The sequence below is a fragment of the Felis catus genome, chromosome B1 (assembly GCF_018350175.1).
Source record: "Felis catus isolate Fca126 chromosome B1, F.catus_Fca126_mat1.0, whole genome shotgun sequence".
NCBI classification, from domain to species: Eukaryota; Metazoa; Chordata; class Mammalia; order Carnivora; family Felidae; genus Felis; species Felis catus.
The window spans coordinates 177212443-177356621 of NC_058371.1; the positions used below are offsets into that span (position 1 = coordinate 177212443).

The 144179-nt window shown below is 36.2% G+C and overlaps 1 long non-coding RNA gene across 1 annotated transcript; it reads left to right on the forward strand.

Annotated features, from left to right (window-relative positions):
- Positions 1-23800: 23800 nt before the first annotated feature.
- Positions 23801-68058, forward strand: LOC102902307. Its single transcript, XR_440189.4, has 3 exons — positions 23801-23867; positions 57173-57260; positions 67920-68058. It is a non-coding gene; the product is annotated as an uncharacterized LOC102902307 (long non-coding RNA).
- Positions 68059-144179: the final 76121 nt, after the last annotated feature.

A 144179-nucleotide genomic window follows, 5' to 3' on the forward strand; every position in this document is an offset into this window, starting at 1 on the left:
GTTATGAACACATGGTTGGTTGCCTCTAGTTTTTGTCTTTGCCATTTAAACAAAATGGTTAGTATAAAATAAATAATAATCTGTCTTATATTTTTGATTGTGAGTTTTAATACCAGCATCTCCTACTTTATTAAATGTTGTTTTAAAAATATATTGATGGTTTCATGCTAGTGTATTCCATGGATAAAATATCATATATTTACTACAGTTTCTTACTATTGGACATTTCAGTTGTTCTCAAACAACTGTACCCTTAAAATTTTGTTTATTTTTATTTTCTAATATTTTACAGTCCACTTCTGAAGCTAAAATCTATGCACTTTTCAGCCTCCTGATTCATAGTAGAAAATAGCTCTCCCGAAAGGTGGCATTTATTTACAAATAACATTAATCTTTTAAGTAATACTATCTATATTACATAAAACCTTTTAACTCCTGGCAATCTTCTGAGAGATATAACCTTCTTCCTTTCAGCCAATCCAACACCAACCTACAAAATCTATGACCTCCATTAACGTTAGTATTGCTTATCCAGATCTGGATTTTACCGTGTTCTCACTTGCACAGCCATGAACATATACTCCTCACAACCAGATGGAAGATGATTAGCCTGATTGTTGTCATTAGAGAAACTGAGGTTCCGAGCTTAACTTTTCCTAAGGTTGCATGGTAGTATATAGAGCTAAAACTGTATCGATGACTTTGCCCAGCCCCCCTCTCCCCATGATATTTGGGCTGTCTCAAACTGCATCTTCCAACAACTAGGGTTCACACACAAAGACTACTGAAAATGTATTCCTGTGTGGCTCTGTATCATTCTTGTTAAGAATACCATTTGTCACAACTCTGTTGGTAATCTCATCCAGTCCGCTGTAATGAGACACAAAAGCATCTAAACAGTCTCTACTCCCTAGCCTTTCTTATAAACCTCATACTGTTATATCTTAATTAGCCTACCTACTTGGATATATCTTATAGTCATTTTAAACTTCATGTGTCCAAAACCAAATACCTGATCTTCTGTTAAGAAACCTCTTTTTCTTCTCTTCTTTATTTTAGTTAATAACTATTTTATCCTTTTGGCTGTTCGGGCCAAAAGCTAGAGTCAAGAGCTTTTGACTCTTTTTTATTCCCCTCCACACTGAATAGCCAATTTATCACTCAATTATGTCGGCATTATCTTCAAAATATATCCATAATCCAGCCCCTCCTTACCGCCTTCCATCCTATCATCCTGGTCCAAAACTCCATTGGTTCTTACACAGATTTCTACCCCTGAGCAGTATTTCTTTATTGAGCTATCGTTAGTGTATTCTCAGTAGTCTGAGTGATTTTTATAAAAAAGAAGAAAACATTCTGTGGCACAAAACCTTATATGACTTCTGGGAAGTCTATGTGTGACTGTAAACGCTGACTCTCCTTACCCGTCCTCTCTCCTGTGACTCATCCTCATCATCTTGTGTTAAAGCCATATGGGCCTCTTTTCTCTTTTCATATAAAGAGCATGAGACTTTCAAGGGATCTGAGTAAATATCTAAAGTGTTCTCTTCTCTTTATTCTCCAATTACCCTTTTTTATTTCCTTCAAAGAACATGTAAGTCTCTGTAATTACCATGTTTATTCATTCATCTGTTCACTTTTCTATCCACCTTGGACAGCCAAGATTAAGTCCAAGTGTGTGGCATTTTTCCTTATTAGTATAAGGTAAAGGGAGGGCAGTGCAGTCAGCAGGCTTCCATAACAGAATTCTGATCCACCTCTCTAACCCAAATGATGATCTCCTATCCTCAAATTTAGGCACGTGCAAAAGCCAATGGGAAAAGTTGAGGTAATATGAGTCTTTTGATTTATATTCATTTTCAGTGGCCATAAGTGCCGGAAAAATTATATATAGGTGTACTTAGGTTCAGTTTTACTTATTTATACAAACTATGAAATTAGATTTCTACCGGGCACTTCCATTGAACATTTTACAATGCTACCTTCTCAAGGGGCTGTTTTAGGTCATCCTTATCATGCCATTTTATTATTAGGAAATTATATATCTATACATACACATACACATACATTCATACACATATACTTTTCCCATAATGACTTGCTGATGTTTGGCAAGTTGAATCAGACCTACCAGTTATTAAACTGCTTCTAGTTTTTGTTTTGTTTTGGAGCAGAGACTTGTTTTTCTTAGGTTTCTTTCACTGATATCTACCCGTTTATATAGTACTGCAAGAATATTAGTTTCCCTGACCTATATTCCTAACTAAAATGTAAGTTGAAATGACATATATTTGTCTGTGTGGTTCACTGATTTATTGCCAATGTATAATACATTATCTGGCACATTGTAGGTACTCGTTAATTTCATTTATTCAACAAATATTTAGTGAATGTCGACTCTGTGACAGGAACTGCCTCAGGTTTTGGGGACACAACAGTCAGTAAACCAGAAAAAGCAGTTTCACATAATGGACCTTAAGTTCTGGTAGGGGAGATGGAAAACAAGCAAAAATAAAAATAAAATAAAAATAAAGATATGACACATTAGATTATGAGACATGCTAAGGGGAAAAACATAGGAGGAATAAGCATAAAGAATGTTGGAGGAGGGGTTCAATTTCAAATAAGGTCTTATTTTCCCTGAGAATGTGAAGCGTAAGTAAAGACCTGAAAAGTAAAGACCTTGAACAAGCCAAAACAAACTTGGGGTGGGCTGGGGTGAGAAGGAAATGTGGCAAGAGAAGATGAAAACAAGGGGTCCAGCCAGATATGCAAGAGCGGATACCCCTCTTGCATGCTTCTGTCTCTGGTAATCTTGCTGGCCTCCTGCATCTGTCAACTGCCCATGTAGCACAATTGATAAATGCCTCCCCTTTTTTCTTCCTTAAGCCCCTACAATCCCACCCGTAAAACAAGGTCAGAGCTAGGGTTCAGGACTCAGCCTCTGGAGATGAATCCGCTGGGTTGGGACTGGTACAGAATTAACAGTCTTTTCTGATTCCCCGAGTGAGTGTCGCTTGTCTCTTCCTGGGCACCTAGCATTTGCTGTAACAGGGGAGAGTACAGCAAATGTAGAGTATGGCAAATGTGCACAATCCATACCCAAGAAGTGGATATGACCGGGTTATTCTAAGATTAGCAATGAGGCACTAAGGCTGGGGCATAGTCATCAAGGAACGGAGCAGGAAGTGTCATTTACAAAATTTGGCTTTTATTCTAGAAGTGATGGGAAACCGTTGGAGAGTTTGAGCAGGGATAACAGGACTGGAGTACATATACATTTGCATTGACTGGATAAATAGATCAAATCACATAATTTCAACTGCATAATAAAGGACTAGTTAAGGATAATTAAATAATAACAAACCAGCACTAGAACCTAAGTCTGATTCCCATTGTGATCCTTATGCCACTTTGACTAGTATTTTCCTTTATCTTCTTTTAATACACACCACATCCCCAAATCTCCAGGGACAAAACAAATTAATTTATATTTTATTGTTGTATAAATGTCACATGCTTTCAAAGCATGAGCACTTACAGACAGAGATTTTATCTTTTAAAAAAATCTCAATGTCTGCTTCAAGTAAATAATCTTCCTAAATATTGCTATTTGCCCTTTAAAAATAGATTTACTTTTATGTAAGAAAGATTTCAGAAATATGTACAGTATGAATAAGAAGACAGTGTAATAGAATTCAAAGCAATGAAAATTCTCTTTCTTAAGGCTGCCAGAAAACCCCAGTCCATGTTAGGCTACAAAACTAGCCTTTGGAGACTAAGAATTATTGACCCCTATTTCTGAGAAGTAGCATTTAATTGGACTCTCCTTACTAACTCCATTTCCTGGAATGAACAGAGGCCCTTGTCCTCAGCTCTAAACCATTGAACATTATCAAAATGAAATGTTATTACTTAGGCACCTCTTGCAAGCATTCTGTTCGCCTTTATTGGTGCTGTAGTTCATATTTAAATCTTTTTATCTGTCATTTTCATTTCTCGGACAGGGCAATCTAATGTGTTTGCTCTTAACTCTACAAGCAGCATAAAGCAAGTTTAGTAAGCAGTAAAACTATATTTGCCAAGGAAGATAGTGGATGAGGATGTTGAGTCGTATTCGCATGCACTATGCATGCCAGGACATATGGTTGAGAAGATAAAAGTAAATTCTATTGTACCTTAATCATTAAATCCCACATTTGTCACTGAGCACACAGGGCAAAATGCACTGAAAACCCTTGGGTCATTGCAAATGGAAGGATTCCTAAAACCATAATTCTACCTTTTTGAACAATATAATCATGAGTTTTAGCATCTCTTTAAGTGGATTTATAAACCAAGGTCTTTTCAGTCTGGTCTACTTGCTTTCCTGATTACCAACTGATGTGGCCTGAATATTTGTTTTCCTCTCAATTCCTATGTTGAAAACCTAATCTCTAAGGTGATAGTATCAGGAAATGGATCTTTCGGAAGTAATTATATGATGAGGGTAGATAACTTAATGATGGAATTGGTGTTCCTGTGAAAGAGACTCCAGAGTGCTCCTTGCCCTTTCTGAACCGTGAGGACATAAGATGGTGGTCTATGAGCCAGGAAGTTGGCTCTTACCAGACAATAAATCTGCCAGGACCTTGATCTTGAACTTCCTAGCTTTCACAACCATGAGAACTAAATGTCTGTTGTCTTGTATCAACTGTTTGTTCATTTATTCAATCATTCTTTCATTGAAAAATGTTTATAGAACACGATCATATAATCATTAGGATATTGACTTGATTATACTACATATATTCCTCATTTTGTTAATGCGTAAATTGTTTGGGTGTTCAAATTTTAAACCAAACTTATACATTATCTTTTTGCTTTTTTGATCATCTCTGTTTGCCTGTATGCATTCTGTTTTATTAACTACCCTCCTAATTCTACACTACCTTTATTATTTTAACATAATTCTAAACTTGATTTGTGAATTTTTAAGATTTTTGCACCTATCTTCTTTAAGGATAGTGACAGTTAATTACTTTTTTTCTTTTTTGTATTTTCCCCAGAAAGATTATGGCAGCTTCCCAAAAAGAGATACAGCATATACATTCTTTTTATTTTTTCTGGAATTGTTTATGTAATATTAGAATTTTTTTTTCTCTTTTTATGTTTGTTAGAATTTTGAATTGGAGTTTTTTTCATAGAATATTTATATTTCTTTATTTATTTACTTGTTTATTTATTTAAAGTATTTTTTTAAGTTTATTTATTTATTTATTTATTTAGAGAGAGAAAGCACACAAGCAGGGGAGGGGAAGAGAGAAGGAAAGACAGAATCCCAAGCAGGCTCAGCACCATCAGTGGAGAGCCCGATGTGGGGCTCGAACTCACCAAACTTGATTTCATGACCTGAGCAGAAATAGGGTCAGATGCCTAACCAACAGCGCCACCCACATCCCTAGAATGCTTTTAACTTAAGGTTAAACTACTCTATAAGATCTACGTATGTTGAATTTGAATGCCACTGTTTATGTCAGACTTGGTAAATGTAATTTGTCTATTTCATTTAAAGATTTCAAAATTATTGTCATAAGCGTTTAAAAATATATTTCATTTTCTTTTTAATGTCTAAAACATCTTAGATGATGCTTTCTATTGTATTCCTGGTATTGAGTTTTAAAAGTTTTCTTTATTTTCTTTAATCAGTTTTGTGAGAACTCTTTTAGCCTCTTGGTTCTCTCATCTGGAAAGTGAGGTAAAATAGTAATCATTTCATGGGAATGGTACCATGATTAAATATTATTTCACATGGAAACACCAAAGTTCTGGAACTTACCAAGTTTTCAGTATAGGTTAGCTGATGACTACTATTCTGTTATTATTAATTCTTCATATTTTTATAATCTTACTAGGACCTGCTACAGGGTAAGACAAAAACCACACATTAAAAGAATGCAGACAAGTGACTGGGTGGCTCAGTTGGTTGAGAGTCTGACTCTTGATTTTGGCTCAGGTCACAATCCCGGGGATATGGGATTGAACCCTGTGTAGTGCTCTGTGCTGAGTGTGGAGCCTGCTTAAGATTCTCTCCCCCGCCCTCTCTGTCTGTGTCTTTCCCCTTCCCCATCCTCTGTCCCTCTCTCACATTCACACCCTTTCTCCCTAGGGTGGGGAAAAAAACACAAAAAACACAAAAAAAACAAAACACAAAATGTTGGTTGCAAATCAGAAAGAAGGTGTAGACAATTCACAGGAGCTCCAGTGCCTTAGACAGTTGTTTGTTAGAAAGCTCTTCAGCTACTGGACAACTATTCCATATTGAGCCCAAAGTAACTGAGATGAGGCAGCAGAGTTTTGATGAGCCGAAGGGGTACAAAACCCCACTGTAGGCAGTTAGTGATGAAGAGTATCTGCCTTCCCTCTACTTCTTTCCTACTATAGAGAGGTAAGGAGCAGAAAATGCCTCAGTGGCCTAGTCGGTTGTGTCTGACTCTTGATTTAAGCTCAGGTCATGATCTCACGGGCCCGAGATTGAGCCTCACATCAGGCTCCACAAGTATGCATGCTCTCTCTCCCTCAAATAAATAAATAAATAATAAAATAATATAAAGTAAAATAAATATAATTTAGTCTCATAACCCACCCAAATACAGAGAACAGGACTCTTACCCTTAATAAAAAGTAAGTAAAGAGTTATAGAATCTGATTAAGACTTACTGTATGCGAAATGTATATTTCTAATATAATACGTATGTTAGCTGTGCAATTAATTAGATAGCTAAATAGATGATAAATAGATACAGATAAGTACACACAAATAATACACATTTACACATACATATTTGGGTAGGTTAGGGCAATTGCATGAGCAGAAGGGATAAATGTATTAATGTTGGTTATTGTACCTAAACCTTAAAATAATAATGAAGGATTATCATCATTCAATTTCAAAATGGGTGTTTCTGTCTTCTAAGTAGTGATTGAAATTCCAAGTATCTTCCATATAATAGCTCCCCCAGATCCTAGAAAACAATTTTTTCTTCTGGTTACTAAATACTGATTTTATTCATCTATATTAAAAACACATTAGTGTCAATCCAAAGTCTAATGAAATCATGGCCTTCAGCTCAAAGTCCTAAATTACCATGTGGCAGAGGGACCTTTCCTCTTCTAAATGTTTATATCCTAAAATTACTGAATTCTATTTATTTTTTTTTTCTGTTTGCAAATTTTCTTTTTTTTTTTTTTTTTTTTTAATTTTTTTTTTCAACGTTTATTTATTTTTGGGACAGAGAGAGACAGAGCTTGAACGGGGGAGGGCCAGAGAGAGGGAGACACAGAATCGGAAACAGGCTCCAGGCTCTGAGCCATCAGCCCAGAGCCTGACGCGGGGCTCGAACTCACGGACCGCGAGATCGTGACCTGGCTGAAGTCGGACGCTTAACCGACTGCGCCACCCAGGCGCCCCTGTTTGCAAATTTTCTAATTCTGGTCTGTGTACATAGATTTCTTGTAATACCTGTCGAAAAGTAAAAGTAAAAGCCAATGGCCGCTATCTAACTACATCTCTTAGAGCTATATGTTCTGTGTAGCATCTTCCAAGTCATGGCAGGTAACAGTTTTAATAAATATTGTTATCACTGCATATAACGGTTTTCCATCTCTTGAGTCTCCAATATATTTCCTTGCTGTCTTCTACTCTATTACAAAGCTAAGGTCACCTATGTTAGAAGTAATTTTTATAGCCTCACATTGCCTATTTCTGTATTAAAGTGACATCAGAGCAGTAAAACATAAGCCCTGTAATCTCTGTGGCTTAAGTCAATAGAAGTGTATTTTCTACTCACCTAAAGAGCCAAAGAGTGTTTCTGGTCAGTAGGTTACTTTCTTCTGAGCAGTGATTCAGGATCTTTGGTTACTCTCCTATCAAGGCTCTGTACTTTCATAGGTATAGTGATTTTCTGTGAAAGAGCAGGTGAGAGGAAACTATACATGGGAAGTAACTGGCCATACTAGATGTAGTACACATTACTTCCACTCACATTCCATTGGCTAGAACTCAGTGGTGGGACCATTCAGCTCCAGGACCATATTTAAAAATAAAGGAGGGTGCTGAGAAGAGCAGATTCGTTATTTGTGCAAGGCAAAGACAAGACATGTTTAGTGAACCACTGGCTGGTCCCTTCCACAATAAGCTAATAAGTCCTAGACATTTATTTTGACAAGTATAAGTTTACCCTGATATCACCTAGAATGTAATACCTATAAAGGAAGGAATCATACCTGACTTTTACATAATTGTAATCCTCGTATTTGGCTTAGGCTATAAATGTGATAAAAACCATTTAATTGATGATAATCCAGTAGGTAGTTGGAAATAGATTTTTTAAAATAGCCCTTAGTGAAGAAACTTAAGAAAAGTGGTTATTATTTGAAGTAATTGCCTGAGAGGAAGAGGGTGAGTACTAAGGCTTTGTGAAAATATACAAGTTCATGAGACTAAAGCCATCATTAAGAGTATGGTGATAGATCACTGATATGGAATTAAGAATTTATCTATATTAGGAGAGATGTTCATAAGAAGAGGGGAGGAGGGGAATGAACAGTAATCAATGTTAAAGGAAACCACAATCAATGTATTTACTTCCACATAGAGTTCTGTGTGCATACTAAAAACTAATCACACTTATGATTCATTCATTTTACTTATTTTCATTGTTTTACATACTTTCTTCCAATACATTATTAACATCTTCAGAAGTTATGACAGTCCTTTACTCTCTCTCTCTCTTTCTCTCAAAATAAATAAATTAAAAAAAGGGGGTGCTTGGATGGTTCACTCGGTTGAGCATCTGACTCTTGATTTCAGCTCAGGTCATAATCTCACTTTTTGTGATTTTGAGCCCTGCATCAGTCTCCTTGCATTGATGGTGCGGAGCCTGCTTAGGATTCTCTCTCTCTCCCTCTCTCTCTCTACCTTTCTCCTGCTCATGCTCTCTCTTTCTCTCTTCCTCTCTCTCTGGCTCTCTCCTGCTCGTGCTCTCTCTCTCTCTCCCTCTTTCCTTCTCTCTCTCTCCCTTTCAAAATAAGTAAATAAACTTAAAAAAATATGACAATCCTTTAAAAACATCACCGCCTCATAATGGCTATTTCAGATCTTCGTATATAGTGTATATCTAGGGAACAATTTAAATTGAATGAGGGTTTTTAAAATATCTCTTTCAAATGGAAAAGAAAATTAATGCAAATGTAGAATTCACATTTTGTGAGAACCAATACTTAAAGGATGAGCAAGTATTAGTTTAATTGCTGTTAATGCTATAATTTTATCACATTTTGGAGAAAGCAATTTTTAAATACTAAAAGATGAAAAATAACTGACATGATACAACACGAACTTGACATTTTTCCACATTCCAAGGTTCAGAAAATAAGTCTCACTGAGAAGCACAAAAGACAACACATGGCATACTGTAAAGCATCGCAATGAACAAGGATATTGTAATGCACTGATTAAGCATCAGTCCCCTTATTAACGTGAGAGGGAGCAGTAATTTCAGAGCCTTAGGAATGTTTATCACAGGGAGAGTTTGGTGTGACATTTTTGTCATATATATTTTAGTGCTTCTTGGCAGAAAACACATTGTTTTATATAGCAAATTCTTTAGAAGATGACTTCAACTTGAGGTGAAATGAAAAATGTACCTGGAGTTCATAATGTCGGCCATGTAATTAGTTCCCTGCTTCTGGCATTGTAGGATGTGAAATTATGGCTCCTATATCTGCTGAATCAGCCTTTCTAGCCCAATCTTAGTATTATTATTACTAATCTTTTTCTCTTTCCTTGGCGGGTCACAGTCCCATGAGGCTTCTCAATCAAGAGTCTCAATAAAAGGCTGAACAGCTCCATATGGCTGTGCGGTGGTGAATATAGAATGGGCTATTGGTAAGAACATTCAGGGAGAGGAACACTAATAGATTCTATGCCTTCAAAGGTATAATTTCAAGTGATAATTAGAAGGAACTACAAGAGAGAGTATGGAAACACATTCTATTTGCAATCTCTCCTAAAATAGAAAAAAATATCATCCAGGTTTTTGGGGAAAGGAAATAAAACACCAAGAATCATCTTGACTTTATTTGCATCTTAATATCAAAATCTTGCCAGCAACTAAAATCAGGTTCTTAATATAGATGTTTCAAAAGTCAAAACCAAAAAATGTTCTAATAGTGTTAAGTTTTATTGCACCCTGTCCCAGTGAAAAGTTTATAGCTATGAAATCAAACAGACGTAGGTTTGAATTTTGTTACCTACTTGGCACATGAACATGAACAAAATCCTTGGTATTTATATCTTTACTTTTCTTACCTGTAAAATAGAAGTGTAATAAATAATTTGCAGTATTTTAAATTAATATAATATTTATACTACTCAGGATGTTTAGCGGCTAAACATTTTGGAACTAGAGTTTTTTTTTGGAGATTTCAAAACTCAAATGGGACTGGAAATTATTCAGTAAATCTCAGATGCCATAAGATATGTTTTTATCATTTGTGAATGAGACGGTTTCTTGTCAGCTCCTTTGCTCCTAAGAACACCTAATAGGAATCTCTTTTTGCGGGCAGTGATCCCTGCATTGAGTGTTTGCATTTTGATCCACACATTTGAATTGACTATCTATTTGATACAGACCCAATTTCTTGAATCTTAGTAGGAAAAAAAAAAAGTTCAAGTTTGAAATCCTCCAGTTCTCTTAATTGTAATTAGGAAAAGGAGGTGTTTGAAGAGACAATCTTTTAAAATTTGCCTAAAACAAGCTAAATGAAAGAAGAGATAAATTATGAAACCACCATGACAAAAAGAACCAAAAAAAAGGGGAAAAAAAACCTACCGACCCCACAGTAAATATGTACATGTAGCATATCTCAATGCATATTAATAAGCTAGAACAGTATCTTTAAAAAATCTAACCAATATTTTTGAGTTATATCCATCCCTGCAAATTTCTGGGTTTGTTTGTTTGTTTTTGATTTTGTTTTTTTTTTTTTATTGTTTATGTTGTTCTTCTTCTTCTAACCCAAGTCTTTCTTGTAAACACACATCTGCTTTTTTTCTTTTCCCTAATTTTAGTGTATCTGTGCAATTTTGTCTTCTTAATTTATTAAGGGGAACCACCTTTTTCTCATTTGTACTAAGTCACTAATGGTGTGATACGGGTCGAAAAGATCACTTGAATGATTTTCTAGAATCTCATGCTTTAGATAAGCCAGTATATTTTTCTGCATTAAAAAAGTATGTATGTATTACCATGATTTTTCCTATGGCCCTAAGTTCGATGGTGAGATTAGAAATACAAATCTAGAAGAAGAAAAAAAGTTGGGGCCCCTGGGTGGCTCAGTTGGTTAAGCCTCTGACTTCGGCTCAAGTCATGATCTCACAGCTCGTGAGTTCACGACCCATGTCAGGCTTTGTGCTGACAGCTCAGAACCTGGAACCTGCTTTGGATATTGTGTCTCCCTCTTTCTCTGCCCCTCTCCCACTCACACTCTGTCTCTCTCTCTCAAAAATAAATAAACGTTAACAAAAGTAAATGAAGGAAGGAAAAAAAGTTGTCTTAACATAAATATATGCCAAATACGTGGCAATGTTCATATAAAATTGTACTATTGGCAGGTAGGAAGAAAGTAGATGGTTAAACAGGAGTTTTGCATTTTTAGTCTTGCAAAGAGAACCTCTCCCTGGCCAAAAAATATCGGACCCTGACTGTATTTATAATTTTAAGTGACATTCAGAAATATTTGGATAGGGTCTCTCAATGTTTCACCAAAATATCAAAAGAAAAACAATGATGGAAATTAAAAAACATCTTTATTATAAACATTAGTGTGTAACCCATCACCAGAATACTTTTGAGGTTTAATTTTGAAGAAATTGAGAAAAATGTATAAGGAGATAAAATGAGCTACACCTGTAGTACTCTTCCCTCACCAAACAAAATAGTTCCTCCTGCATTGTAGACTGTATAATAATATTCAGACCTTATTCCATTGTCTAGCTCATCTTTTGAAATACAGTTTTTCTTTTGCTTATATGAAAATGCTTTTAAAATGAACAGAATTCTGATTCTTCTTCCTATTTTAATTCAAGTCTTTTCCCCCGATACTATTCTATACTTATTGGAGACTACTGGCAAACACGAACCATCTCAAAAAATAATAAAAAATCCTGATGAGGGAGCATAAGGCAAGCTGAGGGCAATAGCAGGCTAATAGCACCCACCCCACCCCACCCTCACCCCAGGTGGGATATGTGTGATACTCCTCAGACACTCCTGGCTGCCCAAAGACAGGGGAGAGGAAAGAAAGAAAATGGTTGACTGATAGAGATCACAGTCATGGAGGACAGGAGTCTCCTTCAGTTAACAGATAGTTTAGTAAACTGCAAGGAAAAGGCAATCTTATCTATAGCCTAATCTCCAGAAAGCTATAGACTCCATTTCCTGGAGCCCTAATATCACCCTTGTCAAGATGTAAGGGGGTTTAAGTGCTTGGCATGGTGGTGTGAAAAACTAAGGCAAATGAAAACTTAAATCCCCTTACTGCCCACAGCCCATTGACAAAAGTCCTTGAAACAGCCAGAGTGACCTCCCTCTAGGAGCTCACCTGCTTTGATGATGACACTTTTCTAGGGAGTCTTGGCTTAACATTATCCTGACCCCCAGGAACCTATAAGTCTACTTTAACATACAAAAATTCCTTTGGAAACTTCCAGTTCACCCAAGATATATGCTGGCCATCATACTCCAAGCTTATGGCCCCTTGATATACATCTGAAGGGTCTCGTGACTGAAGTTTTACTAAACGGTAATAAATGAAATTCTACAACAGCTAGCTCCTCAAGTCCTGGAAACCTTGCTTCCAAAATTCCTTAGAGACTTATACTGTCCCTAGCCCTCTCCCAACCTGAGGTTATATAATCAGTTATCTGTCACAACCCCACAGTGCAGCTGTGCAGTTTCTACCCATGTTTCCTGTCCCCATACTTGAATAAAATCATCTTTTTGCACCAAAGATGTCTTCAAGAATTCTTTCTTGGCTGTTGGCTCTGAATCCCCATCACTCCCAAACCCCATCAAACTTGTCAAAAAGGCAAAGCTGAGTTTATAAGACTTAGTGAAGGAAGGGAGAACTATCTGGACATTTTTAGTCATGTTTCATAACAGAGAAAGTAGGGAAGGATGTTTGTTGCATTTTTGAGCCAGGGTAGTCTTACAAATTGGGGAATTAGTTGAGCAACAAGACAGTTTATGACATAATAGTTTTGGATTAGTCATTTCAGTGAGGCAAGGGTCTTGAACTGAACCATCATGACCTAGCTATTAGTACTGAGAAGAAGGCTATTTTAGTTATTTCACTATTTTAACTTCTACAAGCAGTATTATCTGGGGATTTTGCTCAGTTGTTTTTTTCTCGGTCCTGTATTGTTTAGCATGTAAACAGGAAAACTCATTTGGTCCTTGTTTTAGTCTGTTTGGATTGCTAAAATAGAATACCATAAACTGGGTATCTTCTAAACAAGAAACATTTATTTTGCATAGTTCAGCAGGCTGGGAAGTTCAAGACAATGGCTTCCACAGATTTTGGGTCTGGTGAGAACCCACTTCCTAGATGGCTTTTCAAATATGTCTTTGGTTGAATAACTGAGAACCAAAGAATTGGAATAATTTCTGTAAGCAAAATGTTTTATAGAGTGAGAATTGGGGGAAACATTTATTCAGGGTTGTTTTGTTTTGAAAGGTGAGTGAACGTCTACCCAGTTAGCTCATTATGATGGTTAATTTTAAGTGTCAGCTTGACTGGGCTATGGAGTGGGAGGCCAAGATACTTTGTTTAAACTCAGGGTGTGTCTGTGAGGGTGTTTCTGGATGAGATTAACATGTGAATCAATACACTGTACTCCCCTACCTGGGTAGACCTCATCCCATCCCCAGAAGGACAGAATAAAACAAAAAGGCTAAATAAGGGAGAATTCAACCTCTGCCTGATTGTATTTGTGTTCTGACATCAGTCTTTTCCTGCCTTCAAACTCAAATTCAGACTAAAACTTAACACCATTGGTTCTTCTGTTTCTCAGATATTTGGACTCAGACTGGAAATATATCATTAATTCATTTGGGTCTCCAGTTTTTCAACTGCTGATCTTGGGACTTCCTAACCTCCATAATTGCATGAACCAATTCCTAATAGTAGATCTCTCTCTCTCTCTCTCTCTCTCTCTCTCTCTCTCTCTCTCTGTTTAGACAGACAAATATAGACAGGTGTAGAAGTTAATAAGATGTCCGTATATCTATATCTATATCTATATTTATATCTATATCTATAATCTATCTATATGATACCTTATATCTATAGTTTGCTCTATATAACCTATTGGTTCTATTTTTCTGGAGAACCTAGACTAATATAAATTTGGTTCCAAAAATGGGGTGAAATCTGTTTTAGTCAGCTTAGGCTTCCATAAACACACACACACACACACACACACACACACACACACACACAAGCAAACAAATAAAACTCCCATAGAGTGAGTAGCTTAAATGACAGAAATTTGTTTCTCTCAATTCTGGAAGCTGGGAAGTCCAAGATCAAGGTATTGACAGATTCAATTCCAGGTGATGAGTCTCTTCAGTGACTTACAGAAAGCCATCTTTCTGAGTACTTTGTGCTCACATAAAAGAGGGAAGGAGGAAGAGACAGAGAGACCTTCTTCTTCTTTTCTTCTTGTTCTTCTTGTTCTTCTTCTTCTTCTTCTTCTTCTTCTTCTTCTTCTTCTTCTTCTTCTTAATGCTTCTTCTTGAGAGAGAGACAGAGCATGAGCAGAGGAGGAGCAGAGAGAGAGAGAGAGGGAGACACAGAATCTGAAGCAGGTTCTGAGCTCTCAGCACAGAGTCCGAGGGGCTCAAACCTATGAGATCATGAGATCATGACCTAAGCCAAAGTCAGATGCCTAATCAACTGAGCCACCCAGGGGCTCCTGTGTTTCTTCCCATCATGAGGGCTCCACCTTCATGATCTCATCTAAAGTTAATTACCTCTGAGAGACCTCATCTCCAAATACCATCACACTGAGAAATAGGGCTTCAACATAGAATTTGGGAAGGACACAATTACATCTATAGCACTCATATAAGGAACTTTATAGTATGTATACTAAATATATATAGAACTTATATAGAAAGTAAAGGCACAAAATATTTTCATAGTGTCTGAAGAAAGTCAATTAAGCAGACATGCTTCATTTAAATCTGAAAGCTACATTACCTGGTTGACTCAGTTGATTAAGTGTCCAACTCTTGATTTCAGCTCAGGTCGTGATCTCCTGGTCATGAGATAGAGCCCCATGTTGGGCTCTGCACTGACAGTGCAGAACCTGCTTGGGATCCTCTCTCTCCCTCTCTCTCTGCCCTCCCCCACTCACACTCTGTCTCTCTCAAAATAAATAAATAAACATTAAAAAATTAAAAAAAAAAAATATATATATATATACCTGAAAGCTATGAGAAAGAAAGATCTCCTCTTATCTCATAGGCACTCTGGTCTCTTCACCTCCTCTCCTTTTACGTTTTCCATCACCCTCTTCCTCAACATCATTTTCTTTTCTTTTCTGTGACAGCTTGCATATGACTCCCAAGAGATTTAATCCATGAAAAATATTTTTGACTTGTTTAATTACCAGAGGAATGAAATTGATTTCTCAAATTAATCTTTGACATCCAAGCTACAAGTTTTAAGTAGCTAGGCATCCCTCAGACAGAATGCATTTAGACCTAGTGGCATCCTTAGTCAAATCACCAGTGGTTGTGGATATGAAGTCAGATATGCCACTTAGACAAAAGAATATAAGATCTAAGAAATTAATAATATATATGCCTCATATAAGGTGCACATTAACTTTCCTTCTAGTTGTAGATGTGAGAATAAATTCTAATAGCAGAAGATTATAGATTTCAAAGTTCTTGGCAGTGCTCAGGGCCAGGGCCACACAAGGCATGAGCAAACTACAAAAACTGAGTCAAAACCTTCAAAAGAATTTAATTCCTATCTAGTAAGTTCTTACATTTCTTAGATGCAATCCTGGCCAATTCACTCATTTCACAACTGAAGTAGCAGACCAGAGATATAAAGTGACTTAAAGTGTAACAACAAAGTAGTGAATAAAATGAGATTAAAATCGAGGTCAAAAAGATCAGAGATAATAAATCTCATTCTAGTACACCATATGTGATGCTTAACATGTCTTTAACCAAAGCACATATAAGTGTGTAGTCAATTGCATGTTAATGATATATATGTGTGTGTGTGTGTGTGTGTGTGTGTGTGTGTGTGTGTGTGTGTATATATATATATAAAAGATTCAGATGGATTAGGGATTTAAATGTTAAAAAAAATTCAAACTAAACAAAATTTAGAAACTTATCCTGTAATTGGGAGAGTGTTCTACTCATAGAAATATTGGAACCATTTATGATTTGATGAATTAAACCATATTTTAAAGCTTTTAGGTAATAAAATAAATATAAATAAGAATTCAGAAATAAATAAATATAACAAAAGTAATTGGGAAAAAAATAGTTTGTAAATAGTTGCAGAAGGGAAGGTTAATAATTACACAAGAATTGCAGGGGCACCTGGGTGGCTCAGTTGGTTAAGTGTCCGACCTGGCTCAGGTCACGATTTCATAATTTATGAGATTTAGCCCTGGGTCGGGCTCTGTGCTGATAGCTAGGAGCCTAGAACCTGCTTCAGATTCTGTGTCTCCCTCTTTCTCTGCAGCTCCCTGGCTTCCACTCTGTCTATTTCTCTCTTTCTCTCAAAAGTAAATAAACATTTAAAAATTAAAAAAAAAATGATTCTACAAAAATTCTGATAATTACAACAACAACAGAAGCATACAAGCACCATTTTTAAAACTGGGCAAATGGGGTTTCCTGGTTGGTTCTGTCGGTTAAACATCTGACTTCGGCTCAGGTCTTTATCTCATGGTTAGGGAGTTCAAGCCCTACACTGGGATCTCTGTTGTTAATGCACATATTGCTTCAGATCCCTGTGTCCCCCTCTTTCTCTTCCCCTCCCTCAATGGTTTTTTCTCTCTCTCTCTCTCTCAAAAATAAACTTAAAAAAATAAAAGTAAATAAAAACTGGGCAAATGATATTACTATTCAATTGTCATTAGAATGTCAAATGGTCAGTAACCATATGATAATATTTTTGGAAAAGCCAAAAAATGATATCAAAAAATGACTCATCAGATTGGCACAAAATGTATTCAAAATATTCGGTATTGAAAGCATCACAACTTCATCATTTCTTTCCAATAACAAGCACTATTCTGATTTTTAACAAGAAGTGTTTGGTCTTTTGCCTGTAATTAATCTTCATATAAATGAAGCCTTCTTTTTTGTATACTTATTTTGCTAAATATTGTTAACTAAATGTATTCATGTTGGTGCATGTGCTATATATTCTTTTGAATTTTTTAATTCTATTTTAATTATTGACCTATTTTAATAATGCTAGTTATTTGGGTTACTTCCAATTTTTTGTTCTAAGTATAACTGCTATAAACTTTCTTATACTTGTCTTTTTGTGCAAAAATGCATAGATTTCTCCTGGACGTATTCATGTGAATGAATCCATGAGTCATAGATCATGCATATATTGAGTTTTAATGTTTTCTAAAGTAATTATAACAATTTTCACTCTCAAGAACTGCATATGAAATACCTTAATGTGTCATCATGTCCTTTCCAACACTTGAAATTTAAAAAAATAATTAGCAATTCTGTTATGTATGTGAGGGTACTTAATTTTCATTTTAATTAACATTTTACTGATTACTAGAGAAACTGATCATGGTTTCATAATTTATTGTTCATTTGGTTAGATTCTCTTATAAAAATGCTTGATCAAGTCTCTTAGTGAACTTTCTATTGAATTGCCTTCTTATCTGTTCTATGTATTTATATCCCTATCTACCTACTTACCTACCAATCTATATATCTCTATGTTTATATATATATATATATATATATAGTGTTTAATATTCTTGCATTTTATTTTTCTTGTATGTGTATTTGCATTGTATCTTTAAATACTTGTATTTACTTATATTTGACTCTCTACAATAAGTTGTTTAATGAGTAGAAGTTTGTATTTGTAAAGTGCCACAACCCCAATGGATCCTTCGGTCCACTTTCCCTTACTTGGAAGCAAAGTATGCCTGCAGCCTAACTCTAGCCAAGACAAGGAATCATGTTACAGGAAAGTTGCAGCAGGAAGAGGTAACAGTCATAATCCGTTTTCATGAAAATGGCTTAATTTGCAAACTTTACAAAGCGATATGACCATATGAAATATTGCTTGTGCCTTTCTCATGACTTGGAGTGGGTCCATATGAAGGGTCTTGATGTTTGTGCTCATTAGTTCCTGATTAATCTGTCTCTTCTACACAATGAATGTATTTTGTTATTGTCTGTCGCCTCTAACAAAGTATACTCCAGAGGAGGATAAATATTCACTTTCTTTTTTCTACCATTGCATCCTCAAAGTCTAGAACAGTATCAGGCACAGAAGAAGCCTTCTTAAATGTTGGTTGAAAGAATAAGGAAATGTAATAAACAAGAAAAATATGTATCAAAAACAGAACCCGATGGAGGCAGAAATTAACAACATGAAGGATTTTATATCTAAGACTGATTAAGGAGAAACTGGTTACACTTTAAGGTTTTTGATAATTTTATTTTTATTTATTAAAGATATTTATTTCATTATTTTTCTCCTCAGTAAAAATGAGTGAATATCTCTGAAAGCTAAGCTCTTTTTTAATGCCATATTTCATTTTTCAATTCTTTGTCCCACAACCTAGAAGCTATGATATCCTGATTCTCCATCTCTTCCACTGGTAAAATATTTTAAGAATACCTGAAATCTTTTACAGGGCATTGCAATGGAAATTAAAAGACTTGCTTATAAACAAGTATATCTTAAAAAGTTGCAATAAGTGCCTGGTACATGTTGAGTCTTCAATACATGGTATTTAATTGGATATGTTAACTGGACAAATGGGCCAAATACATTCAAGTGGAGATAGATGCTCATCTCAAAATAAAGTTTAAAGTCAATGGTAGAGTTTAAAGCTCTTCCATCTGAAATACCATTGCAGGAAGATTTTCCTTAAGGATATTAAGAAAAGAAGAGGAAAAAAAGTAAGTTAACTTCAGGTTTGATAATTTATTTCCTGAAGCAGCCAGAAATAAAATACCACAAGTTAATTTAATACACTCTCTGATCTATTTTCAGGCAGCTAGAGTCAGGTCACAAGAGAGTGAGGCAGAAAGAGAAAAAATCATTCAGACCAACTTGTCTTTCTGTCTGAGGGATGGATTTGAGGAAATCAGCTGAGCGTAGTTTTCTTCTTGTAATCCTTTGGAGAAGAAATGGGAATGAAAAAAGGCAGGGATTGTGTAATGGGGGTTTTATTGCAACATGGTACTTGCCCTAACTGCAAATTAAGTACCGTTTGGAGCTGACATATTGCCCTATTGATCCAGAAGTGGGGGAAAAATCTTATGCTTCATGGGAAAATAAATTATGGATTTAAACTATCAGAAATGAATATTGTTCAGGCATTCAGTTTCAAATAATGCTAACTCTTTAGGAGTTGTCTTTATGGGGAGGAATAAACATTTCTATAATGAATTCAATAGTTTTTATTGAATTCATTTAAATAACAATGTGATTTACTTTAAAAGCTCTCCTGAATAAAGTTGAGATATGCTTTCTTATTGAGATAATATTTCTTATACCTAGCGCATGGCGTTGTCAATATCTTCTTTTTAGATTCCAGAAAGATGCTGTTAATAGGCAAGATATTGGCATAAAAATAGAGACTACATGAAAGACTGTAATGACCAGATAAACTGCTTTACAGCAAAACTACATGCAGAGCCTTTTATGAACCTATCTCTGACCCTCAGTTAACTTCCTATAGTACCCATGATTATTCTGAAACATTGAGTATGATAATATTTTGTTTTGTTTTGTTTTAAAATATGTTTTTTAATAATCAAAGAACTATACACGTCTTTGAATCACTCATTAATAAAATAATATTTAACAAATATTTGTTGGATGGCAATCTACTGCATATCTTTTCCACTTCATTCATTCATTCAACATATAATTTTTAAATGTCTACCACTTTCGGGGCGCCTGGGTGGCGCAGTTGGTTAAGCGCCCGACTTCAGCCAGGTCACGATCTTGCGGTCCGTGAGTTTGAGCCCCGCGTCGGGCTCTGGGCTGATGGCTCAGAGCCTGGAGCCTGTTTCCGATGCTGTGTCTCCCTCTCTCTCTGCCCCTCCCCCGTTCATGCTCTGTCTCTCTCTGTCCCAAAAATAAATAAAAAACGTTGAAAAAAAATATTTAAAAAAAAATGTCTACCACTTTCAAGCTTTGGTCTAGGACCCCAGCTCTACGCATGTTATACTGTTTTATTCTATCTTCTGCGTCTCTTAACCTTACTTCCCACCCTCATTCTGTTGTCTCTCCTTTCTTCATTTTACCTACCTTTTCCACAACTCAAACTCATGCTTTAGTTAAGTTTGAGTTGCAGAAAAATCTAACCACGGAGACCTTAAATGTGCACACTGATTGAGTCTAGCTTTTCTATTTTGTATCTTTGGGTACTTTGAGTTTCCACAGATATTCTCAGATCTTATTATTTTCCTCAATAAACTGAGGTTTTAAAAAATTACAGCCTAGCATTGGTATGTTGAGCTACAGGAGAACAGAAGCTGAGTAAATGTTATAAAATTTGTCTCTTTTTGTTTTCCAGGCTTCTACAGCCATGCAGACCACAGCATGATTTAATATGTCAACAGATTACTGTGTCATGCTCTTTTATTGATGGACAATGGGGCATGGGAAAAAAAATGACCTCCATTCCAATGTCTGTATCGCTATGTTCTCTCCTAACCATGGAGTAGGCCTGTGCCTAATTATCCAGGTCTTTATTTTGAGCCAGATTTTCTCCAAGACAATTAATTTTCACATGAAAGCTGACAGAGCTGTGGGAATGACAGTCTCAGAAGGATATCTAAGGGCAGTATACATAAAAAATAATTTCACTTCCTTTTTATAAGAGAGTTTCACTTGGAAAGTTTCCTTATTCAGAAATACTTTCTTAAAACCCAGAATGTTTAGCCTAGGAGGAAACAATTTTTAACTCCGGAGAAGTGTTTAGTTGGCATTAAACAATTTGAAGAACAAAGATCTTTGGCTTAATGTCAACTAAATAAATACACATTCTTGCTAGATCAGCCTCTGTCCCAAAATTTCATATACGTTTTTCTCATCCTTGAGGTCACCCAACTAATCATGACCTCAGGAACGAGGAACTCAGATAGCAGAAGGCAGTCACCATTTCTGTTGTCATTGCCTGTCTTTTTTCTTCCCTTCTAGGATCCTGATTGTTGCAGGAAAAGAAGGAAATAGAATCTGAGCCCCGTTTCTTTTGGGACCAGCGTTGGCTTCATTTCTTTTGCTTGCTTTGATTTTCCAAGGCTCACTCTCAGTTATTTTAGGGTCTCTGTAAGGTTATGCTATTATAAAATCCAGATATTTTTAAAAGGCAAAACAGGTCTTTATCTCACACTAGTCATCGCTGTGATGCTTTATGTGCAAATTTCATTGCAGACGGCAGTTCTATTGGACACATGTCCAGTTTGGATATAAGTATTTTTGTCTTGAATGGGAGACACTACACCAAGTTCTCAGCCTCCAGAGTGGCATCATGGATTTCCACTATTTCAGGGGCCTACAGAAATCTAATCTTTCTTCCTGGCCTTCAGGAACAACTGAAATTTATCCTCCAAAATTTCTGCCAGTAAGCACCTTGTACCCATCCCTCTTTACAAAGAAGCATCTGTAGATCTAGCACTTCTTCTTCCCAGCATAATTCCCTTCAAAGAGCCTAGAATTCACTATCTAGGAACAACAATGTCCTGACGCAAAAGAAATAAGGTGTATGAGGACAAAAAAAGCTGCCCTTCATTTTGTCTTTCTCTAGTGTATCCAGGATGGAAATACAACTTTTTTAGCAGATTTTACCATTTTCTCAATATATTGGATTCATACAAAGTTGTTTGCAGTTCAGCTTAGTGCTATCCCTACTTACTGACAAGGGAACATAAGGCAAGCTGAGAGCAGCGCAAACTAACAATCCCTCAACCCATCTGCCCCCCTACCACCCCACAAGTGGGATATGTGTGATATCTTGGCTGCCCAAGAACAAAGGAAAGGACAGAAAACAAATGGGTAAACTGATAGAGTCTCCATCAGTTTACAAACATTTTAGGAATCTTACAAGAAAAAGGCAATCTTATCAATAGCCTCATCTCCAAGAACTCCCTAGTATCTTAATGATAATGCTTTGTTAGAGGGAAAAACAACCTTAGGTTGACAATAAGTAGGCTTCCAGTAATCTGTGAGTCTTTAGCATATGGAAAGCCCTTTAAGAAACTTCTTGACTTTGTCTCTCCCAACTCCATAGTATATAACCAGTCACTCTTTACAACCCCAGGATAACCCTTTCTGCCCAAGGATCCTGTCCCAGTGCTTTAATAAAATCACCTTTTTTTTTTTTTTTTTTTTTTGCACCAAAAATGTCTCAACAATTCTTTCTTGGCCTTCAGCTCTGGACCCCCATGACTCCAAAACCCCATCACTTACCACTTTCAGCATTACTTATCATTTAAATGCTTATCATTACCATTAATAGAATGCCTGCTCTGTACCCACCTGACTAAGCACTTTTTATTATGTATTTTAATCTTCATAACAACTCTATGAAATAAATATAATTATTATTTTCATTTCAAAGATAAACTAAAAAGAAGGGATTTTTAATAGTTTATCTAAGATTACATAACTAATAATTGATGGAGATGGGAACCTGTGCCCTTGTCCATTGAACTAGACTGAATTACTTTACCTTAATTTTTATCAACTTGTTGAGTTTTGAACTAAATTCTGAATCAAAGAACAAGACAAATCACACTCATTATTGAACTTTCGAATGAATATGCATATTCATTTTGTTACTGAATCATGACTGAAACACCCAGTGCAACAGTCCAAGCCAGACACAGACTACATACTTCCTAAATTAATAGAGCTAGAACAAGCAACATCCTATTAAACCAACCTTATTTGGACTGTTCCTTTGCAAACAAGTCTTAAGAGAAAGATGCTTCTTAGCTGTATTCACAGCAACATGATACTCTAGGAACTTGCTGATTTTAAAGCCAATGGGGGGGGTGGGGGTAGGGGGGCAAGAGAATCACAAAAGAAGGTTGTTCATCCCTCCTTACCTGGGAGCGTACCTTGTTGTCCCCTGTTATAACCAGAAACGCAAGTTCATTAAACCCCTTCTTATTTTTGTTTCCTTCAATATAAGGATTTATGAAAAGTTTTAAAACCTTTGGACACCAACTCAGAAGGCTTTCATGTAAACGTTCTATTATCAAGCTTCTCAGCTGCATATTAAAACCTTTGGGTCCACAGAGGTGTATTTGTACTCCAGCTGCACTAAGTAACATCACTGGCAAATTTTGAGGTTTAATTAAAGAATACTTATCATAGCTGCATGGCATGGGAATGTTGGATGACAAAACCCTGGTGTTGTGAAATTAATTACATCACCGTAGTGGACTCTGTGCATGTGGAAAACTTGAACCCAAAGAAACAACTCATTAATCTTCACAAGCTCTTCTAAGTGAGGAGAATTATTTTGTGTGGGTGCGTTCACAACAAGCCTTCAAGAGGTAAGCCCTGAAGGATTTTTTTCTTCCTTATAACAATTGTTTATGTTGCAGAAATGAAACCTAAGAAATACTAAATGTTAACAAATGCAAATAATTTTGGTAAGCGCCATTTTTTAAATCCTTGCAAAAAGGTCTTTTAAAACAGTCTTAGGGATAACTTTTAGCTACTATTTGACACTTACTATGCACCTTCACACACTGAGTCTTACTTATCATTTTTAATAGCAAAACATTTCTAATGTTTGCTGCCAGTATCCTTATTTTGTAGATGGAGAAACTTAAAGCATATATTGGTCAAGCAACTACTTAAAGTTACTAAATTGGTCATGGTGAGTCAGATTATGAATCCAACCTCCATTCATTAAAACCCACTGCCTACATTATGAAGCAAAGTCAACAAGCAAACAAACCAGCAAAGTTTTCAAAAAAGACATGATGCAAGAGAAACTTGATGAAGTATGAATGAGTAGACATTTAAAATGCTTGTGTTTCAGGGCACCTGGGTGGCTCAGTCAGTTAAGCATCTGACTTTGGTTCTGGTCATGATCTCATGGTTCATGGGTTCAAGCCCACGTTGGGCTCTGTGCTGACAGCTCAGAACCTAAAACCTGCTTCGGATTCTGTGTCTCCCTCTCTCTCTGCACGCCCTCCCCTTGCTTGCTCTCTCTCAAAAATAAATAAACCTAAAATAAAATAAAAATAAAATGCTTGTGTTTCAGGTGATTGGCTTACGTTTGAAATTATTTCATATTTATTCCCTTGAAAATCCTCAGTAATATTTACTTTAGACTATAGACATAACAAAATCACATTTATTGAAAAAGTTATGCACTGGGAATATATAATTCAAGTTTGAGGATTCTTTTAAGTAATAATATTATGTCATGAAAGCGGTGAGCCAGTATATTTTGGCAATGAGTTATGCTTTTTCACTAGCATATTGAATTACAGGAGTTTAAACACAATGGGATACTCACGTCAGCACAATTTTGAAGACACTGCTACTTGCTGGAGTCAGTATCGTCAATTTATACCTAGTATTCACAGCTGATGGATATTTGCCACTCATCTTCTTTGTGCTCAGCATTTCCTTTAGTTACACTATATAGAATAGTTACCGTGTTCACCACTATTGATCTCAAAACCTTACTCTTTCGGACAAAAAGTTATTATGGTAGCCCATGACTTTCAGTCGGTGTTGACATGCATCAGGCTCGCCCCAGGGTGTCCTCAGGAATTGTCTGATTTGTCAGTGTCTATACCTTACCTGTTATCAAATATCCATACTACTACTTCTGCTTTTATTTGTAATAAATTAGAAAATACTATGCATGCAATCAAGACTCTCCATGACAGCATCCTCTCTAGACCTCTATCATAACATATAACATACTGTTAGAAACTTTGGGTGTACTTTTTACCCTCCCATAATGCTTTGAGCTCTTTGAGAACAGCCAAAGTGTCTCATCAATGTTGTGTTCTTAGAGACTTACACAGGGCTTGTCATACCACAGGTATTCCTTCAATTGGAAATTAAACTCCACAAAATTTAAGTCTCCTATAACCTCGGCTATAGAGATAATGATAATTCCAATTCCATATTTTTCTGAAAGCCAGCATTTTTCAAAGAAGATTACAATATTTCTTAGTGGTAGTCTGCCATTATTTTTATTTATTTATTTATTTATTTATTTATTTATTTTTAAATTTTTTTTTCAACGTTTATTTATTTTTGGGACAGAGAGAGACAGAGCATGAACGGGGGGAGGGGCAGAGAGAGAGGGAGACACAGAATCGGAAACAGGCTCCAGGCTCTGAGCCATCAGCCCAGAGCCTGACGCGGGGCTCGAACTCACGGACCGCGAGATCGTGACCTGGCTGAAGTCGGACACTTAACCGACTGCGCCACCCAGGCGCCCCTATTATTTATATTTATTTTTTATGCAAATGTGTTTTGAGAATATACAAGCTTAAGAGAAAGTTCATCTTAAGAAATATCAGCCTGATGATCAGTTTCCAACCAGCGATGGCCCCTTAGTATGCTCTAATAAATGTTTACAAGGAGACTGCCATTGATCCCAAATTCTAATCTGTCCTTTACCATTCATTTCTATTGTTTTTTTTTTTTCCTTTTCTTTGGTCAGTTATAGTTCCAATAAACATTTCATTTATAACTTGTCAGAATCCCATTCTACTTATGGAATTTATACATGAGAATATAGAATCCTAAAGGATAGGGCCTTTGTCTTCTTCTTTGCTGCATGACTGAGCGTTTAAGGAACACACAGCACGTGTAAAATACTCAATTTAGTGCAGACTGTTTGGTCTTCTACTAGGCTTTTGCATTAAGATATTTCTGATATTCCCAACAAAACAGTAACTTATTTCAAAAATTCAAATTTCATCATTCTGGTCAGGAAGGTTGTTCTATACTTCCTACAGCTACTGTTCACTTCCTTTGTGACCTTATGCTATTTTGAGACTGACATCCTTCAACGTCATACTACTGGACCTCTTTTTTTTCCCAAACATGGGCATAGATACTTTTTTCAAACCTGTTTCCTAGATACAAACAACCTCAAGTTGCTACAAGCCTTTGAAATTGCCTTTTTAGTCTTTGCACCTTAAATACAATTTATTGAATTGTTTCTGTGTGTTTACTCAGGACAGGGCATACAACCTTTATAATAAGAACTCAACACTTTTAAAATTGCTGATTAATTAAATATACTGCTCTTGTATCATGGAACTAACGTGTACCACAAAAATACCAAGCCATAGTGAAGCCAAAAGTAATTAAATTTCATGTGTGTATGTTGTGTGACCATATAGTATGATGATGCCTCTTGAGTTGGAGGACTAATCTCCCTAGAATTCTTTCTCTTGACCCTTAAGGTACTTCAAAATGTCCTGACGAAAAAGAAACAGAATTTGCATAGCTGATGTAGCACTGCTTGCTTGGACCTATCACGGATGATTTGAAGCTAGAAGCTTGGTAGACATGCACAGCATTTAGTAGTTCAAAGTACAGGTTGAGAGCCAGGCAAAGAACACAGAAACGGGGGCACATATTTGTTCATTTCTCATGTCTAAAAGGCTGTACTTGAAGACACAAGGTTTTCAATGTAGCAGAATCATTGCCACAAACCGGGGAAGATAAGCCTACAAAGTGCAAATTCAAACTGCAGCACCCTGCCCCATCATCATCAGGATGGTACCTTTCCTGAATCCCTTCAGAAATGTGTGTCTGTCTCCAAGGTGGACTCTACCAGCCTGGCCAGCATCTTCCTTGCTGGGGTCAAATTGCAACAGCAGGCATCCAGAGTCCCACTTTTGCTAAGCCCCTACGTTTTATTGAAATGTGTCTATTTTTTGTGGCCCATGCATTTGCTTCAGGTCCATGGTCAAACAGACAGCAGCCCATAAGTAATGGTTTTGTAATTAGTAGCAAGTTGGCAAGATCAGACTCCATGCAATTTTAGTTGTAGTGCCACATGCCGGAGCCTCGGAACTTAAAAATAATAATCATATTGTATGACACAGAAACCTGCAGAATACACAGATCAAAGATGCTTAAAGACTATACTCACTATGGGACCAATAATTCCTAAGTTACCTGTCCTGGCAACAACAGAAAGAAGCTTCAATCCTTCCATCTATATATTATCCCTTCAATTATTTGTAACAATTCACAACTAATGTAACAGATGTTAGGACAAAACTTGATTCAATTAACAGCATGCCCTTCCTTGTTTTGAATAATAACAATTCACTATAGCCACACTTTCAGTTTGTGGAGGAAAACTTTATTCATTATAAGGGAAAGGGAATATAAGGAATTAAACAATTTTAGTAAACATACAGAGGGAGAGAGATAGAGAAGAGCCAAGAAGCCTTAATACATCAAATCGGGCAGTTACATCCAACCTTCTGGCTGGGGAAACCCAGCAGTGAATAGCCCGGCTGGAGTCCCCATTGAGGCTCCTAGGCAGACTGTCCTCCCCTCGGGTGACACTTTCAACTAGCTATTCTCACCAGGAAAATATATATACTACCCTTGTGTTAGTCATGAAGTTTGCCTAAGTGCAGTCCCAAGCCAGTTGGTTTTTCTGTTTCTCTTATGGAATCACACAATCTTGGGAACCTGGGCCTCTGCATATTCCTCTTTGCTTCCCCATCCATTGTAGAGGTCCAGCCAGATCTGGCTCAAGGAGGTGAGGCAAGTTAATTCCTGTTGGCATCAGGAACAGAGAGGCCAGTTCTGATCCCAGGGCTAGATATGCAGTACAAGCCAACTAAGCTCCCTATGATTTTGTATGTGCAACTCTGGGCAGAAATGCATGACAAGTCACATAAATGACTTCTATACAAAACATTCCTTCTAAATTCTTAACCAAATGAGAGATAAGCAGAAGCCAAGCTGACAAATCTCCAAATATCATCTTTGTTTATCTACAGACTTTTATATATCTAAAGAAGTTAGATTCTTTTTTTAAATGTTTATTTATTTATTCTGACAAAGAGAGAGTGTGTGTTTAAACTGTGTGTTTTATCCCAGTTTATCAAAGATTCAACAAATTTGGTGACTAAGCGTGAGAAAGAGTTACTTACTTTGAAAAGGTGAGAGAATGAAAATTCCAGGAACAAGTTTCACAAGTAATTAGAGCAGGAGACCAGAAGAATCACAGAAGGAACCTACAAAAAAAAGAAACCAAGGCCCAGAAAAATCGAAGCACTTTCCATGTTATTGCTTTAAGAAACCTAGTGATTGCTTATTTGTATCATTTCATATAGAACTATTTTGCTTTTTTAAATTTTGTTTTCCACAAGGACACAGAAAATCATTTCATTTTAATTATTTAAGGAAGGCTTAGCATCGTCCACTAGATACTAATGAAATTTAGTCATATGTCACAGGCATTTAGATATTTTAAGGATTTCAGAAGAACCTGTTTTTAGGGGAGGGTGGGTTGATGGGTTTATCTTTTTCTTCTTGAATAATAGCTAAGTCCTATTTCAACATGTCAAGGATAGTTTTCCATGTCACTGAATGATCTACTCATTCTTTCTTATAGTTTCATATAATTTTATTTTATAGACATACCATATATTTTATCTAAATTGTCCGGTGTATATTTTTGGATATATACAGAAACAAAGGCAGGGGGAGAAAAAAGATGAGCAGGTAATTTACCATAGAAAAAATACAAATGTTAGTACATGTGAGATAATATACAACCTACCTAGAATTGAACAAAATATAAATTAAAACAATGAGTATTATTTTCACTTATTTGAACAACTATTTCTTAAAGCCATAAAATCCATTGTTAAGAAGAAGAGGAAAATATGTGTTCTCATAAGCTGATGCTAGCAATATCAAATTTTATGACCTTTCTGGAGGGTAGGGTTGTGAATTTTGTGATGCGTATCAAAAACATTGAGATATACACAGCATTCATCAGCCTACTACATAATCCCTCAACAAATATGTGTTACTACACAATGACTATATAATAAATGTAAAAAACGATATTATTACTGCCCTAATGGATTTCAAAGTCCTATATAAAAAGAGCATGCACATACATAACTATGAAAGTCTTAGAAAGTATTTTCACAAGAGGAGACACTTACGGCAAAGTCTCCAGTCTAGAAAAGAGCTTCCATTTCTTATGAAAATTTTAAAACAAAACAAAACAGAGTGATTGTCAACAGCTTAGCTAGGTGGAAAGTGAAACACGAGCTCAGAAAAAGAGGTGAAAGTGAAAGCAAGTACAGTTTAAGGTGAAAAGTTTGGATTTTATTCTAAATGCTGTGCGTAACTGAGGTCTTTCTTCTACTGGCCTCTTCTTGACTCTGAGTTATGACTGCCTCCTTCTAGGAATGAAAATAGTCTCTGACTTTGCTAAGGATCACTGACAGACACTGGCCTTTCCATATTAGATCCCATGACAGGAAGATCATGCAGGAATTTTCTGCTTTATTCCTGCCCATATAGCAAATTCTCTGTTGAAGTCATGGTCAGACCGCAATGTACCAACAGCCATTTCCATCTAGTACCTGTTTGCATTGCATCTTGGGAGATTTATTTTCTCTTTCGAATTCATGTAGAGAGAAAAACCGAAGTGTACACAAATAGATGATTCTGAACAGATCGAAACAAGTCTGCAACATATCCGATTTATGATGTTCTGGTCTGGCACTCATGGAGGTACATCACTGAGGATGCCCTTTGTGAGAATCTTCTACTCCCTTCAAAAGGTCTCCAGCTCGTGCACCGTTAGATCTGCCATAGCCCACATGTCAAAATCATGCCCAGTCTGCTTCCGGCAGATGACTGAGAGCCATGGGTGTACTGGGGTGTGAGCAATCTTGCCAAAAGTGGGACCCATCTCATGAGTTATCTTGGCTCTGCAGTCCCATCAGCCTGGATGAGACTTCCTCAGAGCTGCCCTGCAGACCAAGGCTTCTCCTCCACAATCTCCCTTATTTCCCATGATCCTTTCACAGGGAGCAGACCTGACTTGGAAAACTCCCTGTCTAAACCTGCTCCTTTCCCCCTTTTGCCTTCACCGGCATTTTCCCCCAAGAAGTAGTTTGCCAAGTACTTTCTTCTTGGCATCTGCTTCTCAGAGGACCCAAACAGAAAACCTAGCTAACTTCTAATGTAGACAATAATATCCAAGGTAAATGCTAAAAACAAGAGCGAGTCAGTCTTTCCTGGTTCTTTTTTGACTACTCATGTTACCACGGATGTTCACATGTGCATATAACATGTTTTCCAATTAAATCTCATCACATTTACTTAAGGTAAATAGAATTTAAATATTCTTAATCCTAACTCTCCTAACTCTCATTCTTTCCTCTTCTCAAATGTACATATGGAAACTATGAGTGAAAGTTGGGAGAGTTTATGTTAGCCAGACAGCTATCATTTTTATAATTAAGGAAATACACTCATTTCTGCTAATTGATACACCTTTCTGACCATGCATGTACTTTACAAATCTATGCTACCCTTTTTATGTTGAGCCAATCGTTTCCTTTTTATTTGCCGACATGCATGCAGCCAGGTATTTCTTTGATCCTTTGTATATTAACTAAAATACTCTTCAGTAAAAGCTGAACTATATAGTCCCAGAATATCACAGAGTTGGTGATCTCTAATATAATGGCCATTTTACATTTGCTCCAAACAATCAGAATGTTAGCAAATTGGAATGAAACAGATTTGTTGTGTAAAGAACCTATTTATTATATAAACAAAAGAGCATTTTTGTTATTATTAGGGCTCTGCATGCATCACTCAAGCTCAATTGTCCAAAGAGTAAGACCCACAGAGTCCAAAAGCGATGCCACTTGAACAAATAATTATTAATCCATTTTCATGTGCCAGCACCTTTTGTGGGAAGTGTGGGAGTGAGAAAGTAATCAAAGCTGTAGTCAAAGCTACTTACAATATGATAGTGAACATGTAAAGAAAAGAATAGGGTGTAATAAAAGCAATTATTGAATTTAAAAATCACCTTTGAAGCCCAGATTAAAGATCATTTGAGGATACTAGGGAAAGTTTCCCGGAATGCTATGAAAAATATAGTTGCAGTCAAGTGGACTAATTCACACTGCAAGGTATGAGGGAGAAATGAAAAAAAAAAAAAAAAAAAAAAAAAAAAAAACAGAAAATGCCCTGATAAAGGTTAGACAATTCTCTAGTAAGGGGTGGGAAAGAATAACTATAAAATGGCGTGTCAACTTGTGAGGAGTAAAAGTTGGTAATTGTTTTGAGCATTAGATCCCAGAATTTGTCCAATCCTTCACTGACTTCGTTTTATGATATAGTTATAGCCTATAAAGATTAAGTGACTTTCCCAGGTCATATAGTCTGTGTAAGGTTACGTTGATAATGGGACGTGTTTCTCCCATTTTATCCTGGGGCTTTTTCTATCATTACCACGTGTAAGGGCCTAAAATGGCACTGTGTTTCCAAGTTATCATTTCCATAAGGATAATTTGTATGGCCTTGGAATAACATAGAGTGTATTCTTGGTTTATCAGATGAGCATCTAGAATTCAACGATAGATATTCCAAAACGAAACAATTCAGCTCCTTCTCATTAGGTAATATACAAGATTTGCTCCTCCTTTAGCATTGCCTTTTCTCATTTCCCTGTTTGACTTGTCACTTGAGTTGATCCTCAATATTCCCCGGAGAAGCTAGGCATGAGAGAGGAGTCCATGTGCCACGATGTCTGTAAATCCAGATGCTAAAATATATAAAATTCCAATGTAAAAAAAAAGAGGGAGAGGCACCAAAATTAAGGACAAAAAAAAAAAAAGATAAAAAGGTGATTTTTCATGTCCTTCCAAATGATGTTCCCTTCATCTTCAGTTTACTCAGTGCAGTCACAATGGAAAGGGGATATAACTGAGAGAGTCAATTTGGCTTCTAAAATCTTTGTGAAATTTTCTAACTTTGAGTGGAATTTTGCATGATTCATACCACATTGGGAAGGTCGTGTAGCGATGAAATTTCCCAACTTTCTGCCTTCAATAGTTATTGTCGTTATTTAAGCTATCCCTGGGGTCACAGAAGCTTCTGTGCCTGTTTCCCAGAATATATAATGCATTGGATTGAAAAAAACGGAGTCACTTTTCTCTCTCTCCATCTATAAATTGATAGGAAAAAAGCAGAGAGGAGCAATCTGGGAATAGGGATAAGAATATAAAGTAAGTTTTGCTAACTTTTAGCCAAGTACTCCAGCACTGGTCAAAATGAGTCATCTGAGCATTTGAAACAAATTGGTAACCTAGCTAATAGGTCATCTGTTTAAGATATAATTTATCTGACTTCAAGGTAGGACTTTTTAGCTTATTTCTTTAATGCTCTTTAAGGTTTGAACACACATTTTTGAAAGACTGGGTTATGTAAAAAATATTTAATGTGCATTATTAAAAAGAATTGGATAGTTTTTGTAGAGAAATTCATTGTGGAATTTTATAACTGAGAATTCTACTTCATCCTACTGGCCTGTGTTCTTTTAAATTACAGATGCATTCTACATACAAGGAGAGTCATCATCATTTGTCTCTTTGATCAAGGAGTAAGCACTGAAAGAATATAGCTATCACTGGCCAACAGCACAGTCTTCAATGATGCAAATAAATATCTTTTTTTAAAGTTTTTATTTAAATTCCAGTTAGCTAACATATAGTGTAATATATTTTCAGGTGTACAATATAGTGATTTAACACTTCTATACAATACCCAGTGCTCATCACAAATGCCCTCCTTAATCCCCATCACCTATTTCACCCTTCCCCCACCCCCACCTTCTCCCCTCTTATAACCATCAGTTTGTTCTATAGTTAAGAGTCTATTTCTGGGGGCGCCTGGGTGGCTCCATCGATTAAGCTTCAGCTTAAGACTTAAGACTTTGGCCCAGGTCGTGATCTCACTGTTCATGAGTTGAAACCCCACATCGGGCTCTGTGCTGACAGCTTGGAGCCTGGAGGCTGCTTCGGATTCTGTGTCTGCCTCTCTCTCTGCCCCTCCCCTGCTCTCACTCTCTCTCTCAAAATAAATAAATAAACATTAAAAAGAAATTTAAAAAGAGTCTATTTCTTAGTTTGCCTCTCTCTCTCTCTCTCTCTCTCTCTTTTTCCCCTTCCACATTGCTTCCCCTCCACATTCCCCAGCCACATTGCTTTGCTTTTATGCTAACAGCTCAGAGCCTGGAGCCTGTTTCAGATTCTGTGTGTGTGTGTGTGTGTGTGTGTGTGTGTGTGTGTGTGTGTCTGACCCTCCCCTGCTCACACTATGTGTCTCTGTCTCTCTCAAAAATAAACATTAAAAATTTTTAAAAATATATATATAGATTCACCAAACCTAATTTAAATCATGAAAAAAAATTATGACCACAGAACAAAAAGGAAGTGCCAGTTAAAAGAAAAGATATATAAAATCTTATTTTGAGGTCCAGAAGAGAATGCCTACTTCAATCCATAAAGTTTATAAAATAATCACTAGAAGTTCACATTGAGTAGATTAAAAATTTTACTGATTCCACATCAAGATTCATATCTCATTGCCAGCACAGAAGAAAACACGAATATAGGCATTTATAAGTGCAGCATTAAAAGAAAGAAAAATAATTCAACAATTATTGAATATCTACCATGTCCTATGAACTAGAAATTTACATACAAATATTCATTTCATCTATAGCTTCTGAAAAGCAATTTTTAAAAGAGTTACCCTATCTGGTCATCCATTATCATTCCCAACTTTGTGTTGAATAATATCGTGAGGATTATTTTCATAAAGGTACTATGCGTGCTTGGAATGAATATATACTCTGCAGTCCTTGGGTGTAATGCTCCCTTAACATATAATCAGTACTTTAGCATTGTCACTTGTGTTGTTTATATTGTTTTTACTTTACTGCTTTACCTTTCATCAAACACTCAGAGAATTGTTGTGGATTCTTTTATTCCTCCTTGTAGTTTTCTCAATATTTGCTTTAAATGTAATCTAATTTTATCAGTATAGTTATATCTTTCTCATGAACAGAATGTTATAATTTTGTAGTATATATCACTCTAATAATGCTTTCTGCCTTAAGATTTAACATATCCTAGATTTTTTTTATTACTTTTTGACTTATTTTTCCATTCTTTTCCTTTCACTTATATTTTTTCCTTAGCTATTTTAAGGGTGTGTCTTGTATAAACATGTTTTACTACTTAATATGTAACAAGCTTGGTTCTAACTGATGAATTTAGTACAGTTACATTTAATGGAATTACTACTATATTATATTTACATCTCCCCATAATTTTTCTTTGAATTTTCCATTTGTCCCACTTGGTCTATGTTTATTTTTCTTTATTATATTTATTGTTGATGAACTTAGAACTTTTAAAAGTTTTATTGAATTAATATATACATACAGAGAACTTCATATAATAATTGCAGAGCTTGATGTATTAACACAAAACAAATCTAGGTAATAAAAATCTCTGTCAAAAATAGATAACTACTAGCAGCTTGAAGAACCTAGTAATGTCTCTTTATAATCTCTTACCTCTCTTTCCTCCTTCTACAAAGATAACCACCCTACTGACTTATGAGACTTTTATAAATTAAACTTGTCTGTGTTTGAATCATGGAGCAGGTACTCTTTTTTCTGCTAAATATTGCTTTTACAACTTATTTTTATACTTGTGTAAAATTGTAATTAGCTTAGTGTCCGTGTTTGATGGAATCCAGTTATAATGTACTAGAATTTTTATCCCTATGAATGTTTATGGGTTTTTTTAATTTATGTTTCTTGGTAAATATAAACACAGAATATATTTATAACATTCTTGTACATGGTTTCTGCTGCATAAATACATGAATTTTCTAGGGTAGTGGTTCTTAACCAAGGGTGAAGCCACCTCCCAGGGGACACTTGGCAATGTCTGGTAACACTTATGTATGTGACAACTCGAGAGGGTGGTTACTACCAGATTGTAGTGGGTAGAAGATAAGGATGTGGAAAAACATCCTCCAGTCACAAGATAGCCTCCCCAAACAAAAACTACTCTGCTCAAACTGTCAATCATTACATGGTTGAGAAATCTGCTTAAGAGGGAATACTTACGAAGTATTGTGATCTAGATTAAGTCATCATACTTTACTCCTTTAGTTTGCCCTGATATTATTATATTTTGCATTTTTAGAAAAAAGTTGCATCAGTGTTGATTTCCATTTAAAATAAATGGCTGGAAATTTTATTAGGATTGCACTGCACCCATAAATTGGTTTGTAAAAACTAGCTTTCTTTATATATTTTTAAGATGTTTATTTATGTATGTTGAGAGAGAGAGAGAGACCATGAGTGGGGGAGACAGAAAGAGAGGGAGAGAGAACACCACACAGGTTCTGCCAGTGCCCCATAAAAAATAGACATCTTTAGAGGTGCCTGAATGGCTCAGTCAGTTAAGCATTGGACTGTTGGTTTTGGCTCAGGCCATGATCTCAGGGTTCATGGGATAGAGCATTGAGCTCACACACCCAGAGCCTGCCTGGGGTATCCTTTCTCCCTCTCTCTCTGCTCCTCTGATTCTCTCTCTGTCTCTCTCTCTCAAATAAATAAATACACTTAAAAAAATAAAAGTTTTGTACATTATTTTTTACTGTAGAATTTTCATTTGCTCCCTGTTCTTTTTATTGATCTTAGTTCTGTGTCAAAGTTTTCATTCTTGCCTTTTAATATTTTGAAGTCATTTGAAGGGATACTTTTTTGTTACCCATGTTTTTTCTTTGTGGTTATGCCTGTTGTCTCCTCTTATGCTTGGTTAGTTTTTCTACTGGGTTATGGTCACTGTGAATATAAAATTGTTGAGATAATTTGAGGTTCTGTATGATGTTATCTCCCTTAGAAGTTTAATTAAATTTGCTTTTGCCAGACTGGTAGCCTAAGGGCAATAATCACGTTAATCAAGTAAAGGATTAAGTATTTGAATTGGAGGGTTAGTCCCTGTGAGGACTGATCTGTTTCTAGCTTTACCTCACTCTCCATGTCTAGGCCTTCTGAGACCAATTTAAATTTTGAGCTGTTACAGGGGATTTTCTCCATAACTGGATTAGTACTTCAATTTTTGTTCTCCCAATCCTGTAAGGAAAATATTCTGTGAATTTCCATATATTGTAAACACTTATTAAGTGGTTAGCTCTTATTAGAGCTTGTGTTAATATTAGTACCAGCCACTTCACAAGTACTTGTGGCTTACTCCTCCCTAATTAGATAAATTCTATGACTCTGGCTGCGAGACTCTCTCCAGGCCCAGTTGAAGTTAAGACTGTGCTCGCAGATACATTATGTTCTCTGGAAAAGACTATCTCAATAACTGATAGGACTGACTCTGCGTTTGACAGACATCACAGATTTCAACTTTGAAAGGCTTGGGGGAGCAGGATCTGACAAGTGGGATGGGATGGAAGTCAGCTCTTCAACATTTTAAATGTACATAGTTATGTAAATGCACATAGTTATGTGTTAAAAAGCAACATTTTCTCTATTGAGTTCTCAGTGTTCAGAATAGAAACCAGAGCAAATTAAAATTATGTAATGAAGCAAAGATGTTTTTCTCAGCCAGGAAATCATTTGCCTTGTTTTCTTCCCCCATGATGATTCACATCAGAAGAAAAGATGTAAAACTGCTAATATGAAATTAGCCAATTAGAAACAGAATGTTGGAATCCATCAGTTTATGTGTTTCTTCCAGTTGCCTTCCTATTTGTTTTTTTTTTTAAATATTTTGGCATAGAAAAAGCTGTCATTTTCCCCCACTTGATTCAGTGTTATATTATCTCTCAAAAAATGGATAAAGCCAAATGTTGTTTCCTATCTACATCCTAAAAAAAAAAAAAAAGCCAGTGGTAAAACCTTCTTTGTTCTAGTGATGATATATTTCCTTTGCATCTTTCCTATCTGCCATTTGAAGCAAATTTATTTTTCTTTATGATTTTTATAATGGTGGGTAGTCCAATTCTGCTAGTTATCCATGATTGCAGACTTTAAGAGAAGAAATTTTATATCTTAAAGTTTCCAATTTAAATGTTTTCAGACCTTCGAGGTCTACATGCTTATATTGATATCATCTTGGTCACATGGGCCCATTTGGTATCATATGCTCATGTTGGTGTTGAGTTGCTTCATTTTCTGTATACAAAGATGTCACTTTGACCCGAAGTATTTATTACTTCCTACCAGTAGTTACTCCTTCATATCAGGGTTGAATCAGTTCTCCTAATTCAAGTTCTTCAAACTAATGAAATGGTAATGTGGTGCTTATACAAAGGAGATATATACGGCATCTTGACACAAATATTCCATGTCTGTCATAGTCTACCATTTGGACTACTGGTGTTATAGTCATCTCTTTCTATGATATATCCTACGGTACACTGAAACTCACACTCCTCTTTAGAGTATTCTCAATTCTATGTAACTGTTGTCCCATATATATCCTAAATTCAGTTTCACATTGCTAACTGGTTTCTACATTGTCCATTTGGATGAGTGATTGCTACCTCAAGATCACATAATAATTCAAAGTCATCATATTTCCCCCAACCCATCTCCAACCAATTCAACTTTTTAAATTTTTCTGTTTCTGGCAATTCTACCAATTTAACTGAATAATTAAAGTCAATAAACCTTATTGGACATAGATATGTTTGAGGCACAAACCAATCTCGAAAAGAATGTATTATCTGTGTCTCATGATGCAGGATGCAATTTTAAGTTACAGACTCAGCTTTTTCTCTAATTGATGGGCCTGGAAAATAAAAACATGCAATTCTTATTCTCCAGAGGATCTCTGGAATGTAGAACCTCCGATTTATCTTGTCACTGGATACATGGTCTTTGAAAAATACATTATTTTCAAAGAGTGTTTATGATGCCCATGAAAATGCTCGGGGTTCTTAAGATACAGTCATAATTAACCAGGCACACTGGCAATATTCATAAGTGAACAGAGTCCCGGCTACCAGACAAAAGTTGACCATGCTCTTTACTCACCAGTGATCGTAATGGTATACAAGAGTTGCAATGTGCTCTTAGATACATAACGAAATTTCCTTTTCTTAGTCAGGTACAGTGCTGTATTTAATACAGCCAGTACTACATTCACTGACCAAACAACATTTAATAGAATTGTCAGTATCAGACAATTCATAATTTTTCCTCTTCATCATGGCGTCACTTTCTGAATCCACTTGGAAATTACTTAAGAGTTTGTACTCCTACGATGAACTTTATTTGTTTCACATATATTAAACACCGAGTGAATTCTTACTACCTACAAAGCTTCTGCTGCCAAGTGAAGTTTCTTTCAATTAGCACATCTGAATGTAAATGTGAAACATACTGAAAATTTAACAAATGATTCAGGGATGATATCGAAATCATGAATTATTTCACCTCTAGCACATTCTGAAGAGATGCTATAAACTGGATTTGAAATCTAGGTCTCTTTTGAGATGTAAATCCAATCACAAAAATATGAAATAAGAACCACTTTTCCTCTTCGAGGGTTTAATACAGTGTGTTGTCCTGTCAAAAGAACACACTTGGAAGAAGAAATGACTAAATTTATATGCTAAAGGGAATTTCACAGTTTGTTTCTCTAAGTTTCAAATACTTCAACTTCCTTTTTTTTTTCTTTTTTTTCTTTTTTTTTCTTTTTTTTTCCTATTGGTGGTCACAATCAGTGCAAAGCGCCAATAATAGTAAAGGCATTTGCACTGCTGCAAATTTTTAAGTGGAAACTCTTGCCAACAAACACCAGCTGTACTGTGATCTTTTACTGCTGTCTCATTTCGCTATTCAACAGCTTCTTTCTCCCTTTCTATCATAGCTTGGAAATATGTGGTGAGAATTGCAGATCTCAACACATACCAGAGAGTGTTTTAAAAATCATACAGTTGCCATGATAAAGAAATTTTCGATAAGCAACAACAGAGAAGAAAAACAAGTGCTGGCGGCATCAGTTTAATTACTTCCATATTCAAAGCACAAGCAGGGATTCTATTTGGATCTAATCTGTTCGAACAATGATCACTTCTGCCAGACGTTATTAAATGGTTGTGCAAGCTAACCAGCTCCATAAGATGTCGCTGCAGAGCTAAGTCCTCAAAGCACTCATAAATAGACCAAATAAATCTTAAAAGAATTTTGATAAGTTAAAAAAAAATCAAGCTTTCTGAGAATTTTAATAAGCGATTGACTTTAAGACCCTTATTATAGAAACAACACAACTAATTTCCTTCTACTGATGCCTTATTTGGTTTTTTCACTTAATGTTTAGACATTTATTTTCCAATGGACAAGGCAAAACTTGCGTTTGCTTACTATGAAACAAGAGTATTTGTTCATTTATTATTTGGAATTATTTCATGTTAAATGAACCATATAATTTACAGTGAGACTTGAATTCTGTTATCACTTCAATCATCCAAGATTTCATTTCATTTCAAAAATTCCAAAGGGAAGAGAGGGCAAATAAACCATTAAAACTGTGGAAATCCAATGTGTCTGACTTACTTGACTGTCCTCAAGCAATATGATCGTGCATACTGACTAAAAGAAATGTAAAAACCACAGGCAGAGCACATACAATCTTCACTTCCAAGTTCAAAAGGTTTATGCTCTGGCATTCTCGAAAACCTAGTCTAGATCTTCTGACTGTGAGTCTCCTCAGCCTATGAGTTCTCGTTATACTTTAAGATATTTTGGGCTCTATCATTTCACATTTTCTCGCTAGTATCTTAGCTGTCTATGTGGTTGGCTTCGGTTACTCAAGCTTCTTGAGATTGGACATCCTGGCTTCTTCCTTCTTGTCTAATAAAATGAACACTGCTTAAGCAGCAAAACAAAAACAAGTCTTAACGCGTGCAGTAGCCTTACAGTTCAGATTTTTGTATCCTTACTAATCCCTGCAAAAGTGAGAGTCTGTTTTAGAACCATCTCCACTGTATCACTTAGAATTTGTTCCTAAAGTTACACAGAGACATGACTCAAATCTGATGACTCAAATTATAGGCATCGTTCTATCCATGGAGAACTCTCATTGCACACAGGAGGCACTGAATAAAGTTTTCTCTTTTTCGGGATTCATAGCCATCACAAACAGCCCTTTCCTAAGCATGTATGAATCTTATTTTTTGACACTTTGCTTACTCTCTGCTGAACTATAGAATACTTCTTCTCATCGTCCTGTTTTGGGCTGCAACCAGCCTGCTTTTGGGAATTTCATAAATAAGCTTTCATAGGTTCTCCTCTATTGACTCTTCAAGATTGTTTGACATCACCTCTAGTCATCAGGATTCCTGGTTGGAAATCAAAGAAATATTCTCTATCTTAAGCAAAAATGGAATTCACCGAAGGAACGTCAGGAAGATCACAGGAAGATGAAGCTGTTCTGGGTGAAAAGAGACACAGAAGAGCCAGGTAGAGCAAGAGTCTTGTCAGGATACTGGAACATCTACACTGCCTTTCACTGCCATCCCTGGAGTCTGCCATTCCTCAGGACTGCCAGGCTCAGCAGTCATCCCAAATAATCTCTCAAGGACCCTCGGCTTTTCAGTAGTCTCTAAAAATGTCATGACTTGACTGGCAACATAGGCTTGGTTATGCTTAGGTAACTTGAGAGACTGAATGGAAAAGCCAACTCAATTTTCCATAAATGATGATGAGATAAGCCTGAGCTTCTGTTGCTGTGACACATACTTCCCAAAGTCCCCTACTGATTAGATACAAGGAAAAAGCAAAATAAGGGATCACTTGCTCTAAGAGGGTGAACAAATGAAATAGAATTTTTGGTGACTGTGTGGCTCTCAGGCTAAATTTCCTGCTAATGGAGCAACTAGATATGGTGAATAAACACTAAATCAGACTTAAGAATATCTGTTACATAGACTGTCTTCTATAGCAAGTGTCCATTGCGGCATAGACATAAAAGTCCATACTGGAATCCATAAAGGTTAGAAGTGACCTGGCCCTCCCCTCTTAGATTTTGGGAGCCATTACAAGTTTTCACACCCCAGATCTCTTGTCAAAGCTACTATTCGTGTGACTGTGCTCAAACTAGTTTCTACAAGGCAAGGGTGAAAACGATATTATTCCCTTTAGAGGGTGTCTGCCTACACCTCAAACATCTGTATATTGAATGAGGCACGGGGCCGTAAAGTGAAAGTGGGATAAGAACAGGAATCCAAAATTAATTTTACCTCTTCAAATTCTTCTTGTACTTTATGCAGTTTGATCATTTGACTTCGATTTCTGCAGACATTATCTTTCACAGTACTTGACCTTTATTTGTAGGTAAACTGCTTGTAAATATTTTCAAGTTATTGGGAGACTAGTGCTGGGAAAATGTATTATATTCCTACATAAATTATAGTGAGTATATAAATATTTAATGAGTTCTGAAGATTGAGATCTTCCAGAAGCACACGTTGGGGACTATGTAGGGCTTTGTTACCACTTGCTAAAGCTTCCGATTAAGAAATCCTTCCTTTGCCAGTGGGATTCAAAATAGTTGGTCTTTGGGGCGCCTGGGTGGCTCGGTCGTTGAGCATCTGACTTCGGCTCAGGGCAGGATCTTGTGGTTCGTGGGTTCGAGCCCCGCCTCCGGCTCTGTGCTCACAGCTTGGAACCTGGACCCTGTTTCAGATTCTGTGTCTCCCTCTCTCTCTGCCTCTCCCCCACTGGCCCTCTCTCTCTCTCTCTCTCTCTCTCTCTCTCTCAGTAAACAAATAAATAAACTTTAAAAAAATTAGTTGGTCTTCTTACTCCAGTTTTAACTAACTTCATCTGTCCCTCCATAGATTGGACAAAGATCGCTCAAAGAATAGAAATCATTTTAAGTGATTTATTTGGTCTTCAATTTTCTCACTGGAAAACCTGCATGCAGAAAAACACTTCCAGGTCGCAGTGTTTCTAAGATGTTGCTATATATATTACTACGGAGGAAGAGAAAAATAATCATCTCACCAGTAAATAACACACAAATTCATTAGGTATTACATTTTTGCCTTTTATTTAAAGGCCTTAAAATTACTCGTTGATCCTCGATTATACAGCTCTTCTTCCTCTAAGAGAAAGGGGAGTATATGTTCCCTTCTTAAAAAGACTGGAGGGAATAATAATGTGACATCGTGTTCTCCTAAAGCAAAGGTTGAGTCATCTTAAAAACGTTTTTTTTTTCAAGATAAGAAATGATAGCTTAATGTTTCTTTATTCAGGATATTCACATTTCTACATTCCTTTTCCCACTACATGCATCATCCTTGTCACAAAATATAAGCTTGGCAAACTGGCTTTTTTCATATTATATTTCCTTTCAAATGAAAGAAAAAAATGTCATAGACAGTTGATATAAAATATTAAGAAAAAATGGCCTTCTAATTGCAGGGGAGAATAGCAAAACTAGCAAATATATGAGTTGAAATTATTAGTGCATGAAGCAGAGAGGTGATGCTGATCGGTTGACCGACCTCCAATTTCACACCGCCACAGTACATTCTTTGGTAAATTTAATGGAAGAAAGAACCAACCAACCAGAAGCAATCTAACATAATGAAACACACGTCCGTTTAATAGATGTTGGTTCCTTAGAAAATGCTAATAACAATGCCACGTGTTGAGTTTTTGCAGAGTCAGGAGTTAACATGATTATTTTCCTGTTGGTCACCACATGCCGCCCTTGCCATCGTCCTTGGTTCCTGCAGAAATAAAATGCCGAAGGGTTACCACAGGCTGACAGACAGAGCATGCCAAATTATACACTGCATCACACCATATGCCAAAACACCGGTTAGGACACCGCAGCCCTGCCAAAAAAAAAAAAAAAAAAAAAAAAAAGTCTTCTGATTTTGAGGACTTTAGAGAAGACAGGTATTTTCTGATCTATCATCTGGAATTATTTTTGTGAAACTGATGATAAAATACAAATGACACGGTGTGAGTGCCAGTGGAATCCTAATTAGAAGAAACATCCAAAAGCCCAGCCCTGAAAAGCTCGCTAAGTTTGACGGGAGAGAGTCTGGATTCAGCTAGTGGCATTTGTTCTACTCTCATTTTTAATTAGCATCAAGGAGTTTAATTAGAAGTATAGCATATGAGAATCACAGGGAATGCAACAGCTAGAAGGGACCAAAGACTTCTCTGGTGCAGCTGCTTCATTTTTCCCAATAAGTCAGGGGACATGTGGGGAAAAGAGGAGACGTAGGGCATAGCAAATGCAGAGTCCAGACGGAAACATGCATGCTTGTTGGCCTGCTCGAAAAATGCACACACACGTATAACACATCCATGAAACATGTATCCCACCCCCCCCACACACACACACACACCCGCCCAGGATTGTATTCTTACGGATTGTGGTGAGATCACTACTGAGAAAGGAAATCTCACAAATGACAAAGATTTTTATTAGTGTGTTTTGCTTTCTGTGTTTTCTCAGAACCCCTCCATAAATATGATGCACCAAAGCCAACTGATTCTCATTTATTTATTCAACAAATATTTCTGGCCAACATTTATGCACCAGACTCTTACTGGGTAGGAAATAAAAAATTCAGGAGGGAAGAGAATGAGAATCTTCTGCACCATAGAAATAACTTTGAAACTTATAACACGTCTAGGTATCTTATTACATGTTTTACTTTAAGTCTTATATCAGTTAAATTCAGTTCTACATCATGATATCAAGCTCCCCCCCAAAACTCCTGATGTGATAGTGTCAATGGGCTAATATGCTCTTAAGCAAAGAGCACTAACCCAGGAATCAAGAGTTCTGTATTCTAGTCCTTGCTCTGCCTGAACATTAGCTAAGGAAAAAAGAAAAAAAACAAAAAAGTCAAATCTCTTAATATCAGTTTATTTGTCTAGAAAGTGAAATTGAATTGCACAATTTTAAGTCTCTTAAATCTCCAATATTTACTGTTTTTATGAATCTTTTCATACCTAAATGAAGCAGGGCAGCCAAAGTGATATGGAAATGTAAGAGGTTTAAGGCAAGACTCCTTGATATGACTTATTAGGATTTTCAGGTTCAAATTTTTTGCCTAACAACTTCCTCTGCCCACATTTCTGGTCCTTTGAGAGTATCTGCTGAATAGTGTGCTCAGGAATATTTTTGGCTCAATTTCAGGTTTTGAATTCCATCTATTAAATTAAGTGATGTCTTGGATGAGAAGGTACCTAATAGAATTGCTTTCATATGAATTTTTCAAATGGTAAACTCAATGAATTTGCCAGGTGGTCTTTAAACGAGGTAGAAAGAAGTAAAACTGGAAAGCAATTCCTCATGTATTTCTCATATTTCTAACTGATAAAGTAAAACCAAAGATGAAACTGTCTTCTGTACTAAAAAGAAAGGAGTCAATTCAACAGAATTTATTGATATCCTGCCATGTCACTCTACTCCAACCTTGTGGTACTCAACATGGCACTCTACTCAACGTTATGGTAGAGACAACCATTGTTAAGACCTATGTGGTAGAGACAATGATTGTTGCTATCCATATACAGTTACTATATTTCAGACACTGTGCTTATTATATGTATTAACTTATTTAATTCATGCAATCTTATGAGTCCATGATGCTTTCAGCAGATGGACGTGAAGCAGCAAGGAGTCATGAAAGAAATAGCTTTTCATTTTTTTTTAAGTTTATTTATTTATCTTGAGGCAGAGAGCCTGGGCACAGGTGCCCACGAGCTGGAGAGGGGCAAAGTGAGAGACAGAGAGAAAGACAGAATCCCAAGTAGGCTCCATGCTGTCAGCACAGAGCCCAACACGGGCTCGATATCACAAATGGAACCATGAGAGCGTGAGCTAAATCAGAACCAAGAGTCAGATGCTTAACCAACTGAGACATCCAGGTGCCCCAGAAATGGCCTTTCAAACATCAGATATTTTGAGACATTCTACTCAGTTCATTTGATTCTGGTGTAAGCAATTCACTGGAAATAGAGTGGATTTTTTTTTTTGTAGTATTTAGAGACAAATACTGTATTAATAAGTCAATCAATATGTTCTGTGTACAAACGAAGCCATAGCCTGAATATGCTGAATAGGTTACCTCAAATGTTCAATCTCTAATAGTTTTTGAAGCTATTATGCTAATTTTGTGTTATGGTTTTGGTTTGGGAGTAAATAATGATATCAAGAGAAAATGTATTTATATTAATGATGAAAATAAATAAAAGTTGGAAGCATTCTTGTTTTTGTTGAAAGGACTGTACAGAGTTTGTTGGATTTATGACAACAAAGAAAGGAAATATACGAAAAACGCCTGATGTTTGTTACTATTAGGACATTTCGAGTTTAAAGAGTAAGAAAACAGGGGTGCCTGGGTGGCTCAGTCGGTTAAGTGACCTACTCTTGACTTCAGCTCGGGTCATGATCTCACGGTTCATGAGTTTGAGCCCCTTGTAAGGCTCTCTGCTGACATTGCAGACCCTGCTCGGGATTCTGTCTCTCTCTCTCTCTTTGCCCCTCCCCCACTTGCGCTCTGTCTCTCTGTCTCAAAATAAATAACAGTAAGCTTAAAAAAAAAAAAAGAGTAGGAAAGCTGTTTAGAAACATGAAAATAATTCAGGAAAAATACTACTGAGTAAAAGACTATAATAGAGACATTGAGAAAAACATGCTCAGGGATAATGCTTAAGTGACCCATATATTTTTTTTTTTTTAAGAAGTACAACCTTAAGAGTTCCATAACTTAAGCTGCCTGCATTTAATTTAAAAGCCTTATGGAAAAATCAATTAGCATTCATTAAAAGCTGAGTTAACATTACAAAATTTGTGGGATAGCTGATTGAAGAATCTGCCACATGAAGAGCACAAAGAAGGAAGCAGAGGATTTTCTCCATCAAAAACCAATGTAACATGGGGGCATAAATATGACAAGAAGAGGGTAAAAACATAAAGAACTGTAAGGATGCAAAGGTAAAGAAAATATATTATGGAGCCAGCAATTTTGAAAGCTAGAAATAAGGGAGATATATGAAATTCTAAATTATTATGTAATAGAAAATTTCAAAAAATTTTTTAATGTTTTTTTTTTTAATTTTTGAGAGAGAGAGAGAGAGAGAGACTGTAAGCAGGGGAGGGGCAGAGAGTGGGAGACACAGAATCCGAAGCAGGCTCCAGGCTCCGAACTGTCAGCACAGAGCCGGATGCAGGGCACGAACCCACAAACTGTGAGATCGTGACCTGAGCTGACGTCGGACATTTAACCAACTGAGCCACCCAGGTGCCCCTCAAAATGTTTTTTAATACTAAAACTCAATCTCATCTCTAAAATTATTCTGAACACCGTACAGGTGTAAATAAATTTTATTAAACAATAAGAAAGTAGGTAAATTAAGTTGTCATCAGAGCTTTTGGTTGTCAATTTTTTTCTGAGCCTACAAAGAAATAGCTATGATGATTATTTTGTTTCTCATGAAAATGGGAAATTGGGGGGTACCTGAGTGGCTCAGTTGGTTGAGCGTTCTACTTCAGCTCATGTCATGATCTTGCAGTTTATGGGTTGGAGCCTTACATCTGGCTTGCTGCTGTCAGCACAGAGCCAACTTTGGATCCTATATTCTCCTCCCTTCCCCTCCCCCCGCTGGGCTTGCTCTTTCTCTCTCAAAAATAAATAAACATTAAAAAAATTAAAAATGGAAAGTTGGTTAAAACTATTAATTATTGAGAATGCATATGTATCAACCAGCTTAGGCTGCCATAACAAAATACCATAGACTGAGTGGCTTAAACTCAAGCATTTATTTCTCACAGTTCTGCAGGCTGGAAAATCAAGATCAAGGTGCTGGTAAATTTGGTTTCTGATGAGAGTGCTCTTCCTAGTGTATAGACAGCAGCTTTCTTGCTACATCTCCACGTGGCAAAGAGAGTGAGCTCTGGCGTCTCTTCTTTTTACAAGGGCATCAGCCCTATTGGATTAGGGTCCCACCTTATGACCTCATTTAAACCCTTCCTCATAGATATTTTATGATTCCAAATATAGACAAATTGAGGGGGTATTTCTTTAACATATGAATTTTGAAGGGACACAATTCATTCCACCGCAACATAGAAATGTGCAATTGGTTCAGGTGCCTGGATGTCATGTGCCTCATGCTTTCTTCTTCCATTTTTGCCATTAAGTCTTTTGGTCCATGAGAAACACCGGAAGCATTTCATTTCACTTGAAAAACGAGCTATCAAAAGCAAGAATATGCAGGAGAAAACCAAGCTTGCCAGTTCAATTGTTTTCAACCTGATTTTAAAATCTGTCAATGTTTATTTTTCAATATAAAAAAGAAAATAAGACAGCCAAAAAACATTATTTTCTATTTTATCCTAAAGGGAATGGTGAAAGTAGATCACCATTCTTCATGGTGAGATAAGAGCATGGTCTAATATGGCCCAGATAATAAAACAGTCTGGTAGCAGCAGAACCTATGGAAATGCTGCTTCAGTATCATAATATAAAATAAAATGACTTTGCCCGTAAATGGGATATCTAACCTTGTTTAACGTAGACAAAATTTGACCCAAACTAGTCAGACAATTTTAAATAAAGCAAGCCATACCACTTGTAAAAAGGTTCTCTGGGATCACCTTAGCTCAGAGAAAAAAAAAAATTAATGCACGCAGAAATCTAGAGGACATACCTATTTGAATATGCAGGGGAGAAATTTAAATTATTCACCAATTCCAACCAACTCACCACATCTTCTCTGGATTAATTTAAGTTTCAAATATGTCCATCCCAGTTTCTACTCTAGCTCTCTTAAAACCAGTTGTCAAAATAGCTGTCAGAGTAATCTATTAAAAATGGAAATCAGGTCACATGCCTCTTCTGCTCTAACCTTTCCAGTGACTTCTCATAAAATGCAAACTGTTGAACCTGATTTGTAAAACCCTACATGAACTGGTGTCTGCCTATTTCCATGTGCTCATGTCTTGTCATTCTTCCTTACCCACTATGCTCAGAAGGCCACACTGGACTTAGTGTCCTTGAATTCATCAAACTCATTTGGATTACACTCTTGGCTCAAGGATATTTGCAATGGATTTCCCATTAAAAAGAAAAAAAAAGTCTCGTTTCTTCTTTCTGTCTTTAACTGATGACTTATCAGGCACATCTCAGCATAAATGTCATCTTTCATAGAGGCATTTCCTGACCACCAAATCTGAAGTATCAATTACACATCTTTATGCGATTGTACTATCTTAATTATCTGCGCAGAGGTTAGCACTTTCAGAAGGGTTATTTGTGTATTTATTATCTGTACTTGTCCACTTTGCTGTGGTAACAAACAATCTCAAATAATAATTGCTTGTAATAAAGGTTATTTTTCCACATCGTATTACATGTATGCTGCTGGAGGCTACAGTTACGTTCCACATTTAGTCTCTGTGCCAGTCTACGTTTAGGGTATACGTTTGTTTCACAAGTTATTACATTCCAGGCCTTAAATTAAAATCATTCTTCTTGTGCAAATATATGTATTCCTGTAACAGAAGGAGAGACTTGTGACATTTAAAATTTCTGCTTGGACATGCTGCATACCATGTCTCCTCACATTCCATTGTCCAGAACAAGTCAAAAGCAAGACCAAAATCAATGAGATTAGAGTATACGTGTATTATATATATTTTTTATTCCTCTCATGAGGGTCAGGGACAAGTCTCATGACAACAACTGGGAATGTATGTATAATCCTCTTAAAAGGAAGAGAAGAATGAAAAAGTACAAACAATAATACAATCTACAATATAATGTTTTAGCTACTTGAACAGGGCCTTTTTTCTCTTGGTCATTGCTCTAATTCCTAAACCCAGCAGTATCTGACATCCATATTTGTTTAATAAATACACATCTGGGGAATAAATTATGAGTGAATACATGAATAGTCATGTGTTTCCATCATCCTGTGGTCCATCAACACTTCATTCCATTGTCAATTGGCTAGGAATCTATTAGTGGTTTCACATTCTGCCTCATTGATAGAGAATCTTTTCCCCCATCTAGAGGGTGAAAATGAGTATCAGGAGCAGATTCTAGGATAAAGACATCAGCTAACCTTGTTGTCATTTTATTGTACTTTAAATGACAACTACAATGTGTTAAGCCATTATATATAGATGGGCATTAAAAATCTACTCTCTATTTTTCCCCCATTAACTGGACAATCAGGATGACATTGACAGTCATGAATTACTAAGTTCTTACCATACATCAGTCACTGTGCTAAGCAATTTTCATATGTTGTCTTTCATGTTGCCTTTATAACAATTGTTTGAGATGTATTATTCCCATTTGAAAGAAAAGTAAACCAAGTAAGCTAATTGTACACAACTGATAATATGAAACAGGGCTGGGATTTAAACACAGATCTGATTAACTGAAAAAAACCCATCTTCGCTAATATTAACTACTTACCCCTAGGAAAAACTTAGTTTACGAAGCAAAAAGTAAAGGATATATTTTGCAAAGATGCTGATTATTTTTAAACAAAGAAAATAATGACTATCTAACATTGACAAGAATTAAGAATTCATTTCTAACATTTCCCTGTCATAGACAGCTGGACTTATTCATGAATATAGCCCCTGCTTATATAATTATGCTTAAAAACTACCCTGGGCCAACCAAGTTATAATCTATCATTTGTCAGGTCTTATGGCTTCAAGAAAACCTAACTGCCTCTGAATTATACATATTTAATTAGCTGTAAATTTAAGAACCAAACACACACACACACACACACACACACACTAAAGCAAGAAGAAACTAAAGAAGAAAAAGATGAATACAAAGTATCCCAAAGAAATTTTCAAATATCACTTCCATATAGCAAAAACAAGGAAAAAATATGAATGTTTTTATTTGCTGCCTGGAAATAGGATGTAGTCTGGCTCAAAAATGATTTACTATTTAGCTTGGATAAAAATGAAAATCAATTTCTTTAGATAAGTTGTAAAAGAGTTTATATCGTAAACCAGAATGTCCTCAAATTTTTATTTTACACGTTTGAACAGAGACAGGCGCACAACTTTTCTTGTGATTTCTAGGTGGCTTAGCTGTATTAAATTAAATTCCTGATTTCTCATTTCAGCAAGTTCTTTGTAATGTGAATTAATAGGAAAAGCAAAGAGTTCCTCCTAAATCTTCTCTCTTGTGTTGAAATTCATATTGAAAGCAAAAGTTTTGCTGTCTAGATTAATGCGGGTCTCCTGAGAAGAAATCATGGATATACGAGTTACTGGGCTTGTGATTAGTAATGGGAGTGGACCACTTTTGTTTGAACTATTAGATATCCAAGTAAAAAATATTCTGATTCTGTCCAAGGGAAAGAATTCCATAGTGCAGGTGTGTGTGTGTGTGTGTGTGTGTGTGTGTGTGCTTCCTGTTGTATATTGCTTTGTAATGATTTCAAATCTAATGGTTTATGACATTAGGCAAGTTGTTTTGGTCTAAGGGTGAATTTTAGAGGCCGTGTCAGGATGATATCAGCAGAACTGTTATGGCACCGGGTGCTTATCAGTAGGAACATGTAGTTACTATGATGTAGTGGGCATTTAAAGGTTAAACATTAAGAATTTCTGAGGACTTGCTGACAGTATTCAGTCGGAGTGAGGCTACATTTTGCTGATTTAAATAGCTCTCGGAAGCGCTTGAGACACTTGCACTTGCTGTGGCCAGTTTACTTTTGGTGGACAGTGGTGTTAAACCGTGCAGCAGTCTCAGGAAGAGAAGGGATATCTGTTCCTGCCTCGGTGAGGCTACACGTTGTACAGAGGGGTGCAATCTGTATCATGGCCTCCGGAACAAGAACCTGTAGAGCGAGCCACCTTGCCTGCCATCACCCGTGCCATTGTTCACTAGCGACACACCCCAGCAGCTAGGGACCTAAGGACCAGCAGCTGATATTCAGCTTTTCTTTTTTTTAATATCTATTTATTTATTTTGAGGAAAGAGAGAGAGAGAGAGAGAGAGAGAGAGAGAGAGAGAGAGAGCACATGACTGTGAGATCATGACCTGAGCAGAAATCAAGAGTCTGATGCTTAATTGACTGAGCTACCCAGGTGCCCCTATTTATTGGCTTATTAAGAGACTTTATCCTGTATGCTATTGGCTTGTAAAACATTATAAATTATAATTCCCACAGTGAACCTGGCAAAGACACATCTCAGTCTTGAGTATAATTTACCCTGAACAAAATACCCCCTTTATACTTCAGAAGTAACAATCACATGGTAATTTTCTGCTGATCTGGATGTTTAAGAATTTAATCTCAATTTTTCAACTATTTTTTATTTGCCTATGTTTGTAAGCAAATTGGCACAAAATTCTTCCAAAAAATGTTAGTATGGGTCTTTTAAAAGCAATTTTTTTCTCTAAATTGGGCTTTAGTCATGTATACATGGACAACTATTAAGAACGAGAGAAGAGAAAAACATTTTTAAGTCCCTGTTATAGACTGGGTGCTTTTGCATATTCTACATCATTTAATCTTCAAAAAAATCCTCATGGGTAGGTATTTTTAGCTTCATTTTTTGCAGATGAAGAAAACGAGGCTCAAAGAAGTGGTGCTATGGGAATACAATAACACTAGTCTAATCAAGTCTCTGCATTTCCTCTTGATGAGTATTTTGATGGCCTTAGGAGAAATGAGTTGGTAACTTGCTTTTAGCCCTTGCTCCAAATCATCCGTGCCATAGCAACACAGCTTACTACAAGGTGATCATAGATAGCAAAATTGTGTCTGTTTGATGTTGCAGAGCAAATAAATTTCCTAACCCCCCGAGATGATAGTGAAAATATTTTAGCTTCCTTTTAACAAAAAAAATATGGTTTATAAGTATGACAAGAAACAAATGAGTAAGTAATAGTTATCTCAGAGTATTTAAATCAATTGGAAATACGTTAGACAGATTTTTGGAGAATATGTAACAGCAGTAACAGAAATGTGCATCAGCTCTTAAGAGCATTTACCTGTTTATAGCAGTCTTAGTAGAAGGTAATGCTTGGATCAAAATAAGATATTGAGCAAGACTTTGAAGTCCTATGAAGCCAGGCATGCCAAGGCCCTGGCATGTAAATGTGCTGTGGACAGAAGCAAGGAAGAGACTGCTTATCAGAAGGATCTTTTCACTTATGAAAACAAAGTAAGACATTCTATTCTTCTATCTCCAGAAATGGAGTATGTGGGAAAGCTACAAATGTTTTTGTTTTTGTTTTTCAGTTTTCCCAGGCCTTCCAAATAATAGCAGCCTTAGTGATATCCCTTTAAAATTGGGCTTTTGGGTTTTTAAGCACGGGCTATTCCTATACAACGAGCAACTGTTCTAACACAAAAGAGGGGCATGTTGAGATCTTAGGATTGTCGTATAGGCAAATATCATGCAAAATATATTAATCTGGTAAGACTAGCTAGACTCATATTCCAAAGTTCAATGTCAGTATGAGAGGAATAGCCTCATGCTATAGTGTTCTGGACTCAAAGACCTTTGATGACAATCATTTGAAAAATACTCAACTTATTTTCCATAACTTAGTTCATTTGCCTCTTTTTTGAAGTACATGCGGTTTTGTTTCTACTGAAGTTCACTTTCAATACCACTTTCATTCATTCATTCACTGGGGACTTGTGAACTGTGACAGGGAAAAGTCCTTAATTTATTAATAAGTATATTAATTAAAATATAAATGTATGTGCTATAAGCACAGATGAGAGACAGAAATCATATGCTCTCTGAGTGTAGAAAGAGAAAGCATTGCCAAAGTGGGTGATTAAGAATGGCAACAGCAAGAACGTGGTATTTAGACTGAAATAAAAAGAGGTAAGATTTATACATGTAAAGCTGGCAGCTGAGGATCATGGAATAGTGATATCCAATTAACAAACGAGAGAGAGAGAGGAAGAGAGAGAAAAGCAAGGAGAGGCTCAAGATCATACGTGTTAAGAGGGTAGGAATAAGAAAAAAGAATTTGCAAAAGAGAAATAAAGGAATAGTAAAATGGCCATATTTATTGTCAGTTGAACTGACGTTTTAAAGAGAAAGTTTGAAGGGAAAGGTGATACGAATTGTAATTACTAGAGTGAAATGAAGAGAAATCTGGCAAGTTAAGGATGAAGAAAGCCTTTGACGTTCATTGATCAATGGAAATTGAGAAAACAGCTTTAGTGAAGTGGAAGAAGAAAGAAACCTTACCGCAAGACGTTCAGAATAAGTCCACGGTGAGCCTGTAGAGTCAATAAATAAAGGTTTCACCTTTGAAAAATGTGGCCATGAAGTAAAGGATTGGTATAAGGCAGAAGCTTTAGACTAATAACTTGAGTGGTAGTAAAAGTATGGATTGAAGAGACTATGTTTTTTTGAGTCGAGAAGACGCATGAAAAAATTAGTCTTTGTTGAGTAAGGAACCACTACGGTGGGATACATAAAGATAGATTATATAAGAAAACAACAACAACAACAACAACAACATTTAAAGTCCAAGGAAAAGCTTGGTTTTCCTGTAGTGGGAAAAGTTTTTCAGGTTAGTGAGAGAGAGATTAAAAACACTGCTGTAAAGTAGTGATGAGGCAGCTAAAATTTTCCCAAGAACTTCTAATTTTACATATTGGCTAATTTTGTAACTTTCCCGGAGAATAGAAGGTCACGTGGCGAACACGGAGGCACCTGGTGCCTGCTGCGATGGATCTGAGGGACAGCACATCAACTTGAAGGAAAAAGACAGGTGTTACTAAGCAGGGATTTCTACAGCAGAGCTGTTCTGAATGATGCAAAGGTACAAAATAGACCAATTGAGGAATGCTATAAAATGAGGAAAATCACACCGCTGGGATGGTTGAGAAATCAAGATACAGCCTGTTGTCAATAAGGGTTGTCAGAGTGGCTGAGGATGATGAAATGGAAGTGGTAAAAAAAGGAACCTGTGAGTCGGGTGACAAAATCCTTTTTAAAAAAATGTTAGAGTGTGTCCTTAAATAGCTGATTCATAAAGTTTGGTGTGCTTTATAATCATTCTAGGAAATATTTAAACATGGGGCCATACCCTTGCAGATTAAAAGTTACCAGGTTTCAGGGACAATTTGACCACTTATATTTTGATAGTCTCTTCCAATATTTAGTAGTCTAAATATTGAGATCATTATCTTAAATACATATATATACACATATATACATATATGCATAGAATAAATGATGAGGAAAGAAATGTTGAAATAAAGTGCAAATAATAGACAAAAAGTTAAAGTTTGTAGAAAGATTCCCAATGCTTGTATTTTTATTTTTTAATTTTTTTTTGTTTTTTTATTGTTTTATTATTATTTTTTTATTTTGAGAAAGAGAGACAGAGAGTGAGCAGGGGAGGCACAGAGAGGGAGACACAGAATCTGAAGCAGGCTCCAGGCTCCAAGGTGTCAGAACAGAGTCCAACATGGGGCTCGAATCATGAACCATGAGATCGTGACCTGAGCCAAAGTCAGATGTTCAACCGACTGAACCACCAAGGCGCCCCTTCAATTTGAGCAATTATAAATGCATATCTCATCAAGTCAAAAATGCCCCTGATAGGTGCCTAGTATGTGCTCAGAAGGCACCAAATGCTGTAGAATGGAAGTAGTGATTTATAATCCTTTCCCTCAGAAAGGTGAAGATGTCGTGAATATTTAAGTGAAGAAAATTAAAAGAATAGAAGACCCAGGTAATGGGGACACTGGCCACTGATTTCTGAAGTCTCACTCATGTGATTCTGGGAACAGTGTGCTCTGAATTCTCTTAAAACACATAAAACCAATGCTGTGTAGTTCTTTGGAGTGGTCCAATTAATTAACATGTAGGTTCTTTCAAATTGGAAAATCATTCTAGGAGGACTAATTGACAATACCTCTTAACATCCTAATAAATAGAGGCCTTACCTAAATTTTAACATCTACAATTTTAGGATATCGCTTAACTACATATAATGATACGTAAAATGCTCGAAAGATGTCTTTAGGGACGCCTGGGTGGCTCAGTCAGTTAAGCACCCAACTCTTGGTTTTGGCTCAGGTCATGGTCTCACAGTTGGTGAGATCAGCACATCTGTGCTGACAGTGCAGAGCCTGCTTGGGATTCTCTTTTTCCTTCTCTCTCTGCCCTTCCCCTGCCTGCTCTCTGTCCTTCTCAAAATAAATAAGTAAACTTAAAAAATTGTTTTAAAAGAATATATTTATTTATGCATAGGAAAGAGAAATTAAAAGATGGGAAATAAGTCTGATGCGTTAAAAACCTCAGTGGTTCCTCTTAACCATTTTTGCTATACTATCTAGGCACTTTTACCTTTATGATCTGATTCCTCCATTAACAAATATTTAAAATTATATTTTACGATGATATTGGTATAAAGACAATATTATGTATTAAAATATTTTCTTTGACTTAAAATTTCAGTTTCTTTGGATCTTAAAAGAACTTAGAGGGACTCCTGGGTGGCTCAGTCAGTTGACCCTCTGACTCGTGTTAGGTCATGATCTCTCGGTTTGTGGGTTCAAGCCCCACGTTGGGCTCTGTGCTGACAGTGCAGAGACTGCCTGGGATTCTCTCCCTCCATCTCTCTCTGCCCCTCCCCCACTCGCGTTTTCTCTCTCAAAAATAAATAATCTTAATTTTTTAATGTTTATTTATTTTTGAGAGAAAGAGACAGAGTGTGAGTGGGGCAGGGGCAGAGGGAGAGGGAGATACAGAATCTGAAGCAGGCTCCAGGCTCTGAGCTGTCAGCACAGATCCCGATGTGGGACTCGAACCCACAAACTGTGAGATCATGACCTGGCTGAAGTCAGATGCTTAACCGACTGAGCCACCCAGGTGCCCCTCCCAATGCTTCTTAAAAGCAAGGAAAGAGAAAAGTTTCTGAAGAACCATGCACTGTCCTAAAATATGGCCTCATCCTTACATTTGGAGTAGCCCTGTATGGGTGTGATAGCTGAGGTTTTCCATCACCTGTATATAGTTCATTAAATCTCACTGCAAATTAAATTTCTCAGGGGCAGGGGTTGAATATTACTTATTTCAATTCTTAGAAAATTGCAGACTATCAACAAACATTAGTTTAGGGGAACTGCAGCCACCCATAGTGACTTCAACCAGACGTTGGTTGTGAATTGTGATTATTGGAGGAGTTAGGTCACTTATCTTGCTGCATTTAAAAGCACAATCCTAAATTTTATTTTAGTAAGAGAATTCCTATTCAAAGTCACTACTGATTTCTTGTAATGAGGAAAGCAAAGCAATGGATGATGAATGTTTTTTGTATCTGTAAAATATCTAGAAGAGTCTGTTAGTTCATACCTTTAAAAAGAACATCCACTCAGGGTTCTTAAAATTATTTTTAATGTTTATTTTCGAGAGAGAGAGAGAGAGACAAAGCGTGAACAGAGGAAGGGCAGAGAGAGAGGGAGACACAGAATCCAAAACAGGATCCAGGTTCTGAGCTGTCAGCATAGAGACCAAGGCAAGGCTCAAATACATGGACCTTGAGATCATGACCTGAGCCGGAATTGGACGCTTAACCAGCTGAGCCACCCAGGTGTCCCTATCCATTAATGGTTCTTGAATAACTTACTCAATATTAGTAAAATACCTCAAGTTGAGATATTATTATGAGGCTTTTGCTTAAATAAAGGTTGCTTTATGAAGAAGGAATGGATGTTTCTGAGTGAGATTTTGTAATAAATGATTGTTTTTTTTAGGTTGAGCAGAAAAGAGGAAATATGCTGAACATTTTAGGAGGTGGCAAAGCCCTGACTCTCAGATCTCAGAAGAAGCTGCTGGCAGTAGGTAAGGAGAGGGATGGGAGGGAGCAGGTATCAGAGTGAAAGTTCTAGGGACAGGAATGGACACTTAACTTTAAGAAGCAGTGATGTCTGGCCTCCAATTTTGTAACTTTCTTTTCGATGTTGTAAATTCCCTACATAGTATATGTATATATTTCCTCAAGTAGTTTTGAGTTACCAATGTCTTAGGGAATAAAGGAGAAGGTTGTGTCCATTTTCACAGGTAAAGGATGGACAAAATAACCACAAAAGCATGGCTGGATATAAAGGAAATGACTAGAAATAATGAAGAACCATTTGAGACAAAAATTCAGAGGAAGATGTGACAAGTAACCACTAAGACATATAAGCACTCCCTAGGGGTTCTCAGAATTATTCTGCGGGAAGGATCCTGATGTCACAGACTGGGACTTTATTTAATTTGGATATTAAGGGAAACGGTATGCAGAAACTTTGGGATGTGGAATCGCATTATTTAAATGCTACCTGAAATTACCACATAGACAATTTACAGAAATTCAAACACTGTAAATATCAAAATGAAGAAATCCAAGCACTACATGTAGTAAGCCAAACACAGTTCTAATGTGGAGGTTCATCTGACATTTTACTCATCCTCTATTTTCATTTTCCCCCAGTGGGTGACTTCCTAGAGACTATCTTCTATGACATGACATCTCTCTTCTCACACTGATTCCCCTCCTGTGGCAGAATCCCTACAAGGGTACCATCAGAAGAGTTTTAGAATTTCAGTGTAGTGACCAAAACAGATTAAAATATACATTAAAAAACACACTTCTATTTTAAACATTTCTTAATTGGGATAATGTGCTTCTGTGGCAAGCTACTAAAGCATACTTACTGTGTAGTACAATGACTAATTAATCCTGAAAAATGTGTTAGGATGTAATTGTGAAGTTTTAGCAACTTAAATAAGCTTCTCAGATAACTTGTTCTAATGGGGGAAAATATCCCAGAAGAAGATACTGTTAGTCATTAGGTGATAGGATTACATTGTTAAAATCATCTACTTATGTAGCTATGATTCTATCAACCTTTGTGTCTGCATGTATGTACATGAGTGGTCAAGCTAAATTATTTGGGTTTTTACCCAAATAATTTACCGTTCAAAAATGGCATGCAGTGACTATTTGTAATTTTGCTGATACTGATGTTATTAAAAACACTAGAAACACTTGGAAAGTTATGCACTTTTTTCTATTTATATTTTAACCTACACCCATGAATATATATATGGGTGTATATAAAATTTTAAAAGTTTTTTTCTCAAAAAAGTAAAAATAGATCTACCCTATGACCCAGCAATAGCACTGCTAGGAATTTACCCAAGGGATACAGGAGTGCTGATGCACAGGGGCACTTGTACCCCAATGTTTATACTAGCACTCTCAACAATAGCCAAATTATGGAAAGAGCCTAAATGTCCATCAACTGACGAATGGATAAAGAAATTGTGGTTTATATACACAATGGAATACTACGTGGCGATGAGAAAGAATGAAATGTGGCCCTTTGTAGCAACGTGGATGGAACTGGAGAGTGTTATGCTAAGTGAAATAAGTCATACAGAGAAAGACAGATACCATATGTTTTCACTCTTATGTGGATCCTGAGAAACTTGACAGAAGACCATGGGGGAGGGTAAGGGGGAAAAAAAAGATAGGAGGGAGCCAAACTATAAGAGAGAGACTCTTAAAAACTGAGAACAAACTGAGGGTTGATGGGGGTGGGAGGGAGGGGAAAGTGGGTGATGGGTATTGAGGAGGGCACCTGTCGGGATAAGCACTGGGTGTTGTATGGAAACCAATTTGACAATAAACTTCATATATTGAAAAAATAAAAAATAAAAATAAATAAATAAATAAATAAATAAATAAATAAATAAATAATAGTTTTTCTTTCTAGAATTTCTGTATGGGATACAGCCTTCCTGTGCTATTTTCTTTGTGTTGTTTTATTTTGTTTATTTTATTTTATTATTTATTTTTAGAGAGAGAGAGTGGGAGAAAGTTGCAGGGGATGAAAGAGAGAAGGGAGAGAGAAAGAGAGAATCTTAAGCAGGCTCCACGCTCGGTGTGGTGCCTGACACAGGGCTTCATCCCACGACCCTGGGATCATGATCTGAGCTGAAATCAAGAATTGGATGCTCAACCGACTGAGCCAGCCAGGCGCCCACCCTGTGCCATTTTCTAAACTCTGGAGACTCATTTGGATTTGTCTCACCTGTCTGACATTACTGTGACTCCAGCATCTATTCAGCCTTCTCCCCATCCTCCCCCCACCGCCATAGGGCAAAGTTTTGTTTTTTTGTTTTTTTTTTTTACTTTTTTTGTTTCTTAAATGTTTCTTTATTTTTGAGAGAGAGAGACAGAGCACGACCTGGGAAGGGGCAGAGAGAGAGAGAGAGGGAGGCACAGAATCTGAAGCAGGCTCCAGGCTCTGAGCTGTTAGCACAGAGCCTGATGCAGGGCTCAAACTCACAGACTGAGAGATCATGACCTGAGTCAAATTTGAATGCTTAACTGAGCCACCCAGATGCCCCAAAAGCTGTATTTTTTTTATTTTAGGCTCATTTTTAAAAAGTAGAAATATAACTAAGGAGGGAACTAAGCAACATCAAGAAATTAAAATACACTAATGCTGATTTGCATACATGCTCAATTTTTTATGACTGGACTCAAATGACTGGCCCTACAGAATTTTGCTTTAATGTGATCAATCATCTATTGTTAAATTTGTAATATTTCTCCCTATTTTGGCATCCAGTTACCATGAGTTACCCTTTGGATTCCTCAAATTCAGTTTTACTCATCAAATTTTGCTTGCCCTAGTGTCTTAATCCTTTAGTGCTTATTGATGTTACACTGATACAACAATCAAGTAATAAACTTATAACTTCTCCTGTATCTAATTGGGTATTTCAAAATACAATTGAGTCACATACACCTACATTGTTCATTTATTCATTTAAGGATTAATTCAAATGTACTAATTTAATGCCTATTGTGTGCCAAAATTTGCATTGTATTTAGGGGCACCAAAACCAAATTCCTCTACTCTACATAATGGGAACTTCAAGAATGCAGTCATGAAATCCCAATTAGAGTATATAAATAGAGAGCTGTCTTTTCATCTCCTTGTCTCAGTTTTGCACCAAGATACTGAGATTTTATATTCTGACCACCTGAACTATAACTTTCATAGTATATTGTCAACACCAAAAGTCACCTGCTGGTCTATGTGCCTTCTGTGGAAATATAATATTGAGGTTTCCTGTCGGGCCAAGATATTGTTATATATTATGTATCTAGGTAGTTATATTTGTAGCCCCTCTGCCTGATTCTTGTAGCCCTTTGATTAATTCATTTAAGACACAAAATGCTAAAATTGCATTCTTTGTGGGACATAAAATGCCTACTCCAGACTCACAATCAGAAAAGATCCAGCAGACTTCTAAAAATGATATGAAGTATATTTGGATGAAATTACTGCCTCCATGGCACAACGTTATGACAATATGTTTGTGGGTTTTTGTTTTCTGTTTTTTCCTACCTTTAGTTTTTGGATTCATCTATGACCACAATAAGCCTAAACAACAACAAACTTCTTAATAACCACTAAGGAACTAAATAACTAGATCAGTATCTCTGACAATGTGGTCTTGTACCTACAAAATTTATAAACACATATGGATTCAGGGAAGATAATTTTATTCAATATTGTTCCCATAAAATACCCAGAATTCCATCACTAGGCATTTATTAACTCTATTTTTAAATTGATAAAAATTTGTAATCGTTTTGGCCAGTAACTTCTCTCACCTGTGTCATGTGAATGCCAACTTGAAAGAAGCATAAGAAAACATTTTATTGGGGACTCTGAAAAAGATGATACATTATAACCTACTAAAAAAGAAAGCACCAAAACAATTCTCTGAACTTTTTTATTATAAGGGAAATATTGTGATGACATGTGAATTATTTCTAACGCTTGTTTATATATACATGTGGAAATGAGAAGTGAGAAATTTGGAAATCAATCTGTTTGGGTTTTTTTTTTAGGTAGCTAATTCTAATTTCATCTTCAAAATGTACTTTGGAACATGATTCAATTTGTTTATCTGCAGGGATAAGTTAAGTAGCTAACTATATCTATACCACATCTCATATTTCTACTTTATTTTGGTCTCCATTTAAAAGTGGCACAACTATTTTAGAAAAAATACTAAAAAAATTTAACAAGAGAACTTTAATAAAGTTCTACTGAGAAGAAAACATGAACTTTGCCAGTGATAATTTCACTGCAGTCCTTTATCTGTTCATTTTTATGCAGTTTAATATAACCACATATATCTATATTTTTATGTTCAGATAATTTTCCTTCCAATCATGTAAGCTACTAGCTTATAAAAATAATTTTGATGGCAATATACCCTATTACAGGAGAAAAATATAACTTACTTAATATCCAAATCATAATGGGGTTTCATATGTAAACTATCTCAGAGATGAGTAAATTATTTAATGGTTAAACCCACTGTTTTAATTATGAATATGTTAATATAAGACATATACTCAAAATAAAAAAAAATATGAATTCCTCAGTTAAGTATTGAACCTAAATCTCCAATGAAAGCCAAAAAAAAAAAGATATTTAGAAATAATGTATTTTATATGCTTTAACCCAATCAGGTAATAATTGTGTTAACTAACACTATAGGTATTAGAATATTGTTATAAACTAATATCCAAACAAATCGTTGGTTTAGTGTAGTATATACAACGTGTCTCTGTAATGGGGTTAACCAAAACAAAGATCCAAAAGTTCTAGCCACTTTGATTGGGCACATGAAGTTGAAATAATAGAACTTTACCTCACTGTGCTTCAATCACTTTTGGTTAAATAGGCATAACAGTAATGATACTTGCTGTCAACACCTCACCCCCCACCAGCACCAAAAAAAAAAAAAAAAAATAGATAGAGATTTTGCCCGACATGCAAGCTACCTGGTTTTGTTTGGTCATTTTTTTTCATGGATCCTGGTAGAAAACACGAGTGTCCTGTGTTAAAGTCAACGACTGCTTCATTACTCATAGCAATAGCTGGATTGTTAACACTTTTGTGCTGGTTCTCTGAGCCCTAATTCCCACAGAACTATGCAAAGATGGCTTGATGACACTTGTCCAGTGTGTTGTATTATGAAAGAGGACCATGCTTTTAGGTAATTTGAATCTTTTATAAGCATTTGCTTCTTTTGCCCTGAAGGAGATGCTATTTTTATTATCCTGGACAGTAAGTGTACCCATCTCATGCTCTGGAGGAAGGCACTATATCTTCCAAAGCTACACTCCTCAAATATCCTTGAAAGGTAATTCAGAACGAAGGACAGTGCATCCCTTTAAGATAAGCAGAAAAATAATGGACCCATAGAACACTACCTCTCAATGCTCACCTAGTAGGTTTTCGATGTATATATTCACACATTCATGTATGTGTGTATATACAGCCATTTTTATACTTCATGTATATAAAGCATACAGTGACCTATTACCATTTATTATTATCCAATTCAGCATTCTCTGATTTTCTGTGTAGTACAAAGCATTCTAAAAGGTTTTGAAGATAAATATCAAAAGTTCATTCAAAGAGGGACACCTGGGTGGCTCAGTTGGTTAAGCGTCTGACTTCAGCTCAGGTCAGGATCTCCCGGTTTGTGAGTTCGAGCCCCGCAGCAGGCTCTGTGTTGACAGCTCGGAGCCTGGAGCCTGCTTCAGATTCTGTATCTCCTTCTCTCTCTGCCCCATCCCCCATTTGTGCTCTGTCTCTCTCTATCAAAAATAAATAAATGTAAAAAAAAAATTAAAGTTCATTCAAAGAAGTTGCATACTCAGGCTTTAGACAAATAACTACATAAACAGTTTTGAGTATATATTTTCAAAGATAATGACCTAGGCTATGGTGGCCTATGGAAACCACGTATTTAATTTTAGATCTGAAACATGAGTGGAGCTAGGCAGCTGGCTTTGGGAACAGAGAACATTCTTAGCATAGAGATCAAAAGTTTCTAAAATGGAAAAGAACATGGCAGTCTCAAGAAATAAAAGCAAACAGATATGGCTTGCATATAGAAACCTGGAAAAAAGAGGTAGAGTATGAGGCAGGAGAATGGATTAGCTCACATCAGGAGAAAACTTTTTGGTCGTGCTAGTATTTTGGTATTGCTTCTATGGGCAATGTAGTGGTATCAGCAAAAGAAGGCATATTTCTCCTACCATGTCAAACAATCAAGACTGCAACTCAGATTTATTCACTCAATCACTATTCTTCATTCTGTACAGAAACCTGAGTGCAGAACGAACCCTGGCTGCTTCACTCCTTGGTAGATTCAACCAAGGTGAAGTAATTGTGTTCTCTATGGGTAATGTAAAAGCAATATTCAGACAAGTTTAAACCCAAGAAAATCAGAGAGAAGAAAGGAACTACAAAGTGTTGATTATTTCCTGGGATTGCATATGAATTTTGTCATTAAAAGAAAAAAAAAATGGATGTGGGGAGCCTGGGTGGCTCAGTCTGTTGAACGTCTGACTTTGGCTCAGATCATGATCTCTCAGTTGACTAAATAAACTAAGAGATCATGACCCGAGCTGAAGTTGGACACCCAACCAACTGAGCCACGCAGGTGTTCCTGTTCTATGTTCTTTTTATTGCTACTGTTTTTTTGCCCCACTAGTGACAAATCCAGGCCTATATTTTCTCTTTACAGAATCTTAATTTAGGAAGCAGAACTTAAGGAACTGAGAGTACTAAACAAGAGGAAGGAGAAGATGTAGGAAAAAAAAAAAAAAACTCCAATCTTTCACTTATTTCTCATCAAATATTTTAAAAGGTCTAATCCAAGCTCCTTCCAAAAAACAGAGTCCTTTTTTCTAAGGACATCCTTCCCCCAGCCAGCCACACTGGGTTCTCCAAAGCCAGGACTCTACTCCAACTATGTGATTCTTACCCAAGTGCCTCTTTCTCTTCTCCCTCGGGTATCTCACAGCTTTTGTTGAGAAGTCTAGATCTTCCTAGATCTTTTTCTTCTTAAGACCAGTCTTTCCAGTCTTACCTCTTTCTGTTCAATTTTAGGCAGAATTCTGTGTCCCAGAATTACAGCAATCTGATATTTTTCTCAAAAGGAGAGTGGGGCCCATATGCAGAGATATTTCTTTGGCAAAACGGTGATGTGTTTTTGCTTGTTTGTTTCTACCCATAGAGGAGTAGAGATTGTTAATAAACTACTCAGGTTTTCTTTTAACTCTCCCATCTGGGTAAATTGACTTAAAAATTCAAATTTGACATTTACAAATGTAGATTTTAAAAAAATGCCAAAAAAAACCAGTATGTAGCTCGAAGGATTCAGGTTTTGAGTCAATGTCTCTGATACGTTCTTCAACACGGTGGGGCTGTCAGTAATGTTTTCATTCAGAAAGTGAGCAAAGTATTTCCCTTTGAATTAGATTTTCACACTGTAATGCTTAGAAACATGAATATATGGACTGTGCCCTCTAGGATATTGGTTGAGAGCCAGTTACTAGGAGGGACCACAGAGGAATTCTGGCTTGTTATTACATCCTTATTTAGGTAACCCAATTTACCACGGGTTTCTCCAGAAGTCTGAAACTACCAGAGACCTCCCTAACCTGACTTCAGTTGTGAGGTTTTAGTTTGTATTCTCCATGACATTATGTTGATAGGACCAATCGGAGCTTAGAATCTATAGAAGAGAGGAAAAGAAAGAAGATATACCCAGAGCATGGTGATGATAATTACTATATTTGAAAGTTGTTAAGAGGGTGTATCTTTTTAATTTTTTTTTCAACGTTTATTTATTTTTGGGACAGAGAGAGACAGAGCATGAATGGGGGAGGGGCAGAGAGAGAGGGAGACACAGAATCGGAAACAGGCTCCAGGCTCTGAGCCATCAGCCCAGAGCCTGACATGGGGCTCAAACTCACAGACCGCGAGATCGTGACCTGGCTGAAGTAGGACGCTTAACCGACTGCGCCACTCAGGCGCCCCATGAGGGTGTATCTTAAAAGTGCATACCATACACACAAAAAAGTGCCTATGTGGGTTGACAAATCTGTCAACCAAACTGATTATGATAGTCATTATGCAATTGACACATAGATCAGTATGTTGTACACTTTAAACTTATACAATATTATATGTCAGTTATATCTCAGGAAAGCTGGGAACAAAACAAAACAAAACAATAGCATGCAGAATGTTAATCAGCACAAATGGGAAGGGTTTACTTTTTTCTTATTGTCTTCTAAAGGGTTTAACTAGCGAAAACAGATATCAGATTCTGCATTTATAATAAAATACATGTTCGTAGATAGGAGGAAATATAACACCCATGATATTGGTCAAAAAAGAAAAAAAAAAGAAAATGAAATACCAAAAAGATTGGTCTAATTGTATACAAGGCAATCTAAATATTTTAAATGATGTTTTGTTGTATTTAAGGCATTGACATTTATACATACAGGTACATGCATATATGTGTTTTTAATGTGTGATCTATACATATATGTATACATATTTTATGTGTGTGATATTGCTCTGTCTATGCAAATTACACACAGGATGGCAAGATACTGTTTACAAAACAAGTAAGCCTGCTGGGTTTAATCACCACAAACAATAAGTCTCTCTGAACCTGCTGCTAGCATTGGGTGTCCTTTATTAGTGGATATATAAAGACCCCTTTGAATTTTTAAAATCCATTGCTGCTGCTTTCCTTACAAGTGTTGTTACAGCAGTATTCTGACTTGACCTACATTCTCCAGATTCCTTTAATATTGTGAAGTTCCCTTTCTTACTACTAAAAAAAATGCATCTGGGCAATGGAGTTGGTAGATTAGCAATTGCTTTTTCTTCCTAGGACTATGGCCAAATCCATGTTTTCCTTAAGCATCCCATTCTGGGCAACACCTCTATGTCTGGGTGAAATAAATCTGCTAGCCTGCATTTCTCCTCAATTAGGTAGCTACATCCCACAAAGTGACCTGCTACTGGCTAGTGCACTGGGACACTCTAATCTTCTCCCTTCACCAGAAACCATAACTTTCCTCAGGACTGATAGACTTTCAAAGAAAGTATATTTGCGTATGTGACAGAGACAGTGAGGGGACAGTTCTTTCACTCCTTGTATACAAACAAACTAGTCTGTGCAAAATGTATCAGTCAGAATGTTTATTTATGAATTCCAATCTCACTTTTCTCATAGTTCAAATTTATTGTTTTTAATTTTTTTTAACGTTTATTTATTTTTGGGACAGAGAGAGACAGAGCATGAACGGGGGAGGGGCAGAGAGAGGGGGAGACACAGAATCGGAAACAGGCTCCAGGCTCTGAGCCATCAGCCCAGAGCCCGACGGGGGGCTCGAACTCACGGACCGCGAGATCCTGACCTGGCTGAAGTCGTTCGGTTAACCGACTGCGCCACCCAGGCGCCCCTTCAAATTTATTGTTTTTAATAGACTTATGATTTTATTTCTTGTGTAGTGATAGTACAGTGGCAACGATTGGTGTGTGTGTGTGTGTGTGTGTGTGTGTGTGTGTGTGTGTGTGAAATAAAACTCTTTCATTCACTATTCAGTGTTTTCAACATTGCCCACAAATCAAAAGCAACCTGTGTTTGCAGCAGTAATCACTATTTCTAGAATCTGGCTCTGTTTGTGTGACTGCCTCTTCATTTTGGTCTCTATCCAGTTCTTTCGTTAAAAAGTCTTCTTGTTTGGATTATCCTTCCGTAAATAGATATACTTGCATCCTGTTTCCTAACCTACAGATGTCTAATTTTTACTCAGTAGTGAGTCTCTTAAGAAGTCTTTTTTTCTTTCTTCCTGTCTTTAGCTGTTCCATTTCAGATCACTACAACCAAGAACCCTCAAATCAGATAGTTGCCAGGTCTCTGTAAAGAAGCAGCCAAGAATATGAAGAGCAAATTAGTAGCCAGAAAAACCTGGATATATTTTCACTGCCGGATATTTCTCAGACTTGGGAAAGTTACTTTTATCAACTTGCCTCATTGATCTCATTCATAAAGTAGGCACGGTGAATGCCTATCTTGTTTCAATTATGACATGAAAAGAAAATACATAATAAAAAGTTATAAATGGGAAGCATAATACAGCTAGAAAAAAGCTAGACAGTAGTAGAAGGCAAAGACCTTAGAATTATAGTGAGAAGACCTATAGAGAATTTGGAGCCCATTCTCTAGAGGTCTGTTGTATTTTTGCACCTTTTTGAGCAGAAACGATGACTCCATTTATACAAGAGAATCTTTCTAAGGATGTATATATAGCAAACAACCCTAGAAGATAGAGTATCTCCTTTTGAGAAAATAACAGGTTTGTTTAATGTCCAGTATAATAGAGATGTCTCCTTGTGGGAAAATCAGGCTTACTGCCCATTATAAAATATTTGGCTCCCCTAAGATTGAGGCTTCTCTCCTATAACACAGTACATTGAAAGAATACATGTCATCTGGCCCTCTTCATGTCACTGTGGAAATTGGAACTCTGCAAAACTGCTGATACTCTGCCTACTGCTAGTGCTCTAAGTAATCCTTTTTTTTCCTCTGACCCAGGAGTCTCCAGACTTCTACCAGCATCTATGAAAGTGTGGCAGGCCTACTTAATAGCTGGTAAGCAGTTAACCTTCCAAACATTCAGTTCTTGGCTGACCGACCAGAAGGACTAACCTCAACTGCAGTATTTATGATGACAATTAAAACAACTCACTTAAAATGATCAGATTTCAGGTGTTTCATATTATGGTACAGGGAACTTAGCCTAATACTTTCTTTTTTTAAAAAAAGTTTTTTAAATATTGTATTTATTTTTGAGAGAGACAGACAAAGTAGCAGTGGGGAAGGGCCAGAGAGAGAGGGAGACACAGAGTCTGAAGCAGGCTCCATGTTCTGAGCTATCTGCACATAGCCTGATGCAGGGCTCAGACTTGTGAACTGCAAGATATGACCTGAGCCAAAGTTAGATGCTGAACCAACTGAGCCACCCAGGCACCCTTAGCCTAATACTTTCTAAATTACATCAAGCATTAAAGACCATGGTCCCAGAAATGGAATGGCTGACAAATGGGGGAAGAGATGAAAAAAAAAAATGGAGTTGTATTTATTGAACTTTATTTTTGATAGGGTAGTTGCAGTATCATTTAGTACCTATGTGACCTAGGGAAGTAGGTCAGTATGTTAATAGTAATATTAATGCTAACATTAAAGATTTCTAATTTAATATCTCATACAGTTTATGATAAGAGCAAGATTCAGACTTAATCATATCACATATTTATTCATAAGATGGCACACAGAGTCACAAAAAGTATATTATGTATTTTATAAGTTCCCTGAACTCTGCTCTTTTTTTGTTCTAATAGCACCTTGCATGAAAGTGTTTCCAAAAAATTGCAAAGATATTTTAGTGGCACAATTCATCCTATAACATGATCAAGTTCAGATAGCAACGATGCTCAGAGTAGAAGGTGAAACAGAAGGAAGAAACTGAAAGAACAGATGATACCAATAAGAAAAATAGCAAAATGGCATATCTAAATCCAAGCCTATCAATACATTATTGAAACACCACAATAAGGCCAAGATTATGATATGAATAAAATGCCAGCTCCCAACTATGTATTGCCAAAAAGAAGACCACTTTAAATATAAAAGCAGAAATAAGTTAAAAGTAAAAGTGCATCAGACTAACACAAATCAAAAGAAAGCTCAATTACTTATATAAAAGTCAAGGTAGATTTCAAAGTAAAGAATCATACTAGGAATAAAGAAAGTTGCTTCATAGTGATAAAGGGATAGAAAGTCAAGAAACCTCATCAAGAGGACTTAGCGATCCTAGATGCTTAGGTGGCTAACAACAGAGCTTCAAAATGCATTACGTAAAAATTGTAAAACTGAAAGTAGACATAAACAAATCTCTAATTATGATTGAAGACTTACACACTCTTCTCAGTAATTAGTATCACACATAAACAGAAAATCAGTTAGGATATGGCATCCCAAAACAGCGCTATCAGCAAAGACCTAATTATGACATTTATAGGACTCTCCACTCAATAGCAGCAGAATATACATTCTCTTCACATGAACATAAAACATTTTCCGAGGTAGACTATATTTTGGCCCATACAATAGGTCTCCATAACATCTAAAAGTATTCAACTAATAGAAAGTATGTTATCAGATCACAGTATGTCAATTCTCTGTAAACTGATTTATAGACGCAATGCAGTCTCAATCAAAATCCCAGCACTCTTTGTGGAAAATAACAGCTAAATTGGTTCTGAAATTTTTATGGAAATACAAAGGAGCTGGAATGATCAAAAAAGGTCAAAAAGGGAAAAGATAGTTGGAAGACTTGTATCCTTTAACTTCAAGACTTATATAACTACAGCAATGAAAGAAGTGTGCTATTGGTGTAAAGATAATCAAAAATATCAATGGAATAGAAAAGAGAGCCCAGAAATAGACCCACACTCATATGATAAATTGATTTTTGACAGAGGTATCGAGTAATTCAATAGGAAATACATAACCTTTTCAAAAAGTGGTGCCAGAATCTTTGAATAGTCACACAGACAAAATGAATTTTAGCCCTTCCTTCACACAGTATAAAATATTAATTTAAATGATTAATAGATCTAAATATAAAAGCTAAAGTGCATTTCTAAATTCTAAAAAGATTTTTTAGTGTAAAATCTTCGTGACCTTAAGTTTGGCAAAGACTTCCTAAGTAGATACCAAAAGCACAAACGCTAAAACAATAAAAAATTAATAATAATAATGATTCACTGGATTTCCTAAAAGTTAAAACTTTTTCTTTTAAAAGGAAAACACTATTAAGTAAAAGAAAATCTCAGCTACAGATTGGGAAAAAAGTAATTGCAAAATACACATCTGGCAGATTTTTTTTTTTAATCTAGACTATTGTAGCAAACTCACAAGTGATAGTAAGACCAACGACCCAATTTAAAATAGCCAAAGATTTCAACGGTAACCTCACCAAAACTGAGGGTGACAAAATAGGTGAAGGTAGTCAAAGGTACAAACATCCGGTTCTAAGGTAAGTAGGTCCTGCGGATGTAATACACAACATGATGACTCTAGTTAGCAATACTGCATTACAGATTTGAAAGTCCATAAGAGTAAATCTTTTAAAGTTCTCATCACAAACAACAACAACAACAACAACAACAACAACAACAAACCCTGTAACTGTGTGTTGTGATAAATGTTAACTGAACTTACAATAAACGTTACTGAACATTAAGTAAAAATTGATAAAACTGAAAGTAGACAAATAAATCCCCAATTATAATTGAAGACTTACACACTCTTTTCAGTAATTAATATTGCAAGAAAACAGAAAATCAGTTATACTTATATATATAAATGCATACATAAATATTTTATATTTATTTTATATTTATATTCATATATAATTTTTATTTATAAAATATTCATATATGGATTTATATAATATATAATATATTACATATATAATATACATTCATATAAAATATAAATATATATTATATATAAATATTATAAATTATATAAATATTTTTATTTTTTTCAAAAAAATTTTTTTCAACGTTTATTTATTTTTGGGACAGAGAGAGACAGAGCATGAACAGGGGAGGGGCAGAGAGAGAGGGAGACACAGAATCAGAAACAGGCTCCAGGCTCCGAGCCATCAGCCCACAGCCTGACGCGGGGCTCGAACTCACTGACCGCGAGATCGTGACCTGGCTGAAGTCGGACGCTTAACCGACTGCGCCACCCAGGCGCCCCTATAAATATTTTTATATAAATATTATCCATCGTGATTACATATATAATATATAAACATAATACAATAATATATATAATCACAATGCTGTATACCTAAAACGAATACAATCTTATGTCAACTGTATCTCAATATTTAAAAAAATTAAAAAATTAAAAGCTTAAAAAATCTATATAGTCAGCAAACAATGACAAGAAAATGTATGCTATATTATTAGTTATTAAGAAATGCAAATTAAAGCCACATTGAATTTCTACTACACATTTAATATCTTGACTAAAATTTTAAAAATTGAACATGTCAAGTGTTAGAAAGCATTTGGAATAACTGAAAACCTCATATGCTGCTAGCAGGAATATAAAAATGGTACATTTGTAAACCTTTGGCAATTTCTTAAAAAGTTAAACACACTCCTGCCTTAATATCTAGAATGTCTAGCAGGTTTTATCCAAGAGAAATAAAAGCATATATCCATAAAAAGTGTTTCGCATAATGCTCTTAGCATATTTGCAATAGTCTTAAAATGGGGGGGATAAACAAAGACACAGCATCTATCAACAGATAAAGGAATAACTAAATTTTGTTATATTCATACTGTAGAATATTATTTAACAATAAACAGAATGAACTATTGATATATGCAATGAACACAGATTAACTTCAAAATAACTATACAGTGAAAGAAGACATACAAAGAAATGCTATATGATTTTGTTTTTATGAAATTCTAGAATATTCAAAATGATCTACAGTGACAGAAGAAGATGAGTGATTATCTGGGGACGAGGATGTGTGAAGGAAGTGGGAAAATACTGAGAGGGGATGGAGGAAGTGATTACAAAGTGGCATCAGTGATGCTAATGAGGTACATTTATGCCAGTGATGTACAAGTTCATTATCATCATTGTACACTTTACATTGTACGCTTTCAATATATACAATTTGTTGCAGCCAATTATATCTAAAGCTGTACCAAAGGGGAAAAATTATGTCTGTGGACATAAATTCTTGTCAGAATCAAGTATATCGCACTCTGAAGTATATTAACTCCTGGGCTATCTAGATTCTCTTATACTGCTCATTCAAGAATTAAAGGAACTTAAACATTGTTGGTGGGAATGTCAGTTGGTACAGCTACTATGGAAAACAGTACGGAGGTTCCTCAAAAAATTAAAAATAGAAATATTGGGGTTCCTGCGTGTCTCAGTTGGTGAAGCATCTGACTCTTGATTTCGGCCCAGGTCATGATCTCATAGTTCACGATTTCAAGCCCTGCATCAGACTTTGCACTGACAGCATGGAGACTGCTTGGAATTCTGTTTCCCTCTCTGTCCCTCTCATGCTCATGTGTTCCCTCTCTCGTGCTCTGTCTCAATAAATAAATAAATAAACATTAAAAAACTAGAAATATCATTTGATCCAATAATTCCACTACTGGGTATTTATAACCACCCCCCCCAAAAAAAACCCACCAAAACCCTAACTAGAAAAAATATATGCTCCCTTGGGGTGCCTGGGTGGCTCAGTCAGTTGAGCATCTGACTTTGGCTCAGGTCATGATCTCGTGATTTGTGAGTTTGAGCCCTGCATCGGGGTCTGTGCTGACAGCTCAGAGTCTGGAGCCTGCTTCAGATTCTGTGTCTCCCTCACTCTCTCTGCCCTGCCCCGACCATGATGTCTCTCTCTCTCTCTCTCTCTCTCTCTCTCAAAAATAAATAAACATTAAAAAATTTGAAAAAAGAAAAAATTATATGCACCCTTATAATTCTTGCAGCATTATTTACAATAGCCAAGATAGAGAAGTAACCTAAGTGCTCATCAGTAGAAGAATAGATAAGGAAGATGTGGAACACACACACACACACACACACACACACACACACACACAGGAATATTACACCGCCATAAAAAGGATGAATTCCTGTCATTTGCAACAACATGGATGGATCTAAAAGGTATTATGCTAAGTGAAATAAGTCAGACTGAAAAAGACAAATACCATACGATTTCACTCATATGTGGAATCCAAGCAAATGAATAATCAAACAAAAAACAGACACAGACCAATGAATACAGTGAACAAACTGATAGTTGCCAGAGGAAAGGGAAGTAGGCAGATGGGCAAAATGAGTGAAGGGGAGTGAGAGATGATAGTTTCCAGTTATGGAATAATTAAGTCATAGGAATAAAAGGCACAGCATAAGGAATATAGCCAATGGCATTGTAATGTCATTGTATAGTGACAGATGGTAGGTATACTTGGGGTGAGCACAACATAATGTGAAACTTGTGGAATCATTATGTTGTACACCTGAAACTAATTTGACATTGTGTAGCATCTATCTTCAAAAAAAACCCCGCATATATATATATATATATATATATATAGAGAGAGAGAGAGAGAGAGAGAGAGAGAGATAACAATAAATTGCAGTGCATGATCCCAAAGTAGAACATGGATTGGGAGAAAAAAAATGTTGTAAAAAACATTTTTAGGATAAGTGGAAAATTTTTAATATGGCCTGGATAATAATCTTGTATTACTAATTTAAAAAAAAAACGTGAAGTATGTCCAATGTTATTCACGTAAGTTAATGGACGCTCTAGGGCTGTCTTGAGATCAAGAGAGCTGAAGCATTTGTAGAATTTTTGAGCCATCTCTAAAGTATGATATTCAAATTAGAAGCTTTCAATTGATATCTGACCACCCCTTGGATAAGCATTCTCTCTTAGAAAAACTAACCAGCCCTACTTTACAGATTAAAATTAGCAGGCACACGCGGATGTGTGAGCACACACACTTATATGTATATATCCATATACAATAAATTATAAACAAAAAGATCACTCATTACCTAACTTATTTTAGCCTTGCTTTTCACCTCAATAAAAGCAATGATATCATTTACATTGCTTTGAAGATCAAGAGACATAATGTATATAAAGGAAAAAGCATGAATCATAGTAAGTATGCAGTACTTATTTAATGTAGACTAAACTTCTTTACTATAGCAAAGAAAAATCATCTCATGGAATATCCTCTTGCTGACTTTGCCAGTTCTAGGAGTTTCAGCAGTTGTCAAGGGATTGCTTCTGTAACTTCAATGGGGACTATTAATAATCAGGAGAGGTATGAAAGTCTTTTCTCCCCAACTCCCATTCTCCTTTTCTCTGACTTGACAGAGAGAGAGTACTGCTTCTATTATACTATGTTCAAAAAGAGATAATAGAGGCCATTTATTTTTATAGCCTAGTGGTTTTCAGCCTGACTGAATATTAGAATCAAATGAGGACTTTTTAAAATGCCTGTAACCGTCCCCATCTTAGACCGTAGAATCTCTGAGGGTGTGGTCCAAGGATCAGGCTTTTAAAAAGCATCCTGAGCATTCTAATGTCTAGAAAAGAGTGAGAATGATCAAGTCACACAGTTTCTTAAGAACTTTACTACTTTACTAAGTTAATACTCCAGAAATTCCATGAAATTAGAAATTTATTCCAGATATATATGTGTATATATATATATATATATATACACATACAGAAGTTATATACACACACACACCTTTACCTAGAATAGCAAAGATACATGCATAGATGCCTACATTGTAAAGAGAACTTAGTCAAATAAAAAGTGAGATTTTTAAATGAGATTTTGAGTCACTCTTTCCTGCCAGTAAATAGTTATTTTCCTGACATGTTCTTTCACTTTTGACTCTCTGCAAACTACCTATGTATTATAAAGAGTTGACATAGCCCATCTGATCACTTTTTGACCGTGTGCTTTAAAGCATTTATTAAATTTATTAAGCTGTGCTTACTGTGAGTACATCAAACCCCAAACTAAAATTAAATCAAGATGAATCAAACCTGGGGACTGGTAGCAGATGCTAGCCATCCCACTTAATTGTCTAACAGCATATGCAAAGAGACCATCTCCAAGGCAACTGAGACATAGAACCACACAAAGATTTGATTTTGTTGATCGAAGTCAACACCTTGAATTGCACAATGAAGAAAAAAAAAATAAAAAAGAAGCCATTCCACAGAATAGGCTAGTGTCGGTTAGTGTGAAATACAGTAATCAAGACGTGTAGAAATTACCATGGTGTACTGAGGCTTAAAGCTCAGATTAATGCTGGGGCTTGTGCTATTGATAAACAGACTGAACCCTACCCAGGATGGCAAAAATACATAGATATAGATGTGTATGATATAGATATAGATATTCTTTTATATATATACATATACATATATATGTGTATGTAATATATATATACGTGTGTGTGTGTGTGTGTATATATATATATATATATGAGACAATTCTGCTATTTAAAGTATCTACATAGAATTTTGGTCTAAAGACATTGTCCATTGTTCACTGGTTGTGAAGATATGTACTCTCAGTCTCAGGGAGGTGAATGCTCTCAAAAGTTAGGAGCACTATGAATTTCCCTTGTAAAGAAGTAAAAACAAGCAGAGTACTATTTAAAAACAAATCGCCAGTCACAACATAAGAGGAAGACAAGGTCCAGTTCATTATACAATGGAGAACTGCAAATGAAAGTATATACTGAGACACGATCATTACTTTACTCTGCAAAGAAGAATGATTTACTTAAAATCCAACCTTTCAGGATTCCTCTCTATAAGAGATTGTCGTTAAACATGTAGTCTGCAACTTGGCTATAATGTCCTGTACTTTATCATCGCCTGTTAGAGGCTGATGCAAACCACTTAAAAGTCTAGTTCCTTCAAACTCACAATCGTGTACTGAGCTCTTGATCCCGAGAGTTAATTTGGATTTGTTTCAGCTAGTGGTGCCTGAGTGGCACAGCCGGTTAAGTGTCTCACTCGATATCAGCTCAGGTCATGATTTCATAGTTCCTGTGATTAAGCACCAAGTCAGGCTCTGCACTGATAGTATGGGCCCTGCTTGAGATTCTCTCTCTCTCCATCTCTGTCCCTCTCTCTCTGCCCCCCACCCCAAAATAAATAAATAAACTGTAAAAAAACATTAATGAATTGGTTTCAGCTACTTAATTCTCTCCTGGCCTACGCTGGCCTCATTTATTCATCTGTGGTCAGCTTTTGGTCAGCTAAATAGATCTGTTTCCGGAGGTTGACTGAATGATGGCTGAATAACAGGGGCCACTGGGCCACATGCCCTCTCTCATACAACAATCTAATATGGTCTCATTTACATGACAAAATATTCCAAAAGCATCAGGTACAAATGCTTTCCAAGTTGACCCAGGCTTCCTACTTGCCAGTTTCCTTATGGCTGAGGCCAGTCACATGACCAGTGCAGATTCATGGGGTGGAGGAGACTCCATTTCTTTCTTTTTTTTTAATTTAATTTTTTATTTTTTTTTAATTTACATCCAAATTAGTTAGCATATAGTTAAACAATGATTTCAGGAGTAGATTCCTTAATGTCCCTCACCCATTTAGCCCATCCCCCCTCCCACAATCCTTCGAGTAACCCTCAGTTTGTTCTCCATATTTATGAGTCTCTTCTGTTTCATCCCCCCTCCCTGTTTTTATATTATTTTTGTTTCCCTTCACTTATGTTCATCTGTTTTGTCTCTTAAAGTCTTCATATGAGTGAAGTCATATGATTTGTGAGACTCCATTTCTTTTTTTTAATTTTTTTTTAATATTTTTTAACGTTTATTTATTTTTGAGACAGAGAGAGACAGAGCGTGAATGGGGGAGGGTCACAGAGAGAGGGAGACACAGAATCTGAAACAGGCTCCAGGCTCTGAGCTGTCAGCACAGAGCCCGACGCGGGGCTTGAACCCACAGACTGTGAGATCATGACCTGAGCCGAAGTCGGACGCTTAACCGACCAAGCCACCCAGGCGCCCCTGTGAGACTCCATTTCTTAACGAAAGAAAAATTGTGATCATTTTGCAATCTCTCCTATCTTTCCTCTGGCAATAACCATTCACATTATTTCCATGTGCAAATTATTTTATCTCCCGAGACTCAAAATTCCCATTCAGGCTTGGAGTCTAGGATCAAATGACACATTTCAAGTCCTGTTGCAGTGCTCTTCATCTACGAAAACCTATGTACTTCCCACAATCTAAGTATATTAAATATCTCTCTCATCCCTGATAATCCTGCGCTTATATTTATTTTTCATTGCCCATGGTCGATTTTTTGTTATCTGAGTTTTCCTTCTGGATGAGTGCAAGAGCAGGGTCAGTATTTCATATATGTCTGCATATACGATCCTAATCATTACTTTCATATGGGCATGTTCTATAAACATTTTTTTGGATTCCAAATGAAGAAATGATTGAATAAATGAATGACAAAGTTCATAGCCTGATGATGGAAGAAGGTATTCTTTATATAATCTGAACTAGGCTATTTTTTGCAAGACTAATCTAAAGTTGAGCTTTATGGATTCACAAAGAGGCAAAAGTTCAACATGACAGTATCCAAATGAATCTCTAATAAGTGAGTATCATGTCATTTTTCAACCTTGGCTGTCACTGTCTGATAACTCAGAAATTATACATAAACTCATAGACATAAGAGGAAAGAATTGGGTCAATTCAGAAAATATCAAAGGTCCAACTTGCAACTTCTGATTTCTAAAGGTTTTCTATCGTCTTGATGTTATCTATCAGATCATTTTGGCCATTTGGTTTTATACAAAGTGTAAACAAATACATACGAGTAACAGTAAATCTTTTTATCTTTACACCTCTGATATTTGAAATCAGTAGAGTCCAAAAGACTTAGGTTTATTTAAAATATAAAAAAGAGATTCCGAACTTAAAAACAACTCTATATAGGTATTTTTATTGTAGAGCATTGATGGGCTTTGTTTTGTGCATCAATTTATATTTATTATTGCTACCAATGCTTTTACTGTATAAAGGCATCTTTATAAGTGGGCATATTTGTATTTCTCTGTGTTTCTTATTTCTGCATTCTTATATTATTTTGGTATTTCTATGGTGACATACAGGACTGTATATACATCTGCATAATAGAATTAAAGTATCTTTGTATACACTGTGTGTAAACTTGTTTCTTGTATATGCACAGGCTTGTCAAGGGATTGGGAGAGGTTCAGAAGATGACCTTATATGAGCACGTCAAAATTATATGGCTATAGTGTAGTTTGTAGCATGAGTCTACTTATGTGAGGAACATATATGTGGATGTCCCTATAGACCCTCTATATCTGCCCTTAAAGCAACTATTTAGCTCAGTTAAGACATCTGGCTACTGGAAATTTTTCAATTTTATTTATTTTAAAATTTAATTTAATTTATTTTATTTAGTTTTAAAAGTATTAAGATAACTAGTGGAAAAAAAATTCTGGAGTCCGTCAGATTAGTGGTCTAATGGTTGCTTTACCATTTCTCAATAGCCTTGAGTGAACTATTTACCAGATGTCAGTGAATTAGCACCACACATAAAATAGTTTTGTTAGATGGTTTCTAAATGCATACCTGCAGTGAATACTGGAACTACCACTAACTGTATATGCGACTTTGGACAAATTATATCCCTGAACTTCTATTTTTTTTTTCATTTGTGCAATGACTATACTAATACCTACTGACTCCAGTGTGTGACAATAACATAAAATCATGTAAGGATTGCATGAAATGCATTAGCTTAAAGTAGGGCACAGTGTTTGGCATGTAAATGATGCTGAATAAATCTAAATAAGTACACTTCTTGTAAAGAGTAGTATAAAAGAGAGAATGTATATAAGGTTACAGTATTACTTTATTTGTATTGTTTGTACCAATACAAACAATATCCATTTTTGTACTGTTCTAATCATAATTCATTTTTGTACTGTTCAGATTTTGTATTCTACCAATTATTTTTGTTTGAACCAATACAAACAAAAATCTACTATGGAATACCAGGAAATAAGAGATAAAGTCTTTTCAAAACATTCATCTTCAAAATTCATTAAAGAGATTTTTATTTTAATTTAACATGCACAGAGTGGTACATGTGTTACCATTGATGAACCTACGTTGACGCACACTAATATTATTTTTTTCATTTTTAAGTTTTGGATTTCTTCACACTTAACAAGATAAGTCCTTTCCATTTTCCCCCCTTATTTGCCAAGACTAGCTTCTCCACTACGGAAGATAAACATTAAGGCACTCAGAATATTTACATTGATGAATTATCAGTTAATATTTCTTAAGTTTCATTAAAAATTCTGTGTGTCAAAACAGCTAATTAGGAAACATAGATATTGACAGAGATGTATGATTTGTTGGTATAAGACATAAGCATACTGGATTAATTCCCAATTGGTAGCATACTTTGACCTTCTTCCTGGTATTTTTCAAACTCATTTGGGAAGATAGTCTAAGCACTTTTTCCCACTTCATATATAGTCTCCTTTTTCTGGTTCCATTTTAATTAGCCAGCTAGATTTTTTTAAATGGATAATTTATACATCAAACTCTCATGGACTGTTTACCCTACTCTGTTGTACTTTTCCATCTCCTTTAATGTACTCTCACAACAACTGGATTTTATTCATCATAGTAAGTACTATTTCTTTTCTTATTTTATTTATTTATTTATTTATTTATTTATTTATTTATTTATTGAGGGAGAGAGAGAGAGAGAGAGAGAGAGAGAGAGAGAGAGAGAATCCCAAGCAGGTTCCACACTGTCAGCACAGGGCCCAATGCTCCTCATGGGATTTGAAAGGTGCCATGCAACAAGGAATGTTAGCAGCCAGTAGAGGCTAAGAGACAGCAATAAACAAACAAACAAACAAACAAACAAAACTTCTGTTCTTTTTTTAAGACAAGGCTGCTGAATTTGACCAGCGGCCTAAATGAGCATGGAAACAAATTCTTACGGTATATCTAGTTAAGAACCTAGCCTGATTGAAACCTTGATCTCAACCTTGTGATGCCCTTAGGGAGAGAACTTGGTTGAGCCCATGTAAGCTTTTGACCTATATAACTGTGAGACAACAAACATATGTTGGTTTAAGCTGCTAGTTTCTGGTAATCTGTTGCCTAACAATACAAAATGAATGCAGTCTAATTCAATCATTTTCAAGATTTTTGGAGCAGACCCTACTTTCCAAATGAAATCTTTGTAGAAAGACAGTATATAAACCTTCTATAAATAGAATTTTTCAGATTAAAAAGGAGGCATATTCTACATGTCATCAAGGGCCCTCACTTTATCCCATATAGCGCCATCACTGAACCTCAGAAATCTTCAGAAGTCCAGGAGAATGCTCGACCACTAAAGTGAGTATTATTTGAGTCTGGAATACCAGAGCCAAAGAGTAAGGAGTTTCACATTAAGTTTCTTCCTCTGTTCCTGATATAGGATACAAATAACTCTCAATTAGCCTCCTGGATTTATCAAAGTCTAGATGCACAGCTTTTACCTATATCTTTAAAAAAACTTCCTACATCCAAATTCTGGAAAGAGCCCTGTGTACTTCTTGAACTAAACAGAAAATAGCCTACTGCTAGTTCTAAACTTCCTTTAGGCTCAAATTGAAGGAAAACATAAGAGAAAGCATGTGATGGCATATATCCCATTCCAGTGATTTCTTGCCAGCTGTAGAGCATGCAAAAATAAAAATCTTCCCACACACTTCCCGAAAGCAATGGACCTTTTTATGAGTGAATTTCACCGTTAAGAACAAAACAAAACAAAATACTGAACAGCTATGCTGTAGCAGAGAAATCAACTCTTTGAACAAAGGATCCTCAAGAAAACAAATAGATTTCTTGAGAAAGCAACCAATTGTGAAAACTTAAAATTCTTTTCAATTGAAACACTGTGGCATGCCTTCTAAATGATATTCTGAGGAATGTCTGAAAAGGATCATCTATTTTTACACAAATTACTGGGTCAGTTATTAGCTTTTGACGTTTATTGGCAAATAGTCTCTATGCTGAATTTGTACATGCAGAATTTCTGTTTCCACGTACAACGTACTATTCTATTTCCTTCTCACTGAAAGGTATTTGTTGAGCTTTTAAAACAGAAGTTCTTGGCAACAGATAATCAACCGAATATATTTTGGGGGATACTTTTCCTGTATGATAGAACATTGCGGCTGAGCAAAACACAGGGCTTGCTTTGACAGAAGTATGGCTGGTACCTCTGTATGAATGTTTGTTCAGACTGTTTTTTGTTTGTTCATTTTTGTTTTTGTTTTTAAGTATTCCTAGTAGAGCTTCAAGCAGCGACTACTCATTTGTTTGGGATGTTTTTAATAAGATCCATGTGAGTAATAACGCTTCTAAATACATGATCTTTCTGTATGCTGTTAACAATATTTGAAGTAGATTAAATACCGTATACTCATTTTGCTTGGTTTGGAAATACTAGGACAAAAAGCAAATGAACAAAAACCTTAAATAAATAAAAAAGACTGAGTATCCGGCCTAGTGCATTCTTCTGGGTTATCTGGTTCTATGTTTCTGTTATTGTCTTTGAATTCTACAACTCTAAGCTTTCAGGGAAACACACACACACACACACACACACAAAACAAACAAAAAAAAACAACTGATAGCAATGTCAATGGTGCCACACAAATGAGTTTTATCCAGTGAATGTAGTTGATCCTTGCCCTGTGGATGTTGACCAGTTTTGCATCTAATTTGCAAATTCATTTTACCATTCCTGATTGCCTAACACGTGTGTGATTTGAATTCTCCTTTGAATCGTTGTAGTGTCTTATCGGTTTCTTCATTAATTAATATGTTCATGTCTCTTCTGTTGTTGCATAGCATTACCACAAACATAGCACAAAAACACGAATGAATTATTGCACAGTTTCTGCACGTCAGCAGTCTGGGCATGGCTTAACTGGGTCCTCAGGTAATCACGATATGGCTCAGGTTGTGATCTTATCTAAGGCCCAGGGTCTTGTTGCAAGTTCCCTGGGTCACTTGCAGAGCTCAGTTTCTTGTGATTATAGGACTGAGCCCCCCCCCCCCCAGCTCCTACAGACCTTGTGCTGCTCCCTGTCATGTGGCCCTCTCCACAACATGGCAGTTTGCTCCTTCAAGGCAAAAGGTCTTTGCTGCTTCTACTCCCTCTAATTTCCTCCATCCTAGTACTTGAGGTCTGCTTTTAAGAGGGTTCATCTGGGGCACCTGGGCGGTGCAGTCGGTTAAGCGTACGACTTCAGCCAGGTCACAATCTCACGGTCCGTGAGTTCGAGCCCCGTGGGCTCAGAGCCTGGAGCCTGTTTCCGATTCTGTGTCTCCCTCTCTCTCTGCCCCTCCCCCGTTCATGCTCTGTCTCTCTCTGTCCCAAAAATAAATAAACGTTGAAAAAAAAAGAGGGTTCATCTAGTTAGGTCAGGCCTACCCAAAATGTGGGAGTCAGAGTGGAGAGTTATAACATGCACCAGAGCTCCAGAAAGAGAAAATAAAAGGACATTCTATTAAGAGGTAATGGCTGTGGGGCACCTGGGTGGCTCAGTCAGTTGAGCATCTGACTCTTGATTTTGGCTCAGGTCATGATCCCAGGGTCATGGAATTGAGTCTCACGTTAGGCTCCATGGACCCTGCTTAGGATTCTCATTCTCTCTCTCTCTCTCTCTCTCTCTCTCTCTCTCTCTCTCTCCCTTTGCTCCTCTCCCGCACTTGTGCTTTCTCTCCCTCTCTAAAAAAGAAAAAAAAAAAAAGAGGTAATGGTTGAAAATTCTCCAAGGCTGTTGAATGCACCAATGCTCAGGTCCAGTAAATTTCAAGTGAGACAAAAGGAAAAACATATTTTTTCACATAATATCCAATTTGGTAAAACTTAGGAACTCAAAAGAATATAAGATGGTTTGAAATTCAGCCAACAAAATATAAATTAACTACCACAAATAGATTTCAAAGTAACTTCTCTATATAAACAATGGAAGTCAGAAAACAGTGGAATAAAATATTTAAGAATCAAAAGTAATTTCTGGCAAACTAACTTTTCACCAAGCAAAATTATCCTTTAAAAGTGAAGGTGAAATATGGGGGCACCTGGGTGGTTCAGTCGGTTAAGGGTCCATCTCTTGATTTCTGCTCAGGTCATGATGTCAGTTTGAGAGATAAAGCACTGTGTCAGGCTCTGGGCTTTCAGCACAAAGTCTGCTTGGGATTCTCTTCCTCTCTCTCTCTCTCTCTCTCTGCCCTGCCCTGCTCATGTGCACATGCACTCTCTCTCTTTCTCAAAATTAAGTAAATAAACATTAAACAAATTTTAAAGTGAAAGTGAAATAAACACATTTTCAGACAAACATTAGCCAAAAAATGTTAACCTCAACTAATGGTGACTAACAACAGTTCTAAAGGAGGTATTTCAAGAAAAAGGAAAATGACTCCCCAGTGTAGACTGAATTACAAAAAACATAAATGGATAAAAATAATAATAGTTGGACAAATCTAAGCCATTGGAAATACAAAATTATAAAATGCCTAATTTAGAGTGATTTGGTATAAATAAACTAGAATTAATATACTGAACAGTGAAAGAATATATGTAGGTAAGTCTTAATAGAAGTCAAGCATTCCAAAATGTTTTGTTATTAGGGAAGGAGGTAAAGATACTAAATATTTTAGAATTTAAGTGTGCTTCATAAAGTAGCAAGAGTAATAACAGTCAAGATAGGCATGGCATACATGTAAATATTTTTATTCAATACAAACATTTATTAAAAGCCCCCTGTTTGCCAATACTGTAAAATTCTCAACAAATGAAAATTAGAATGACATTCTGCCCTCGAATTATCCAGATGAATGGAGATGGAAACAATAATTACAATGTACTCAATCCCTTAATATAATAGAAGTATAAGATATTTGATATTGCTTAGCCCGGCAGTTTTCTCCAAGAGGAATGCAACTGGTGTTTGGGGTGGGATGATTCTTCTTTGAATTCTTTAGACGTTGTTCCTTAGACATTGTGGAGTTTAGCCCTGCAACTGCACTTTTTCGATCATTATGGCATTCATCTGAACTGAAGAAGTCCCATTCTGTATTTCCAAATGCCTCCCGAGAGAGTGGGACCACCCTCTTTGAGAACACTGTTACTACACAGTGTCTACTGATGTCGTCAAACCCTTTTGTAGCAGGTCTGTGAAAGCAAAGGATCCAGGAACTCACTTAGGTCTAGCTACATTTTCATGTATTCATGTAAGGCTACACTGTTTATGGGCATTTTAGTTAAAAGGCAAAGAGTAGGTGTGCCTGGATGATTCAGTTGATGAAGTGGTTAAGTGTCTGACTCTTGATTTCTGCTCAGGTCATGATCTCAGAGTTCATGTGATCAAACACCACATTGGACTCCAAGCTGACAGTATGGAGTTGCTTGGGATGCTCTCTCTGTCTCTGTCTCTGTCTCTGTCTCTGTCTCTGTCTCTGTCTCTCTCCCTCTCCCTCTCTAAATAAATAAATAAATAAATAAGTGGCAAAGAGCATTACTAAGATATCTGTAAGTCAATTTCAAATATTTCAGCATAGGCAGCATGATATTACCTGCTTACTAACGATTTACATTTAAAATAAATTCTAGGTACAGTCATTTGCATTCATCAGGAATTCACACAAATATGGTGGGTTATCCTTCTTATCAGAAAGTCGTTGTTACTGAGGTAGGTACGAGAAGAGCTGCAGTTACCTTTAGCTCCTGTTAACACGAGAGGCTTTGCTGAATAACAAAGTAGGTTGTCACAGTGCAACAGTGGACTGGCTGAAATATTTTAGAGACACTTCCAATCCTGGCAGAAGAGGAATGCTCTCCATAGCAAACTGACCTATGCTAACCAGGTCATGCCTAATGCAAGTACTGGAAAATTTTGAAAAAGGCTACATTTAGCTATTCCACTGCCACTTGCCTCCCAAGCCACTGTATATATAACTTCTAAACAAGTATGGGGCGGGGGGAATGAGATGACAAAAAAGAATGTTAAAATGTCAGCTCAGTTTAAAAGATGCCAAGAAAGGAATTAAAAGTGGACAAATAGAAAGCAAGTAATAAGGTAGTAGAAATAAATGTAAATGGATGTAAATGTAAATGCTCTGGTTAAAAGAAAATGTTCACAATTCCGGTTTAAAGACATCCTAGTTCCATGAAATAGATCTGAAAAAGGAAGTGGAAAGTCAAAAGATGTTTAAAATAAATAAATAAATAAATAAATAAATAAATAAATAAGATTTGTGGAGGAACTGCTTAAAACATAATAATGGTTCATATTATTATCTGATGTCATAATTATTTTTTTTTATGTTTACTTATTTTTGACAGAGAGAGAGAGACAGGACATGAATGAGGGGGAGGGACAGAGAGAGAGGGAGACACAGAATCTGAAACAGGCTCCAGTCTCTCGGCTGTCAGCACAGAGCCGGATGCAGGGCTCGAACACACAGACCGCAAGATCATGACCTGAGCCGAAGTCGGACGCTTAACCGACTGAGCCACCCAGGCACCCCTGATATCATAATTAAAAAGAAAAACATTATCAGAAATTAATGATATCACTACATAGTGATTAAAATGTTCAATTTACCAGGAAGTTACCATTTTAAACATGTATGTACCTAATAGTGTAGCTTCAAAATATGTAAAAATAAATAAATAAATAAATAAACAAACAGAGAAGAAATTGACAAATCTGTTACTAGAGAGATTTTATCACACCTCCCATGTTGATCTTCTCTTACGACATAAAACATGTCTTAATAAATCTCAAAGGAATGAAATAAAATCAACGTGACCCTTGTATACATCCTACCCTCCCCCACTCCAACCATTCTCCAGGGTTTGGGGTGAGGCAAACAATGTTCATTATCAGTAATATATAAATTCAGGTAGATAAAAAGGAGGAGAGGAAATGGTGGGTGAGATATCTATTGCTTTGTGACACTCTGAAACTATGTCAAACTAATTATTTTGGTATATGAACCTCTCGTAGTTCAACTCTGCTTTCCACTCTGGCCTCCACTGTAACCACTCCTTCTTGATGTTTCCTTGCTCTAGTCTTGTGATTTACTTGGAGTTCACAAGTATGCACCGTATGTTTTAAAGTTTATCTCATCTTCTGGAATCTTTCTCTCTTTTGAAATCCATTTCAAACATCGTATTTTATGGAAAAAATTTCCTGAAACTTTTCTGAAAATTTATTTAACTTCTCAACTGAGTTCCTCAGCTGCTTGGTGCATTCTTTTTCTATTATAATATTCCAGTTGTTTGTTTATTTTCCCACTTCTGTAGTGGGAGGAAAAATACCTGATAAATGATCTTACAGAACAGGGACCAAGATGGTATCTTTCAAAACAAATCAACTCTTTCTTCAGCTCCCATAGAACATGGTACCAACCACCTAATTCAAAATCACCAACCTTATCAAACCTTTCTTTTTACTCCGTTATATTTTTAAGATGTAAAGTTTTATCATTGCGCTGTTCTAAAGTAGCTTTTCTCAACTGGGGGTAAATTTTCCCTCTTTGGATATTTGGCAATGTTTGAATACCTTTTTGGTTGTCACAACTGGAAGGATACTACCAGTATCTAATGAGTAGAGGCCAGGGATGTAGCTAAACATTGTATAATGGGGGCACCTGGGTGGCTCAGTCGGTTGAGCCTCCGATTTCCACTCAGGTCATGATCTCGTGGTCCGTGAGTTCGAGCCCCACGTCAGGCTCTGTGCTGACAGCTCAGAGCCCGGAGCCTGCTTCAGATTCTGTGTCTCCCTCTCTCTCTGCCCCTCCCCTGCTCATGCTCTGTCTCTCTCTGTCAAAAATAAAATAAACATTATTTTTTTTAAACATTGTATAGTGGATAAGAGAACTCTCTACAAAAAATTATTATCCAGCCCAAAATGTCAGTCAATAGTGCCACTGTTGAGACACCCCTTTCTAGAGTGAAGGATATGCCTTCCTAAAAGCAGTATCCATATCTATATGTCTAAATAGAATATCTAAATCAATTTCTTTGAATGATTAAATGCATTTTATTTTTTCATTATATGCTATTTTTATATAGTTGTATAAATAAAAGTTCCATTTTCTTTTTCAAAGGACACTAAAACATAATTTTCTCTAGAATATTGCATCTTTAATTTTCTAGATGTGTGTGACCTATATATATTCCACTGATTTTCACCTAATTTTAGTGCATTCCTTTTTTAAAGGCTAAAGTTTAGTTTTAAAAGTTAATTTGGAAATTAGCATCCAAGATGACTTCATTTGTTTCAAAACAAAAAAAAATACTTAAGGTGTCTTTCAGAGATTTTTTATAACATCACGTGAGTGAAAATTAATTAGTACTTTGTTCCTACACCAGCCTTTCTTTTGTAAGCTCTAAGTAGATACCATTTCTTCTACTAACCATGTAAAACAAATGAGACACAGTCTATTCCCAGTTTAGAAACAATAGAATGACAAAATAGAACACTCTTCCTCATTATCTACACCTGCATATATTTCCCTTTTTTTTAAGCTTTCTACATATATTACTGGCGGTGACACATGCAATGCAGAAATGCTATGACGAAATTTAATAAGTTAAGAGAAACAAAAGTGAGAGAAAGATTAGGTTTTGCCTTATCCTTCTGTGATTTATGAGTCCTATTTATGAAAGAACTTGCAGATTTCCTGCAGCCCACAAAGCAGCAGACGTTCAAGCTTTATGTATCTGAATGACATAGTGGTCATTTATACTACGAGGTAACATCCAATATTAATTTGCTTTTAACAAGATCACTTACTATGTATGAAATTCAGCAGATATATCCCTACTTTGTGAAAAGTGCAGTCACATAAGGGAAATAGACAAGTAAGCAGGCGATAAGTATACACTATGGTGAATGCAACAGAAAGACACCGAAAGGTTTGGAAGGTTTTATAGATATCCTGCCCAGTAGCCACAGACTCCTTATTCCTTGCTATTAGAGTCTGGCTTCTGTTCAGGAATTGAGGGACCATGTGCTGGGAGAAAGTGGTCCCCTCCCCAGTTCCTGGAAGGAATGTCGATGAAGCAAAGCCCATAATAAACACCCTTTGCCCTTTTGCAAGTGACTGGCTCAGGTATAATCAGGTGACATAACTGTGGCTACTGAGATAAATATAAAATTTGTTTTTGGGAACCTGGATAAAACTTTTTCCTGATTAAAAAAAATACGGGGGGAAGGGAGAAGGTCTCTTTCCCTTCTGCCAAGTGGGTTATGCTAGAGTGTGATAAGGAACCACAGCAGCATTTGCAAACATTAGGGCATCAGCCTGAATTTGAAAGTCAAAATGCAGAGGGAGGTGAGCCACAGAGATCCTGGCTCATGATGAGCTGGCTCTGCCTTACACGGGATTTCTTTTATCAACTTTTCTTTTCAAACTAATTGTAACAGTATTTTCTCTTTCTTACTGAGGAAAACATCTTAACTGATAAAGACACCTAAGCAAAGCCCACAGAGATCAAGTAAGGCTTCTCAAAGTAAATACCATCTGCTTACACCATGAAACCATTTGCAGATCCTGTTTAAGTTTCTTGTTCCCTGACCACTATCTGTGGCAGAGATTCAGTAATCGGACCTGAATAAAGCACAAATACTAGGGGTAGAGTGCAATGTTATAACCTAGGGATTCTTTTTTCAAAATCAGAGACTCTACAGTATTGAAATTTTGGAACCCAGAAGAACCAAGAGAAATACTAAATAACCACTCCATATGTATAATCACTCACTTAAAAGTCATTATTAAAAAAATAATAAGAGTAGGGGCACCTGGGTGGCTCAGTCGGTTAAGCGTCTGACTTTGGCTCAGGTCATGATCTTATGGTCCTTGAGTTCTAGCCCCGTGTCGGGCTCTGTGCTGACAGCTCAGAGCCTGGAGCCTGCTTCGGATTCTGTGTCTCCCTCTCTCTCTCTGCCCCTCCCCTGTTCACACTCTGTTTGTCTGTCTGCCTCTCTCTCACAAATAAATAAACATTTACAAAAATTAAAATTAAAAAAAATAAGAGTAAACATCCAAAGATGTTGAATTTCTCAAGATAGACAATAAAAATTGCTAACTCACAAAGGTCATAAACATAATTACAAGAGACTTTACAGCTACTGCAAAGTGGTAATATTAGTAGCCCTAATATTCCATAACTGTGACATGAAGCGTCTAATAACATAGATTAGATAGATATAACAAATAACTAATAGATATAGATTAGATGTAGGTGGTAGATATAGATATAGATGGTATAGGTATAGATATAGAAATAGAAATAGATATAGACATAGACATAGACACAGACAGACATAGACATAGGTATAGATTAGATATAGATATAACTAAACTTTTGGGTACTGCCTAAAATGCACCTGCAATGGATTGTATAACTTTATTTCCTGAAACTCTCCTAGCCATGAGGTGAGACTAGAAGATGCCAAAAGATTGTGTGCAATGAAAGAGATTTAGATATAGTCGTACCAAGTATGCTTGCGAAAATTACTCCGATTTACCCACCCTTTCTTTTACCCTAGCAAGGGACTATTTCATATTTCTTTTTGTAAGAATATTTGAAGGCAGAAAAAATAATACATCTTCGTCCTTTCTTGTACCTGCTCTTACAGCCTGACAGTATATGCATTGGGCTACTTTTACCAACCCAGATGTTGTTACTCCTGACCAACTAGTCTTTGTATTATACCTGTGGGGTCTAGCTCCAGTTCCCAGCAAACCTGAAGTGACTAATGGCGGATGTTGTCCATTGATATTGTCACCAGTGTGCACAATTGATACATTGATAAAATAAGCATATATTTTGCCATCCAAATCAGGACGCTTCTATGAGTGACATAGAAACTGTTCGTAATTTAACTGGAATAAGTGACATTGCCTAGGACTGTCCAAGGTCCTTCTTTACTATCTGGGAAAGAAGCATCTATCACAAGGCCTTAGATAGTGCTGTCCTTTGACGTCACTCTTTTTCAGTAAAAACACATATATTTTCATAACTGTATTCTGAAGTATTCAGCAAAATATATTTTAAATGCTAAATAGTTTTAGAAAATGCACTAATATATATGTAATAAATTTTATTGGCAGTTGGCATTTGAAAAGGTCAAGGTTGATTGGAGTTCCTAGGAAAGCTTTGTGGCAGAAATGGAATTTGAAATAATACTTGTAGGATTCGTTGGGCTGGAAGGGTGGGAGAAGGATCAATGATGGTGTGGAAACAATGTGAAGGGAGGGAAAAGGAATATTATCAGTATTATACCAATCAATTCAAACTGACTATTAATATGCATCACCTCCATAAAGTGGTAACCATTTAGCGATTTACAATGTACACAAGCCTTTATGCCTGCCATTTGATATTTATTCAAATGGATTTAATTCTATCAATTCTTTTGGGTAGATGGGGAAGTTATAATCATTCTCATAATCATATTTAAAGAAATGGGGGAGGATGATAAAGTATGTATCTAAAGTGACAGAAATTTAGTAACGTAGGCAAAAAAGAAAAAAAGATGTTTTATGATGGTAAATCTAGTGTTCCTTATACTTTGTAGCATTTCTTCTCTAATAATCGGAAGATAGTGCAATAATTATCTCTGCATGGCTGAGGAAAAAAAAGTGGAAATAATTCCACAGTTGCTATAAGACTGAAAAAGAAACATGTAAAAACCATGGAAAGAAACCATGGAGGAGTCAGGAATAGAGCTGGGTGTGAGCCAGAGAGCAGCTTTTAAAAGTACAGGAGGCAAAAGGTAGGCCCTAATGTTCCATAATTGTGACATTAAGCTTCTAATAACAAATATATATACATATATATGCAACACTTTTTGTGTGTGTATGCATGTGTGTGTGTGTGTGTGTGTGTGTGTGTATATATATATATATATATATACACACACATGCATACACATACACAAAAGTGTTGGGTATAGAGAGTAAGAATATATTCAATTGTCAATTTAAATGAAGAACAATTGAGAATGCTGCTATTTAATGTGGAAAATATCGTGGTCTAGTGGACCAGAGTCTAGACTGGGCTCTACTCCCAATTCAGTATTGAATCTGGCAGACCTTAAACAGATTGCAGAAGACTAGGAATTGAAAAGGCTTTTCTGGCTACTTGCCTACTTCTTTCTTCCATAGCCCTTGGTCTTTAACTGGATCTTGGAAAAACTGAAAATCTGCTCTCTAACGTTATTAATCTCCCTTGAAAAAGTCTTGTGACACAAAGAATACGGATGGGAAAAGAGTCAAAAACTTCCTACAGAACAAATACAAGCATGTATAGGAAGGAGAAAGGCATATCAGCGAGTGGCTGTTATTAGTTTATAATTGAGAATAGCAAACTCTCTGCTGAATTTGTTAAAATGTAATGATAGGTTGCACTTGATTACGTGCCCTCATCCTTACTGGTTAGCTCATGATTGGACAGCACAAATCTCTTATTTTCAAATGCACAAGGAAATGATGATATTCCTTGCATGAGCAATTTTGTGCTTCATTGCTCTTAATTGCGTGCTTAAGCTTCACTCTTTGAAAGGCTGCAAAGTCTTAGAAAAAAAGGAGGTCAATATGTGAAATCTTGCAAAAATACAAAAAAATCTGAAGAAGAGGAAAAAAGATATGCTGCTTGAAGGAGAGACTCATTTAAAAACACAGTCTATGCATTGAAATTAAGTACAAGCCTCATCTATATGGGATTCAAAAGAATTTCACTACACAAAAAGAGTAGTTGAAATAAGTAACAAACTGCCAAAATCAACAATAAAAGCAAAGTGGTATAAATCAGCTCAAGAGGGGACTGAATCAATTTTAAAAAAGAAAGAAACCAGGGCCACTGCCTTGATTTTTATGGCAGGAAAAATACCTAAATCATCTTCTTCAGGTTATCACTGAATTTAAACTCTTCCTTACTATAGCTAATATAATTTATAATCCTTTATTGTATCATTTAATTTATTATATATGCTAAATAAAACTATAGCCTTCCTTTTACCTAATCTAAGTTCTCTGTGGGAAGAGACCCTGATTAATTTTTCATTGTTCTATCCTATACATATGATTATGCTTAGCAAAGAGCAGATCCTATGCTGTTAGTTATTAAATGAATTATTGAAGAAATAACGGACAGACTAGCTTACAACAAGGACTGCTATTACTGTTCCAACAATATCAAATCCAGAGCACTATGGCACAAGACAAAACTTAGTCTCTTTTTGTTTTGTTTTGTTTTGTTTTTTAATTCTTGGTGGGGGGGCGTGGGGAGGGGCAGTGAGAAAGAGGGAGACATAGAATCCAAAGCAGGTGCCAGGCTCCCAGCTGTCAGCACAGAGCCCCGTGCAGGGCTGGAACTCCCCAGGGCTGGTACTAACCAAACCAGGAGATCATGACCTGAGCCAAAGTTCAACACTTAACCGACTGAGCCACCCAAAAGCCTCAACAAATCTTATTCTTGGAACCGTGATCTCTTTTATTTCTGGTGTGTCAGTTCTTGTTTACTTCTGCTCTCCATGTTTCTACAATAGTCACTCATTTATAACTTTCTTTTCATTTCTAAAAGAATTGAGGGTGGTACTTTTTATTTTTGTCTTCAATGCTTGCTGCCGTATTTCTTCTGTGAGTGGACGGAATAGACAGGCCAGCATTAGGTTCCATGCTTCTACTGGAAGTATTTCTTAGGCTGTGCGATGCTCTCATTGCCTGACAGATTTAATGATCATTCATAAGTTCCTTATTCGCTACCTACTTGAGCACTAGGGAGAAAAGAACTCAGTAAATCCTAGGGGAGTCTTTTTAAATCAGACCATAATAAAGATCTATAAATGCACGTGTTGCCTGGATTCCTCTCATAGAATTCATTTTTAAAGTGGTTTCAAAATGAGGTTGGTTTTATTTCACACTAATTAATTTCCAATTTTTTTTTTCATTGTATATGCTTCCAGTTTTAATGAATCTAAATAGTAGGGAACTGCCTATATTTTGTTGTAATATTTCCCAGTATAAATTCTATTACTCAATTTATTAACAATAAGCGCCTTTTTACAGTGGAGAAAATTGTAGTCTGTGTTTGAGGTTTGGGTTGGGGTTGCATTTGGGGTTGGGTTATTTTGTTAAGGTATAAATTTTAGCAGTATTATGATTTTAGATACATGTTTGACTCTTCAGAAAAGTGGACACTTTGTTTCCCTCCCTTCTCTCTCTGCCTAAGACTTGAACAGCCTTCTTTTTTTTTCTTTTCTTTTTTTTTTTTTTAGACTTAAATTGGCTACATTTGATTACACCACTGAAAAATCAGTTCTGTGAATATAATCCTTTCATGGTACTAACCACATTGGAAAATAAAATAATAAAAATAAACAAAAACTTAGTCACCCTTCTTTTTACTTCTTTTTATGAACACATTTCCCAGAAATAACAGCAGAGTAATTCTGGAAACCCAAAGACAGAAAGAATATCTCAATCACTTGTCCCTATAATATTTGTGCACAGTTTGAATGGACAGTTGCAGTTCCTTTTTATTACAAACCAAACAAATTTGTTATACTACTTTGTTTTAGTGCTAAAACTTTTAGCAGAAAATTAACAGTGAAGGTCTTCAGGGAACCTAAATTCTAAACTTGTTCACCAATTAAGTTACTGATATGCTCCTGGATAATCTCTTAGAGATACTATAATTACCCCCCCCAAACCAAGAGACACTATATACACTGTATGTCAGTCAACCTGACAATATTAAATACACACACACACACACACACACACACACACAGAAAGAATTAAGCAAATACTTTAATCACTAAAATACAACAAAAGGATAATCATATTTTTGACATGAGGTAAAATTACATATATAAGCCAATGATCCTTTGATGCACACCAAAAAAACACATAGACGTCCAATAAATTAAACTGTGTCATACATAGATTTTATAGTGTTCCTTTTACTAACGGAATCTTAGTGTCACTCATTGTAGGTTAATGTTTATTCCAGGCTTCAATATGCTAAAGAATCAAACCCTCAAATAAACTCTCCAGTGCTTGGACCAACATATTAAATACCAAATCCTGGATTAGAACTACTATTCTAATAGTAATTACTCATATTTGGGGTGCCTGGGTGGCTCAGTCAGCTGAGCATCTGACTTCTGCTCAGGTCATGATCTCGTGGTTCCTGAGTTCGAGCCCCGCGTCAGCTCTGTGCTGACAGCTCAGAGCCTGGAGCCTGCTTTGGATTCTGTGTCTCTCCATCTCTCAGCCCTTCCCCTGCTCATGCTCTGTGTCTCTCTGTCTCTCGATAATAAATAAACGTTAAAAAATAGTAATTACTCATGTTTTATTTCTCTTCATTATACTTATAGTGCTTCCATGCTAAGTAGCTGTTCTATGCTATAAGGTTCCAAATATTTAGAGAAGACAGGGATTTCAGAGAGGATTAATTTAAAGTTTTATTTTGTGTGTTTTTTTCTGTTGTCCTTCCCCCCCACAATCCATTCTCAAAGCTCTGCCCTTGATTGTTTGACAACTATTAATGGCATCACCTGGATTCCTTTAAGGGCAGGCTTCTAGTTGGGTTTCATTAATGAGAGAGAGGTCAGGTTTTTCCTCCTCTAATCCAGGCTTGTTTCAGCTGTGGTTCTAACAGTGGCTCTGTGCTTCTATGATTATCCTTCATTGACGGAACATTCCTTCCACTATCGCCAGTTTTAAGAAAACTCAGCCCCCCTTTTCACTTTCCTAAAGTCTGCTCCCACATTTAAGATCTCCTCACTGAAATCCTTTCTATAGAACCATGTGAATGGACAAGAGCAGATGGAATTCTGGATACAGATTGATCATATATTAGTTGAACCCATGGATGATATCCTTGCTGGGGAAAGTGAAACAGTGATAATAATTACCATTGTTTGTGGCTACCTGGCTACATAATTTGCAGCCCTTAATGAAAATACCAACCCCCTTGTTTAAAATTCATTAACAATTTCAAGATAATAATAACAGAGCACTGGGGCGCCTGGGTGGCTCAGTCAGTTAAGCATCCGACTTCAGCTCAGGTCATGATCTCACGTTTCGTGGGTTCGAGCCCCGCATTGGGCTCTGTGCTGACAGCTCAGAGCCTGGAGCCTACTTCGGATTCTGTGTCTGCCTCTCTCTCTCTGCCCCTCCCCTGTTCACGCTCTGTCTCTCAATAATAAAGGTTTAAAAATTTAAAAAAAATAACAGAGCATTAAAACAGGTGTTGAGCCCTAGTAAGTACAAAGCTCTATGGAACTACACAGGCTGCAAGCCTTTGAAACTGACTCCAGGTAGGTACATTGGAGTGGAATACAAATGGAGAGCAAATACTCTTGTGATCAAATGCTGATTCAATCAAGTACGATCAACATGAAAATTTTACTGATTGCAAAACTATAGTGTAGAAGGTCTGTCTCTGTGCTGGAGAAATTTCCATAATAATAATAATAATAGTAATAATCCAGTAATTTAAGGGCCTTTAATTCTCAATTGCAGATAAAGGTGGGAAAGCAGAAAGCTTCCGTGATAGTCTTAAAACAATCTCATATGTCACAACTGCAAGAAAAGCATGCCGAAGATTTGGCTCTAAATTGAACTGTGTTAGGTTAAGAGTTTCAAGGCCAGTAAGAGATATCCAAGTCTCTTAGGCTTGGGCTAGAATGCTGGTTGGGAATAATGGGATTTGAAGACTTGATTTGGGGGCATTTTTGTAGATACAAACAAAATTGGGAATCTTTCCCCAAAATATTTTTGAAATCTGTTTCTAAAAGAAAAAGTTCTTCTTCCATTCTCTTTTATAAAAAAATTCATTTCCTTTTATAAAAATCCATTATAAAATCTATTAATGATTTGACCCGGGGCAGTTGCTTGCAAGGGGTGCTTATTGTTCTAAAGATACTCCCCCAATATCTATCAGTGCCTCTGGACCCAAAACGCTGGACTAAGAAATTTGGTGTCTACATAAGGAGACAGTCTATGTGCCAAATAAAACAGCAAGATTTTACCACCTCTAAGTGTATTAAATCTAACAGGACCAATTTATCAAAACAATGGTTTTAATCCAGTGTTAACTCTTAATATTTTGGCTGAAGCACTTGGGAGTGTACTTAAGAGTTTGACTCCTTAGCATGTTGAAGTCTGGGGTAAACAATATCATTCAGCCAAAAAAGCTAAGATTATAGACTTCTTGGCATGCTATACAGGAAAGAATCTGAAGGCTTAGTGAGATGGGCACATCGGAACAAATCTGAGTGTCCCCCGAATTAAGAAATCTGTTTTTGTCTGGAAAGCCAGCATTCATGAAAAGATCTGTGAATGTTCTCTGTAAGATGGAGATGAAAATGGTCAACGATATCATGGGCTTGCTCTGATTGAAATAGTAATAATTGCGTCTCTGAATGGTAGAGGTCATTTGGCAGGGTGTCATGAACAGAAATCAGGTGGTTGTAATTACCCAGTAAGCCTCATTGACCTAGTTTTAATCAGATTATTTCAACCAACTGGGCTCCACAATGGAACCTAATTGATCATAAGATCCCTAGCAATGAAAGAAATGGACAACTTATTAATGTGCTATTTTACATTTACAAGTAGGAAGCTATGTCTGGTGGGCAGAAACCCAACTTCAGGCTTCATAGAAAGGATTCAAATCTTCTCATACAATATTAAGATATAAACCAGTTCATAGACATGGAACATAAATATTGAGGAAGGGAGAGGATTCCCTTTTAGGACAGATATTCACAGATATATACATTGACATTTCCTCCAAACTCTATCCAGAAGAATTTGGGGCCATTTATAAACTGATTAGCTACTGGAAAACTGGAAATACAAAGATCCCTAAGATTATTAAATACTCGATTTGAATAGAGGCTGTGACCCATCATTTAGAGTGGAACTGACAGAGGTCATATGGTAGATGGTCCAGTTGCCCCTCCTGTGGTTAAAGCCTGGCTTCCTGAGTGTGTAGTTAAAAGACACACACTGAATCACCAGCAAGATCACTATAACCCTTGTTAACATGGAAAAGACCAAATAGAAGTCATCAGAAAATACTTCACTTTATACCCTATCACCATCAAAACAGTAAGTGAAAATAAAATCAATACCACTTTTAATAGGAAAATGCAGTTGTATTGCTATTTCACATTTTAAAAATGTGAAAGGTCAGGGTTGGTTGGTAATCTTTTCCTTTTGGCTGAGGAATGGTCAATAGATCTTAGAAAGTAACTGTGTATTATCATAAACTTGGTAAGATAGTACTACCCATCACTGAAGGTCAAGGTGTTATATCTTTATGGAAAAAATTAGCACATTTCCTGATACCTCACATGAAGCAACTTATCTGGGAAATGTACTTTGCTTGTTTGCTTCTGTTTTCCAGTCCATTTTGTAAGAAACATTGAAAACAGCTCTCCTTCAGCAATCAGGGATGGTTTTATACTTTATTCAAAGCTATGTCAAATCTGCTCTTTGTCATAATGTAATCTGCAGGGACCTTTGTTACCTTGTACAGGAGAAGCAAGTACCCTAGATATCTTAATGAGACACACACGAATTCTGAAGAATGGGAAATTAATCCATACAACTTTAGATGAAAGCGTTAGTATTAACTTTTCTAGGAGCCCAGTGGTCTCACAGGTTGTTCTTTCCAAAGGAAAACAGATTGTTCCCCTTTGCTCCAGGCATCACAAATAAAGAGGCTTGATGGGTATCTTTGGATTTTCTATGTAACATACAACATGTTTAGATTCACTCTCTGACCTACTTATCAGGTAAGCCATGAGGATGCTAGTTTCGAATAAAGATGAGGAAGGAAAGGCTCTGCATCAGGTCCAGTCTATGATTCAAGCTGTTTTGCCCTTGCACTTCTAGCAGACAGAATGCTACTTGAAGAATCTATGGCAGATAAGGATGTTCCCTGAAGCCCCACTGGGAAAATCACAGTACCTACTTGTAGACTGTTGGAGCAAAGCCATGTCCTTTTCTGCCAATAACTATCTTTATCTAGAAGCATATCAGGCCCTATAACTCCTGTGGTAGAAATTCAATGCTTAATCTAGGACACCAAGTACATTAATATTTGCACTGCCCATCACACACTAGGTGGTATATGATACATCAAATCATTAAATTATGCTTATGCCACAGGATTTTATTAGTAAAATGAAACAGGGTATTTGACACCAGGCTCAAGCAGCTAAAAAAATCGTGATGAAGATTCATAAGTAGGCACCTCAGACTACTATAGTAATTAGTTCTGATATTTTGCGGTCTCCTTTTAAATCAATACTTAACAGTTTTCTTTCTCTCTCTTCCTTCCTTCCTTCCTTCCTTTCTTTCTTTCTTTCTTTCTTTCTTTCTTTCTTTCTTTCTTTCTTTCTTTCTTTCTTTCTTTCTTTTTGAGAGACAGAGAGAGAGAGAGAGAGAGAGAGAGCAGGGGAGTGGGTAGGGTAGGAGAATCTTAAGCAGTCTCTACTCTCAGTGAAGAGCCTAATGTAGGGAATGATCCCACAATCCTGGGATCATGACCTGAATTGAAATCAAGAGTTGGACACTCAACTGACTGAACCACCCAGGAATCCCAATAGCTTTCTTTAAACAGAAAAAGGATAAAGCATGGCATTACAGATGCTTCTACATGGTATACTGAATGACAGTAGTGAAGCACATTTTCTCAGAAGATAAAACGTAAACACAGGACATCTTGTTTTTCACTTTGTAAGTTAGATGCTTGAGGAATGGATTAGTACTACCTCCTGGGTAATGGTTGACAGAGTTGTGTAGCTATTCAGTGACTTATTTAGAACAAGTAGAATAAATAGAATAAACTTAACAGATTGGCAACAATGAGGTCTGAAAAATAAGTATGTAGATGAACTTCTTGGAATAGGCAACAGAAGAGGTCTTCCAATCTAAATAATCAGTTAGACTAGAGGAACAATTCTCTGTACGCTAATCATTTTTACTCATCTACTCTGGTGTTTGCTCAGTGAACCCACGTACAAAGAAGCCATAACAATAGGGTTAGAGAATAAGATTTCATCACAATGTGTTTCTTTTTTTTAAATTTTTTTAATGTTTATTTATTTTTGAGGCAGAGAGAGACAGAGCATGAATGGGGGAGAGTCAGAGAGGAGACACAGAATCTGAAAGAGGCTCCAGGCTCTGAGCTGTCAGCACAGGGCCAGACGCGGGGCTCGAACTCACCGACCGGTAGATCATGACCTGAGCCGAAGTCGGATGCTTAACCAACTGAGCCACCCAGGCGCCCCCATCACAATGTGTTTCAACCTAACTCAAATTGTCCTGACTAGCCACCCTTGCTGAGTACCAAACTTGTAAATAGCAGAAAACGATACTGAGTTCTTGATTTTGCACGACTCCCAGATAGAACTGTTAACCAGCTTGGTAAGAAATGATTACAAGATGACCCTTTATTCACTGAAGAGGCAGGTGTTTATCCTCTTGAGCATGACTAATCTAAGTATGTTTTTTCTTTCCACGACTCAAACAATTCTGCTAGCGTCATCATTTATTTACTTATTAATTGCTTCATTCATTACCACGTTAACCCTATACAACACTGCCTCTGATAAGGGAACTCATTTCACCATGATATTATTAGGAAATGGGTCCATACCCAGGCAACTGGTCTTACTATGTACCCTATACCCAGTAGCAGCCAACCTGATAGAACAGTGAAATGGCCTCTTGAAAGTTCGGTTATGAAACCAGATGGGAGACATTTTGAGAGGTTGGAGTGTTAACCAATAGAATATGATATTATCTTAAACTAGCAGCCAACACATGACACTTGTTCCATAGTCAGAGTTGAGGGCAATGGGTATTAGGAAATGAAGGTAGGAATGGCCCCAATTATAAATACTTACCGATTTATGTTTATATTTTTGTTTTTGTTTGTTTGTTTGTTTTGGCTGCTTCAACCATGACTTAGTGAGTTTGGAAGCTTCCACTTTCCAAAGGAGAAAAGCTTCCACCAGATAACATATCTTTAATTTTATTAAACTGATTGCTGAAACCTTCCACTGGATACACTGGGCTTCTCATGGATCAAAAATGTAAACATGGGAGTTACTTTTCTGGCTAGAGTGATTGATTTTTGTCTTAGTCAGCTTGGGCTGCTGTATAACAAAATACCAGAGATGGAGTGGCTTAAATAACAAATATTTATTTCTCACCGTTCTGGAGGCTGTGAATTCTGAGCTCAGAGTTCCAGTAAGACTGAACTTTTGTGGATTGTTGTCTTCCTTGCTTACAGAGAACCCCCTTTTTGCGGTGTGCTCACATGGCTAAGAGAGAGCTCTAGTTCCTTCATCCATGTATATGGGCCCCAAATATTCAGTCCACAACAGTCTTGGTTACCAAGAGAAAATTAGATTGCTGCTATACAAGGGGTACAAAGTGACTCAATTAAGAGGATCGTATGGAAACAAAGATTTGTTACCCATTGAAGTAAAGGACCAGTCAAGCCAAAATGCTGCCAGACGATAAGGTGAATATGAAATGATGGAAATGCCTTGTTTTATGCAAGTCTGGGTTTTTTGACTCGTAAGTTTAAAGCATACAAGTCTGGATTTTTAAAGAAGTATGTCACCCAAAACAAAATACTGCAATGAAATGAATGCAGAAACATATAGGAGTATCGAGTTGTCTTCAGTTAAGTAAGACATTAGGCTATTTGCACAAATGTAAACTGGCAGGATTCCTTTGAATTCGATTTTTATTTTTGAGAATAAGTTTTTTTTTAAATCAAAATATGTAACATGAAATGAGCTTATTTTTATTTCAAATTAATCAATACATATTTTAAGAATTAATCAATTTTATTTATCTTTTTAATTTTTTTTCATTTATTTATTTTTGAGAGACAGAGAGATGGAGCACAAGTGGGGAGGGCCAGAGAGAGAGGAAGACACAGAATCCGAAGCAGGCTACAGGCTCCGAGCTGTAAGCACAGAGACCGACATGGGACCCGAACTCACAAACCTCAAGATCATGACCTGAGCCGAAGTTGGACGCCTAACCAACTGAGCCACCCAGGTGCCCCAAGAATTAATCAATTTTAATTTTAATACAATAAATAGTGATAAATTTAATCCACATAAGCAAAAACTGCTCATATTCCTCAACCTTGTAAAGTGTGTGGGGTAGGTGTTTTTGTTGTTGTTGTTTTGTGTGTGTGTTTTTTTTTAATGCTTAAAGTATTTATTTTTAAAATATGTGAAGGAGGTCCTTAGGGAAAACACTTTGAGAACTGCTAAATAAAAAAAAAATGAATATAATTTTGTTTCCTGACAAAATCCTCATTATGTAAGTATTTCCTACCCCTGGAATTTTTGAAATATATTTTTAAAAAATCCTTTACATTTTATAGGGTAATCACACATACACAAAAATAAAATGTAATCTTAGCAGTGTTACAATAGATGTGAGACTAAAAGACTAACTTTGTTCAGAAAAAAATCCTCAGAGTAAGAGTTGAGAATCAGTTTGCAAAGTGAATGATAGTACCTTTTTCTCCAAAGTTGGGATCATAGGGATACCACTAATATTAGTATCTATTACCTTTATTTCCATTTTATAATAAGGATGGCAGTAGAAAAAACATTGTGGCACAGCCACCAAGAGGTCAACAGTAAATATGTCAGAGTTTTAGGAGGAGAAAGAGGTAAAAGATACGAAGGACATTTCGTGATAACAGAAACCTTTTTTTCAGGTGAGGAAAATAATTTATATTCATCACCATTAATAGAAGTTATTACACATATACAGAAGAGAAGATTGTAGTTAAAAGAAGTAAGTTGCAAGCTCAAGGTCCAACACCAAGTGAATAATGGAGTGAAAAACAATTAGATCCACGTCCAAGGTCTCTCCTTTTATCTTTACATTACACAATAATTTTGTCCTAACACATTAAAATTGCTTTGTTCACCCCTGGCATATACAATGTATATTTGAACATTCAAATTTTAATCTCTTTATTTCAATTCTATTCTACATGTATTGCAAAGAATGTGGATGGTGCATTAGTGTTAAATTTGTGTTAACGTGCACTGTGAACCTAAGCGAATGGAAAAATCAATAAATGCTAGTGACAACTACATACACACTCTATAAGGCTAGATCAGGCAATATTTACACCATGCCGACCACACTGTGAGGGGAAAATCTAAGCTAATATATATGACTGAGTGCTTAGGGAACATGAAACAGATTATAGATTTTTAAAAAGGATTTTGACTTCCACGAACATTCAGTGGGCTATCACGGGGCACGTGGCTAATAATAAAAGGCACATTCTTGCGTTAGTGTTAATAGGGTTGGACTGGATAGAAGTAAGAACCATAGTAGAAACGTAGACCCCCAGCTTTCCTAAAGTCTTATGAAACTACTTTTAAATTCTGTATTTCAGGAATCCCTTCTCAAAATAGCCTTTCTCCATCTGCCTCCTGTCACTAATGCTTGGCACAAGTAAAAGAGCAGCGTCTTACACAATCATCCTGGGTACGAGAACGCATAGGTTTGGAAGAGAGACTTTGGAACTCAGGGTGTCTGGATTATACAAAGCTGTGCCGCTTACAAACTGAGTGACTGGGCAACTTACTTCAACCATCTGTGTCTCAGTGTCCTTGTGGGTTGAAACAGGCATAGTAACGGTTTCGGTCTCATAGCTTTTATCTTATTGATGACAAATTAAATGACCCTGAGACAAGTTTAAAGGGCTTAAATTTTCATAGTAGCATGGATTCATTGTGGCAGATACTTTTCTGGGAGCAAGGTTTGCTCAGAGAAAATACAAGAGTCAGAAGTGGAAACTTTTATTTCTGAAGTAAGGAGAGAGGATAGGAGCGTACAGCACAGAATGAATCCTGAAGAATTAAAGGGATTCGAAACTGCATACCTACCTCCATGCATACATCCACACATGGTTAATCAGCCGTTGCCTAACAAGCAACCACACAACTTCAGTGGCATGCGGTCGTACGTATTTATTTCTTGCACATTTGTGGAGTTTAGGCGGTCTTGATAGGGCCTTCTTGGGTTTTTCTACTTAGTTAGTTGGACTCTATCTTGCACCTGCAAATAAGCTGCGGTCCAGTTATTGTCTGGATTTGACTGGGATACCATATCTGGAACACCAACGTGGTTGCCTGCTCCTATGGCCAGATACCTAGCTGCAGTACACACTTTTCATGGTGATGTGCAAGAGAGGAAGCCCGATTTCCCAAGCGCTAGGTCGCCTCACATCTGCTAAGCCTGTCATCGGCCAAAGCAGATGTGGTACTTTGAGGAGTGGTCCCTAAAAACAGATGTCCACATTTCAGAACGGGTGAGTGTGAAGGTATTTGGTAAAAAGGTTTTGCAGATGTAACTGTTCAAAGAACTCAAGATGAGATCACTCCAGCTTGTTGTGGCTGGTGGGCCCTAAATCTAGAGACAAGTGTACTCAGAGAGAAGAGGGACAGACACAGGCACAGAGGAGTAAGCTCTGTGAAGATAGAGGCAGAGACTGGAATGCTTGAAGCCATTACCAACTGGAAGAGGCAAGGAAATGTTCTTCCGAGAGGCTCTGGGAGCAGTTGTAACCCTGCTGACAACCTTGATTTTGGACTTCTGCCATCCAGAACTTGACAGAATGAATGTCTGTTGTGTTAATCCACCAAATCTGTGGCAGTCGTTATGACAGCCCTATCAAATTTACATAACAAGTCACACGGTTGAACTTAGATTCAAGTAGTTAGCAAACTAAGCACTGTTCACTGTGAACAGGCACTGTAACATTGAATGGAAAAGGGCTGAATACAGACAGGTTTGAAGAACTAAGGTAAATGCACCACATCTGCCAGCACTCAGGCTCTACTCTCAGGAAAATGAAGAAGCTTTATGACACTTTTGTTTTCTAAGTTCTATGAGACATTAAAAATAAATCACTGCCATGTACTCACTTGATGCAACTTCGATTCATTACACGTCTAGTATAAGACTCAGAGGGGCCCCCTATGATCTCTGCCTCCTAGTGATCAAATGTTTATTTTAATCTTCTTTCTTCAAATGTAGGTGGGATCTGTGACTTGTTTCTAACCAACAGAATATGGCACAGGTCATGGGACTCCCACGACTCTGTTACCTAGAAGATTTCATCTTGCCAGTAGACTTGCTCTAGAGATTTCTCCCTTGCTGGCTTTGAAGACATATGCATCCATTTTAGGAAGCTCACACAGCAAGTTGCTAATGGAAGCCTCCAGGCCCTGAGAGAGGTCTCTACCTATCAGTCAGCAAGAGGCCAAGGAAGTTCTGTAGACACGTGGAAGTGAATTCTGCCAACAACCCAAGTAAGCTTGGAAATGGATTCTTCCCAGTTGAGGCTCCAGATGAGAACACTGTTTGATGAGGACACACATTGCAGCCTTATGATATCTAGAGCAGAGGGTCCAGCTAAGCTGAGCTGAGATTCCTAACTCACGGAAACAATGAGATAATGAATGTGGGCTATTTTAAGTTGCTAAGATTATAATGATGTATTAAGCAGCAATAAACAAATAATATCATATGAAAAGGGACATTTTCATACCCCATTAATCATAAATTAATCTCAATATTTAGGAAATGAATCCAACATAAGCCACAGTTCTAAGATTTCTTTGTTTCTAAATCTGGCACAGGAATTTAAATAAAAGGGACAGTGATGAATTTTGAGCATGCTCAGCAAAGGGGTATTATAGTACAACAGTGGAAAACCGCATCCTGTGAAAAGAGGAGATTTATTTAGGGTAGTGAACAAAACAGGTGGAGAAAAATATTAGCTCTCTTCATAAATCTAGAGATTTTTTTCAGATGGAAGAGGGTAGTGGATTCATTTTGTACTGCTCTGGAGAGCAAAGCCATGACTAATGAATTGAGATCATAAAAATACAATGAACTTTCTAAGGTAAATAAATGTAGACAATTAGAGAATAGGCTATGAGGTAGAATGGTGAGTTTTTTTGTTCCTGGAGAAATTTACGCAAAGACTGAATGATGAGAGATACATAGATAGATAGGTAGATTGATAGATAGATGATGGGTGTATAAATGGATGGGGAGACAGGCGGATAGTTGGATAGATGGAGATATAATATAAACAGAGTGATACATGGAGAGATGGAGGAGAGCGGTGTGGATAAATGAACAGATATAGCTATAATTAGAAATTATAAATTGACAGAAATTAGAGATGATAGGTAGATGATAGATACATAGATGGACAGATAGCTAGCTAGCTAACTAGATACAGGTAGATAGATTCATGACGTATACATGAAGTATATTGTCTACGTTTTTCTCAACCCTCTTCTTCCTTGACTCCTAAAAAATTTCAAGTGTTTTCTTTCCTACTGATATCTTGCCTTGGGGATGAAAATACTGTAAGCAGTGTAAACTTCTTTGCTCAAAGAGTTAGAAATACGCTATGTACCATGAGCAAAGGGGAGTGATAGCCTATTTATCAATCAATCCCATTCCCCTCAATGGTTGATATATTTCTTTTCTAGACTAATTTGTTTGTTGGATGGTGAGTGAATTACAAGCAGCACACGTTGGAATGCTTACTCTATCAAAACAGAAGTCAGCTGCTTTCTACAGCAATGGCTCATGCCAGCTGGCTAAAGAATGGCATTGGCTCCAGCTGTGTTTTCAAGCTACACATTTCATGTTTTACAGTCCAATCAGATGCACTGGCACTGAATGAAATGGGTCCAGAAAATACAAGAGAGGGTGAAATGAATAGGAAGAGGATAATGCTATGTAGTGAAATAAATTCTAGTCAGGATTCGAGTTAATCGGACACATTACACACAAATATTCACAGTTAATAATGTGAAAGCATTATTTCAGTTTCTATAAAGTCTTTCATATGCAGATTTTAGTTAAATATACATATATTATATACATTCATGGATAAGTTGTACAAGTTAGAAAAATGTATGAAGAGATGTCAGCTTTGGATTTGTCTCATTTGAATTTTAGCAAATTATCCTTGTATTTCTTTAGCACTTAAATAATCCATTCAAACTTTAATTTTGTTTAATGTTATAAAAACAGAGTGACTTTTAGATTTCGAGTTAGTAACTGTTAATATAAAGTGTCTATGTCGACCAAATCTCAACCCTCTGAATACTCTAACGTTTTCATGCATCTTTTCAAATATTGAGCACCTACTATGTGCCAGGAACTAGACTAAACATATTATAGAAGATGAACATGTTATAACCTTTACTTTTAGGAAATCACAAACTGAAAGGAGACACAGGAATAAATATTAATGATACATGGTAGGTGCTGGGATACAGGCTTTTCACTATATGGCAAAGCCTCCAGGGAAGGGAATAGTCAATTCTCTTTTGAGACTGGCAGTCTTGTTTAGAGAAAATAGTTTTACTGTGTCCTCTAGCGTGGGTAGGAATGACTAGGAAGAGAAAAGGAGAATGGCAGGAGGAGTTGCCAGGCCAGGGAGGCAACATGATGAATATTTAAAGGTCATGGTCATTTGGAGGAAGAGTGAGTAAAATGGTATATCTTCTTGCCCAGGGAGATCTTTTGATGCAGTTCAGAATGAAATAGAGAGAGGTGGAATATGAATGGGAAAGAGGAGAGGAAAAAAAAAAGGATGAAATGAAAGAAAAAAAAAGGACATGTAAGTATGCTAAACTAGAAGGTGGCAAAACAAAATGAAGAGAACGAAAAGGGAAGGGGAACTGCCAGATGTACAGATGTGAAAAACATCATTCATCACTTTCATGTAGTATTTTCTGCAACTAAGATAAAAGAACTATATAGTCATATGTTTTGGGTTGTACCTATGTTCTAATGTTTTTTTTTTCAAAAATTAAAACTGAACCATGAAGAAAATGACACCTAGTAATGTAATTTCTAAAGGGTTAATTTAATGGTATCCCTATTCATGTTCTAAGATTTTTAAGGGAATTTTTAACAGCTCTATTATTTATTGCTTATATTCATCCACCCATGCATTTACTCGACTATCACATAATTCATCTATTTATTCAAAGAGGTTTGGGGCGCCTGGGTGGCGCAGTCGGTTAAGCGTCCGACTTTAACCAGGTCACGATCTGGTGGTCCGTGAGTTCGAGCCCGCGTCAGGCTCTGGGCTGATGGCTCGGAGCCTGGAGCCTGTTTCCGATTCTGTGTCTCTCTCTCTCTCTCTGCCCCTCCCCCGTTCATGCTCTGTCTCTCTCTGTCCCAAATAAATAAATAAATGTTGAAAAAAAAATTAAAAAAAAAAGAGGTTTTATGAGCCTCTTTGAATCTAGGAAGAATGTCAGATGTTAGGGATAGGACAGTGAAAAGAATGGTCCAAGTTCTTGCCTTCTCATGAAACTGCCTTTTCTAACTAAAATGATATCAGACTTAATACGAAACTGCATATTAGAACACAAAATTTCAAATCATTCTGCTTGCCATTTAGAATTGTCATCACTTCTTGTAATTACTTTCATGGACACTGGCTCTTACTTCACCTCTGGAGAGTTCTGATTTGGCTACAATGATCATGTTTCATTTTTCTGAATGCAAATTCAGATATTTGTATAAGGTGGTTTTGAACGTTTATTCTCTTTGTGATGTATTTTAGGCCACCTTGCCAAGGCCTTTAATTGAATAGAATTGTTATCCCTATATTTATCTAGTTATAATAATCAGTACCCTTAATTTTTATGCCAACTTTTCTCCATAAGCTGCCACAGGAGGGTCATGGCAATTGAAAAGCTACAAAGAGGTGGGAATAATTATCGTGACCAACTTGTCATCAGAACAAATTCTATTAATCCTCAGAGAAAGTCCTGGCAATTCCGCCACATTTCTTTCCCACTGGGAGGGTAATGCTCTTCATCCTTTTTTCCTGCTTTCTCTAATTGCCGCCCCACATTTACTGTTGCGACTGCATTATTGGCCGGTGACCTGATAGTTTTCTCCCGCCTGCCAAATGGTTAGCAAACCACAAGCAGGCTGCTTCCTTTTCTGGAGGCAAAATTACCATACACAAACATCCGACTCAGGATAAGTAAATTACCTTGGTCAATTGATTTACAATTTATCTGGGGCAAGGTTTTGATAGAGATATTAAAAGGGAAGTCAAATTGATAATACTGACAGAAAGCCCAGAATTCACTGCTTCTGCCAAGAGCAGCCACACTTCACACTCCACCAGGCAGGTTAACTCAGCCTTTTGGCTTATTGGATTTTTCCATTTCCAACAGTTTCGTTTATGCTTTGGGCCTTAAATAACCTTCTTCTTAAGGCCCCATGTCCCCAGTAGAGTACAGCCTTGTGTATAAGAGAACAGCAGCTCCACAGTCCCCTGGGTGTGATTTGGAATCATATTATCCAGTCCCTTCCTTTGATTCCTCCTATTCTCCAGTAGGTGGTAGACAAGCAGTACTGTGACTACTTATTTAAGCTGCCAGAAAATGTGGGAATAGGAACCAGGGTATTTTTCCCCAGGCCAGGAATAGATCAGAATGCATTAGGTTGTTTGCTGCTTTCTTCCTTGTTCTGGTCATCAGATCCTCTTTAAAAAGGAATGTATCAAGTCACATGCTTGTAAAGCATTACAAATGCTGGTGCAGTAGTATTATTCTAAACTAAACTAAATACAATAAAAATAATGAAAGGACAATATAAGTAGTTTTCTTGTAGGTGGACTTTTTGGTTGTGAAAAATTTGGTATTTTGAGAAAATCAAGCAAAAGATAAACGATGCTATATACCAGACTGCAGACCAGGTCCTTCTTCATATAGTATCTTTATTCAGTGTAGTTAACAACACGTGACAGACAGAAAATTGTTACTAAATTTACTTTAAATTTATCTTCTACATTTTCTCGCTAGGGTTTGAGAGTGAGGGTGGAGGGCTGGAGACAGAAAAAAGAGAAGGAAAAGAGAAGGAGAAAGGTAGGACATGGCATATTAGGGAATGTGATCATGGACTGTCCTTAAACTGTAAACTTTGGGGTATTACAACGGAGTATGGAACTTCCAAATTGTCCAGGTGACAGATCTTTTTCTCATGGGAATGTAATATGGTAACATTTTTCTTATTAAGAAGAATCAAACAGGGGTGCCTGGGTGGTTCAGTTGGCTAAGTGCCTCACTTTTGATCTTGGCTCAGGTCATGATCTCACAGTCCATGAGATTGAGCTCTGCATGGGGTTCTGTGCTGATAGCACAGAGCCTGCATGAGATTCTTCCTCTCCCTCACTCTCTGCCCCTTTCCTTCTCTCTGCCTCTCCCCCTCCCATGCTTTCTCTCTCTCTCTCTCTCTCTCTCTCTCTCTCTTTCTCTCTCTCAAAATAAATAAATAAACTTAAAAAAAAAGAGTCAAATCAAATAATTACCTTTTTGGTTAACATACTACGATGAAAAACTCTTGTTTGATATTGTTTGTTAAATCATCATGTAACTTTCAATTACTTGAGAATATAAGGAATTAAGTGTCTAAAAAGTAGAAGTCAAAGCTTTAAATACTATGCAAAAATGGAAGTTTGATAACTCTGTAAGTGTTCCCCTACACTGTGCTGTCTTTCTCTATAATCAATGTTAACTAAAAAGTATGGTTCCTTCTTGACAGAAGAATAATCATTATTATTTTATGTATGTATGTATGTATGTATTTATTTTAGAGAGAGAGAATCCCAAGCAGGTTCCATGGCTCCAACTCACGAAACTGTGAGATCATGACCTGAGCCAAGATCAAAAGTGAGGCACTTAACCAACTGAACCACCCAGGGACCCCCAGAATAATCACTATCGAAAGCAAAAGAGAAACCCAAAAATTGGCTTGGCTATGGTCATGTTCTGACTTCATTGTGTAAGTGTGCCATCGGTTCCAAATCTTCAACTCCACAGTCCTCATGTCACTTACTTGATTCCCGTCTACTTCTTTGTATCCAAATTCAACCCCCCTGGTTACCTATATCCTTAAACCCTATTTTTGCATATGGTTCCATTCCCCAGTTTAAACATCTAGACTTTATTCTTGGCCTTACAGGGCTTATAAGTTCTCTTGAAATTATACACTTAATGATGCCCTACTGTATTCAATTGTATTCATTTTATTTCTGTCCATGCTCTGTGACAAAATTGGACCTTGCTCGTCCTTACCATCTCATCTTACTTTTTCTCTTGATTTTTAACTGATATTCTGGAATGTGATCTGACTTCATCTTCAGGGTTTGTGGTACCTCAAAAGCAAATTTGAGTGTACCAATCACTTGTTTATGTTCGCTATTCTGTGTCCACACTATTAATTCCATCTTTAAAATACACACTCCCAATCCCCAGCTTCCCCACTATGACTTTAAATCCACAATCCATATGGCACATGTTAGGGCATAGAAATGAGAAAATAATCTTGCTTGAATTTAATTTTGGCAAATCAGATTTGAGACAGTAAGATTTCGAGACAGAGAATTTCCTTAAGCTGTGCCTGACATTTAGTAAAAGCAAGGTATTCTTTAATAGCTTAGTGTCCATTTATCCTTCTTGTTCTAATGGACATTTAAGGTTTCCATCTTGACAGAGAGAAGAAAACTAATGCAGATGATTCAGAAGCAATGGCATCTGTGACAACAGGATTACAGGTGGTAATGTTGAATTTACTGAGCTTTGTAATCATGGAAAACCTGCCAGTCAAGGAAACTCTCCCTCATTTTGTTCTTGGACATGGCTTGCTATTAAAAACAAACAAACAAACAAACAAAAACAAACAAACAAAAAATCCACTCTTTTCCATATGACTCAGCTAAAATTCACAAATGTCCCCTTTGCTTATCTATGACAAAACCAGACATAGACCTACAAATTTGTAACTATCATCTCGTAAATGAATAGCTGAACTGCTTTGCTCCCACTAATTAATCAGAACTAAATGCTTATCACCTGACTTTAGTCAATATCCTCTATCATCTCCTACTCCTGAATTTGACTCATCCTCTGCCTGACCCACTGTAACAACCCTTCCATAATGGACCCTCTCAAAAACAGGCAGGTTTCCAGATTAGCTTTCAATGACCTTACCATTCAATCATGCCATCCTTGCTCATACCATTTCCCTAAATTTGGTTTCATAATCTTCAGTGACCTTTTTTTATAAAACAGAAGATCTTTCTGTCTAATCTTTGCAATGCCAGCAGATGTCTTCATCAGAATATTCTCCCTATTGCAACCGACTCTCTCCCATAGTGTAAAAGTTCCTGTCACCTATTTTACAATAGGCCTTTTGAATACAATAAAGTCTTTCTTTATCTATATACAGAGTTTCTTTTTTTTTATTTAATAGTTCCCGGTGCTATGACTTGGATCAAGATTGAACCACACCTATGGATTCCCACCATCCCTACATAGGTTATGGTGCCTTGTGGGTCCTTTGAACTCCCTTGCTCCTAGGCAATTCAAGGATCCTTCAGTGAGTTCAATTCTCAAACCAGTTTTCCAGACATCTTTTTGTTTGAAATATGGCAAGAAATTACTTTTATTTTTTTCAGACAAAGACACTATTCTTTTTTTACTCCTTCTCTGTGGACGCTTCTGTATATCCTAGGTTCCCCACATCTGGAGATCATACAGGTTATTCCCTCTTTTCCTTTGACCCCAGAGATTCCCTAGCAAAAGTTTTTTTTTTTTTTCTCTCTCTTTGGTTTAACGAGCTGTTAATCCCATAAGTAACTCTCACTCTCATTTTCTCTCTTCTCCTGGTGACTGTGTGCTTTGCTATTATACCACTAATTCATTCTAATACCTCTGATAATGGTACTATTGTCCATCTTTTCTGCAGTTCCCTTGAATCTTAATATCTGACCCTTTTCAATGCCTTTACCTACTTCATCCCTTTATCCACCTTTGCTGGATGGTTCTTTTCCCACTCTAGCCCCTCAATTCCCTATAGTCATTTCAGTTTAACTCTCCTTCCTCTATTAGTGGCTCTCAACAGGATTAAGGATCCCAAGAGCAACCATTAGAACAAATAGGCTAGATGTTTACTCACTCAAAAGGACTTTGGAGACCCCAGGATGGCCCCCTAGTTTCTCCTCAGTCCTTGACCTGAAATTTAGTCTACATTCTCCATAAGATTATACATCATGATGAATTAACTCTTAGAGGTTTCCTCCACAATTACTGGTGGGGAGCAAAATCAACGTGTCCCATTTTCCAGAAACATTCCTCATAAAAATGCGGAAGTGGGGAAAAGATAGGGGTCAGATCTTTTATATAAACCAGTAAACTTTTTATTTTTGTGTTTATTCCTAAAACATAGTTAAAATTTTAGAGTTGAAGCTATAAGTTGTTATTTTTGCCTGTCTGTATGTGTATGTATGCCTGCTTCAGATTCTGTGTCTCCCTCTCTGCCCTTCCCTCACTCTCACTCTGTCTCTCAAAAATAAATAAATATATATATTTTTAAAGACAGGGGAAAAAAAGGAATTTATTTATTTATTTATTTATTTACTTATTTGTTTGTTTATTTATTTATTTGGGAGAGAGAGAGAGACCAGGGGAGGGGCAGAGAGAGAGAGAGAGGGAGAGAGAAAATCCGAAGGCTCTGTGTTGTCAATGTGGAGCCCAATGCGGGGCTCAATTCCACAAAGTGTGAGATCATGACCTGAGCTTAAATCCACAGTCGGGGGCTTAACTGACTGAACCACCCAGATGCCCAAGAAAATTTATTTTAATAGTAATTACATTTTAATTTGAAAAAATTTTTTTCAACGTTTTTTATTTATTTTTGGGACAGAGAGAGACAGAGCATGAACGGGGGAGGGGCAGAGAGAGAGGGAGACACAGAATCAGAAACAGGCTCCAGGCTCCGAGCCATCAGCCCAGAGCCTGATGCGGGGCTCGAACTCACGGACTGCGAGATCGTGACCTGGCTGAAGTCGGATGCTTAACCGACTGCGCCACCCAGGCGCCCCAGTAATTACATTTTATAGTATGTTAGCTTGCATAAAGTTTTCAAGAATTTTTTTTAGTAATTTAAAACCTGAGACTTGTGCTAAATTAAGTATACACAGTATGCAATATGTTTTTATTAAGAAAAAAAGGGTAATTTTTCATGAAGTAAAATAACTATTTTATTCCAGAATGAGAAAGAGAAACTTTAGAAAAATACTTAAATTGATATGGAAATTTGTGGAAATTTTTCAGAAAGAGGATTTTACTTGCCATGGTCAACATTGGCTAAGGTTTGATGGGTTTACTTGTAATATTTCTAAATGAGACTTAGCATAAAATATTGTACTCATAAAAAAAGTAGAGTTTGGTTTTCTCTTCATTACAATGACAAAAATGTTTTTGACTACTGGTCTCCACTTAGTAAGAGTTTGTAAAAGACACTTCTTTACATTTTTAGTTATCTGCCTTGAAGGCAAAGATTCTGCACCTAATAGAAAAAAGAGATTTTCACACACTCCTGTCTTTGAGATTTCTAGAGGATCCTTGGAAAATCACAAAAGGTTTGTTCTTTCAGTTTGTGAAAAAGAGAGGTATTAAAATAACTTTATTTGATATGTCATGAGATGCATAGGAAGTGTTGTCATATCAGAAGAAATACTTCACCTTCCATTGGTTAAATATTTACCTATAGATTTAGGTAAAACATTATTAATATAAGTATTTCAGAAATTGAATAAAGTTCCTAGAGCTCTAACACAATTCTTGCTATCCATAATACTTTTAATTATCAGAGTCCTAATGATGATTTGCCTAATATTAAATAACAGTATAGCATTATCAGTCATAAGTACATTTATTTTTCAAAATGTACCATGCCACAGAAACAAATTTCCTTGTCAATTGGCTTATTTTTGTACTGAACTTTTATCAGTCATTTTAAATCATTAGTAATATACAGATAGTTTTATTTTCTTTTACTCTAATATGTCCAAGATTGTGGTTACAATCAGCTGCAATCCAGAATTCAGTAAAAAAGGACTTTGTCAGAGATCCATGGTAAAGACGGTGCCAGGTATTTGTGAGCACAGTTTCTGATGTCACTGCTTAAATAATTGTAAGACCCTACCACTGAATGAAGTCAGGGTTCCGAGAATTCTAATTGAGAACCTGATGGATTCATTAGACTGCTAACCCAAGATGGTTGAAACAAGAATTAATTGCACAGGACTGAAAGACCTGATGAAGGATGATAATGGGTTTCATTTGGAATACTGCTGACACTTTAATGGCCAATTTTTTTGAAATAAGGAACCTCTTTCTCTTTTCTCTGAAGCTACCTATAACTCATAACAATTTAATATACTGTGCTTTTGTAAATGGAAATGAAACATTTATGTTTTTTCTTCCTGCTTGATCCCCTCCAGAATTTGGAATCTCTTATATCCTTATCTACATGGGTTCAAGAAGAATCTGGCCTCCTGGTTAACAGAACATATTGGAAACATTGGTTATATAACCAAGGCTTTGAGTTCAATGTCATACCTAAGAAGGATAGTTGACTCAGATATGACTAGACACTTCTAAAAAAAACTATGGTTGGGGCGCCTGGGTGGCGCAGTCGGTTGAGCGTCCGACTTCAGCCAGGTCACGATCTCGCGGTCCGTGGGTTCGAGCCCCGCGTCAGGCTCTGGGCTGATGGCTCAGAGCCTGGAGCCTGTTTCCGATTCTGTGTCTCCCTCTCTCTCTGCCCCTCCCCCGTTCATGCTCTGTCTCTCTCTGTCCCAAAAATAAATAAAAAAAGTTGAAAAAAAAAACAAAAAAAAAAAAACAAAAAACTATGGTTGACTTCATGGAGCCAATGCTTATAAAGCCCTCTTGGGAAAACTGGCTCAGTCCTAGCTTGGAGTGTTCACAACCTTACAGATGAAAAGGAAAGTAACTTCTTAGCAAATTCAGGAACCTTAAAATATTTTGAGGTCATTGTGAAGAAAGTAATTTACCCAAATTGATTGGTACCACAGGTTAAATCTTAGGATGAGTTTTTGGCTTGGCTTCCTAGCTTCAAGAGACTTTTAAAATTGAATCTGAGATCCTTTATGAAAACATCTAGCAAAACAAATTTATAGAGGCCTATGTATTTAATTACCATTCTTGCTGTACTTATCTAAATAATCAGGTTGAATCCTAATGAGATCAGCCTTGTTTTATTATCAAGAATAACCTTTCTTTGGCATTATCTTTGATCTAAAGGGGGGTAACTATACGGAGAAATTTTGTTTCAGTGAAAAACTATAGCACACTCTAGTGGATTACCAGATTCTGGCCCTATTCACTGTCTTGGAGCTATTTTACCCCTCTTTGTCATGTGCGAGAAAATGATAGATATGGAAAACATTTTGTTACCTATCCATAAATTGGATCAAAATCTGTGATCTTGCACCCAGTGTCAATCTTTGACAAAAAGTCAATTCTTCCAGTTTCTTTCAGTATCTGACTATCATCCTTCGAACACATATATTTATTTTTTTTCTCCTTCTCTTCGTAGTGACACTGAGAACTAAAATCTGACTACCTGAATCATTACGGGAACTTCAGGTTGCCTGTAGGTTGACTTTTCTCCCAGATCTGAAGAAGTTCTGTGAAATAAAGCTCAAAGACTTGATATATACCTCAGAGGACTCATCACTGAGGCCAGTCATGCATGGGCTGGACTTCTCCATAACTGCTGCTGGGCCACTGAGGAACTCTGGCAAAATGTTTAGGTCATTCATGCCCTTACATGAGAGGTAATTATGGCTGTGGAAAACATCACCAAGAGCAACCTCAGCTTTAACAACTCAACAAGCATACTGCAAAATGGAAAGATTTTTAGTTCATGGACTTCTTAAACTTTCATTTTCCTACATCACTGGGTAGTTGATACGTCTTTGGTTTTGCACTAGCGGTTGGTTTGAATAGAGAAGCCATATCAAAAATGTATTTCTTCAAATTCTAGAATCACCATCAAGGCTGTAAGATACCCACAGAATAAACAATACACAGAAGTTTTAGAGAAACACCTACCAGTATCTCCCATTTTCCTCTGAGTATGTGTTCATTGACTTATGTAAAATTTAATTTTAATAAGTTAAACTCCTGTTTTGATGTGACTACACTGTATCAGAAGCTGTTTTTGTTGATACAAGAGTGGTGGGTTCATAGCTCCAACCTCTAAGCTCTCCTGTTTTACCTTAACTCCTAAGAATTCAGAACTTCTATTGAGCATTAATTCATACCCCCCTGATTTGGCCCAGACATTCCATTCAATAATCTGATACTACATAACAAATATGGAAACAAAGGTATTCTTATTAGCACACATAATTTTTTCATTGTTATTTTTTTTTTCATTATAGACAAAATTCCTATATTGGTGCTACTTTGGCCTCTACAATAAACTACTTTAAAAAAGGTTGTAATTGTCAGACTCTTTTGAGTAAGTCAAGAACCCCCAGAATAAGAATTAGGTAAAGGCTATATTTTTCCTTTTGCATACCTGATTAGGAGTTGACATGCTGCATTGAAAATAAAGCCTTGACTAAACTCTATTAAAGTGACAAATATTAATGAGCAACTAAGCACAAAACAACTGTTTCATTTTTTGATGTAAGCTTAGGGAAGTCCCTGCTCTCTGCCCATAAGTACTGTGACAAACAATTTTCATAAGGGTGCAGTTCTGGGGCACCAAGCCAAATGAAACTCAGGACCTAGAACACCACTCAGAAGACTACTACTTTGTTGCTAAATTCTTATATCCTGTTTGTAAACTGGAACCTGGATCATTTTTCTAATAAATCCTATAGAAATACAGTTTCATGCATGGAAAATAGTCTTTAACATCTCCTATGCCATTTAGCAAATCCTGAGATACAAATACAGATTCTGATATTTAAAATGTTGCCTATCTATCCGGGACTAAGACACCTGATTAGGTTTTTCAAAAACTATATAAATATTCTTGGATTGTATCCTGAATAGGATGCTTCAAACGCTGATTTCCGTAGTGTGTGGAATGCAATGAATTTATTCAGAATTATTTTAAAGATACCCCGACACCAGAAAAATAACAAGCCCAAGGAAGTTAAAGAGTTGACAGATGACCCAAATGCCATAAAATTATCCTAGCAGTCATGAAGGCATAGATTCAGAGTATATCTAGAAAAACATTTTACCTATATTTTTAATTGATTGAGTTGGTTTTAGTCAAAAATCTAGGGATTTTTCCAATATACAAGTTAAATATTCTGTTTCTCAGACCTTGTTTGTACCTAGAGGGGCAGAGGTAGAGAGAGACGGAGAATCCCAACCAGCCTCCACACTGTAAGCACAGAGCCCAAAACAGGGCTCGATCTCAGGAAACATGAGATTATGATTTGAGCCAAATCAAGAATCAGACACTCAACGAACTAAGTCACTCAAGCCCCTGAGCCTTTAAGAGTTCTTACTGTTCTTTTGCAAACTATTACCCATTTTAAGAAAAAAAAAAAAAACAAAAACATAATGTCAACATCTCATGATTTCTGAGGAATTAAATTTTCAAATTTACGGTTTTTTTTCTTATCTTATTTAGGCATTTAACTTACCCCATATTTTTAAAATTTTTTTTTTTACCACTTATATTTCATATTCACAAGTTATTATATTATTTCAAAATGTTATATGTTTGTTCTCACTGGGCTTATGAATAAATATTAAAGATATTTTGTTAATTAGGTGAAGTGAAAGTTTCTATTTCTATAAAATAAAAACCTTGTTTTAATTTTGTGTATGTTATTTCATATTTTATTAGCTATCTTGAATATAGAGATGTTAATTATTCTAAAGTGTCAAAATTGCTATGAAATTTTCAAAATATTTTGTGCTAAAAGAATAGCAAATGCTATAATTTGAAGCTACAGGGAATAATGTACATGAACACTGCTTATTTCTAAGTAAACATGATTAAAACAAATTTATGAATATTTTAACATTTGTAATGCAATGATGTTTTGATCTGTGAGCATATGTTGAACACACAAAAAACCTTCAGCACTTGATAAGGCAAATGTTTTCCTGTGAGACAATAGTTTTTCTTTTTCTATATGCATTATTTATTATCAGATAAGTAAGATCAGCATGCTTTGAAGGGGCTCATCATAAAGTGTCAAGGCACTAGGTAACAAATCAATGGCTGTTTAAATGATTGTTTTCCCCTGAAGAACAATATATTTTGGGCTGAAGACCTAACTTCATTATGCCTCAGTACATACTGAGTGAAAAATACTATTTCCGTCATTAATGTGTTTATAAAAGCTTTTTGTTGTCTGTACTGAAAAGTCATTCGGTTGAATTTTTTTCTCGTGATATATTGTCTGGCAGTAAAAGCTAATGCACTCAGTAGCATTTGTAGACTTTCAAATTTTAACTAAATTTTTAAAGAGGAATACGTCTAACTATATTATTAATTATTATGAATTATCATACATCAATCAGAAATGGATATGAATTCAATTTTTTAAACTAAGCATACCAATCTCTCCTCATACATATTTTACACCGCTCAAGGAGAGATTTCACTAGTTTAATTTCCCCACAATGATCACTGCTACTTGAGATTTTCAATCTCTGCTGAGTTTTCCTGCCTATTATTTTGTTTCTATAAAGATATTTCTAGAGAGAATAAATCAACAATTAATATTTGAACTATTGTTGATGTCATATTTGATTCTGTAATATAAATAATGTAAACTTTTAAAACTTTTTAGCTGATTAGTATTATTTATAAACACTCAAATATATATACTCTTATTAGTCATTTGTAGCTATATACTCATCTACTTCAAAATATTTCAATATATATATCATTTATATATATATACTGTATACAATTATACATTAATGTCCATGTTATCTTTAAAGTATTCCCCAGAAGCTATTAAAGTTTTCTGAAACCTTACCAGTAATCCAAACAAAGATAGAAATTACTAAAGTTTCTGATTTTTATTTTTAATTGGAAAGATTATGTAGCATATTAAACAACATATATAAAAGATCAGATACATAATATTAAATATTACATCTCAAAGATATTTTCAGTCTTCCTAAGTCGAAGTCATGTAATGAACCTGCAATAATCGAGACTAACCCTTCTTAATTGTGCCATGTTCACACACACTTCTTTGTGGTAGGGTTTCACGACCACAGTATCTTAGTCTCTCATCGGGTGCTTTGGTCACGTGCTGGTATAGATGTTTTCTCAAACCACGAAGCCTTAGGAAAGGGAAAAGCACACACCTGTAGTGGAAGCAAGTGTCCTGGAGCATGTGGTTAATCACTGAAAAGAATGGTGCCTTTGCTGCCTCTGGTACCTACCCCTATCTTGCTTTAAGTGTTACGGATGTGCAAATTAGAAAGCCCCAAAATACTGGCACTGAAGCCATGCCCTAAGGATATGGGCAGCTCTACCCAGTTGGCAATGAAAAAGGTGTTGTGACCAGAACTGGAACTAAAATTCATCTACTGTCTACAGGTGAGATGTAATTAAAGTTTCAATCATTCTGTTTCAGTAGTTGTTGTTAATAATCTCTAAGACTGTTATTTGATTTCTACACACTTAACCTGAGCACATTATGTCTGGAAACAGGGAGCTGCGGCCACTGTACTTTCCCAATTAGTTTGGAAATTCTGACTGCAATGAGCTGATCTAATGTTGCTTTTGTAGCACTCCCTTCAATCTGCATATCACAATTTCCAAAGAATATTATTTTAATTCATGTTTGGTTTGCCTAATACCTTTTTGCCATACTCTTGTGTTTTATTATAGATTTCCCTGTATTACCCATGTTAAGGATGCATCGGTTTTGATACACATCATCTTTTATTATATTAAAGGCTCAAATTTACTAATTATATTATTTTGGGAAGACCAAAAAACTTCTCCCATCGCAAACCAGAGAGTACAAACCCAACAAAAACATCAAAAAGCTACGTATTTTCAGTTTAATCTTCATATTGTAGTTCATTTTCTAAATTTTAAAAATTTGAGACATATTTTTATGTTGCATTTTTTCAGGTATTTGAATGCAGTAATAAGTACAAATATATATTTTTAGAATTCTTGTAGGATGATTGTCATCAAGTGGATAATGAAAAGCTACATAATTTATTCTGCATGGCATTTGAAAATTTATGATTTTTTTTAAATGATTGAAATAAATTCTGGAAAGAAGAATAATCTTTGCAACAATCTTTATCCATTAGAAATCATGAAAATCATTGAATACTAAAAAAATATCTTGTGAATGAGTCAGATCTGTAGTTGAAGATTCAAGAATCATCACACATTGATTTATATAAAAAAATCTCACCTCTGACATTTTATGAAAAGGTAGAAAAACATTTAAAAAGATGGTATGTATTTAGCATATAATATTTGTGAGGCAGTATTCTAAATATTGCACATATTACCTTATTTTATCTTCACAAAAATTCTATAATTCAAGCATCTTAAGTGACAATTTACACTTTAAAAACTGAGTTTCTGGAATGCTAAACACCATTTTCAGGGTTACTCAGAAACTAGTGAAGATAGAATGTTTTACCCATGTTCAGAAATCATCTAACTTGTAATTAACTAAGATATATACACTTTATCTCACAATTAGATTATAAACTAAAATTTTTAACATGTGATCTTACCCAATTTCCCCTCTGAAGTACATAAGGGGGCGCCTGGATGGCTTAGATAAGCGGACAACTTCAGCTCAGGTCATGATCCACAGTTCTTGGGTTCAAGTCCCACATCAGGCGCTGTGCTGACAGAGCCTGGAGCTTGCTTCACATTCTGTGTCTCCCTCCTGTCGTTCCTCCCCCCCCTCACACTCTGGTCTCTCTCTCTCTCAAAAATAAACATTAAAAAAATTAAAAAAAATTAAAGTACATCAGGAATGATCAAAGTGTTAGGCAGATAATTGGTGCTTCAAATAATAAATAAACAAAAATACATTGTGCTTACTGAAAATTTCCAGGGTACGAACTTCATGAAGGCAAGGACTTTTGTTTTGTTTTGCTTTCCCTGTGTTTTTCATATCCATTAAATAAAACTAAGTGCATATTAGGTACTTGATACACATTTTTTTTCAAGAATGAGTAAGGCCTAAATTCGAAGGACTCATTTGGAAACATCATTTTAAGTTTTTGAATCATTGACTTCTCCAAGTTTAAGAATTAAAATAACAAATATTACATATATCCACAGTTTGAGATATAGTCACACACTTAATCTCATTTATTCCTCACTAAGTATGTGAGAGCAAATACAAGATCAGCATTAAAGGGAAAAAGCTCAGTTTCAGAAAAGTAAAGTGAATTTCCTATGTCTCTTACACATAACACAACTGCACTCAACATAGTCTTGTGTGTCAAAATGTCACTATTATCTTTCTTAAACTCAAAAGTTTAAGTATTGTTATTCAAATATACACTGAATATCTCCACTTCTGTCTAAAATATATTGGACTATCAGGATGCCTGGGTGGCTCAGTTGGTTGAGCTTCCGGCTCTTGATTTCAGTTCAGGTCATGATCTCGAAGTTTGTGAGTTTGAGCCCCGCATCTGGCTACATGCTGACAGTGAGAATCTTTCTTGGGAGTCTCCCTCTCTCTCTCTCTCTCTCTCTCTGCCCCTCCCCTGCTTGTGAACTCTCTCAAAATAAATAAATAAATAAATAAATAAATAAATAAATAAAATACATTGGACTGTTCTGCTAATTTCTTTTTTTTTTTTTGCAACTTGAATACCTTGATTAATCTCTAAAACTTCAAATATAGAGCCTGTTGATCATACATAAAAAACTGAACATTGACCAGTGTGTATTTGTCAAGAAGTATTTCCTAATTCTGTGGGTTTTTATTTCTTAGGCCACCTCAAAACAAAGTTTCGTTTCTTTATTTCCAATCCTAGAAGTTAACATATTCCAATCGCATAAGGGGCATTAAAGTTATATAAATAAAACTTAATACGTATGTGTGTGTTCTATAGATGTATATAATATATATGTAGATATATATGTAGATATAGATTTAAAACACATATGTAACATATATGTACAAACATATAATATATATGTGAATATATATATATATACACATATATATATATAATTTTAATGCCCAGTTATATGTTTGCTATACTTACATGTTCAAATTTAGAAGAATAATTGAGACAACAATGTTGCTTATGATACACTTCTCCCTTCCTTATTTTTAATAAAGTGATCCTGAGATCTTAAAGTAAAGGATTCTTAACCCCTCTATAATCAAAGAAAGGCAATTCATCAATCTAAAGACACCATTGCATTCTAAATCCTGAATATGATGGCCTAAAGAGGTATGGTGTCATTTGCTTAAGACCAAGTTTTTTAAAGCCAGGGAGACAAGGGTCCAAATTCTTTCATCCTCTTGATGTCTGTGGGTACATGAAAGCCTTTGATATTTCTGAGTATCATTTTATTATCAAAAGTAAAATAGGCCTATGAATTCTCATTATTCAGGTTTGTTATATATTTTAAAACATCTGAGTGTTTCATTTGGAATTGGAGCTGAAAGTCTTGATTTATCATTTAGAGTATTCTTTGTATCAGATATACTTTGGTTAATTTTTTCACTTCTCTTTATCCATTATCAAGTTATTGTATCTCAGCTTCAACTTCACACTTTAATACCAGCTCTGTAATAAAGACTGGAATTTCTTTAAGAATTTCTCTTTGAAACTGAGCACAGTGTTAAACTTTGATGGTCGAAGGCACTGGAAAAACAACACAAAAAGAAGTAGGCTTCTCCTGCAGGTTCCACCTGCTGCATGATCAATCAGCAGCATGGATCTGAGGACATATAGTGGTGCTCAGCTCCAGCCATGGTCTCTCATCAGTCTCAAAAACAAAAACAAAAACAAACAAACAAAAACAAACAAACAAAAACAACCTGATTCACACTGATCACCACCTTTCTATGGTTCTCTCCTCAAGAACACATGGCTCTCTCGATCTCCTCTCCATAGTGAATCTCCTGTCCACTTGACTCTCTACATGGCTACGTCCCTGGAATTCTGTCTCCTAAAGTCCTTCCAATGTAGACCCAGCAAACTTCAAACCATCACCTGCAAAGACACACAGAGTCTCTCTTCATACCCCACTAATGGCAGGAGCTCACCTGCACTCCAAAGGATTATTTCTTGTTCCTCGCCATTGGTGGGCTACAAAACACTCTAGTTGATGAGGTGTGAAGACTGGTCTTTTGAAAGGCCCCCTCCTTCCAAGTTGTACCTTTAGGGTACACTCCCTCATCCCTGGGCAATTCTCTTAGAGAATTATCTTTATTTCTAATTACCCTCCTATCAAAACTTAGTAATTATTCACATTTAAACATTTCCTTTTAAGTCACTGATGACTTAAGTTCTGTGACTTGATTTGAACCAGACTAATACGATTATTCTTCAGATTTAACCACTTTTGCAACCCTCAGTTTTATTGCCTGTGACACGGGATGCTAAGGGATGAGATGCCGTCTCATTTATCTTTGCATTTATCTTTCCCCTAATTGTTATTTAGGATTCATATAATTTTCATATTTCTCTTGCTCACTAATGCTAACCCTAATAAAAAAAAATCAAACATGTCCAAAATGTTGAATAAACAATCTACCAGAAAGCATGTAGGATTCATAAGTAAGTGGTGCAAGTCAATATACGCTGCCTTCTCTCTGTCTCTGTCTCTGTCTCTCTCTCTCACACACACACATACACACACAAATTAACTTTCTAAGACCAAATTAAAGAAGGTCACACAGTTAGTCTTATTTTTTTCTCATTTCTGCGGATGGTTTTGCTATTTTTATAGAGACATGTTTATTAAGATCATGGCTAGGTTTGGAATGAGACTGAACTAGAAAGCAGATATACTATGCAAATCCTGATTTATATAAACTTTATGACAGATTATGTGAAGTATATTAATTTACGTTATTCTTAGTCAAGATATTATTTTTCAAACCAGGCTATATATATATATGTGTGTGTATATATATATATATGTATATATATATATATATATATATATGTACCCCTCCCAGGGCCTATATTTGTTAAAATGGGAATCAGTAGCTTAGCAATAACATATAATGTGAACAGGAACTTGTCTGAAATATAGTAAGTGCTCAGTGAATAATAGCTGTCGTTACTACTACTAAGTTATGTCGTTTTCTTTTTGGGTTTATTTATATGTTTTATTCTTACATCCCATTCATTGTTGCTGGCTGTTTTTAATCCAAAACTTAGAGAGGAAGTTCTTGTAATTCAAGTCACATAAACCAAAGAATCAATAATAATTAATAATGTATTTAAATAATAACATTAGTTTCCTACTACCGCTATAGTAAGTTACCACAAACTTAAAGACTTAAAGCAATACAAATTTATCATTTTATGGTTTTATAAGTTAGAAGTCCAACTTGGGTCTTACTGAGCTAAAATAAAGTTGTTGACAGGGACTTATTTCTATCTGACTACTCTAGATGAGAATCTTTCCCCTTGTGGTTCACAGTTTCTGCAGTCTACATTGCTTAGCTGTGACCCTTTGCCCAACTGGGGAAGATTCTTCACTTTTAAAGACTCATATGAGCAGACTAACCTATCCAGATAATCCAGGATAATCTTCACATCTCAAATTCAGTCCCTTTAATCCAATCTGCATACTCACTGGTTCTGTGGTTAGGGCATGGACATCTTCGGGTGCCATTGTTCTATGTACTACAAAAACCCGTAACTAATTTTTAAAGTGTGTTTTTTGGATAATAGAAATCTTAGTTGAGTTTTGATTGCATATCATATTAACTTTAATTTTTTTTAATGTGTATTTATTTTTGATTGAGAGAGAGACAGAGCGAGAGCAGGGGAGGATCAGAGAGAAAGGGAGACAAAATCCAAAGCAGTCTCCACGCTCTGCAGAGCCCGACATGGGGCTTGAACTCACAAACTGTGAGACCATGACCTGAGCCGAAGTCAGCAGCTCAACCGACTGAGCTTCCCAGGTGCCCCTCATATTCATCTTATTTTTTTAAATCCCAAACTCCATTTCAGCACATTTTTCTTAAAAAAACTGGCTGTTTAATTTCAGTATATTACTGAATAGAACAACAACAAGGCATCAATAAAAAACAAGTTTCTGAACAAAGTATCTACATTTTTTAAAATTTAGATATTATTTCCTCTTCATGGTCAATTCTGTTTCCTTGATACAGATCCTCATTTTCTTGCATTGTTTCAGGAAAAAATAAATAAATAAAGACAGCCTATTCTGCCTACTCTCTGTTTTTGTCTGCTTTCATCTTGTTCTCAAGTCAGTCCTTCCTCCATTGTGTTAGTAGCTACTTTCCTCTAATCAAATAGATTATCATGCTATGTTTTAAAATTTTTAATCCCATCTCTGGGTGTACTGGTCAAAATGAAAAGCTCATACTCATTAACATTACAAACAAGGTATTATTTCAAAATCTTGTCAAAATTTCCTGTCCAGACTCATCTGTAAACATTGGCATCTCATATACTTTCAGTCTTTACATTCCTCACCTTTTCTTTTCTTTTTTTTTCTTTTCTTTTCTTTTCTTTTCTTTTCTTTTCTTTTCTTTTCTTTTCTCTTTTCTTTTCTCCTTTATTTTCTTTTCTTTCTTTTCCTTTCTTTCTTTTCCTTTCTTTCTTTTCCTTTCTCTTCTATTCTTCTCTTTTTTTTTTTTTTTTTTTAATTTTCAGGCTCTCATGTGCCTTTCCAGTATAACATCAACAAATTTTACTCACCAACTCAGATGAAGTTAAAATATTTTTTTTGGTAAAGTTCACTCCATTACTTTGAGCAGAAATAACTACTCTCTTTTGTAAGCCTATAGTAGTTTACTCATACTTTTTCACATTATCAGATTTACATTGCTATTGCCTGTTTATTTGTCTGTCTTCTATCTGGAAAGTGTGATTCCTTAAGTTAGAGACATGTTTCCTACAGTTATCTGTATCTCCTATCTTTTTGCTTGTTTAATAAATATTATTGAATAACTAGCTACAAGAATAGGCTAAGAATTCACATAGGACTGAATAACAAGGCAAAATATATTTAATATATGATATATGGAAAGATTATATTTTACCTAAGGAACAAAACATAGCATTTTTCTTTAGCATATATTTAGAAGAATTTATGAGCTCAAGTAGTTTTAAGTGTAGACCAACATGGATGAGAAACAAAAAAAAATTAGAAAAAAAACTATGTCAATTTCCATATTAGCAGGTATGTCTTTTTCCTTGACATGAATATGATATCTGTCTATATATATATATATATATATATATATATATAAAACTCAAGAATAAATACAAAAAAGTTAAAGAATCATATAATCCCTTTTGTCTCTATGTAACAAAAAAATAGGTGAATAGGTACTTTATATATAGTATGTGCTTTATAGTCAGTTAAATGTTACAAATGAATTCTGTTTTACCAACAGTCATCAATATGACTTCAACAGCATCACTATATATAACATATTTCAGGGTTATTGCTAATAATCACTAATCACTAATTTATATGTCACAGATAATTAGCATACATTCGCTCATTAGAAAAGATATAACTTCAGGATAAATTTAGTGCCTTGGCACAGAGAAGCATGACTCCTAAGCAAGTAAAATTATTCCAAATATGACAGCAAAGCTCTTTTCAGTTCTCTGTTGAAAGTAAAAATTTGCTGATTTGAATTTGTCTTTTCACTACAGGAAGTAATTATGATAACCAGAGTAATAATAAAAACTTAAAACATTGTGATCACTCTGGGTATAGATGAGGCCAGAGATGTTTTAAACTGTGTAAATTTAAAGACTATTAGACTGAGTAGCAGAAAGACATCTACCCTGGGAATCTAAGAATGTAGAGTTCATTGCTTTATTTCTCAGTTGAACATTAGTCAGCTATGCTAGTGGTCTTGGACAACTTATTAAAATTTTCTGGGTAAAATATGGAGGTTGGAGCAAATCATCTACAAATTTCCTTCTGGCATTATTAACCATATTATTCTTTCTAAGTCTGTAAAATCAGTTAGAATTAATCATCCACAGTAAAGAGGTGAATGTTTTTTCTGAAAGGATGGCTAATTATATCCCCCAAAAAAGCATGCACTGCAGATTAAAATAAATGACATGAGGAGCTAAGATTGTGGAATAGTAGCAGAATCCTAGGATTGCCTCACCCCTCAAACACTGTTAGATAAATATCAAATCATTTTGAATACCCAAGAAATTGATCGAAAGAGTGACAACAAACTACACAACTAGAGAGAGAGAAGAGGCCAGGTGTGGAAGGTAGGAGGTGCGGAGATGTGATTTGGCAGAAAAATGGATTGCTAGTGTGGTGGAGGGAAAGGAACCTTGGTTGACGGGACAGAGAGAGCAGGAGTGAGAGAGAGAGAGAGGAGACACAGGGGATCACACAAGTAAAACGCTTCCCTAAAGCCAATGACCAGGAAAACAAGAAGGGCTGACTTTCATGAGTTGTGAAAACTTTGAGTGGGGCTCAAAGATGAGTTTTAGGAGCACCTGGGTGGCTCAGGTGGTTAAGTGTCGGGCTCTTGTTTTCAGCTCAGGTCATGATCTCACAGTTCAGTGAATTCAAGCCCCACATCAAGCTTTGTGCCGACAGTGCAGAGCCTACTTGGGATTCTTGTATCCCTCTCTCTCTCTGCCCCTCCCCTGCTCTCTCTTCCCTCTCTCTCTGTCTGTTTCTCTCAAAAATAAACAAATAAACTGAAAAAAACATCTTTAAAAAATGTCAAAAAAAAAGATGGAGCTTCAGATGTACGCTCCATGGCTGGTGTGGAGTTTGGAAGACCCAGCAGTGCACCTGTAAAGAAGGAGGGTGGATAGCCCCAGTAGCAGACAGTACAATCTGAGGATCTCCTTGGACACATTGGGAGAAACAGTTCCCCTCATTCGAGGGCATCTGGCAGAGGTGGCATTGACTCTCTGGGGACAAAAGAGCTGGCAGGTGCCATTTCCCTCCCCTGCCCCTCAGTGTAGGTGCAGAGACACCTGCTGAAGGCAGCTAAACTGGACACTGGCAAACCTGGATCAGTTCCAGCATGGCAAGACCGTCCCCCAGAGGACCAGCACCGGTCCTGCCATGCAAGATCCCTAAGTCTGAACTTGTAAATTCAGGTAACCTCTCTGGGATAAAACACAGGTACGTTGCACTGCCAGGTAGGCAGGCAGTCAGACACAGAAAGAGTGGAAGCAGGGATCTGAGGGACACCTGGGACACATGGGGAAGACTATTCCCTCTTTGGGAGGACTTCCTGGACAGTGGTGAACACAAACTCCCCTCTCTGGGGACTAGGGAGCTGCCTGGTGCCATTTTCCTCACCCACTCCTCAGCGTAAACTAACTTCAGTAAGCAGCACAGTGCCAACAGTGGCAAGCTAAAACACTTACTCCAAGCCCTGCCATCTTGTGCTCTGTGGGTGATGCTTTTCTCCGGCAAGTGTACCTGAGAACCAGCACAGTGGGTTTCTCCCTCAGAAGACCATCACAAACCCCTGTGCACACCACGTCTACTAAACACAGAGTTCTGCAAATCTTCAGCTCATCTGGAAATAGCATCAAATCTCTTTTAATCAGGAAGCCAAAGCATACCTTGTTAAAACTCACCACACTATGGCCAAGGTCCAAACACTCCCCACTCTGGGCAAGGGGAAACTCTGCAGAGCACTGACCCGAGGGAAAGAGCAGTCAAAACACAGCAACAGAGTGCACACAGCATACACCAGAAACACTTCCTAAAGCTCCAGTCCCTGGACAGTATATGATCTACTCTTTATAAAGCCATTAGTCTCAGGAGCAGAAAACACAACAGGCTTTCCTAACACACAGAAGAAGGCAGAGACCTAGACAAAAATGCCAATATGAAGGAATTCATCCCAAAAGAAAGGAGAAGGTCATAGCCAGGTATCTAACTAAAACAGATATAACTAATATGCCTGATCCAACATTTAAAGCAAACAACATAAAGATACTAACTGGGCTTGAGAAAAGCATAGAAGACACAGGGGAGTCCCTTACCACAGAGATAAAAGACTTAAAACTAAGTAGGCCAAAATGAAAAATCCAATGACAGATTCAAAACTGACTGAATGCGATGACCACAAGGATACAAGAAACAGAGGAATGAATAAGTGATATACAGTACAGAAATTATGGAATATAATGAAACTGAAGAGAGAAAGAAAAATATTAGACCACAAATGTAGTCTTAGGCAACTAAGTGACTTCATAAAGCATAATAATATTCTTATCATAGGAGCCCCTGAAGAAGAAAAGAGATAAAAGAGGTCAGAAGTTTTATTTGAGGGAATTATAGTTGAAAACTTCCCTAATCTGGAGAAAGAAATAGACATACAAATCCAGGAGATACAGAGAACTCCAAAAAAAATCAACAAAAGCAAATAGCACCAAGATATGCTGTAGTTAAATTTGCAAAATATAGAGATAAAGAAAAAAATCCTAAAAGTAGCAAGATAAAAAAAAAGTTGGTAATTTTCAAGGGAAGAAAAATAAGATTAGCCCCAGATATTTCCACATAAACATGACAGGCAAGAAAGGAGTTGCATGATATATTCAATGTGTTGAATGGAAAAAAAATATGCACCCAGAATATTCTATGTAGCAGGACTGGATATACACACACATATACACACACACACATATATATACACATACACACACACACACACACACACATATATATACACATATATACACACATATATGTGTGTGTGTATATATGTGTATATATATATACACACACACACATATTACTCAGCCATGAAAAAGAATGAAATCTTGCCAACTGCAAAGACATGATGGAGGTAGAGTATATTATGCTAAATGAAATAAGTTACTCAAAGACAAATATCATGTGGTTTCACTCATATGTGGAATTTAAGAAATAAAACACATAAACATAGGGTGAAAAAAGAGAGAGACAAACTGTAAGAGACTCCTAACTATAGAGAACAAACTTAGTGTTGATGGAGGGAGGTGGGCAGGAGGATGGGTTAAATGGGTGATGGGTACTAAGGCAGGTACTTGTGATGAACACTAGATATTATATATAAGTGATAAATCACTAAATTCTACTCCTGAAACTAATATTAAACTATATGTTAAGTAAGTAAAATTTTAATAAATTCTTGAAACTATAAAAAAAGTGAAAAAAATAAAAATAACTGACTTTTCTCCAAATATAAATAAACAAGCAAACAAATAAATAAATAAATAATGCATTGCTTTCTTCCTTCCTTTCTTCTTCCCTTTTTTCTTTCCATTCTTTCCTCACTTTTCCATCTCTCCTTTCTTTCTCTCTCTCCCTGCTTCTTTCCTTCCTTCTGAATTGGATAATTAAAAAAAATAAGAATTTAAAGGGTATAAGAGAAAAACTAAATGCAGGTACATGAGTTAAGAATCATGAAAGAAGAAGAACAGAAATTAAAATGTTCACTACAGGTTACTTCTGAGTAGCAAGATTATAGGTGTTTTTAATGATCTTCTTTGTGAATTTTCTAAAGTGAATATATATTTTGTAACAAAAGAAAAATTATGAAAAAAAGAGTAATGAAACAGGGAAAATCACATGGATAATTCTGTCAAAATCTTTCTTCAGTATAGTCATTTTATAGCAAAACCCTTAACAAAGACAACTGTGGAATATTTTTAAACCAAAAGCAAGAGTGAGAGTTTTGAAAATGACATAGCTCCCATTATTAAAATGAAGCATTCTGAATAATCATATGCTAATTATTGTTTTTCTATAACCAAATCAGAAAGGTCCCACAAAGATCTCTATGTAAATTTTGAAAGTTACAACCAAATATTGAAAAATATCCACTGCCAACATTTTCAATTTAATTAATGCTGAAGACAGTTTTTTAAATGGCATATGAACTCATTATGAAACCAGAAACAAAATTTTAAGTTAATGTTTCATAAACATAATTTTATAGAGATCATTCATAATACTGGGGCAGAAAATTATTCTCTGGAATCCAACATATAAGTGGGTGGAGTTAACAAATCTAAAGCAGAAGCTGTAAACACAAATGCGCATAGAAATTAGGCAGCAAATAACACGTAAAATGGTTAGGTGTATAATCCAGCACTGTGTGAGTGGCCAAGACTGAGTAGACGAGGAGAAAATAAGTTCACATAAAGAGTATAGTAACAACGTGATTCCAGATAATTTGTGCTCATGCAACTTAGTCAGTCTTTAGAGAAAGCTTAGATAAGAAATAAATTACAAAATACTTTAACCAAATTAATAATTGCAATAATTAATATTTTTACTAAAATATCCTTAAATAATTTATAATTCTTTTCACTTTTACCTATATTTACTACCACTTTGGAGTAAAAGTTTGAGGTCATAAAGAAAATAAAACTACTCGCGGCTTAACGTAAAGGAAAGTAAAGGAACTTAAGAGACTTGATCAAAGTCAGGCCTGGGATTCAAAGCAAAGCTGCCAGACTCCCCTATTCATACATATGCTGTTAAATCACACAACATACCCTGGTTTGGACTCAGGATTTTACAAGTGTCTGCTGAATCAATATATGGAATAAAAGAAAACACACCTACATACAAACTGCCATCATTGTTTAAAGATTGGCTTACACTGAACATAAAATGTCAATTACAGAACTGTTTCCCATAAAAAGACCTAGAATATTGTGTAGAAAAACTGATACTCATGAAGAGAAAGAGATACAGGGAGAAACCAAAAAATATATGTAGCTATGGAATGATTTTTCAAGTACTATAGGCAGGGAAAATTTTCTATGACATATTATATAATGATTTATTTTATACGTGATATATATAATAAAAGTAAAAATCCTAGATGGCATATTAAAGTTCAGGTTCAAATGGTATAGCATATATTTATAATGCCAGTCATCAGTCCTAGCAGATGGACGCACTTAGTGTGCTGCAATGAGAAATTATAAGCTTGTGTTTTGAAAAGAAAGAATGAAATGGGGAAAGGAGAGAGGTTTTTTCATTTCTTTTTTCCTGATGAACCTCACTTATATTATAGTTACCAGAATGCACATTTTAATATGTGTGGCCTCCTTGTATGTGTATTATGAATGTCTTTCTGCTTTTCAAAAATTCCTGTTTTCCAAGAGCTTGCAAGCCACGGAATAGTTCTCCCTGTATCTATATTCCTACAGATGGGAGTAATCAAAATTAGAATCTGATGAAAAAATTATCTTCTGAATTTACTGAAAGAAGCACTCTTACAAAGTAAAATGTTGGCCTTTAACAGAATCTCTAATATTCTAGCTGAACTATTTTAATTTTTTTTTTCAACGTTTATTTATTTTTGGGACAGAGAGAGACAGAGCATGAATGGGGGAGGGGCAGAGAGAGAGGGAGACACAGAATCGGAAACAGGCTCCAGGCTCTGAGCCATCAGCCCAGAGCCCTACGCGGGGCTCGAACTCACGGACCGCGAGATCGTGACCTGTCTGAAGTCGGACGCTTAACCGACTGCGCCACCCAGGCACCCCCTGGGCTGAACTATTGATTTGTTGAGAACTTGGGCAAGTTTATTCATTTTCCAAGACTCGGAGATGAGATCAAATATATCTTGAGGATAAAATGAAATATACATATTAGGCATTCAGCACAGGGAGGGGCCATAGTACGTAATAAGTGTCAGGTAATGTGGAGTATGCCGTGACGACTCCACAAACTTCCTTCAAAAGGGAGTGACATTCACCCCAATTGCTGGCTCACATAACTCAATGGTCAGCCTTCCTCATGAATGTCTGCAGCTGAAAAGCGATGCTTCACCCAAGTCATGCCCCTTTCTGAAGGCGGCCATATTCTATGACTAGTAGACTCAGGGATATAAAGGATGGTTCCTTGGCCCCACAAGGGAACACTGCAATGGGCTCTCCCAGGTAGGGTCAAGCTAAAGCCTTTTTTGAGACTACACTGCACCCCAATTTCATTGTCCACCCAATATCAGTTCTTCATTTTCCTTATAGGTCTTGATCCTGAGGGCATTCTCCAAATAACTTCCTGGACAATAATCTCTGTCCTAGCACCTGCTTAGTTCCTGCTTCCCCAGGAAGTCAACCTCCAACAGGTATTATGCCTTTCACTTTTCTAGTTTCAAAATTGTGTATATTAAAATAAGTTGTTCAAAAATAATTTTTACACTGAGTACTTTTCTTTCTAACATCATGTCTTTAAGGCATGAAATACTATGCTTACTTCTTTATCTGAGAGTCTCATTTTATGACTTGAATTCTTTGGAATATGTGATACTTTACACACTTATTCTTTTAGGTCCATAAAGCAAGACTACAAGTACAAACTAGCCCCAAGGCTCTTTTTAAGGCTGACTTGGGAAAATCAATTAGGTACTTACTGCCCTCAGAATATCCTACAGTATTCACTTAGAATTTAATAGTTCAGATGCATCCTTGTCTTAGACTTCCTTTTCATAAGTCTCTATAACATTGCTTTTAAAAATATTTTATGCCACATTTATTCACTTTTATGATCCTAATTGGAAGCAAACTTCAAGACTCTGGTGTCAGTTTGGAAATGTACAAATTTTATCCAAATGCAAATTTATCTGAAAAAAAAACAGAAAATGCGCTAAAATAGAATCACTCAATCACGTTAAATTTTTTCTAGGGAGTAGACACAAATGCAAGCAAAATCTCCACAGACCTTCAAAAAAGAAACTTGATTAAAATCATTGGTTCCACCAAGTATGTGGGCTCTCTTTACCTTAAAACCTGGCTGAAATGCCAACTTTTTAAAATCAAAACCGTTTTTGTAGAACTTTTAATCTTTGTTTCTTTAACAGTAAACTGTATTCTTTCTTTGAAAGTTCTCCCAGAATTGTTAAGTATTCTCACGATATAAATATCTTTCTTCCTAAAACCGGATCCTGAGCATTCTGCTTACTTGTGTTTGTGAATCTGAGAAACATGTTTCTGCCAGAACAATGTAAATAAATACATCCAACATTGAATTGCACGTATTTCCTATTTGTTATTTAAAAACACTGTCCACCGTAGAATAGATTAAAATTTGAAAGTGTTCTAATTGTCAATATATAAGGTTCTGTGTTTAATATATTTGTATGTTTTATAACTATAGACACTGTACTATTTTCTGTGATTCAAACCTTTATCCTAATAAGAAGTTAATGCTGACAGAATGATATGCAATTTGTGTTTTTTGATTGATACAATCATTTCAAGAGCACTAGGCATATAAAAACTTCTTGACCACTGTTGATAGTAGTAGCTTGTGTTCATTTCAAGAATATTCAATTAATTATTTACAAACTTTATTAATAAATTTCCATTTGTACACTGTCAGAACAAGATTTTTTGTTGATTATGAACTAATGAGTTTGAGAAGAAAAAATATAAATATATTCGTTTTGTTAATTTTTAAATTCTGAACTATAACATTTCAGCAATTCTTTTTTTTTCTTAATGCTTATTTATTTTTTGAGGGGGAGAGAGACATAGTGTGAGTGGAGGAGGGGCAGAAAGAGAGGGAGACAAAGAATCCGAAGCAGGTTCCAGGCTCTGAGCTGATAGCACAGAACCTGATGCAAGGCTTGTTATCATGAACCATGAGATCATGACCTGAGCTGAAGTTGGATGCTTAACCTACTGAGTTACCCAAGCGATTAATTCTTATGTCTAAATGACAAAATGAGACTATGAATTAAAGACAAAATAAAACATTCATTGCTTCTTAGAAGTATGTTTTAACTTATAAATCATATCAAGGCTTGATAAATATCATTCAAAGAAATATATGGCAGACTAGATATCCAAAATAACATTTGCAAATAAAATTTTTAAGAAGGTTGATATTTTGCAGTGAGAATTGGCACACATTAGGGTTTGTAGTCTGAGAGAACACTATCTATGTTGTCCAAAAATCATCAAATAAAATATTTTAAGTGAACCTAAGTTTATGATGCTTTCAGATGATTGAAAGAAGTAATCTCTTTAGGCTTTAAGCATTGCCTACATATAAAATTTCAAGAAATATTAGCTTTTACACTTTAAAATAATGCACAGAAGAAGTCAGTGTCTCAGAGGTAAAATAGTAGCAGTAATTAACAGCAGAATTCAATTCTTAAAGAATTCTATTTTTTAATTTTTAATGTATCATGTCCAGTATTAGATAACTAATTTTAATACATTTAAATTTTGAGTTTCAGCTTAAAAACCAAAACAAGAAAAAGATGATAAAAACCCCTAAATAGTACAGAACTATAGAATTTATAAAATCAAAACAAATAAAATGTGAAATTCAGTGAATAGGTGAAAATTCACATCATATAAGTTTGAAGAGAGAATTACCAAGGTAAGTATATCATGAAATGGAAGTTAGGAAACTTGACAAGATCATAAGTGGATATAATTAGGTTTGCTGAAGGAGATCATAGAGAGAATGGAAAAATTGAATATTCAATGATATAATGGCTATGGAATTTCTAGACTTGTATAAAGAAACCGATGCTTAAATCCAAGAATTCCAAAACATTCCCCCAAAAATTCAAATGCCAGCACATCAGAATAAAACTGCCTAATTCGAAAAGGAAAACATCTTAGAGTAGGAAAATCAACAAAAACAGTAAGATACTACAAAATGTAATCAGACTGAAAAATCAATTTAGTAACAGCAACACTGAAATCACAAAGACATTACAATATTGTCCTTATTATGCTAAGAAAATATTTTTGACTGAAAATTCTAATCCCAGAAAAATAATAACTAAAGCAAAACAAAGAATAATAAAAAAAAGCAGCAATAAAAAAAAACAGTAAGATACTACAAAATGTAATCAGACTGAAAAATCAATTTAGTAACAGCAACACTGAAATCACAAAGACATTACAATATTGTCCTTATTATGCTAAGAAAATATTTTTGACTGAAAATTCTAATCCCAGAAAAATAATAACTAAAGCAAAACAAAGAATAATAAAAAAAAGCAGCAACCAAGAGACTTTAAATTTTTTTTTTAATGTTTATTTACTTTTGAGAGACAGAGAGAGGCAGAAAGAGAGGGAGACACACAATCCAAAGCAGGCTCCAGGCTCTGAGCTGTCAGCACAGAGGCCGATGTGCGGCTCGAGCTCACAAAATGGTACATGAAATCATGACTTGAGCTGAAGTCAGACACTTAACTGAGTGAGCCACCCACGTGCTTCCCCAAGGGACTTTAATATAAATGCTAAAATATGTTTGTTTTTTTTTTAATATTATATGTAAGTCAAAAAAGATGATGGGAGCTCCTGGGTGGCTCAGTTGGTTGAGTATCCGAATTCAGCTCAGGTCATGATCTCAAGGTTTATGGGTTTGAGCCTTGTGTCAGGCTCTGTGCTGACAGCTCAGAGCCTGAAGCCTGCTTCGGATTCTGTGGCTCCCTCCCTCTGCCCCTTCCCTGCTCACACTCTGTCTCTGTCTCTAAAAACTAAATAAACACTAAAAAATTTTTAAAAAGTATGATGATCTCAGATAAAAGATTCATGGTGATAAAAAGTAATAAATGAATAAACAAATCACATAATTACAAAAGAAAAACAGATTATTCAAGAACTCTAGGACTACTACAAAAGGCCTAAGACATATTTCTAATGGGACACCAGAAGGGGAAAGAGACAAACAAAAGAAATATTTGAGGCAATAATGATTAAAAATTTCCTCAAACTCTTAAAAACTGAGAACAAACTGAGGGTTGATGGGAGGTGGGAGGGAGGAGAGGGTGGGTGATGGCTATTGAGGAGGGCACCTTTTGGGATGAGCACTGGGTGTTGTATGGAAACTAATTTGTCAATAAATTTCATATAAAAAAATTTCCTCAAATTAATTTCTGATGCCAAACTACAGATCCAGGAAACTCAGAAGACACCAAGAAGGATAAATACAAAAAAAAAAAAAACAACAAAAAAAAAAAAACAAAAAAAAAAAACCACTATACCTACATGTATTACATTCAAATACCAGAAAACAAACTAAAGAAAAAGTCCTGAAAGAAGCCAAAAGAAAATCATTTTATCTATAGATGACCAGTTAAGAATTACATCGGACTTCTCAGAAACCACAGAAGCAAGAGTAGAGTAAGATATTTAAAATGTTAAGAGAGGGGATCCTGGGTGGCTCAGTCAGTTAAGCGTCCAACTTCAGCTCAGGTCATGATCTCATGGTTCCTGGCTTCCAACCCCACCTGGGGCTCTGTGCTGACAGCTCAGATCTGGAGCCTGCTTCAGATTCTGTGTCTCCCTCTTTCTCTGCCTTTCCCTCCCCCCCCCGCCACTTCCTCTCAAAAATAAATAAAATGTAAAAAAATTTAAAAAATAAAATGTTAAGAGAAAAAATCAGAATTCTGTACTCTGCACAATTATCCTTCAACAGTGCAAGAGAAATAAATACTTTTCCCACAAGAGCTGAAGGAATTTGCTGCCAGTAGGCCTGCTTGGCAAGAAATATTGAAAGCTTTTCAGAAAGAAAGAAAAGGATGATGATCAGAGGCTTGAATCCACACACCGAAAGGAGGAGCTTCAGAGAAGGAGTAAGTGAAGTAAAATAATTTCAAACAGCAAAGTTTCTCAGTGAGTAAGGAAGCCACAGGCATCCAATAGATGGTAGTTGTTAAGACACTTCTCATAGGTAGCACTAAGTGGGAGCCCATATGTTTTATTCCAGCCAGATGAAAAACAAAACAAAGTTTTAGCAACCAAACTTTTTGTTTTTCCCATTCTCCTTCTTCAACCAAAGGCTGATGTCAGCCCGTAGGCCATCATTTCTTGAAATGTGGTTCTTCACCATTGTCCAGGTCCCATCGAATAGATGGTTATTTGGAGAGGTGGGACTGAAGTCTGTCTTTTACGTTGTTCATTGTAAGATGAGCGGTGGAGTCATCTGATATAACAATGGTTTCATAGTAGCATTTAATACTCTGTAGCTCACATATTCAAGCAGAATAATATAGATAAGTACAAAGAAATATTTGTTCAGAGTTTATTGTATATTTGACCTCAAGATCATGTAGGATAACATGTAATCAGTGTAACAATGACAGTCATACAAACAAGATTTGCCATCATTATTTTTAATAATATCTGAATATTCCTTTTCTAACCGAGTTCAGTATTCTAGATATAATTTGGAGTGGAATTCTCCTTGTATGCTTCACATATTGAAATCCTACCAGCCAAAGTTTAAATATGTTTATTTTTCTAAAAATAAAATCCAACAATAATTAACGTGATTACATGGTATAAGGAATAATTCACCAAGCTACACGGTGTAGACTAATACACTATATTGCAGTTTGCTATGCTTCAATTTAAAAGTTGAAAAAGAAGAAGAAAAAAAAGTGTCATTGAGGATAATTTGCTTGCCCAAGTTACATAGCATTTTATTATAAGAATAAAATTCAGTAAATATTTCCATGAGACTAATTTTGAAATTATACTTTTGAAAGTTCTTCACTGTGCACATAAAATAACACAAAGAGCTAATAGTACTTAAATATAATAAAGTGGTAGATTGGCATTCCATACAAATTTTAAGAAAGAACATGATAGGGGCGCCTGGGTGGCTCAGTCCGTTAAGCATCCGACTTTGGCCTAGGTCAGGATCTGGCCACTCCTGAGTTGGAGCCCCGCTTCGGGCTCTGTGCTGACAGCTGGGAGTCTGGAGCCTGCTTGTGCCTCCCTCTTTCTCTGCCCCTCTTTCTCTGTCCCTCTCCCACTCACGCAGTCTCTCTCTCTCTCTCTCTCTCTCTCTCTCTGTCTCAAAAATGAAATAAACATTAAAAATAATGAAAAAACAGAAAACCAAATAACATGATAGCTGGCTAAGCAGCTGAGTTGTGATTTGAATCCAGCCTGTTCAATACACAGCCTAAGGTTTCAGCAACTAAGTTATACTAAACTAATACAAAGTATCTAACTGACCGTCTAGTTGATTGCGATTATACCACACATAATCAACCTTTAGGTTGGGTTTCCAGTGTTAATGAGCATAAAATGATCCCTCAAATTTATTAGAAGCACTAAAAAAATGAGATAGTTGATGAACAAAATTTGAAAAAAAAAGCTTGGTATTTCTTAAGATTTTTATCCTCCTGTAAGGAACAGGTCACTAAGAGGAACAATGAATGCCCCTAAATATTTGAAAGTTCCCCAGGTGCCAAATCAGAAAATATTCTACCCCAGCCTACAGTTGGAAGATTACAAAATGTCGTCGCTTATATGAGAACACATAATTATTCTCAGGAAGAAGTACCATTTTGATCTACTAAGTGTCTTTTTGCTGAGTCTGAAATTGAGGAAATACATTTTCTCCAAGTGGCATTCTTTATAATCTACTAAAAAGTTTGATTCTGCCAGAGCAGATTAGCGAGATGGGTAATTTTGTGTGTCAGCTTGACTGGCTGTGCAGTTCCCAGATTAAACATTATTTCTGGATATTTCTGTGAGGGTGTTTTGGGATGACAATACCATTTGAATTGGTGGCCTCAGTAGGTAGATTGCCCTATCCAATGTGGGTGGGCATCATTCAATCCTTTCAGGGCCCGACTAGAAATACAGGTAAAGGAAGCAGAAATTGATCCCCTTCCTGCCTCACTGTTGAGCTGGGACACCTCATTTCATCTTTTATGACTCATGGGCTGGGGTGGGATTTACACCACTGACTTCTCTGGTTCTCAGGCCTTCAGACTCAGAATGAATTATACCACTGACTTTTCTGGGTCTCCAGTTCACAAATGGCGTCTCAAGATATTCTCAGCCTCGTATTAAATTTCCTTATATACCTATATTAATCTTACTGATCTGTTTCTCTGGAAAATCCTGACTGATAAGACTAATAAGACTCACATCCCAAACCTTACTAGAAGAAGCTGGCCAATATCTGTCAAAAGCCAGCCTTCTCCAATTCCAATTATCCAGGTTTTAAGGATCTTGAAGTTGAATTCATTATTGACTGGAAGCTCTACCCAAGGTCTCTACCATGATGGGAAAAATTAAACATGCCCCCATTTCCTACATCTCACAAGCCTCCTCACATTGACAATTTTGAGAATGAAGTCCTGACTGTTTATAGCTTTTTTTTTTCCCCTCAGCTTTACTCATTATATTTAGATTGTGTAGTGAGCATAGGGCCATGCTGGGTCCTATGCATAGAAAGCAATCTAAACATAGGTCTTGTTTTCTAGACCAGGGGTTGGCCATCTCTGAGGATGGCATGTTAACTCTACTCTCACCCCGAGTACCGAGGAGGCAGAGTATGAACAGAAGATAGGTTGAATCCTGAACTTGACCTTCTGTCAACCTCCCCTAGAGAATCCTGCAGAGTCAGATGGCAGCGATTTTCATAAGGCAGTGAAATACACCTCCCCTAAGAGTCAACTTTAAACCAGAAGGAAGTGGGTGCAGTCTAATCACTATTATTTGTGGTCCCTGCGCAAGACTATAAGTGCAGATCCACACATATTCTTATCATTTTAACCAGTGATTAAATTTTCACGAGTAAAGAATAAGATTTTGCAGAATTTCACCTGACCTACTAGAAAACAAAATAAAACAAAACAAAACAAAACAAAACAAAACAAAACGTCAGGCAATTTACCTATCAGTAAATTGTCAAGATAAAATACAAACAACAACAACAAAACACACACAGGCAAAAAAACCAAAAAGCAGAATCCGAAACAATCCATTCAAGTCCCCAGTGAATAAGTCAAATAACAAAACCAATCACAAGCACACTCTCATACGTGGAAAATAGTTAATAAATATGACCCACCGCAATTTTTAACTTACTAAAGTAAACAATTTAGCCTATCTTTATGTGGTCATTAATTGATATATGGTGGTTTTGCTTAACTTTCTTATTTCATTTGATTATAAGGAATAAACACATCCTGTTATCAACTGTTTTGACAACACACATACAGAAAAAAAATTGTGGGGATATCAACCAAATATTTAAAATCAGTCTTTATTTTTAAATAAACAAACCCTTCACATTTCCTATATAGTTGACATTGAAAGAAAATATGTAAGTGTGGGGTTGGAGTGTTTTAGGCTTTTATCACTTAATGGGGATCCTGTTTAGATTTGCCTATCCCAAGAAGCCTTCTTAGATTTTCAAGTCTAAATTGAGAAAAACATATACCTTAGAGTGTGTCTTTATTTATTTATTTTTTTTCAACGTTTATTTATTTTTGGAACAGAGGGAGACAGAGCATGAACAGGGGAGGGGCAGAGAGAGGGGGAGACACAGAATCGGAAACAGGCTCCAGGCTCTGAGCTATCAGCCCAGAGCCTGACTCGGGGCTCGAACTCACGGACCGCGAGATCGTGACCTGGCTGAAGTCAGACGCTTAACCGACTGCGCCACCCAGGCGCCCCGAGTGTGTCTTTATTTAGCAGAGTTTTTATTGTTTTCTATTATGGTTTGCTTCACATTTATTCCCTAGAATATATCAGGGGCTAGATAATATTTGTCAAATGAATGACAACATATTTTTTAGAAGAATGAGCATCTTTGGTTAACAGGCTATGGTAAATTCCAAAGTTGAATTACATAAGCTTTTCAATCCTATATTGTCAAAAAAGAATTCTCCAGCTTTTCTATGCACTGATGTGTTTCAGGGTTCCTTCGAGTACACATTATAAAAATAAAGAATGAAAGTAGCTTGGAAGGAAATTTCTTCCTGTGTCTCTCCTTTCTTCATTCTGAAGTATTTTAAGCTGATATTTTTCCTTGTTGGAGAAATATAATGGTAATATTATTTATATACACTTTAATAGATATAATTACATAAAGAATCATGATTGTAAGAATGTGAATGCTGTACTGTATATAAAGTTAATCATGAGTAAGCTATATTTTATCGGTTATAGTGGCCCATGCTGCTCAACTAAATAAAGGGTGTAACTCATGGAATGTTCAGCTAATATTATGAACAATGGAATTTCAGCACTGCTGTTCATGAATAGCATACCAAGTGCTGAATTATAGCTTAAGTATTGTATTTCATTGTATTTTCATAAGTATTATATGTTCTTAAACAAGAGCGTACAAAGGTAAAATATCATCAGATCCTGTTAAAGGTACAGAAATTAGTAGTTTTATAGTATCAGCTTTTAAACAAAATAGAGATCTGTTTGTTATAAAATTTTTAAATACTTATAAATTCATATAACTATAATATACATGTATGTGCACCTAATACATACAAAATAATTCGAAGAATCAAAGTTACTGGCATTCATGGAGATGTCAATATGTCAGGCACATTTCTTACCATAACAAATACCTTACTTCATGTAATCTTTGAAACAGCCGTTGGCAAGCATAATTTTTAACCTCATTTTATGTGAGAAAAACAAAATACAAAGAGGTAGGGTGACATTTCCAAGGTCAAATAACCAAAAATTGACCAAGCCAGTATTCAGATATCAACTTTCAGACTCAAAATAAGGTATATAGGTAATCAGTCTCAAAATGTTTTTGAACACTGAAATTTAGCAATTACTACAGGCTTTTTGGGTTTGGAAGTTAAAACAATTTATGTACAGAAGTTATCATCACCACTATTAGGGATAAATATTTATTGAATACTTCTCAGGTAGGGATACATAGTGTGAAAAATTTCAATCTAAAATGGGACAGGACTCCTTATATATACAATGGAATACTACTTGGCAATGAGAAATAATAAAATCTGGCCATTTGCAGCAACATAGATGGAACTGGAGGATATTATGCGAAGTGAAATAAGCCAGGCAGAGAAAGACAGATATCACATGTTTTCACTCATATGTGGATCCTGAGATACTTAACAGAAGACCGGGGGGAGGGGGCGGGAGGAAGGGTAAAAAAAGTTATAGAGAAGGAAGAAGGAAAACCATAAGAGACTCTTAAATACTGAGAACAAACTGAGGGTTGATGGAGGTGGGAGAAAGGGGAAAGTGGGTGATAGTGGGTGATGGGTATTGAGGAGGGCACCTGTTGGGATGAGCACTGGGTGTTGTATAGAAACAAATTTGACAATAAATTATATATAAAATAAAATAAAATAAAATAAAATGGGTCAGGAGGTCATGACTGGAGAATCTCACACATCTGATGTGCCCTGAGAAAAACAGAATTAATAGACTGACTTCCATTCAATGCTTGATTTCAGGAAGACTGAGACTTATTTCCTGACTAATGAACATCTCCCCATCCTCCAGCCACTGAACCAACTGCTTGAACTCTCTCTAGACTTCTCTCTATTTGCACTACTTACTCATAAATACAGCCTATTCCAAACTGCCAGTGGACTTGCCTATATCTTGCCAGAGCACATGTTTCCTGAATTTCAATTCCTCTGCTCTTGCTGAGTCAACTCAATTTCTGGTAATTTGAGTTTGCCTCAGTTTACCTCCTTTATTTAGATTGACAATAGAGATACAAAACTGTGCCAGCTTTCAAGACGTTTATGCTTCATTTGAAGAATTACAACTTGGAACACAATTTCTTTCCAGTAAGGTGTATGTGTATTAAGAAAGAATGTATTTAAAACATTAATCATATAAATCAAAGTTTGGTCATCTGGAACCTGGGTTTTAGGGATTTCCATCACAGACCAACTAAATCAGAATCTGCATTTTAAAGTCATACTCAGTTGATTTCTTTGTATATTATAGTTTGAGAAGAGATGAAATAAACCTTGCATTGCATTGTATTGTATTCTATCCTTATGTTCAGTTCCTCTGCTATTTTCTAACTAAAGACGTATTATAAAAATATTTAGTCATACCTTTCCTCTACCATAATTCCTTCTTTTCCAATCCCAACCATGGCAGGAAAGGGAATAATACTAATTTTCTCCATGAAATATCACAGAAATAT